Source organism: Hirundo rustica, chromosome 6, assembly GCF_015227805.2.
Source record: "Hirundo rustica isolate bHirRus1 chromosome 6, bHirRus1.pri.v3, whole genome shotgun sequence".
Taxonomy (NCBI): domain Eukaryota; kingdom Metazoa; phylum Chordata; class Aves; order Passeriformes; family Hirundinidae; genus Hirundo; species Hirundo rustica.
In genome coordinates this window covers 2,371,461-2,487,113 of record NC_053455.1, presented here as the reverse complement: position 1 = coordinate 2,487,113, position 115,653 = coordinate 2,371,461, and the positions used below count along the sequence as shown (strand labels likewise).

The window sequence follows — 115,653 nt, the reverse complement described above, 5'->3', positions numbered from 1 at the left end:
TCGTGCCCTGCGGAGTGATGAGGACGGGCAGCGCGCGTCTGCTGCGCTTTGTGCCGCGGGGACAAACACGAGGCTCCTTGGAAACCGCGGCGGGGCCGATTTTATCTCTGCTGGGAGCCCGCTCCTCCCTCCGGACCCGTGCTGCAGCACGAACCCAACCGGGCTGCTCTGCCTGCAGATGCGATGCCCTCCGCCAGGGAATTCGCTGGAGCCTGGACCAAATAAGGAACTCTTGGCTAATCTTGGGGAGCAGGAACCAGGCAGGGCTGGGAGCTCCCTGCAAGCTCCGAGCCGGGGGCTCGCGGGGCTCCTCGCGCTCATCCGGCAGCTGCTGGAGTCAAAACAGCTTTGCAGCAATATTTAGAGAGAGGAAGGAAGGAAGGAGAGCCCCAGAGATTTAAAAAAAAAAAAAAAAACAAAAAAACACCCAACTTTTCTTTACCTTCGTGTCTTAAAATACATCGTAAAACCTGGAGCGTTTCTCTGGGCTGGGGCTCAGATGTCTCAGGAAGTTTTTTTCCATGTGGGAGCGGAGTTTTCATCCTGCAAGTCCTCAGCTCCCTGGGGTGCTGGGAGATCCGGGCTCCACTTTCCAGCTGGGAGCAGCTTCATCCTGGAATCCCAGAATGGTTTGGGGTGGAAGGGACCTTAAATCTCACCCCATTCCAAGCCCCTGCCATGGGCCGGGACACTTTTCCCTAGATCAGATGGCTCCAAACCTCATCCAGCTTGGTTTTTTCCTCCTCTCCATGCACTGAAACATTTCCCCACATTTCTGCTCCAGCCAAGTCGCCCAGGGCCAAAACCCCCTCTTTTTATAAAAACCTTGTTATTCCAGGCACCCCACGGTGTTCTGGATCCCATAATTCCAACTCTCCACAAGGAAAACCTCTCTCCCACATCACCTGTGATGGCCTGAGCGGAAAGATCCGTGCTGGATCACAGCTGGAGGGTGGGAAATCACCTGCAGCAGGGCTGGCTGTCCTTGAGGATGCACCTCAGCCAGTCCTGGATCCATTGGGAAGTGGATCCACTGGGAAATAGATTCATCCTTGGATCCACTGGGAAGCAGATCCATCCCCGGATCCATCCCTGCATCCATTGGGAAGTGTGTCCATCCCTGGATCCATCCCTGCATCCATTGGGAATTGCGTCCATCCCTGGATCCATCCCCAGATCCATCCCTGCATCCATTGGGAAGTGTGTCCATCCCTGCATCCATCCCTGCATCCATTGGGAAGTGTGTCCATCCCTGCATCCATCCCTGCATCCATTGGGAAGTGGATCCATTGGGAATTGTGTCCATCCCTGCATCCATTGGGAAGTGGATCCATTGGGAATTGTGTCCATCCCTGGATCCATTGGGAAGGGTGTCTATCCCTCTATCCATCCCTGGATCCATCCCTGCATCCATTGGGAAGTGCGTCCATCCCTGCATCCATCCCTGCATCCATCCCTGCATCCATTGGGAAGAGTGTCCATCCCTGGATCCATCCCTGGATCCATTGGGAAGTGTGTCCATCCCTGCATCCATCCCTGGATCCCTGGGGAAGTGTGTCCATCCCTGGATCCATCCTTGGATCCATCCCTGCATCCATTGGGAAGTGTGTCCATCCCTGGATCCATCCCTGGATCCATCCTTGGATCCATTGGGAAGTGTGTCCATCCCTGGATCCATCCCTGGATCCATCCTTGGATCCGTTGGGAAGTGTGTCCATCCCTGGATCCATCCCTGGATCCATCCTTGGATCCGTTGGGAAGTGTGTCCATCCCTGGATCCATCCCTGGATCCGTTGGGAAGGGTGTCCATCCCTGGATCCATCCCTGGATCCATCCCTGGATCCATCCCTGGATCCACCCCTGGATCCACCCCTGGATCCGTTGGGAAGTGTGTCCATCCCTGCATCCATCCCTGGATCCCTGGGGAAGTGTGTCCATCCCTGGATCCATCCTTGGATCCATCCCTGCATCCATTGGGAAGTGTGTCCATCCCTGGATCCATCCCTGGATCCATCCTTGGATCCATTGGGAAGTGTGTCCATCCCTGGATCCATCCCTGGATCCATTGGGAAGTGTGTCCATCCCTGGATCCATCCCTGGATCCACCCCTGGATCCATCCCTGGATCCATCCCTGGATCCATCCCTGCATCCATTGGGAAGTGTGTCCATCCCTGCATCCATCCCTGGATCCCTGGGGAAGTGTGTCCATCCCTGGATCCCCCCCTGGATCCACCCCTGGATCCATCCCTGGATCCATTGGGAAGGGTGTCCATCCCTGGATCCGCCCCTGGATCTGTTGGGAAGGGTGTCCATCCCTGGATCCATTGGGAAGGGTGTCCATCCCTGGATCCATCCCTGGATCCACCCCTGGATCCATCCCTGGATCCGTTGGGAAGGGTGTCCATCCCTGCATCCATCCCTGGATCCATTGGGAAGTGTGTCCATCCCTGGATCCATCCTTGGATCCATCCCTGCATCCATTGGGAAGTGTGTCCATCCCTGGATCCATCCTTGGATCCATCCCTGCATCCATTGGGAAGTGTGTCCATCCCTGGATCCACCCCTGGATCCATCCTTGGATCCGTTGGGAAGGGTGTCCATCCCTGGATCCATCCCTGGATCCATTGGGAAGTGTGTCCATCCCTGGATCCATCCCTTTATCCATCCCTTTATCCATCCCTGGATCCGTTGGGAAGGGTGTTCATCCCTGGATCCATCCCTGGATCCATCCCTGGATCCGTTGGGAAGGGTGTTCATCCCTGGATCCATCCCTGGATCCATCCCTGGATCCATCCCTGGATCCGTTGGGAAGTGTGTCCATCCCTGGATCCATCCTTGGATCCGTTGGGAAGTGTGTCCATCCCTGGATCCATCCCTGGATCCGTTGGGAAGTGTGTCCATCCCTGGATCCATCCCTGGATCCGTTGGGAAGGGTGTCCATCCCTGGATCCATCCCTGGATCCGTTGGGAAGTGTGCCCCTGCAGCAGGCCAGGGCGAGGAGGTGCTGAGTCACACGACAAAGCTGAGTCAGGGAATTGAGAGCAGAAATTAATGAGGAGCGTTCCCAAAAATGGAGATGTGGCGAGCCGGGCGCCGGGGAAGGCAGGGAGATGGAGCCAGCAGGAGAAGGGATCCCTCAGGGTGTCCCGAAGGGATGCAGAGGCTCCCAGAGAGTCCCTCCCTGTCCTTGGCTCGGCTCAGGGTTTGCTCCTGCTGCTGGAAAGCCGGAACCACCGGGGGATCTCGGAGGGCTCAACCCCGGGGCTGTGCCCACCCCTGCGGGCAGATAACGGGATCCGGGTTTGTTCTCTCTGGTTTTACAGAGCCCCAGCGGCGCTGCTGTCACATTTGGCTGGATTATCCAGCAAATTGCAGTTTTTAAGGATGGAGGAGTTTTCTTTCTATCATTCCATGAAAGGAGGGGGCAGCCAAGTGAGGACTGGGCTCTGCTCCCAGGGAACAAGCGACAGGACAAGGGGAAACTGCTTGGAGTTGCTCCAGAAAAGGTTTAGATTGGATATTAGGAAAAAATTCTTCATGGAAAGGGTTGTCCAGCCCTGGCACAGGTGGTGGATTTGTCATCCTGGAGGGATTTTAAAGCCCTGTGGATGTGGCACTTGGGGACACGGGGCAGCGGTGGCCCCGGCAGTGCTGGGGAATGGTTGGACTCCATGATCTCGGAGGGCTCTTCCAACCTCAACAATTCCACGATTATCTGAGGGGGTTCCCCAGAGACGTCTCTTTTTCCTTAGGACATGAGGCCAAACCTCTTCTTGGTGCCCATCCAGGGCGCCCAGGGGTGCACAGCCCTGCCAGAGCCCGTTCCTGCAGGAACCACCGGGACATTCGAGGCACGGCTTTGTGCCCCTGCCTGCCAAGCCGCCCTGGAGCAGGACTGGTTTTCCATATCCAGAGGGCGAAACGGGCTTTATGACAGTGACCCACTAACCCAGCTGGCAGCGGGACTCTGAGCACCGCCCGAATCCCTGCTCTCACCCCAGCCCCTCTTCCCCCCGAATCCCTGCTCTCATCCCAGCCCCTCTTCCCCCCGAATCCCTGCTCTCACCCCAGCCCCTCTTCCCCCCGAATCCCTGCTCTCATCCCAGCCCCTCTTCCCTCCGAATCCCTGCTCTCATCCCAGCCCCGCTTCCCTCCGAATCCCTGCTTTCATCCCAGCCCCGCTTCCCTCCGAATCCCTGCTCTCATCCCAGCCCCTCTTCCCCCCGAATCCCTGCTCTCATCCCAGCCCCGCTTCCCCCCGAATCCCTGCTCTCATTCCAGCCCCGCTTCCCTCCGAGCATCCCAAAGCACCGAGCGGCCCCGGCGCATCCTGCGAGCCTTTGCCGTGCGCTGCAGCCCCCAACCCCGCTCCCAGCTTCGGGAATCACGCTTCCTTCCCCGCCTGCCCCAGGAGAGGTGAGCGTTTCCTGCTGCTCCCCTTATCTCTGCCGGCCGCAGGGGCTCGGCAATTCCAGCGCTGCCAGGCTTGGGGGAGAGGCTGCCGGGATTTCCTGCCTCAGCAGCCGGGGATTCCTCTGCTTTTCCTGCTGGGAGCCCGGGGGAAGGTGAGCCTCCAGCAGGACCGGGAGGTGCCGCTCCCCGCGGCAGCCACATCTGGCAGGAGCGTGGTCAGTCCTGGTTTTCCCAGTTTAGCGCAGGGAGTTGGGAGCGTCTGCTGGGTCGGGATGGATCCGTCCTCAGCCCCACGGCAGATCTTCGCCCGTTTCCATGATGCCAGCGCATCTGTTTCTGCCCAAAATGCCTCCCAGGAAATGGCTCTGGATTGTTTTTACGCCCGAGCTAAGAGCAGGGATGAACCCTGCGGCCAGAGGCTCTGCCGAGGCACATGGAAGCGATTACAGGGCTCAGTCCCTGCGCCACCTCCCTGCCCAGCACAGGCTGTGGGCGAGCACAGCCCGTCCTTGTCCTCGTCCCTGTCCCCATCCCAATCCCCAGTCCCCAATCCCATCTACATCCCCAGACCTATTCCCATGCCCATCCACCTCCCCATCCTTGCCCCTTTTCCTCACCTTCCTCTTCATTCTCTATTGCCCACCCTCACCCTTGTCCCATCCTCATCCATATCCCCACCCTTGTCTCCAACTTTAGCCCTGTTCCTGTCCCCATCCCTGTTCCTGTCCCCATCCCAAAGTCCATCCCCATCTCCCCATCCTCATCCCCGACCCCATCCCAGTGTCCATCCCTATCTCTGTCCCCATCCCCATCCCTGTCTTTACCATTCCCATCTCCCCATCCTCATCCCCGACCCCATCCCAGTGTCCATCCCTATCTCTGTCCCCATCCCCATCCCTGTCTTTACCATTCCCATCTCCCCATCCTCATCCCTGACCCCATCCACATCCCTGTCCCCATCCTTATCCTCCTTCCATTTCTTCCTCCATCCTCTTCCCCCTCCCTATCCCAATCCCTGTCCCCATCCCTCCTGAGGCTCCTGGCTCTCCCAAACCCTCAGGAATGCCCATGCCCAGCAGGACTCTGCTCCCAAGGCCAGGCCAGAACTCCAGCTCTTCCCAGCTCCCATTTTTTTTTTTTTTTAACTGGCTGGTGCCACTTTGGCTCGGGGAGCCGGGAAAATGCCGTTTTTAGCATCCCAAAGTCTGCAGGAAGCCTGGCAGCTCCCCCTTCCCATTCCAGAGGATTCTCAGGGCCCGTGGTTTGGATTTTCAACAGCCCCCAAAGGTCTCGTGGAGCAGCAAGGCTCTCCTCCTTTTCCCTCCCCCATTCCTGTCCCCTCTGCCCTTTGCCACCTCCGAGGTGCCACCAAATGCCGCCATTCCCCACGGGAGTGATATTCCAGCTGGGATCTCACCAGGCAGAGGGGCTGCTGGCCCCCTGCAGCTCCCAGTTTCCCTGGAGAGCCACGGAGGTGTTCGAGCTTCAAAGAAAAGCGGCATTTTGGCACGGGAAGCTCCTCAAATCGTGTCCAGCTGGCCTGGACCCCGCTCCAAGTCCTAATGGTTTTCCATGGCCAGGCAAACGACTCCTTGACTCCTTCCAGGGGCTGGAGCCAGGGTGCAGTGACTTCTCCAGATGTGGCCCCGGCAGTGACGCTCCCAGGAACATCTGGAATTCCAAACCAGCTCAATCCCAGCACCAGTGGGAACCGCTTTCCAGGGTGAGCAGGATATGCAGGGGATTGCACTAGGATGGAGGGGACGGGGGCCGCAGTGACAAATCCCTGTCACCGCCATAGACGGGGCTGAGGGTGTCCGGCTGCTTCCCGTGCGAGGATTCCCGTCGGGAATGCCACGAATGCGTCCCTGATTTATTTCTCTCGACAGCCGACGGGGTTTTGACACTTCCCTCCTCGTTATCTGGCATTCCTGGGGCGCGGCTCCGCCTCGGGACCGATCCAGGCCGGGCAAAGCGGGGAAGCTGGAGCGGAGCTTTTGGCCGCTCCCAGCCCGGATTTCCAGGAGCACTCAGGGAGCGCAGCTGTCGGGATTTGAGCTCTTCCTCCCCTCCGCCACCGCGGGCGCTCCCACCCCTTCCCCCGGACCCAAAGGCGAGCTCTCCTCGATCCATCGGCCGCCGCAGAGTTCTGCGGGCGGAGATGATGGATGAGGGGACAGGGGAAGGATAAACAGCGCTGACCCCGCGCCCGGCCCTGCGTGCCGCTGGCTGCCCGCCTGCCCCTCGGGCTGCGCGGCAGATTCCGGCCGGGGGCTGCCCCCGTCCTCCCCGCTGCGGGTGAGGAGTCACGTTTCTTCCCGGCTCCGAGGGAGCGAGCGGGGAGCGGCCAGAGCCTCCCGCCCACGCCGCGACCCCGGCCCCGACCCCGGCTGGACGCGGGCCCGGCCCCGGGGGCGATGCGGCGAGGCGGGGGGGATGCGAGGGGGGCTGCGGGGCACCAAGAGGGGATCCCACCCCTCTATCCCCTCGGGACACCGCCGCCGCGGTACCCCGCTCCCCTCGGGATGCCGCTACCGGCCCGGGGGGATGCGCGGGGATGCGGGGAGAGGGGAGGGCCTCAACTCCGGCCGGATTTTGGGTAAGACCCGATTGGCCCGGGGCGGGGACGGCCGCCGCTTGGCCACGCCCCTCGGGCTACGCCCCGTCCCGCCCCGCGGGGCCGGGGTCGCCCCGTCCGGTCCGTCGGGCTCCGCTCGCCTCCGCCGCTCCGCTCGGCTTCTCCCGCTCGGGCGCTGCCGTGGCCGCTGTCGGGATGCGGGCGGTGCTGGCGGCGCTGGCGGCGCTGCTGGCGGTGGGGACAGCCCTGCCCCGCCCGGGGCTGCTCCCGCACGGCCCGGCCCGCGGCGATGCCCGGCTGCGGCCCGGGGACGATGAGAGCTCTCCCGGGGTGCTGCTCCGCCGCGCCCTGCGCCTCTACGGCCGCTCCGCCCGCCGCCTCTACGTGAGTCCCGGCTGGTCCCGGCCCCGCTCCTCGCTCCCTCTGCTTCCCTGCTCTCCTTCCCGTACTCCCTTACCCCGCTTCCTCCTCTCCATCATCTCCTTCTGTCCCTCCGTCTTCGCTCCGTCCATCTCTCCACCCTCTGTCCCTCCCTCCTTCCAGCCCTGTCTCTCTCCGTCTTCCCCACTCCGCTCTTCCCTCCATCCCTCTGCCCCACCATCGCTCCTTCCTTCTGGCTTTCCACCCCTCCATCTTTCCATCCTTCCTCCCCGTGCCTTTACACCCCTTCCTCCTCCTCCTCCTCCTGGTCCTGCCCGGCCCTGCCCCTCCATGTGCACCTCGGCTGTGGCACCGCACGTGTTTTCCCATCCACCCGTCCGTCCATTTCCCCCTTTTCCTGCCCGCTGTCTCCGGCTGCGGAGGAACAAGAGGGCTTTCTCCTCCGCAGCTGTTCCCCCCGCCAGCAGCGGCTGCAGCTGGGACGGCCCCTGAGCTCGGCAGCTCCCTGGGGGCTGGAGAAGCCCGAGGTCTTTGTTTTCTGCCCGGCCGGATGGGGCCAGGCGGCCTCGGGGCTCAGAGCCCCGCGCCCCGCCGCAGCGAGGAGGGGCGGGACGGGGCAGCGGCGGCACCTCCGCAGCTCCTGAGCACGCCGCACCGCTCTCGCCGCAGGTGGGGACCAACGGGGTCATCTCCACCCAGGATTTCCCCAGGGAGACCCAGTACGTGGATGACGATTTCCCCACAGACTTCCCCGTCATCGCCCCCTTCCTGGCCGACCTCGACACCTCCGGGGACAGAGGGAACATCTACTACCGGCAGGACGGCTCCAGGGACGCGCTGGACCGGGCCGTGGGATACATCCGGGCCGGGTTTCCCCGCTCCGCCGGCGCCTTCGTGCCCACCGACGCCTTCGTCGCCACCTGGGAGGACGTGGGCGCCTACCAGGAGCTCTCCCAGGGTGCCGAGCCCTCCGCCAAGGTGAGGCCAAGGGCCCCGAGCTCGGGTGTCCGTCCTACGTGTCACGGGAGGATGTTTTTCCTCGTGCAGTGCCCGAAATGTTGATTCTTTTCTGCCTGAGCAGCTGGATGGTGGTGGCTCCGTCCGTCCATCCATCCTTGGGTGGGCGCCAGGGGGAACACGGAGCTTCCCCCCTCTTCCCAAGGCTGTGGCAGCGGTGGGGCTGTTGGCCAGAAGAGGTTTAGAGGTTGCCTTCATGGCTGGAGGTGCTTGAGCAAGGACACGGAATGACAGGACGAGGGAGAATGGCTTCACACTGCTTGGATCAGATGTTAGGAAGGAATTCCTGGCTGTGAGGCTGGGGTGGCTCTGGCACAGGGTGCCCAGAGAAGCTGTGGCTGCCCCTGGGATCCCTGGAGGTGTTTGGACAGGGCTTGGAGCACCCTGGGCTGGTGGACGATGTCCCTGCCCATGGCAGGGGTGGAGTGAGAGGGGATTTAAGATCCCCTCAACCCAAACCATTCCAGGATTCTGATTCTCCTCACACAAAGCTTTGCAGTGCTGGTAGCTCTGGCTGCTGGGGGCAGCTGGGGGAGGTCCCCGCTTTAAGGTCACCCCCTTGTGCTCCTGACCTTCACTGGTGGCTCGGGGCTGCTCCCTCCTTCTGCCGGTTGCGCTGCTGGCCAAGAACCGCCTTCGGAATTTCCACCGTGGGCCGATTTTGTGCCTGGAGAACGAGCTCATAGGTGGCCTGCCAGCTCAGGGGGGGGTGACCCATGCTCTCCACCCACGAGGTTGATCAGGCTCCCGCGTGGGTGGACCCCCGAAATCGCCGGGCCGTGAGCTGTCAGGTCAGGCCGATGACGCGCTGGGGAGGTGACAGCGACGCGCCGCCAGCTGAGCGGGATGAGCTGCACGAGGAAAAGCTCCGGTGGTGGATACCCAGAGCTGGGTGGCGGGTGATGGGCTGTCACCCAAAGCCCAGCAGCAGCCACCGTGTCCCCGGGGGTCCCCAGGAGCCACCCCCAGGCATCCCCCCGCTCCAGGGCCCTTGGGTAGCGGCTGGCCGAGAGGGAAGCCAAGCAAGGCAAGAAGCTGAGGTTTGGAAGGAGACGAGGCACATTTTTTTCCTCTCATTTAAAAGTTGGGAAAGCAGCTGAAGAGATGCCATCAGGGGCCTCGCAGCGACCTCGAGGCCGTCAAAAACGCAGCCTCCTCTTCTTCCCTCTTCCCCGTTGTGGGTTTTTTTCCCCCGCTCCGAGAAGTTTGGATCAGGCTTTAAAACGAAACCGGTCTTGTTTGGAAACGAGGAACTCCTGAGACACAGCTTGTGCCTGTGCTTTGCTGAGCTCCCCCTTGGCCAAAACTGCTAAAAACCTCCCCAAACACCTCTTCCTTTCGCTGGCCAAATGTGGAGTTTTTGGGAACGCTGCCCTCCTGCTGCTCAGAGCCACGACCGACTCCAAAGCCTTTGGAGAGTCACAGCTAATCCCTTTTGAGCCCCAGAAGTAGAAACCTGGGTTAAGAAGGGGAGCAGAGGATCCCCAGACCCCCTCTTTGGGGGTCCTGCCTGGGTGGGAGGTTTGGCAGTGCCACGTCCCCTCCAGCTCCTTGGGACACGCTCCTGGTCCCCGCAGTGACATTTTCCCCTCTGAGGAAGCCTGAGCCTGCTTCTGTAGGAGCAGAACTTGCCCTTTCGGGCTGGAATTTGCCCTTTGCAGCTCTTTGCCGGGGACTTCCCCCCCTGCTCCCTCCTTCCCTTCATCCCACCGTGCCAGCCCACGGATGTCACCCAGCGTGTCCCCCCTCGCCCCCCACCCCGAGGCACGACGAGTCCCGCAGCTGCTGCGTGGGGGAGGAATCCAGCCCCGGGGGGCAGGGCAGGGGGGGTTTATTCCACCACCCCCCCCCCCCTCCAGCTTTTTTGGCCGCCTTTTCGGGGTCTCTGAATGCCCGAGTGTGTGACGGGCACAACAAGGCTCTTTATATCCCGCGGGGCTGCCAGGAAATCCAGCGATGCTCCGGCGGGAGGGAGCCTGCACCCCAAAATCAGGGCTGGTGCTGTTGGGGGTGGAGTGGAGGGAGCCCCCCGGCCTCCCTCCCGCTGCTCTGGGGGTGAGACTGGGAGTTTAATCTCCTCTCCTGCTCTCGGGCGCCGTTCCCTGCGTGCTGCTCCCAGCAGCTCGGTGGGCAGGGCAGGGCAGGGCAGGGCAGGGCTGCTGCTCCCCGCTTGGAGCGGTTCACGGGGCAGCAGCAGCGGTGTGGGGCGGGTTTCCCGGCCTTTGGAGGGTGTGGGATGTCGGGGTGGCTGGGCAGGGCTGGCAGGGCAGGCGGCCAGCCCGCCTATAGCGGGATGTATGGGAAGCTGGGAGCGCTGGAATGTTTTTTCCGGAGGAAGCCGAGCTAAAATTGTTCTCAGGGACGAGCGGGGGGAGCGGGTTTTCGCTCCGGGATGGAGCAGGGGGGTGTCAGTGGGAGGACAGGAGCGAGGGGCTCCCAGTGCAGGGGTTTCCCATGGGCAGGGATGCTCCGAGGAGGATGCTGAGAGCCTTCCCAGGATGTGGCACTTGGGGTTTGGGCTGGGCATGAGCGGCCCCAGCTCCTGCTCTTCCCCTGGAGGTCTCTGCAGGCTGATCGTGGAATAGGTTGGGTTGGAAGGGAACATCCAGTTCCACCCCCTGCCACAGGCAGGGAGACCTTCCAGTGTCCCAGGCTGCTCCAAGCCCCAATGTCCAACCTGGCCTTGGACACTGCCAGGGATCCAGGGGCAGCCATGGTTTCTCTGAGAATTCCAGCCCAGCCCCTCCCCACCCTCCCAGCCAGGAATTCCCAGTTCCCAATCTCCCATCCATCCCCGCCCTCTGGCAGTGGAAGCCATTCCCTGTGTCCTGTCCCTCCCTCCCTTGTCCCCAGTCCCTCTCCAGCTCTCCTGGAGCCCCTTTAGGGACTCTGAGCTCTCCCTGGAGCCTTCTCCTCTCCAGGTGAACATTCCCAGCTCTCCCAGTCTCTCTCCACGGAGGTGCTCTCTGCTGGAGAGCCCTTTTGGGCTGTTTGCCTGCCCTGTGGTGTGCGTGGGGCTGCCTCTCACATCCCTGCCGCCCTTCCTTCACTCCCTTGCCGTGTTCCTGCCCCTCCCTGCCATCCATCCGTCTCCCGCTCTCCCTTTGGCAGCTCAACACCTTCCAGGCTGTCATAGCCTACAACGATGAGGACACCTACGCCATCTTCCTCTATCCCGACGGGGGCCTCCAGTTCCTGGGGACGCGGCCCAAGGAGTCCTACAACGTCCAGCTGGAGCTGCCGGCCAGGGTGGGCTTCAGCTGGGGGGACGGCGATGACCCGAAGAGGGACGGGCTCTTCCACAGCCTGGCCAGCAGCGAGCAGGCTCTGAGCAACCTGGAGAGGTGAGCGGAACCCGGTGGGGGCTGTGGCTGTGGGAGCAGGGTCGCCTTCTTCCCAGCCCCAGAGTGTTTTAAAGCCTGGAAAAATTGGGGCAGTGAGCTGGGGGGTGCTGTGCTGTGCCGGTGGCGGTGCCGCCTTCGGGGTGGCATTTCCAGCGCGGCTCTGACGATGTTCGCGTGCGCTGTGTCCACAGGGAGAGCAACACGGGAGTCCCGGGCGTGTGGGTTTTCCGCGTGGGCGGCGCGGAGCGCGTGGAGCCGGGGGGTGGCGAAGGAGCCGCTCCTGCTGTGCCCCAGAGCCTCCCCGGGCACCCCAAACCCGGCACCGCCGCCTACACCCGCCCGCTCTCCGGCCACACGGCCCAGCGCCCCGGCCACGGCGCCCCGGTGCTGCTGGGCTTTGTCCCCGGGAGCAGGGACGGGCAGGAGCAGAGCCGCTGGCCGCGGCCCGGAGGGGACGGTGGCGCCCGGCTGAGCCACTCCGCCAGCCCGTCCTCGTACAGCTCCGGCCACCACGGCGTCGGCGTGGAGGAGGACGTGCATTTCAACCCCGATGGTGAGCCCCTGGCCGTGGCACAGAGGGGACAGCGACCCAACGGTGGGGACGGTGACCGAGCGCGGGTGGCTCCCTAAAAACGGCCCCTGGCTGGAAGTTCAAGCGGCGGGCGCTGGAGGAGCCGCTCCTGCGAAGCTGCTGCCCTGGCAGCTCCTCCTCCCAGCCCAGTCCCGCTGCCAAGGGGATGCCGGAGCCGTCCAGCCCTGCCTGCTGGGCTTGCCACGGGAAAAGGAGGGAGGCTTGGAGTGCTCAGGGGGCAGGTCCCGGCGCGAGGGTGGGAATTGGCCCTGCCGCCCTCCCCGCCGCCGAGCCAGCTGTGGAGCCGCCGTGGCACGTGCCCGGGGGAGCAGAGCCCCGTCCCCAGCCGGCTGTCTCCCAAAAATACCCTCAGGAATTCGATCTCAGGCAACAGGTTCCAAACTCTCCACCACCCCTCTGCGTCCCGGGTGACTCTCCTGGGAACCGCCACTGCCTGCTGGCTCCTTTCCAGGCGGCGTTTTGTGGGGCCGGGCAGGCAAAGGCGCCCACCCGCTGTGCAGGGATGGCTTTGTCATCGTGTCCCCAACCCCTTCCCTTTGTCCCCAGTGTTCACCTACAGCGAGGCCGGCAAGGAGACGTGCGCCCAGCACCACGGGCGCTGCTCCCCTCACGCCTTCTGCACCGACTACGCCGCCGGCTTCTGCTGCCACTGCCGGGCCACCTTCTACGGGAACGGGCGGCAGTGCCTGCCCGAAGGTACGCGGGGCGGGCCGGGGGGACGGGCAGCCCGTGCCTGGGTGGCCGCTGCCAGGGGTGCCCGTCTCCCCGCCCAGGGGCCGTGCATCGCCTCAACGGGAAGGTGAGCGGGAGCCTGAGGGTGGGCCGGGCGCCCGTGCGCTTCCAGGACGTGGACCTGCACGCCTACATCGTGGGCAGCGATGGCAGAGCTTACACGGCCATCAGCGGGGTGCCCCAGCCCGCTGCCCGCGCCCTGCTGCCCCTGCTGCCCGTCGGGGGGCTCTTCGCGTGGCTCTTCGCCCTGGAGGAGCCCGGCTCCGAGAACGGCTTCAGCATCGCCGGTGAGCGGGGGTTTGGGATGTGACACCGCTCCCGGGGGTCGTGGCTCTCGGGGGTGGGTGGTGAGGGGTGAGGGGCGGCTCAGGGGTTTCTCCCATCCCTCTCTCAGCTGGCGCTCGCCTCCCGCTGTGACCCCCCACGGGCACGCAGCGAGGGACGCTTTGGGGGTGTCCCTACAAATGGCGCCCGTTCCCTTTTCCTGCCCAGGCGCTGAATTCACCCAGAGCCTGGAGGTGACGTTTTCCCCCGGTGGGGAGACGGTCCAGGTCACTCAGACAGCCGAGGGCCTGGGGCCGGACAATTATTTGAGCCTCAGGACACACATCCAGGGCGAGGTGCCGTTCCTGCTAGAGAACGTCACCGTCCACGTCACTCCCTACAAGGAACTCTACTCCTACTCCAGCTCAGGTAAGCCCTGTGCTCACCCGGCTTCAGTTCCCCACACACCTCCCCCGAACTCCCGGGAACACCCGAGTCACGTCGACGCTGACACCGTTTTCCCCACACCCCACGGGGCTCTCCGCGCCACCCGGCAGCCGTGACATCCTCAGGCCGGCGGGAATACGTGGTGGCCGCGGGCACCGCCAACCAGACCCTGTCCTACCGCCTGCGCCAGAACGTCACCTTCTCGGGCTGCCCGCACTCGCGGCTGCCGGCGCGGCAGCGGCTCTCGGTGGCGCGCGCCTTCGCCCTCTTCGACGGCCACGAGCACGTCCTGCGCTACGCCCTGGCCGCCCGCATCGGCCCGGCGCCAGGTGAGCGCCGGCACCCGCCGATCCGCGCGCCAGCCCGCACGATTCCCAGCGGGAATGCCGCCGTCCCTCTTTGCCCAAGGTCGGCCGAGGAGGAGGGGTTTTCCGAGCGGTTTGAGCTGCTGGCGTGGTGGGGGTGGCACGGCCGTGGGGACAACAAAGCTGCGGCGCAGTGGCGGCGCCTGCACCGGGTGTAAGCGGGGAGGGACGGTCGCTCCTCGTGTCTCCCAGATCTTTTATTCCCCCCCAACGCCCCTCTGTGCCCGCAGACGACGCCGAGAATCCCGGGGTGAGCCCGTGCCACGACGGCACCCACGCGTGCGAGGCCCCGGCGCGCTGCCGGCCCGGCGCGGGCGCAGAGTACACGTGCGAGTGCACGGCCGGGTACCGCGGAGATGGACGGGGCTGCCGAGGTCAGCGGGGCCGGGGGAGCGGGTGGATCTGTGCCCCGTCAGGGGGTCGCTGGTGTTTGGGGTGCTGGGATGTCGCAGCACCCACAGAGCTTCACCCACGCATCATGGGGGGAAACTGAGGCAGGGTGCTGGAGGCCCCCGGGGAAGCGCTCCAGGAGCAAGCAAAAAAGAGGAGGGGAAAAAATGAGAGACAGGGGGAAGAAGCAAAACCAGTGGGAAAAGAATCGCTGCGTTTCATAAATCCAGCCAGCTTCTTTGCTGCTTTCCCACCACACCAAACTTCACATGCAAATTTATCTTCCAAATTTGGAGTCCCTCTCCACAAGGAGCTGCCCAGTGCCAGTGAGTTGCGCTGCTGGCGAGGAATTCAAGCATCCTGCCTTTCAATGAGGAGCAGGTTTCCTTCTCCTAAAATCCCAGGTTAAGTGACCAATCTGCTCACTTAATTTCAGGAGGCTGAAACCAAGTTTTAAACCCCAAATAGTCGAGAGTATTGGTGTGCCTCGAACAAATGCTTCTTTATCAAATCAAAAGCCATCTCGTTCTTTTTTCCCTTCTATTTTGAGCCGATTAGAAAGTTAATTCTGTAGCCGATTAAGTTCAGTGACAGATGTGGGGTGGGCAGCGTGGGGCAGGACGTTCCCTGTCGGACCGCGAACACGCGGGGTGTCCCACCACCATCGGGGTGCCCGGTGTCTCCTCCTTTTCCCCCCAGATGTGGACGAGTGCTCCGAGGGCCTGAGCCAGTGCGGCCCCTTCTCCGTGTGCCTGAACGTGCCGGGCAGTTACCGCTGCGAGTGCCGCGCCGGGTACCGGCCGGCGGGGGACGGGCAGGCGTGCGTGCGTAAGTGCTGACCCCAGCCGGGGCGTCCCCGGCTCCCCGCGGACGTGCCCTGAGCACCCCTCCGCTGTCCCCGCAGCGCCGGCGCCGGCGAGCGACCCCTGCGAGGATGGGCGGCGCCCCTGCGCTCCGGGGGACCGGGCGCGGTGCGTGTCCCGCGGTGACGGCCGCGCCACCTGCGAGTGCCTCCCCGGCTACGCCGGCGACGGCATCCGCTGCTCCGGTAAGGTGGGCGCGGGAGGGACGCCGCACCGCAGCTGCCGGGGTGCCCCCGTGCCCGCTGATGCCGTCTTTCCTCCTGCACAGACGTGGACGAGTGTGCCCAAAGCCCGTGTCACCCGGCAGCCATCTGCTACAACACGCCGGGCTCCTTCTCCTGCCGCTGCCGGCCCGGCTACGCGGGCGACGGCTTCCAGTGCACGTACGGTGAGGCGCCCGCTCAGCCCCGTGCCCTCTCTGCCTGGCACGCCTTCCCCAGCCTCACGCTCCTCTTTTCCGCCTTTCCAGCGGCGGAAGGGAACCCGCAGCGCCTCACGCCCTGCCAGCACGAGCGGATGTACCCGCGGGAGGTGCCACCCCTGGGCGGCGGCCACGTGCCCCAGTGCGACGAGCAGGGCCGGTACCGGCCCCTGCAGTGCCACGGCAGCTCCGGGCACTGCTGGTGCGTGGACGCGGCCGGGCAGGAGATCGCCGGCACCCGGACGGCGCCGGGCACCACCCCGCCACGCTGCGGGAGCCCAGGTCAGTGACACCCTCCAAGGGGTGGGTTGAGTCCTTGGGCATCTGGTTGGCGTCCCAATGGATTTGGCCGGCGGCGTGGGGACAGCGGGGCCACAGCGAGTGGAAGGGAGCCATAAACCGAACAGCCGTCAATTAAAACTTGAGAAGTTTCGCCTCAGCATGAGGAAGAATTTCGTGATGCAGAGGGTGGCAGTGCCCTTGAAAAGCTGCCCAGGGAGGGTGTGGAGTCTCCCTCTCTGGAGATATTCCAAACCCACCTGGACACGTTCCAGGTGACCCTGCCTTGGCAGGGAGGTTGGACTGGAGGATCTCCAGAGGTCCCTTCCCACCGTAAGCATTCTGTGACTCTGTGGCCCTCTGCCCAACCACCCTTCTGGGGCTTCCCTGAGGGCAGGGTGCTGTCCAACGGGTGCACCAAGGGCCTCCTGGGTGTTTAGGGTGCCCTGGCCCATCGGGTTACAGTGGCGGTGGCCATTGGGCCGCCTCCTGTGCCAACTTGTGATGGAGGGAACAGCTGTGGGGTGTCGAGGGGGTTGGAGTGGGGCAGCCCTGACCAAAGAGTGCTGGAAGACAGGGGACAAGTGGTGTCACGGTGCCAAGTGGCTCTGGGGGGCTGCGTGGCACCCCCTGAGCCCGGGCTGGGGGCATTTACCGCCGGCAGAGTCCATCCAGCAGCTGACGCCCTGCGAGCACGCGCGGATGTACCCGCGGGAGGTGCCGCCGGGGCCGTCACCCGTGGGCGACGGCCACGTGCCCCAGTGCGACGAGCAGGGCCGGTACCGGCCCCTGCAGTGCCACGGCAGCTCCGGGCACTGCTGGTGCGTGGACGCAGCCGGGCAGGAGATCGCTGGCACCCGGACGGCGCCGGGCACCACCCCGCCACGCTGCGGGGGCGCAGGTCAGTGCCCCGGGGAGCATCCTCGGCGTGGGGGCACGGCCAGCGGGGAGAAGCGGGGGGGGACACAGGGCTCTGCAAAGCCCTGAGTCCCCCCCCCCGAACAGGCTGGTGACTGTCATCACCCTCCCGTGGCAGAGCCCACGGAGCGGCCCCCCAGCATGTGCGAGCGCTGGCGGCAGAGTTTGCTGGAGCACTACGGGGGCAGCCCCCGCGGCGACCAGTACGTGCCACAGTGCGAGCCCAGCGGCGACTTCACCCCGCTGCAGTGCCACGGCGACAGCGGCTACTGCTGGTGCGTGGAGCGGAGCGGCAGGGAGATCCCGGGGACGCGCTCCGAGCCCGGCACCGCCCCGCCCTGTAAGAGCCCGGCGCCCCAAAGTCACCCCGCCACGCGGAGCCTGGGGGACGGCGCCGCCTGAGCCGTCTGTGTCCCCTCCGACGTGCCAGGTCTGCCCAGCGTCGCCCCGCCCAGCGTGCGGCCCGAGCCCCGGCCCGACGTGTCCCCGCCGGCCGCGGGGACGTTCCTGCTCTACGCCCAGGGCCAGCAGATCGGGTACCTCCCGCTGAACGGCACCCGGCTGCAGAAGGAGGCGGCCAAGACCCTGCTCTCCCTGCATGTACGGTGCCCTCGGGATGGGGATGGGGTGTTTGGGACACTCGGTGTTGTCACCTCTCTCTGAGCCACTCGTCCGAGCTGTTTGAGGGGGTCACCTCTTGGGGGTTGGTGTTGGTATCTGGGGACGTTGGATGTCTTGGTGGCACTCGGGACAAGTGACAGGACAAGGGGGAATGGCTTCCCGATGACCAAGGGCAGGGTTAGATGGGATTTTGGGATGAAATTATTGATTGGGGGAGCGGTGAGGCCCTGGTGCAGGGTGCCCAGAGAAGCTGTGGCTGCCCCTGGATCCCTGAAAGTGTCCAAGACCTCGTTGGAACAACCTGGGACAGTGGAAGGTGTCCCTGCCCATGGAAGGGGTGGTACTGGATGATCTTTAAGGTCCCTTCCAACCCAAACCATTTTGGGATTCTGTGGATTCTATTTTCACCTCTCCCCAGCAGAGACAGGTCCCAGACCTGGGGCTGCTCACAAAGGGAAGGAGTTCAGGTGCTCCCAGAGCTCTCCAGGGTTGGTCACGGCCCAGACTTCCAGCTGCAGAGCTGGCCTTTTTTCCCTTCCTTGAACTCCCCTTGGAGCGTGGCCATGTGTCTCTGCAGCCCGCCCAGAGGAGCGCTGAAATCTGGGCCAGGACCCTTCCTGCACCCTGGGGAGTGAAGGACCTTGCCAAATATTCCCTCTCCCCGTCCTGAAGGTCATTCCCCGGGCTGCCTTCGCTCTTGGAGCGCTCTCTTCTTCAGGCAAAGGGTTCAGATCCATCTGGATGTGGCTGTGAGCCTGCACCAGCTGCCCTAAAATCCCCTGCTGTGGGATTCAGCCGGGAGGGTGCAGCGGGAACCCGTCGGAGCAGAGTTTTGCTGGGACAATGGGATCTGAGTGCCGTTCCCCACCTGCAGCGTGTCCCAGACGGCTCTCGGTGCCGGCTGGTGGGTTTGGGGCTGCTCCCTGAGCCTCCTGGCAGGATCTCACCCCGTGTCCCTGTGCCGACCCTGGCAGGGCTCCATCGTGGTGGGGATCGACTACGACTGCCGGGAGAAGATGATCTACTGGACTGACGTGGCCGGCCGGACCATCAGCCGGGCGGGCCTGGAGCCAGGCTCCGAGCCAGAGACCATCGTCAGCTCAGGTGTGCTCCCGTCCCCGTGTCACCTGCCCAGAGCCGCGTCTGCCGCTCCCATCGCAGCTCCGGGGTGCTGTGCTCCCGTTGACGCCTTTTGGGGCTGCCTAAGAACAGGCCAGACAGAATTAAGGGAATAAAAAGCAGTTCCATTCACTGAAGGGCCTTCAGGTGCGTTTCAGGCAGATGAATCCCCCCCAGGGGATACACCCAAAATGGGCCAAGGGTCACGGGTTTTCACACTTTTATAAGGTGTGTCCACTTGCACATTGGGGGTTAATCTTCCAATTGCAGCCTCAGGTGATGAAGTAATTTACCCCAAGTCTGCTCCCCACCCCTCAGCTCACTTCTGTTTCCATCGCTCAGGGCTTGAGGCAATGAGGTGTCCAGGCCTGGAGAGGAATTGTTTCATCTGACTTAAACAGCACAGAGCAGTAGCTAACGCTCGATACGGAGTCGAAACTCCATACACTGAAGGGATGCACTAGTTACACACTTATACTTGTTATACTCGTATGTATATAAACTAGTTTAACTAGTATAAGTGTAAAACTAGTGTGTCCTTTTAGTGTATATATACTAGTATATACTATATATAGTATACACTAGTTATACTGGTATATAAATACTGGTAGTATCTATATATTAGTGTATATATATGCTAGTATCTATATATTAGTGTATATATACTGTATATGTGTTAGTATATATTATGCTATATGTAGTGTATATGTGCTAGTCTATATTTATTAGTATATATAGTATATATGCTAATATATATATTGTACTGTATATAGTGTCTATATATGTGCTAGTATATATATTATGTTATATATTATATATGTGTGCTCATATCGTTGTGTTATGCCATATATACTATATATACTCGTGTATATATTATGCCGTATATATTGTATACATGTATATGTTGTGTGTATATATTAGTGTATATACTATATATGCAAATATATATTATGCTGTATATACACTATATATGTGCTAGTATATAATATTGTATATATTATATATATGAGCGGGTATGTCTATTATTCTATATATACTATATATGTGCACTAGTATATATTAGTGTATATGCTATATATGCTAGTATATATTAGTAGACGTACTATATATCTGCTAGTATATATATATAATGCTATATATACACCATATATGTGCTAGTATAAATTATTGTGTATATTATATATATGCGCTAGTATCTATATTATGCTATCTATACTATATATGTGCACTAGTATATATGTGTGTATACTACACATGCTAGTATATATTAGATACAATATATATCTGCTAGTATATATATATTATGCTATATATACTATATATGTATGCTAGTATAAGTATATTAGTGTATATATACTATATATACACACAGTATTTATAGTGTATATATACACACGATATATAGTGTGTATATATACAGCAGTGTATATATATACACACACTAGTATAACTTGTCTATACTATATATAGTATAGACTAGTATATATAGCACACACAAGTATACACCAAAGTGACACGCCAGTTTTACAGTTATACTCGTTAAACTGGTTATGCTAGTTATATATAATTTAGTTACACACCGAAGAATTGCAGCGTTACAAGCACACCGGAACCACAAAAAGTTAAAGCCTTAAGGCATCCCCACGCTCCGGGGACGCCCGCGGGATGCCGGAGCAGCATTTCCCTGAGCGTGGCCGTCCCCCGCGCAGGGCTCCTCAGCCCCGAGGGCCTGGCCGTGGATCACCTCCGCCGGGCCGTGTTTTGGACGGACAGCGGCCTGGACAGGATCGAGCGCGCCCGGCTGGACGGCTCCGAGCGCCGCGTGCTCTTCGACACCGACCTCGTCAACCCCCGCGCCATCGCCGTGGACCCTGTCCGAGGGTGAGCTGCAGCGGCGCGCTGTTTTCAGGCGGAGGAGCCGCCACCTGTATCCCGGTATAAGCGTTCTCCTGTGGAAAAGGCGCTTGGGGAGGATTGGGGCAAAGCAGCCGAGCTCGCGCGTCACGCGCGCCGCGGCTGGCTCAGCAAGGAGAGGCAAGAGGGGCCTTTGGGCGGTCAGATGGAAGAGGGTGTGGAGTTTCATCGGTAGATTTGCACAGGGAGCGTTTGTCGATCCGTTGGAAGGTAGGATGGCTCTGCAGAGAGACCTGGAGCGCTTGGATGGATGGGCAGAGTCTAACAAGGTGAAGTTTAGTAAGTCCAAGTGCCGAGTCCTGCGTTTTGGCCACAATAACCCCCTGCAGGGTTATAGGCTGGGGACAGTGCCCAGGCAGAAAGGGACCTGGGGGACTGGTGACAGCGGCTGGACACGAGCCAGGGTGTGCCCAGGTGGCCAAGAGGGCCAATGGCACCTGGCCTGGATCAGGAGTGGTGTGGCCAGCAGGAGCAGGGAGGTCATTCTGTCCCTGTGCTCAGCACTGGTGAGGGCACACCTGGAGTGCTGTGTCCAGTTCTGGGTCCCTCAGTTTAGGGTGGACATGGAGTGCTGTGTCCAGTTTAGGGTGGACATTGAGTGCTGTGTCCAGTTTAGGATGGACATTGAGTGCTGTGTCCAGCTCTGTCCCCTCAGTTTAGGATGGACACTGAGTGCTGTGTCCAGTTCTGGCCCCTCAGTTTAAGATGGACACTGAGTGCTGTGTCCAGTTTAGGATGGACACTGAGTGCTGTGTCCAGCTCTGTCCCCTCAGCTCAGGGTGGTCACTGAGACCCTTGAGCGTGTCCAGAGGAGGGAATGAGGCTGGTGAGGGGCTTGGAACACAAACCCTATGAGGAAGAGCTGAGGGAGCTGGGGGTGTTCAGCCTGGAGAAAAGGAGACTCAGAGGTGACCTTGTCACTCCCCACAGCTCCCTGGAGGGTGGCTGTGCTCAGCTGGGGTTTGTCTCTTTCTCCAGGCAGCAACTGTCAGAATGAGAGGACACAGCCTCAAGCTGCACCAAGGGAAATACAGACTGGATATTAGGAAAACGTTTTTCACAGAAAGGGTGATAAAAGTACTGGATTTGTCTGCCCGGGGAGGTGGTGGAGTCGCCATCCCTGGATGTGTTTAAAGCCTGGATGCGGCACTGGGTGCCACGGTTGAGTTGAGGCGTTAGGGCTGGGTTGGACTCGGTGATCCTGAAGGTCTCTTCCAGCCTGGTGATTCTGTGAATTCCGTGAGTTCCAGCGAGGTTTATTCCTACACACCGCAGGGAAATCAGGAGCAAAGACCTTGCACAGGCCTAAACAGGGGTCAGGAGGCAACGGTCTGAGGGCACGGGGGAGTACAAGGAGCAGGGCAAAGGTCAGTGATCTACAGGGGACACGGGGCCGGCCACCAGGGATACCACAGGGAAAGGAGAAAGCAGGAGAACCAGGGGCATGGGGAGAGAACGAGACTGGGCACAGCACACAGTGTTGCAAGGCACCGTGGAGGAGTTCCTTCTTTCCATCTAGATGGAAACTCCATGGCGTATCTTTCCTGGGAATTCCCCTGAGAGGATCCAGGGATTTCACAGTGAGCAGCAGAAATCCCAGAGGGATTTAGGATACAGAGCCCCGTGGCCAAGGCCCCGTCCTGACCCTGCACATCCTCGAGGAGGCTTTGGCTCTGCTCCCCAGCCTCTTTTTATTTAATAATTCAAGATCTGGCTAAAGCCGCTGTTTCAGTGTCAGGATGCAGCTAATTTGGAAAAGCTCTGGGAACGCAAGCTGTGCCTCCAGGGTGCCGCTGGAACACAAAATGTGCCGCTCCTCAGGCTCGCCCTCGTCCAGGAGCCGCGGTTCGGGTTGTAAACATGTCTGATATCGTTCTGCTTCTCTTGGAGAGGTTTCTTCCTAATCAAATAAAGATGGTTCAGGCACTGATAAGGGGAAAGCCAGGCCTCGCTCCTGGCAGGAACCAGAATAATCTCCCACCGCTCCTCACTGTTGCCTGCCCTGTTTTCGTGCGTTATTTCCCAAGCAACCTTTACTGGACGGACTGGAACCGTGAAGCTCCCAAAATCGAAACGTCCACCGTCAACGGAGCCGACAGGAGGGTTCTGGTGCACACAGACATTGGTTTGCCCAATGGCCTGACTTTTGACCCCTTCTCCAAGCTGCTGTGCTGGGTGGACGCAGGTAACGTCCCCAGGGATGGATCAGAGAATGTCACACTGAGCCTAGAGGGGAAATCCTGCATGTCTTCAGCCCAGTGCTGCCTGTGGGCTCCAGTGTTGTGCCAGCCGAGGTTTAGATTGGATTTGAGGAAGTATTTCTTCATGGAAAATGCTGTTGCTCAGGGCAGTGGTGGAGTCCTTGTCCCTGGAGGGATTTAAAAGCCGTGTGGATGTGGCACCTGGGGACATGGAGCGGTGGTGGCCTTGGCAGCGCCAGGAAATGGCTGGACTTGGTCTCAGGGAGTTTTTCCAACCCGATTTTTATGATTCTACATCTTTAGGCCGAAAAGCTGTTTCAAAATGTAATAAATCAGGGAAAGGTTCCTCTCTCAGAGGGTGCTGGCACTGCCCAGGCTCCCCAGGGAGTGGTGACATTCCCAGGGCTGCCAGAGCTCCAGGAGCGTTTGGACAGCGCTGCCAGGGGTGCCCAGGGTGGGATTGTTGGGGTGCCCAGGGTGGGATTGTTGGGGTGTCCTGTGATCCTTGTGAGTCTGTGAAACACGAACACCACATTTGCTGTGGCATTTTCGGTGGGATGGGGAATATTCTGTGTTTGACCAGGCACCAAGCACCTGGAATGCACATTCCCGGACGGCACCGGCCGCCGCGTCATCCAGAGCAACCTCAACTACCCCTTCAGCATCATCAGCTACGCCAACCACTTCTACCACACGGACTGGAGACGGTGAGCAGGAAAAATCCCAACCCCTGCACGCCTGGGAATGCTGAGCTCCCCTCCCCGAGAGGAATCCCAGCCCGCTCCCAAATCCTGGAGCAACCCCAGAGCTCTCCCGGGTCTCCGAGCGCGGCTTCAGCAGCACCTGCTCGTAAATCTCAGCACGGAGGAGTTGTTTAGACACGAGCTCAGCTCCCTGGGAGGGACAGAAACAGTGGTTTGGGTTTGTTTTGCTGGTTTTTTTTTAAACTCAAACTTGGCTCAGGTCTCTGGATCTAGATTAGGTCCAAGGAAAGATCCTGTCCTCAGCCGTTCCCTTTGCCTCGGCATCAGGAACTCGCCTCTCTTCCCACTCCAGCTGGAAGCTCTCACCACTCCCATCCAGTCTTAGATTACAGCACTTAAGAGCTTGCCACACTTGGAGGAGACTCTCAGGGAGATAATCTCTCCTTGGAAGGCTTTTTTTTTTTTTTTTTTTTTTTTCCCTGTGGCTGCATCACCGCAGAGAAATGCACTGAGTGAGCCTGGAGGAGGATTTTACTGGGCAAATTTCTTTCTTTCCACTTGTCCTGCAGGTGTCCAGACCAAGCCTGTTCTTAAATATACATAAAACAGGGGAAAAAAAAAATCTCCAAGTTTCCTAGGTGAATAAAACACTTCTTCCCCGTTTTTCTCCACCAGGGATGGGGTGATAGCTGTAAATAAAGAAACGGGCGCCTTCACTGATGAGTACCTTCCGGAGCAGCGATCCCACCTCTACGGAATCACGGCAGTTTATCCCTACTGCCCCGGAGGTAAAACCCTTGGGAATCCTGACGGCTGCCGGGTGCCTGGCAGCGCTCCAAAAATCACAAAATCCCCATTTCTCCCCACAGCCAGGAAATAGGAACTCCGTTTGCAAGGAAACAACGATCTTTGCACGCAGAGGAATCTCGGACCCAGAGAACTGTCGCTGCATACAAGGCGGGGGGAGAGAAGTCCCTCACCAATGAAGTGCCCTGCTTTCCTGCAAAAGATTTTCAAGTATTTTTTATAGCTATACCTCAAGACTTTACTACTGTATTTCGGGTTTGTTTTTTTTTTACCAAGTGGAAAACGTTGAGATATCACCAAAAAAAAAAAAAAAAAAAAAAAGGAAAAAAAAGAGGTCCTGGGAAGCTCAAGCCATGACTCGAACTCTTGCTCATGCAAGGAGATTGGAAATGTAGCTTTTTTTTCGTTTTATTGGAAGAAGAATGGATTCATTTTTCATAGTTTTGACAATCTGACCAAAAGGTCCTTTTATCCAAAAAAAAAAAAAAAAAAAAAAAAAAAAAAAAAAATTAAAAATAAAGTGCCTGTGGGAAGCTGTGGATGCAGTAAATTGCTGGGTCTAAATAAAAAAAAAACACCAAACAGCCCTGAAGACAGAGACTGTGTGTGCTCCAAAACCCTGCAGAAGAGGGATGGGATGTGGCAAAGGCAATGAAGATTGTCCCAGAGGATGATTCTGTGTTCTCACCACTGCCTCCATGCATGTCTTTTAGTATTTATATTAGAAGAATATGCTAGAATTGATCTGTTCATGCTTGTTGGGTCTTGCAAGTGCCTTCCTAGACCTGCCCAGTGCAGACCGATACATGTTCAGAAATACCAGTTACGTTGTAATGCTTCACTTTTTTCTAGGTTACTTCAATAATGGAATAAAGAAAGGTTGGTTGAAGTTTCCCTTCGGGTTCAGTTTTTCACTGTTTCGGTTGTAGGGGAGTATTTCAGCCTGGGGAAGCAGCAAGCAAGCTGCTCTTAGGGCAGGACCTCGGGAAAAGAAGTTTTTTTACGTAACGTTCCCTTCAACACAAAGCCAAACACAATGGGAAAAAAAGAGCCACCAAAAAAAAAAAAAAAAAAATAAAAAGGTCCCATTTGCCAACTCAGAGCTCACCAGAACAACTCGTCTGTTTCCCTCAATTTCATTTATTTAAAGAAAACAAAAACAACTGGTAATTCATCAGGAGGCAGAATTCAATTTCCCGTTTTCTTTCCAAAAACGGGCAAATCGATCCCGTCTGGAGGCGCGCGCCGGCGCGGGAGCCGCGCGTGGTTCCGAACCGCCCTGAGCACGCACGGGGCCGAAGGCGTTTGTCCCTTCATCTCCCCACTTTGCCCAGTCTGTGGTCAGTCTTGGGGTCAGCAATGATGGCCTGGACAGCCACGATGGCCTCGTTGATTTTGGTCTGCAGCTCCCGCAGCTCCTCGATGTGCAGCAGGCGGAGAATTTGGGCAGCTTCGTTGATAACGGCATCTGGAGAAGGGGGCACAGAGAGGGCTTTGAGTTACACCCATCATTTTCAGCTCACGGGAGGGGCGGTTGAGGAAGTTTTAATGTTGTTCCTGCTGGTGGTTTCCAGGCTGGAAAACGGAGAACAACTCTCCCTGCTGCTGGAGGGGGATAGGGTGATCTCCAAACCCTCCCCACCATCCAGGGAACGAGGGAATCACAGGCTGGCTTGGGCTGGAAGGACCCTAAGGATCATCTCATTCCAACCTCCCGCTCCAAGGCTGGTGAGAAACACCCCAAGCAGCGATTTGAGGGACGTGGAGCAGAAGCGGAGCCAGACCCGTGGAGCCCCAGGTCACCTGGCTGCTCCTTATCAATAATCCATCGGGTTTATCAATAACCCATCAGCTCACGCCAGCCTGAGCCGCCTCGATGGGATTTGAGGGGAAAAAAACAAACAACAAAAAAAGAGAGGCAGCTGAAATCCACGGAAGCGGCACAGCTGTCCTCTGCTGGTGGCAGCAGGATTTACAAACAGCGGGATGCATTCCTTGGGCTGCCGTTAAAAGCTGTTATTTAAACATTCCAAACGGCTTGGGTTTAGGCTTTGCTCTTCCAAACCCAAAACGCTCAGGAGTGCTCATAAATAACCAGCTGGGAGGGAGGAATTCTTTCCACTCCGGGTTTTTTTTACTGTCCACATCAGCCCTGGATTTGACAGTAATAACTCTGTCAAAGGCAAACATTCCCATTTAAAAGTCACATTAGGAGCAGTGCTCACCTCCCGTGTCAAATCCAAGAATGTGCTTTTCCAGAGCGACAGGCAGACCCTGGAAAAGGAACAAAAAAAACCCAACAAAACAAGGAAAAAAAAAAAAGTTTAAAATTTAATTTTAGGCGTTTGGTAAATAAAATCAAGTAGTACAGCAGGTAACTGGGGGAGAAAATACGGGGTTCTGCTTAGACAAAAACGTGTGGGGAGTTTGAAAAGTCACCGTGGTTGCCTAAAACAACTCCCTTTGTGCCCTGAAACACGGAGTGTTATTAAAGAAAAAAACCTTCCTGCTCAAGAATCCCTCATTGGATACACAGTGCCTGCATTCAGTCCTTAAAAGGCCAGGACTGGGAGCCATCCCCCAATCCAGCAGCTTCCCAGGAAAACAAAACTGGGCTTTCTCAGAAACTTCTGCCTTTCAACAGCTGCCAGCCTTGGAGCAGAGCAAAAGAGAGATTGCAAAGAGCTGCAGAAATCCGCTGTTAATCGAGTTCTGCTGAGCTCACAACGCGCCCAGGAGCATCTGCTCAAGCGCAAAGCTTCGGGGATAAAGCAAAATATTCCACTTTCTAAACGTTCTTCTCTGTTAAAAACGCTGCAAAGGCAAAATTTATTGGTGGTCATTTCTAAGCGTGGCTCTGTCCAGCTGCAGAGGAGTGGTCACACTAAATCATCACTCAGGGAGCTCCAGCATGCACTTCAAATCAGACTGAAAACATTCCCAAATCCCAGAATTTCCTTCTGCTGCCCTCGGTAAGTTTTCGCAACGTTTGCCAAAAAGCCTTGAGTTTTGCACGACAACAAGAAGAAAACATGGGAGTTCATTAATTTCTGCAGGGAACGGGGCTGTAAAGCTTTTTAGACAGTGAAAATTTCCTTTAAAGGCTTTTATGCACATGGGGAAAAAAAAAAAAAAAAGAAAATCTGAGTTGATCAACACAAACTGGAGGCTGCAACTCATTTTGCAAAAAGTGGGTTTTTTTTCCACAGCCTTTACAGTAAAAATCCACATTCAACTGCAATCTTAAAAATCCATCTCCACCGTTAAAGCTGGCAATAAAAATGCCACTGAAGCCACCTCAGAAAGATTCCAGGAATATCAGACTTCCTACATGGATTTTTTTTTGCTTTTTTTTAAAAGATCTGAAGGTTCCAAAGAGCTCCCTGCCAGCCTGGGGTGTTCTCGAGTCACACGAGAAGGAAAAATTGTGAATTTCTGGGGGGTTTTATCCCCTCGCATCCCTTTCTTTGTGTTTGAATTCCCCAAGGTTCCTCCAGTGTCACCTGGCAGCAGGAAATTCCTTACCCTCCCTGAGTTTGATCCTTTTTGGAAAGCTGCCTTTGGGAGTAAAACTAAAAAAAAAAAAAAAAAAAGAGCACCTTGACATCAGGAACTACACAGACAACTTCATTTCCAGCCTCATTCCCTGCCAATTTCTTTTATGAAAGCGGCACAAAAATTTGGCCATTTACAAATCACTCGAAACCTGAAGAATTAATCTAAATTTTCCTTTTTTGGGTTTTTTTTTTCCCCCCTGGCACATGAAGATGTTGACGATCCCTCCTGGCACGGATTTTCCTGCTTCTAACCACCCCCTTTCCCTGCACACCCCTTGGAATGCGGCATTCCTAAGGAAAACACACTCCCAGGTTAACTCACAGACAGAGACATCTCAGCCCCGCTGATGCTTTGAAAAATCTATCAGACAACCAACAATTCCCTGGCAGGAAAATAAAAATATACCCTGCTCCTCCAAGAAAAATCTCATTTTGTCCCCAGCTGTGCAGCTATGAAAACAACAGCTAAAAGCTGCTTTTTATTAACATTACAGAACCTAAAATGAAGACAACAGGCTCAGCTGCTTTCCTATTTCCCTGCTCTTTGAACGGTTTTATGGATTTGCGAGTCCAAAGCTTTTGATTTACCCTTCCAATGCTCCTGGCAACTGCAGCAGCTCGGAGCACCTGTGAGTCCCACTTGGAAAACATCAGCAGCAGGGGGATGATAACAGACAAACAAACAAACAATGTAATAACAACAAGCAAAAATAAATAAAGCATGGATCGTTGTGTGCAGCTGCCAAAAAAAAAAAAAATAAAAAAGAAGGAATTTGGGCTCTTTGAGCAGATCCAGCTCAAAGACAGGGACACTCATAGACCTGCAGGACAGGTGAGGCTGGCCTTTCCAACATTTTCCAACCTTTCCCAACCTTCTCCAGCTCTGCCAAATGCTGGAGAGATCTGGAACGAGGAGGAAATCACGAACTAAAAACCCACAGGAACATGTGAACACCTTCCCAACAGACAGCTGGTGGTTAGCAAAAGAATTCTGCCAAAATCTTGAGTTTCAGGGCAGAAATTTCCTTCAGAAGTTTTCTTCCTGGCTCCTTTTTTTTTTTTTTTTTTTTTTGGGAAGAGATGGATTTCCAACATCCCATTCCTTGAACACGTCTGAGGTGTCCATATGAAGCAAAACGCTCCACACAAGGAACATTTCCACCTCTTCACAGCTAATTCCGAGGAAAAGCCAGGCCGTGCATTTCTCCTCACACTCCAGGCCTGCTGCACTCAACAGCCAGGATAACCCTCTGGAAAATACCTCAGGGAAGAGCTGGTCCATGATTTCTCACTCAGAAATTCCTACTCAGATGGAACAAAGCCAGCTTTGTGTGCTGCCCTCCATAATCCCGCGGATCTGCTGGAATCGGGATGGTTGGGATAAAGGAAGCTTCCACCTCCCTTCTAAATGGAGTGTTGGCACAGAACTGGTTTTGACTGAGGGGGACAGAGCTTTATCTCCATTAATTAACACAGAATAATTAACCCTGGCCATGGGTACAAACCTCCTTGGACTGGCTGGCTTTGGCTATGGCATCCTGTGTCAGGCGCTCCTGAACCAGAATCCGAATTGCCTGGGAAAAACAGGGAAAGGGGACAGGAATTAATTCACGTCTTGAGGCATCTCTCAGTAGTTCCAAGGGGAAAAGAGCCAAAATTATAACCTCAAACCCAGCCTGGTGACAGTTGTTCGTTTTTTTTTTCTGGAAAACTCTCCCAGCTCTTAAATCTTTCCATTTAGGAATAATCTTGGCATGTGGGACCTCACCCAGGTGTGCAAGGCAGTTTAACCAGAAGTGACAAGGACACTGATTTCACACCGTTAATTCCTGCCACTCCTGGGACAGCAGCTGCAAAATGCAAGGAATAAGCCTGGAAAACTTGGGATTTTTAGCCTGGAGAAAAGGAGGATCAGGGAGAGGAGCCAGGGGAGGGTCAGGATCTCCTCACAAGAGACAGGACAAGAGGAAAAGGCCTCAAGCTGTGCCAGGGGAGGTTTAGGTTGGGTATCAGGGAAGATTTCCTCCTGGGAAGGGTGGACAGGCATTGGAAAAGGTTTCACAGCGGTGCTGTCCCCATCCCTGGAGGGATTTCCACCCTGTGTGGATGTGGCACTCGGGGACACGTGGCGGCGGCGGCCTGGGCAGCGCTGGGAATGGCTTAAAAGGCTGGAATGATTCAAAGGTCTTTTCCAACCTAAACAAATCCAAATGATTCCACAACGAGCTGATCACAACCCCAAAGCAGCGGCACCCTGAGTCCTCACACCTCTAATTCCGCAGCACAATGCAGAGTTTCCTTCCCTCTCCAGAAAGGAAACGCTGCCTTGGGAAGGAAATCCTGCCGCCAGCACCTTTTGGGAAGTGCTGAACCACCTCCCAAACGCAGAGAAACCCGGAGCAAAGCTTCCCAGGCAGGCTTGGAAAAGACTGAGAGCAGAAAAGAATTCGTCTGAGCCTTTGGGAACAGGAGCAGCCTTGACTTTGACAATCCTGGTGCTCATCTGTTTTCCCTGGCTCCGGCAGGGCGAAATCCTATCAGAGCTATCAGTTACTGCTACCTACAGCTCCAAATGCCTCCCAAAATAACTGCAGGAACACCATGCAGGCAGATCTCCAGAGCAGAGAAGAACTGGCTCTGTCAAGCACATTCCCCAGACTGTCCCTGACGAGCAGCCAGAAGTGACAGAGGCAGCTCCGTGTTTCTCCCCCAGGATTTCTCCCGGTTTTGGTCACGACTGAAGCTGAGCTGATACCAGAACGTTGTCACTGAAATATTTCTAGAAATCATTCCCTGAAGGAAGTGGCCTGGACAAAGGAATGATCTGATGGGGAGTTGAATTCCAGCAGTGAAACCAGACCTTGTGGAGGAGAATTCCAAGGGCCTCTGGCATTAGGAAATATCCAACTGTGTCCCACAGATGCTTTCTGAGCAACTTGCCAGGTTTCAGTGAAGAAAATGATGAAGAGAATGATCTAAACCTCTGCTCACCCTGGCCAGATGTCTGTGGTGTGCCTGCAACCCTTTTTGGCTCTCCCCCCAAAAAAATCCACTCCTGAGTGTCCAAGCCTGGACAGGGATCAGAAATTCCCTGCAAACCTGCTTGTTGTGGGGGAGAGTGAAAGAGCCTGACTGACACCTTCTAATTATCATCACCTCAACCCCAAAACCAGCCTCGCATCGTTCCTGGAATGTGGATTTTCACTGCAGGAATCCACGCTTAGTGGAATTAAAAGCAAGGAAATTCAGGCTGGATTTGCCCAAATCTGTCTTGGGAAAAAAAAAAAAAAAAAAAAAAAAAAATGAGAGAGCTGTGGAAATAGTGACAGAAACGTAAATAGATTTATGCAGAATTATACACCCAGTAAAGTTTGCCAGGCCTGGGAGAAGAGCTGAAGGAATTTTGATAAGAGCTGAGCTCATTCACGCTGCAAATCCTCAATATCACCACAGCCAGGGGCTCCTCTCCCTCCCTGATGCCCCTTTTCACTGATCTTTGTGGGGTTTTGAGTGGTTTTTGGAAGGGGGTTGATGTATGAGATCTCCACGCTCCTTCAAGATCAAAAAAGGACATTTTAGGAAGAGAAAGTAGGAAACCAGACTGGAGAGAAGGAGAAAAAAAATGGATGGAATAACTTTAGGCTGAGAATTCCTTAAGAAACCAAGTGACCAGAATACTCTTCCAAGAATTACAGATTTACACTAAATAAACTCCAATACCAACAGCTTTTGGTTCCTCCAAAATAAGTTTAACAAATGTCACAGCTATTGTCATGAGAAGAACTTTATGTTTGGGGTTTTTTTTTTCAGTGAAATGCTTTTATTTTAATGCCAAACAAAACCAAGTTTATTCCCATATTATGACATGATCAAGCAGGAACTTGGGATTTTACACTCTCTTCAATAATGTGGGGTTTTTTGTTTAAAAAAATACAGTTTGATCCCAAATCTACAGAGTTCCATCAGAAAGTCAGAAATTTTCTTAAAGGCATAAAAAAGATGGTTTAGAAAATTAATTTGCCTATTTAGTGCACTTAAAGCCCATAATTAGTTGCCAAAACCAAATGAAACTGATTCCAGTAATGACAAGGAGTAAACAGTTCACAGACCAAAAGAAAAAGGAAACTTTTGTTGTTTCAAAACATCCTTGGCATCTTTAACTTTTTGAATTTTCAAGTTCCTCTTCATTCCCAGCACTGGGACAGAACCTTCTCCTTTGAGGATGTTCCTTAAGGAACTCACCTAAAACTGTTCATCAGGATAATTCTCCCGGCATGAATTTCCAGGATTTCTCTTCTGTGTTCTTATCTGCTTGAAAAGACACTGAGATGGGGTTGGTTTTTTTCCCCCCCTCTTTGCCTAAAAATTCGTATTTATCAGTAACTGCACCTCAAGCTACGAACAGGCACCAGGAACTGGGGAAAAGGAGGAAAAAAAAAGGAGGTGGGAAAAGTGTGAAACTCACCTTGAGCATCACCAAGTAATCATCATGTCTCTGGATCTGGAGCAGATTAGCCAAAGCCATCACTCCAGCCTTGAAATCAGGATTATTCACTGTGGGGAAAAAAAGAAAAAAAAAAAAAAAAGGATTATCATTAAAAATAAATGGTAATTTGTTGTGGTTTGACTGATTCCAGCAGGCAGGATTGGCTCCCTGATTCCATGGTATTGCACTGCTTTCAAGGATGGACAAAGGCAATTCCTCACCATCCTTCGAGCGTCCAAAAACCAAGGATGTGGCACTTGGGGACATTATTTAGTGGTGAATGTGGCAGTGCTGGGTTAATTGTTTGGCTCAGGGATCTTAGAGGGCTTTTCCAATCTTCATTCCATGATTCCAAGGCCATGGATACACAGAAGTGAGGAAAACGATTTGGCTACAGAGCAATCAGCCCTGGGCTTTGCAAATAAAGCAGATTACAGGCAGATATTCTCTTCTGGACATTCTTTTTATTATTTTGGTTTTTTTTTTTTTTTTTAATCCCTGCAGAGCAGAACTGCTGCTGATGAGGGCAGGATTGATCCCTCCCCTCTTGGTGATGGAGGAATGGAAAAAAGATTTCGAAGATTTAAGGTTGATTTTAGCAGCTCTTCCCCACCACTTCCACTTATTGTGACTGTGCCTAGCAGGGGGAAAAAAAATTAATTAAAATTATTATGACAGAACAGCTGGGGAAGACTGAGCCAACATGAAAAATCCTGACAGCATGGAAGCAACCAGCCTTGGATAATTCTATTTTTGAAGGCATCTTGCTACTTCTCCCTCACCTGCAATAAATAATCACCATTCACAGAGCCAAGCTGCTCACGTAAATGCTCAGCTCTGCTTTCCTGAAGCTTTAAATGGGGCTTTAAAATCACGGGATTAACCAACAACGGGCCACGGAGCACGTTCCCATCCAGGAGCTTGTGGCACACTCACCATCCAGGTTAATCAGTGGCTCTGCGTTTTTGGCTGTGTTGTCGGCGTTTTTAGCACCATCAGGGGTGGAATCCTTGTACTTATCAGCTGCAAAAAAAAACCAGAGGAAGCAAAGACAAAAATCTTCAGGCAAAAAGAACTGACACGAAGTTTAGCAGGGAGCTGCGGTGTTACAGCTGGATTTTTGTGGGGTAAGAGCCTAGTGGCGTTATAAACGGAGATTTCTGGGGTTATAAACTGGGATTTTGGAGCTCCCCATTAATGGTACCAAAAGCTGCCACTCCAGAGGTTCCAGGAGCGGCCTCAGAGCCTGCTCCACACTTCCATACAGGGCAGGATGCTCTTCCTCACAGCCTCACCCCAGAAAGGCTGAACGAGGATCTCCCAGATCTGCCGCTTTTAAAATCCATCAGCTCCACTCCAGGGCCCTCTGCCTCAAGCAGGGATCAAGAATTAGGGGGCGACGAGCAAATAAAACATTTCCAGCTCAGGGTTTGCTTCACAGCCCACACAAGGCTTTTCCAAGCCTTTGGAGGATGGAACCTCCTGAACTCCTCCTTTTTCACACCATGCCAAGGAACAGGCGGCTCATTCTGCCCATCACGAGGGGCTGAGAGTCACATCACGGGTATTTATATCCCACCCCTGCTCTGGGCACAGCTCAGCCCTGCAGGAATTAAAGGTAAAGGAAAACCAGCACTCTGGCTGCTGTTATTTCGTAATTACATTTGTATTCCCACTCCCTCCACGAGGAGACGGAACTGGGGTGACTGGGGAGATTTAACTCCACTTTTCCAATAACCTTGTCCCAGTTCCCAAGGGTTCCACATCTACTCCTCGTTAAAAAAAAATAATAGTAATAAATAATAAAAAAAAAAGTCTAAGAATAACTCCTCTAGATAAATGCAGCACTAAATATAATTCATTTCATACGCTCCAGAGGAAGTTCTCATGAAGGCAATCCCCCCAGGGAGAAGGAGGATGAACATCTACAATGGGACTGGCTCCGTCCAGAAATCAAACAACGAACGCAATCACGCCGCTCCAGGCCGAAAAGCGGCGGCTCCCCCGCGCACGGGGCGCAAACAAGCACACCAAACCCGGGGTTTGCTTCTTCCGAAAGGAGCCAAACGCGCTTTTGGCGCCGCCCGACTTCGCTGAGAACTTCCCGAAGGGCGCGGAAGAACCTCCAGAACGGGCAAGGCGTCGCCGCCCGCCGCGCTGGCGGCTGTGACATCGCGGCGCGCTCGGCGCCAGGGCGCAGGTGACAACGCGCGTCCCCGCCCCGCGGAGCTCCAGGTGCCGCACGGGGACGGCCTGAGCGGGATCCCAGCGGGATGCCCAGCCTGGAGCAGCTCCTTCTGGTGGCCCTCGGGCTCAGCTGTTTCTACCCCGGCGGCAGCAGCCCCTCCTGCCCGCCCTCCTGGGCCACCCTGGTGTGGGATGTGCCTCCCCTGGAGCTGGAGGAGGGCAGCGCCCAGCAGGGCATCACGGTGCTGGAGGCGCTTTATTGGAGCACCTCAGCCCTGTGCCTGCTGCTCCTGGCGGTTTTCCTCGGCTGGAAAGCCAGGAACCGCTGGAGAAAGGTGGGAGACGGGGGGAAAGGGGCAGGAGGGTGGTGCCAGGAGCCCATGGGGACAAGGAAGGGCTTTCCCAGATTGTGTCCAGCCTCTGCAGGCAGAGGTGGGTGCTGGGCACCGTGGAGAAAACCAGGAGGGGCTTGGCATTCCTGGGGTTTGGAATGAGATGGGGTTTAAGGGAGTTCCCGAGCCAAACCATTCCGTGATTCCCACACAAGCTGCTCCCTGGGGCAGCCCAGCCAGGCCTGAGGTGCCCCTGTCCCTGTCACCACGCTGTCACCCCTTCCAGAGATCAGGAGAGAAGGATGGATGCTCCTGCAAGACCTCCAAGCTGGTCTCCCAGCTGAAGGAAAATCCCGACTTGCTGAAGATCTACCTGAGGCACCTGCAGAAGTGCAGGACATCCTGTGTGGAAGTGTTCCAGGTCAGGCTGGATGGGGCTGGGAGCGACCTGGCCTGGCTGGATACAGCCCTGCCCAGAGGGGTTTGGACTGGGAGGTCCTCACAGGTTCCTTTCAATCCCAATCTCTCTGCGATTCTCCAGAAAAAAGAGCGAGAAAATACGGGAATGCTTCAAGGAGGACACGACACGTTCTGCTCTTTGCCCACCAATTCCCAGCTGTAGCAAAGCTTCCCAAAGGAAGGCTGGGCAGTGGATGGAGCTGTCCCAACAAAGCTTCCCAAAGGAAGGCTGGGCAGTGGATGGAGCTGTCCCAAAGCACGGGGACAGCACAGCCTTGACAATAAAGGTTGGAGGTGAAATTGTCTCCAAGGTAAATAAACGGAACGTGGAACTGAGGGAGTGACCCCGCACTGGGAACGCTGCAAAGCCCCTCCAAACACAAGGGAAGGAATTCCTGGCTGGGAGGGTGGGGAGGCACTGGCACAGGGTGCCCAGAGAAGCTGTGGCTGTCCCTGGATCCCTGGAAATGCCCAAGGCCAGGCTGGACAGAGCTTGGAGCAGCGTGGGACAGTGGGAGGTGTCCCTGCCCGTGGATCTTTCAGGTCCCTTCTCTTCATGGTCCCTTCAAACCACGCTGGGATCCTGTGACACGAATCAGAACCCCCCCATTCCCCTCCCATTCTGAGACATCCACTGCATTCCCTCGTACCATTATCCCCATATTCCAGCCTCACAGCCAAGCCAAGAAGCCAATCCACCGTTTCTTGTCGTTCCTGTATTTTGAAGGGACAGTTCACGTCCTTCATGTACTGGGGAGCAAAAAGGAGAGAAAAACAAACGGATTTTAGTTGACCTGGATGAATCAGCTGGGAGCACAGAACCGTTGTGTGAGCAGTCGCTTTCCCACAGGCCTCACAGGAAACATTCATTAACAAGAGGAGCCACTGTGAAATTCCTGCTGTGGAGTGTCCCAACCCGCCTCTAGCTCAAGTCTGACACCTGGTTAATGGAATTTTCTATTTAATGAATGTTTTTTTAATCGCCAGACTGCACCCAGGGAAGCCAAAACGCCCTTGCTTTACTCTCTGCTCACGTCGCAGAGCAAAACGGAGCAAGGGAAGGAGGAACAAACTGGAACAAAGCCTTCCCACCTGGAATGAAGGCTTCCACAAGCCAGAGGATTCCCTGGAGCAGGAGAAGTAATTTTCCTTTTTTTAGGGATTGTGTTCAACAAGAGAGGACCAAACCAGGCTGAGGTTCTGTGTCAGCACACGAGATCCAGCCCTGGCTGCTGCCAAGGCTCCCAAAATCCAGGGCGTGGTGGCATTCTGTTGTGTCCCTTTGCTGCAGGGACAGAAGTGCCACACAGCTGGGCAAAGGATGCCAGGGGCTGGAGAGAGAGAATTCCTTGGAAATTCTGGAGAGGACACTCTCAGCAAGCCAGGAAAGGCACCACAACAGCTGCCAGGAATTCCAGATATTCCCATTTCTCTGGAATAATTCAGGTTCTTCCTGAGCACTGCGACTCCTGGGCAGTGAGCAAAGCAATTGTTTCCAGGAGGTGGGGGAAAAAAAAAAAAAAAATTGGGATGAATGGGCACTGGGAATTACAGAGCAGGGAAATGGGAGGCAAGAGGAAAAGCTCGAGAGCCTCGTGGTGGCTGCAAATGCTCAGGAGCACAGGGAACACCCAGGGATTCCGAAAATCCATCTGGAATGACAGGAGGTGCAGGGGTGAGCTTTCCCCCACATGCTGGCAAGGCCTGCAGGAGCCTCACCCGCCTCCTTTTGGTACAGGAGGAGCGTTAATGCAGAAAAAAAAAATGTTTATTTGCAGTCAGTCTCCCTTCTGCTTCAAGAGCTGAATCAAATCAGGCAAAAAAAAAAAAAAAAAACCAAAAAGAAAACCCACAAAAACCAGATTAGGATGGATACTCCACCTATTAAACAAACAAAGCTGAGGGAAAACTATGCACAAAATGCTCCCATTGTAATGAACTCCCCCAGTCTGGCTTCAACAAGACATTTAAATTCCTAGAACTCTTAACAGGACAAAGATCCAGAGTTATTTCCATTGCACAGCGACAGCAGCTGTGAAAGATCATTTACACCAACGCTTACACTCGTTTGGAGGGAGGAAAATACCTTCTCAAAGGATTTGGGCCACTCCTCACTGTGGATGTTCCTCAGATTGCCCCGGTCCTCGATCTTGTAGTGTCTGATTTTCTGGTCCTCGAGCCAGACAATGAAATTCCTGAACTCTGTTTCATCTGCGGGGAGGAGGAAACAAAGCAGGAAATCAAAAACATCATAAGTTTTGATCCGATTCATACAAATCTCGACGCCTCTGAGCAATTTTACCATTAAAACCTCATACTTATATATATATATATATATATATATACTAAAAAAAACCAACTAAAATTGTGCATTCCCTGACCAAAAATCAGCCCTGAGCGTTTTGCATTTTTCAAACTGGCTGTAACTGACTGACCTCATTAAAGGCATCAGCCAGCAGATTATTTTTAGTGGGAACATAATTATAACTTACAAAGGACAGAAAGAAGGGTGAAAAAAATGAAAATTTGAGTTTCTAGTTCTGTTTTTGGCAGAAACACAACACACGCAGCACCAACCCCCAATCCCTCTCAAAAAACACAGCATAAATATTGTGGCCGCACATTTTTTTTCCATTCACAGTCGATTCCTCTTGCTCGCTGACCCCAAACCCCGTTATTTATGGACTGGAATTCCACAATTTGGGAATTGTGGGGGCACACAGGAATACTCAAAATGGGTGACAGCAGGTGACAGCTCCGGGCTGTCACCGCTCCCTCAAAGCCCAGCTGGGGTATTTTGGCTCTGGAGGAGCTTTATTCATGGAATCTCGGGATGGTTTGGTAGGAAGGGACCTTAAAGCCCATCCCACCCCACAGCTCCCACTGCCCCAGGCTGCTCCAGCCTCCCCCGGCCGCCGCAGCCCCTCACCCCTGCAGTTGAAGCCGGCGGGGTTGTGGTAGTCGAGTGCCGAGAGCTTGCGGCGGAACATGATCCCGGTACCGGAGCCGGCCCCGATCCCGACCCGGATCCCGATCCCGATCCCTATCCCGATCCCGATCCCGATCCCGATCGCGATCCCGATCCCGATCCCGATCGCGGTGCCGGTGCCGGTGCCACCTCCCCCTCTCAGGCCGCGCCGACGGCGCCGCACGGACCGGAAGGACGGGAATGCCCGCCCCCTGCGCGGCGTTCTGCTCGCCCATTGGTCAGCGCGCTGAGAGGCGGCTGCCTGGACCAATCAGAGAGGGGAAAGGGCTGCCGGGAGGGGAAGTGACCACTATGCCTTGCGTATGGACGCGGCGGCAGAAGGGGAGGGGCCGGGAAGGGGGCGGAGCGGAACATGGGAGGGGTCGGTGTGAGGGGCGGGGTCGGTGTGGGGTGCGGGGTCGGTGTGAGGGGCGGGGTCGGTGTGAGGGGCGGGATCGGTGTGAGGGGCGGGGTCGGTGTGAGGGGCGGGGTCAGTGCGAGGGGCGGGGTCAGTGTGGGGGGCGGGGTCGGTGTGAGGGGCGGGGTCAGTGTGAGGGGAGGGGTAGGTGTGAGGGGCGGGGTCGGTGTGAGGGGCGGGGTCGGTGCGAGGGGAGGGGTCGGTGTGAGGGGCGGGGTCGGTGTGAGGGGCGGGGTCGGTGTGAGGGGCGGGGTCAATGTGAGGGGCGGGGTCGGTGTGAGGGGCGGGGCTTTGCAGAACTGGGGGCTGTGTTGCGCTGTACTGGGAGCTGTACTGGGGGGTACTGGGGGCACTGAGATGCCCTGGGAACGCTGGGAGCTATACTGGGGGGTACTGGAAGCTGTACTGGGTACTGGCCTGGGGTGTACCGCGAGCGCTGGGAGCTGTAGTGGGGAGTACTGGGAGCGCTGGGAGCTTTACTGGGACCTCTGGGAGTTGTACTGGCAGCACTGGAGTGCTGTGCTGGCAGAAGTGAGCTGTACTGGGGATCAGGGGTCTGTACTGGGCACCACTGGGGAGCAGGGATCTGTACTGGAGAGCACGGATCTGTACTGGAGAGCACGGATCTGTACAGGGCACCACTGGGGAGCAGGGATCTGTACTGGGGAGCGGGGATCTGTACTGGGTACCACTGGGGAGCAAGGATCTGTACTGGGGAGCAGGAATCTGTACAGGGCAGCACTGGGGAGCAGGAATCTGTACTGGGCAGTACTGGGGAGAAAGGATCTGTACTGGGGAGCAGGGATCTGTACAGGGCACCACTGGGGAGCAGAGATCTGTACTGGGCAGTACTGGGGAGAAAGGATCTGTACTGGGGAGCAGGGATCTGTACTGGGCACCACTGGGGAGCAGGGATCTGTACTGGGCAGTACTGGGGAGCAGGGATCTGTACTGGAGAGCACGGATCTGTACAGGGCACCACTGGGGAGCAGGGATCTGTACTGGGCAGTACTGGGGAGAAAGGATCTGTACTGGGGAGCAGGGATCTGTACTGGGCAGTACTGGGGAGCAGGGATCTGTACTGGAGAGCACGGATCTGTACAGGGCACCACTGGGGAGCAGGGATCTGTACTGGGCAGTACTGGGGAGAAAGGATCTGTACTGGGGAGCAGGGATCTGTACTGGAGAGCATGGACCTCTACTGGGGAGCAGAGATCGGTACTGGGGAGCACGGATCTGTACTGGGGAGCAGGAATCTGTACAGGGCAGCACTGGGGAGCAGAGATCTGTACTGGGGAGCAGGGATCTGTACTGGGCAGTACTGGGGAGAAAGGATCTGTACTGGGGAGCAGGGATCTGTACTGGGCAGTACTGGGGAGCAGAGATCTGTACTGGGGAGCACGGATCTGTACTGGGGAGCCGCCGGTTGAAGGCTCCAGCTGAAGGGGTTTTTTTCCCTGGAGAAGGCGATGAGCTCCAGCTGGGAGCGAAGCCGCCCCCGTCCCCCGCCCTGCTGGGGTGGCACTTTGCAGCCAGGCAGGCGGTGACAGCGTGACGAGCCGCTGCAATATCCATCCTGACATTTCCTCCGTGCCAGCCCTTCCCGGCGCTCCAGCTGGCACCGGCTGAGGGATGGCACTGCCATGAGCCAGCCCCCTCCGTGGCCTCAGGGGGGATCCAGGGGGGCTTCTGCCTCCCTTTCCCTTTAGGACCATTCCTCTCCCATCCTCTGGATCTCCTCCAGCTTCTTCCAGGAGCGGTGTCAGCAGGGCAGGGACTCCCTGTTGCCTCAGCCTCCTTTAGTTTTTCTGGAATTCCAGAATGGTTTGGGTTGGAAGAGACATCAAAACCCATCCAGTGCCACCCTCTTCCATGTCAGGGACACCTCACACTGTCCCGGTTGCTCCAAGCCCTGCCCAACCTGGCCTTGGACACTTCCAAGGATCCAGGGACAGCCACATCTCCTCTGGGCACCCTGTGCCACCACCTTCCCAGCCAAGAATTCCATTCATCCAACCTCAACTTCCTCTCTTTCGCTTTGAACCCGTTATCCCTTGTCCCATCCCTGCAGCTCCCGGGTCAGTGTCCCTCTCCCACCCCACAACAGCAGCGACCTTCGAGGTGAGCGGGACGGGCACAACAGCTCCAGCACGGAGAGCAGGCGCTTGGCACCGTCCCCAGGCTGCCCTCAGCCACACGAGCGTCACACGCCGTCCGTGCCGCCAAGAGCGACAAAGGACGGAGGCAGCGGCACCTCCGCTCTCCCTCAGAACGTCCCGTCCCAACCCATCCTTGGCCTTCACCCCGGATTTGAGAATCCCCCCGCTCCCTGGTGTGTCCAACCCCTCCTGCAGCGACACGCGGGACAAACCCATCGCCGTGGGGATGAGCTGCGCTCCTCCTCTGCCCGCTGCAGAGCGACGGGGCTTGCGGCTAATGAACGCAATTAGCGCCGGTGGGTTAATTCTCAATCAGGGAGCCGGGCAGCGCCGGGAGCAGCGTCTCGCCCACGCTCTCCGTGGAAGCTCCACACCTCCTCCCGCTCGGCAGATGCTGCCGCATCCGAGGCGCTGCCGCTCCCGAGCTGGAGCCTGGGGAGGTGAGGATGGAAGGGAGCAAGCGTTGGAGCTGGAGGGGAGCCAGGGAACGGCTGAGCTGCCTGGCAGGCGAGGAGAGGCTCGGCTCCTTCCTTCCCAGAGACACCATTTTGCTCCTGAGCTGCTCTGGTGGAAGCGGGAGAGGACGGGAGTCGGTCTCGGCGCTCGTCAAGACGATTGGAGAACTGGGACGTCAGCACAGGCCCGGGCTGGGGTCGGTGCTGGAGGTTTCACTCTGGAACCCACGGTGCCACCTCGTTCCCGAGCCCAGGAGTGAGCCGAGGCCAGGCAGCCTCGAAATGTGCCCAGCAACTTTGCTGGGAAAACGCTCAACCCCGAGGGCCCTGGGGAAAGCTGGAGGGAAAATTCAGGATGTGGGGAATTTGGTAGGAGCAGGGTGCGTTTGATTCTGTGATCAGGAAGTGGAATGAGTACAAATCATGGAATCAAGGATGTTTGAGTGGGGTTTTTTAAATTATTTTTGATGTTTTTTTTCTTGATTTGAAATCAAGAATCCTGGAATGTTTTGGGTTGGAAGGGACCTTAAAGCTCATCCAGTTTCACCCCCTGTCATGGGCAGGGACACCTTCCACTGTCCCAGGCTGCTCCAAACCCCATCCAGCCTGGCTTTGGACACTTCCAGGGATCCAGGGGCAGCCACAGCTTCTCTGGGCACCCTGTGCCAGGGCCTCAACACCCTCCCATTAAAACAATTATTCCTTATATCTGAGTCTGAACCAACCCTCTTTTAGATTAAAACCCTTTTTGCTGTCACTCCAGGCCATATAAAAATCTGTCCTTCTTTATGAGGTTCCTTCAGGCCCTGCCAGGGGCTCTGAGCTCTCCCTGGAGCCTTCTCCTCTCCAGGTGAACATTCCCAGCTCTCCAGAGCAGAGGGGCTCCAGCCCCTGGAGCAGCTCCACGGCCTCCTCTGGATTTGCTCCTGCGCTGAGTGCCAGGGCTGGGAGAAGACGGAAAGAGAGGGGAGAAGGGATGGGCGACGAAACCAGAAATTTTCGGTGTCTCTCAATTTCTGAGCAAGGAACCAGTTCTCCCCTGACCTGCCTCGTCCCGTGGGAACAAAAAGCTGCTGAAACCCCAGGAGTTTTCGCTTCCCTCCATAAGAGGCACCAGAACTCCTGCTAAACCCTCCCTGCCACGGGAGACCCCCCTCGGGAACAGCGTCCCACCGCAGCCAGGACGGGATCCCACCTCCCCGCAGGCACGGAGCAGCACCTCCAAAGGCTTGAAACAAATCCAAAAGTTTATTTCCAACGAGTACACAGACCACATGGGATGGGGATGCGCTACACCACGACCGGCTTTCGCCTACAACCGCCCCCTCCCCAAAATCCTGCTGCTGGCAGGGTGGCAGCCCGCGGGCAGGCTTGCCACCAGCAACGTTTGCAGACAATAAAAGTCTTATTTCCAGTACTCCAGATATTAATTTTTTTTTTCTCTATAAAAGCCTGGGGGTAGCAGAATGTCATTTGAGACTGGAAATCCAGCACGGGGATGGAGGGATGGGTGGGATTTTTTTTGGTTGTGAGGAAGGGAAACAACCTTGGCAGGCGATCTCTGCTTGGCTAACAAAGGCAGATCTGTGTAAATAGAAATACTGGGGTGAAAATACCTGGCAGCACACCAACGGGAACACCACGACCAGACGGAAAATCAAGCCCAGCGACGTAAAACACCTTCAATGAGTACTTTTGGGGTTAATTCAAAACCTCCCCCCGCCCCTCCCCGCTTCCCCCGCGTTCATGCAGGTTTATTTCGTCGTCTGAGTTATTAAGAATTCCAGTTGTAAAACAGGCAGGACGTTAGAAAAATTGTTACAAACCACTTTTGTGACAGCGTTTGAAGAAGGGGTGGGAGGGGGTGGGAGCCCCGGGTCAGGCCGGCTGCGCTTCACTCTCTGTGACAACAAACCAGATTAAAAAGAAAAGATAAAACTCGGGATGGGGTTTTTACATCTCTGCCTGGTAAAACCAAGAGTGAAACCAGCTGCAGAGCAAACCACTTCATCCGTCCTTCATCCTAAAACTACGGGAGCTGTTGTAAAAAAGATCAAAATTGGAGGAATTAGCCGGGGGGGGCTGGGACCATCTAGGCTACTCGTGGCTTATAAACACTCCCAGGTGCCAAAAGTTTGGAGTCCAGTGTGAGAAGAACTGGCCTTTTCTGTAGAAGAGCTAGAAAAAGAGTATGAAAAGGTAGAAAAACCAAAAAAGCACTTTTTTTTTTTTTTTTTTTTTTCATGGGCTAGAAAGAGTTACCAAAAAGTACCTAAAGACTTTTGCCCTCCCAGATCCACAGGGATTTTTTTTTTTTAAGCTCACACCTGATTCAGAACAGGTTCAGCGGGGTCACCGCAGACCCCCGAGCCCCTTTGTGACATTTTGTACGTAAATCCCCACGTTACGATTCCCAAGGTGACGATTCCCGAGGTTTCCCAGGAGGATGGACGAGCAGGGGGAAGCCAGGAGGTGTTTAGCAGCAGAAAGGAGAGACAAGCCACACCCACAGAAGGATGGACCCAAGGAGGAGCCCAAAACGGTGGCGTGCGTCCCCCAGGAGCTGGGAGCAGGTGAAGCAGACCTGGGGATAACTCCCCAGCCTGGAACAGAGCCCAGGCGGTGTGTAAACAGGGAATCGGGCACCTCCAGGAAGGGGCGGCCCCACGGCTCCCAGGGCTGCTGCCCCGGCCCTTCCCAACGGGGTGAGGGGGCAGCGGGAACGGGAGAGGAGGGGGCAGGAAGGGGCAGAAACATCCCAACGTGAGGCGGCATTCCATGGTGGGACAGCATCCCAGGGCGGGACAGCATCCCAGGGTGGGACTGCATCCCAGGGTGGGACTGCATTCCATGCTGGGACAGCATCCCATATTAGGACAGCATCCCAGCGTGGAACAGCATCCCATGGTGGGACTGCATCCCAGCGTGGAACAGCATCCCATGGTGGGACTGCATCCCAGCGTGGAACAGCATCCCAGCATGGAACAGCATCCCAGGGTGGGACTGCATCCCAGGGTGGGACTGCATCCCACGGTGGGACAGCATCCCATTTTGGAGTAGCATCCCACCATGGGGCTGCATTCCACCATGGAGCAGCATTCCATGGAGGAGCAGCATCCCAGGGTAGAGCAGCATCCCATTTTGGAGTAGCATCCAACCATGGAGCGGCATTCCATGGAGGAGCAGCGTTCCACGGAGGAGCAGCATCCCACCACGGGGCTGTATCCCGTCACGGAGCAGCATTCCACCATGGAGCCGCATTCCATGGAGGGGCAGCATCCCACCACGGGGCTGTATCCCGTCATGGAGCAGCATTCCACCATGGAGCAGCATTCCATGGAGGGGCAGCATCCCACCATGGGGCTGTATCCCGTCACGGAGCAGCATTCCACCATGGAGCAGCATTCCACCATGGAGCAGCATTCCATGGAGGGGCAGCATCCCACCACGGGGCTGTATCCCGTCATGGAGCAGCATTCCACCATGGAGCAGCATTCCACCATGGAGCAGCATTCCATGGAGGGGCAGCATCCCACCACAGGGCTGTATCCCACCACGGAGCAGCATCTTGTGGTGGAACAGCATTCCATGGAGCAGCATCCCACCATGGGACTGTATCCTCTCATGGAGGAGCAGCATTCCATGGAGGAGCAGCATTCCATGGAGGAGCAGCATCCCACCATGAGGCTATATCCTGTCATGGATCAGCATTCCATGGAGGAGCAGCATCCTGTGGTGGAACAGCATTCCATGGAGCAGCATCCCACCATGGGACTGTATCCTCTCATGGAGGAGCAGCATTCCATGGAGGAGCAGCATCCCACCACGGGGCTGTATCCCACCCTGGAGCAGCATCCCAGCACTGAACAACACCCCAGCAACATTCCAGACCAGCCCCAAGGGAAGGAAGAGCCACCAGGAACAGGGAAAAGCGCAGGACCAAGCGAGGAGGGCAGAGGCACAGAGGTGTCGGAGAAAGGAAAGACCCGGAAAGAAGCGGTCGGCTTTGATTTTCGGATTTTCTGGCTCGCCCTGCACCCTGCGGCAGGAGGCATTTCAGGCACGTCTAAGGCATCTCAGGAGCTCCCTTCATTCTCAGAATCACCTCTGCTTCCTCCCTACGGCTTCTTCCACCAGCACGTGGTGCCAAACGCTGGAAAAGAAAAGTCTGGAGCGGATGAACGGAATTGAAACTCTCATGCAACTACCACTGAATGCTCATCACGGGGCTGGGAAGCACCAAGCACGACACAGGAACCACTTCTACTCGCAGAACCAAAGCTAACCACCGAGAGAATGGTAAAAAAAAAAAACCAAAAAAACAAGGAAGCGGGGTTTTCTGGGGACACGGAGCTGCCGGTGTCCCCCCCCGGACCCACCCCCTGCTACACTACAGCCAGAAATGAAAAAGCACGAGACCAAACACCGAGTAACAGCACAGCCACCTAACCTGCCGCTATTGTTATCTGACAAATCAAAAGCGTCAGCTTGGAGAGAAACCAACAGCATCATTCCGAGAAGGTTATGCACATCCTCAGCAGCTGACTTTGCTCAGCACCGCCCTGGTGCTCTAAGTACGGAACAACCCAACAATTGCGTGAGCGGAAAAGTGACACGGATTTATCCTTTACATGGGTTTTGTTTGTTTGTTTGTTTGTTTGTTTGTTTGTTTGTTTGTTTCTCTTTCTAGGCAACTCTACAGACTTCAGATCTTTTGCCTCGCAATGCGGATCATCTGATTCCCCCAAGGGTGGCCGGGTTCTTTAAACATGCACATCTCTGTAGCTTCCAGGCCGTGGGTTTGTTTTGTTTTGCTTTTTTTTTCTAACTTATTTTTGTTTAAATTCTGCGGACCAGCAGGTCGTCCCCGTTCCTAAAAACTCTACACCAGTGTTCAGGGTGGCCTGAGTGCCCGTCAGGCTCCTCCAGGGTTTACAGGATCACGCAGAAGAACTTCTTCTCTCTAAAGGGGTTTTCTGAGGCCGGGACGGGGGTCAATAGCGGGTCCTCCTTGGCGTGGGCTTCGCAGTACGCCATCAGGTCTGCTGCTGCTTTGGACACCTGCAAAAGGAGGAGCCCTGTGTCAGGGACAGGCTGAGCTGGGCACATCCCTCCCACCTGGAGAGGTGCCAGCAGCAGGGAAGGGCCAGCAGCATCCCTGGGCAGGGAACAGCAGATCTGAGGGGAGAGCTCGCCCGCCGGCGCGGCAGCTCGTCCCTGCTGGGGCTGCTTCTGGGCTGCTTCTGGGCTGCTTCTTCACCTCCGGGCTCTGAGCTGCTCTGTTCAGCCTGTATTCCCATTCCCAGCCTTCCCAGCCTTCCCCCATCCCCATTCTTCACCTGACAAGGACTGGCTGGAGCATCCCTGCTGGCTCTCCCACACATCCCTTGGCAGGAGCATCCACAGCGGCATTTCCCACCCTCACCCACCAACCTGGCTCTTTATCCCAGCAGCTCCCAAGCCACCAGAGCTCATCCCAGCCCTGGAGCACTTCTCTCCTTGGATTTCAGCTCTTGGCAAGGAGCTGAGGTGCCTTGGGGGCTGTCACTCCTTCCCACCACCTCACAGGGTGATGCTTCCAGCTGCCTCTCACCCCTGGCAGTGTCCAAGGCCAGGCTGGATGGGGCTTGGAGCAGCCTGGGACAGTGGAAGGTGTCCCTGGCAGGAGGACGGAATGAGATGAGCTTTGAGGTCCCCCCCAACCCAAACCGCTCCCGGATTCTACGATCCCATCTCCCACTGCCTTCAGCCGCCAGCATCACTTAAAATAAGAGCATCCCCCCCCGGCCCCACATCCCAGCTCCCTCCACGAGCTCCGGGCAGCACCCCAGAGGCAGCTCCCGAGGATCCCCACCTTTATCCTGTCGATGTTGGCCTCCATCTTCAGCTGCTCCACCAGCTTGCGGGCTTGCGCTATGCTAGCAGTGTTGTTGCTAGCCATGGGCGGGCCAGGAGCGCTCCCGGGGACGGGCTGCGGGCGGGAACACACCGGGATCAGCTGCGGGGCTGCTCCCAGCCCTGCAAACCCCCAAAGGACGGGTTAGAGCCACCGGAATGAGGGGCTGAGGGTGGGAGAAGCCCACAGTGAAAAGTGCATGTTACACGGCTCTCCGCAAGGCATGTGCTGTATGTATTATGTTGTACTGATTAGTAATTAGTAAAATATCAATATTTTGATAGTATGGTAAATGTAGTTTTGCGGTTCAAATGTGGTTTTTATATAGACATGTAGTTTTTATATCCAGGAAAATGTAAATCTTTCAGAGAAAAAGAATTTACTACTTCCTCATCAGAAGAGACCAGCTTCTCCTGCCTCGCTCAGCCCTGAAGACGCCGCAGAGATTAAAGGAAAAAAAAGTGACACTGACCAGGGAAAATTCTTTCTTTGAATGGAATTTACGCATCATGTATGAAATTCATGAATATTCAACGGGCTATTGCTTTTAAGAGATAATCCTTTGTTAACGGGGGTCCTTCTTCAGAGCTTTTTGCTCGGGAAGGCACCCGGCCGTCTGTAACTTTGTTTTAATTGTCTCGTTTTGTCCTAACCCTAATTGTCCAATTTTTTATTACTCTAATTCCGTTTTTATAACCATTTTATTCACTACTAAGCTTTCAAAATGTTAAAACAAGAGATGGGCGTTTTTTCACGCCCACCACGGTGCCGGCGGCGTCCCCAGGGCGGGGACACCGCTTTGGTGACAGCAGCAGCGGGATCGCGGCTGAGCTGCGCTCTGGTGCTCGCTGCTCCATCAACAGCGACCCAAAAAAAAAAAAATAAAATAAAATAAAAAATCAGGATTTCTGCGCCAGACTCATTCCCTGCCCATCATCCAGCCCCAGCGTGTGTCCAGCGGCCCTTGGCCTCCCTGCCTTTGTCCCTGCTGCCAATTTGCACGTTGAGACGCTAAACAGGATGCTGGAGCTTCCTGCTTCTGGAGGTTTCTACCCCAGGCAGGCGGGGGATGCTCATTAAAGCCATGCCAGGCTGGATCCCGGATGTTTTTCCGGCACCTTCTACCAGCAGCGAGCTCTGGCAGAGGCAGCAGAATCCCGGCATCCAGCTCCTCCAGCAGCAAGCGTTCTCCAGCAGCTCTCCTGCCCGACAGCTCCAAAATGTGGGGATTTTTTTCAGGGTTTCCTGCAACAGCAGGGCGCAGCGAGACCCCTGGGCGATGGGGCAAGCCCAAAAATAAGGGAATTGCGGTGTTTTAAGGAAAAGGTGAGGGCACGCTCAAGCTCAAGCTCAAGCTCATCTTAGGGGGTTTAGAGTGTTTGGAGAGAGGGATTTCTAGAAGGCATCAATTGGAGGAGTCCTGCCAGGGCCAGCGGGGTTTGAGGATGAGGAGGGGAGCACAAGGACGGGCTGTTCTTTACCAGGAGCCGATCTCTCCGGTGATTTGCGCCTCTAAGGGAAGCTCCGCTCCTCTCGGCCCTTCACCGCCTTCAAACAAAGAGAACAGAAAACAAAACTCAGCCCCACGGGAACATCATTTCTGGCAGCAGGGACCCCAGAGGCCCCTCGCAAACACCGGGTGCCACATCGCCAGGTTCCTCCTGCGCCCAGCCCCCAGTGACTTTTTTTTTTTTTTTTTTTTTGTGGTTTGTTTGCATTCAGCGAGGTTTTCAGCACAGGAAGAGGTTTCAGGCAGCGGGCGAGTAGCCCAGGGCTGCTGGCAGGGCTGGAGGATGCAGGGGGACAGGGCACGGATTTAACTCTCTGCCGTGCTGGGGTGGAAGGAGCATCTCCTGGGGAATGCTGCCAAAATGCTCCAGCCCCGGCTCCTGGCTGGATCTGCTCCCCTCAGTGCTGTCGCTGCAGGTTCGGCTCAGCCCATCGATCATTTCACTGTGGGTTTATCTCCTCTCATCTCATCTCATCTCATCTCATCTCACTTCTCCCCACTTTTATTTTTCTTTTTGGTGGCTGTCGAAGGCTTGGAGCAGCAGAGCTCGTCTCCTCCTGCTTTTCTGTTACCCTGGTTTTTCTGAGATTTTTTAAGGCCTTTTTGAATTTCATAAATGGAGTCAGATCTTTTAGTTACTGTAGAATATTAGAGCAGTTTTCTACCTTTTCCCACAGATGTAGCATAAACAAATCCTTTGCTTTTCATTCTCTGCCCTTTGTTTGCATATTTCTAACCTGAAAACAATTGTAACTGACAATTGGTCTGGCCACTGAGGTTGAGGGGTGGAAACCCCAAAAAGCCAATCTTCTGCTGGACCCACAAATGTATAAAAAGTAAGAAATAAACAAAGGGGTCTCTTCTCTCCACTCTCTCAGCTGGGAGCTGGATCGGAAGGACCTCTGCCAAAATCCCTTGTCTGCGTGTGACTGCTCTGTGTGTCTCGGTGACACTTTTCCTCTCCCTGGAACGCGCCTGGTTGTGGCACGGCAGCCGGGAAAGCCGGTGCAGGTTCAGCCCAGCCGCCGCCGCTGCCTGACGTGGAGGTGCCAGAGACCTTTCCAAAGGCAGCAAACGACACCCCCGGGAACGTTCCAGAAGCGCGTGGGTGCGGCGCTCGGGGACGCGGGCCGCCGGTGGGATCGGCGGCGCTGAGGGCTCTTCCAACCCAAACAACTCCGCGTCGCGCCCTCCCGTGCGAAGGAGCTGCTCCAGTGGCGGGGAAGCACTTGAGGGACTTCAGCCACCCCGTGCTCAGGATCCGCGTGTCACCGAGACACACAGAGCAATCACACGCAGACAAGAGATTTTCGCAGAGGTTCTTCTGATCCAGCTCCCAGCTGAAAGAGCGGAGAGAAGAGAGCCCTTTGTTTATTCTTTTACTTTTATGCATTTTTGGGTCTAGCAGAAGATTGGCTTTTTGGGGTTTCCACCCCTCAGCCTCAGTGGCCAGACCAATTGTCAGTTACAGTTGTTTTCAGGTTAGAAATATGCAAACAAAGGACAGAGAATGAAAAACAAAGGATTTGTTTATATTACTTCTGTGGGGAAAGGTAGAAAAACTGCTCTAATATTCTACAGTAACTAAAAGATCTGACTCCATCTAGGAAAATCAAAAGGCTAATAAAGAAACTCAGAAAAACCAGGGTAACATCCGCGGGAGCAGGGAGCGCTGCTGGGAGCATCCCTGAGGCTCTCACAGCCCCGATCCTTCAAACAATTCCATTCCGCACGCCCCACCCCTGCTGCCACCCTCCTGCAGGGAAACCCCGCCTTGTCTTACTACAGCCAGCCCTAGGGAGGCCAAAATGGGGGAAACAGCCCCAAAAATGAGGTGAGGAAGGGTGGGACCCTGCTGGGAGGGGCCACCTGTGAGCACAGACCTGCTGGGACAGCGCTGGGGACTCTGGGGTAACTCAGGGGAGCCTCCCAGGAGCCACCACGCCCTCAGCCACTCTGAGGGTGCTTCGAGCAGAAACGAGAGCCAGTTTGGGGCCAGCCATGGGTTTAGAGCATTTCCACCCCTGGGGAAACTTGGGGCGTTTCCTGCGCCGCGAATAACAACAGCAAAAAGGCAGCAGGTGACACCTCAGAGTGAGCTGGGGAATGTCCCAGCCCGGCAAAACAGCTCCAGCAGGGCAGCCACAAAAGCAGCTTTTAAATCCCAGAGAGAGGAGAGCCCACCGTGCCCCCAGGGAGGTGTGGGAGCACCAGGAGCAACCCCAAAATTCCATGTTGGTTTTTTTTTTTGTTTGTTTGGATTGGATTGATCGCAGAGAGATGGATCCCTTATTCCAGACTGCTCCAAGCTCTGTCCAGCCTGGCCTTGGACACTGCCAGGGATCCAGGGGCAGCCGCAGCTGCTCTGGGCACCCTGTGCCAGGGCCTCCTGACCCTCATATTCCTTCCCAAAATCCCATCCATCCCTGCCCTCTGGCAGTGGAAGCCATTCCCCGTGTCCTGTCACTCCAGATCCTTTTCCAAAATCCCTCTGCAGCTCTCTGCATCCCTTTAAACAAATTCAACCCTTCCCACACACAGCGAACAACCCACAACAGGCAAATATCGAAACAACCCGGCAAGGCCCCGAGTTGTAATTACAGTGCAGAGCCCAAAAGAGACAATATCCATGTCCTGGCCGAGTTCAACATCATTAGCATGAAAATAATGAGGAAGGACTCATTAACCCGTGGGCTCCGAGGCAGGAATCCCATTATCCAGGCACACATTAAGTGAGGGAATTAAGGCACTGCCTGGATTCCCCTGGGAGCGCCATGAAACTCCTCTGGTTTCAAACAGGAAAGCGTGAGAGCAGCCCTGCGATAATGGGAAGAGCAGGAAATATCGGGCGGGTTTTTAGCTTCCACCACTCGGGATTTTGCTGCCCAAGGCCAGGAGCTGAGCTCTGCTGGAGGTTGATCGGGATAACGCTCCTCAGTGAGCCGTATCCATCACCCCACCGGCCTGGGAATGCTCAGATCCCCCAAACGGGGTCAGGCAGGTTCTCTGCATCCAGCACATCTCCGATCCTGGCTCTGGCAGGTCCCATCCCAGGGAGGGATGTCACTGCCGGGAAATAAAATGCCTGGAAAATGAAATTCCCTCTAAACGCCACGATCAAATATTTCTCTTGTCCTCCATCAGTGCCTGAGGGGAGCCCGGCCCAGAAATGCCTGATGGGCAAGGGGGAACCTGAGCATCACCTGCCAGAATCAGTGTTCCTGTGAAAAAATCTGGGATCGATTCCAGGGGAAAAAAAAAATCCCAGAAAAGGTCCGACGGAAAACGTCGAAGAAATGGCGAAAAAATGGCGGAAAATGGCAAAAAAAAGGGCAAAAAACCAGCAAAATTATGGCAAAATTGGGGGGGGGGAATGGGGAAAACTCAAGGGGGAAATGCGGGAAAAAATGGGGAAAATCTGGGATTAATTCTGGGGGGAAAATCCCAGAAAAAAATCCAATGGAAAATGGTGAAGAAATGATGAAAAAACAGTGGAAAATGGCAAAAAAAACCCCAGCAAAAAAACAGCAAAAAAAAGGGGAAAATAGGGAACACTCACGGGAAAAATGGGGAAAAAAAAGGGGAATATCTGGGATGAATTCCAGGGGGAAAGTCCCAGAAAAGATCCAATAGAAAACAGTGAAGAAAAGACGAAAAAATGGTGGGAAAAAAAATGGCAAAAATTGGGGGGGAAAAAAGGGGGGAAATGGGGGGAAAATGGGGAAAATCTGGGATCGATTTTGGGAGAAAAGTCCCAGAAAAGTTCGGATGGAAATCAGCAAAGAAATGGGGAAAAAACAGCAGAAAATGGCGGGGGGGGGAAAGGAAAAAGGAAAAAAAAAAAAAAAAAAAAAGAGTGAAAATCTGTGATGAATTCCAGAGGGAAAAAAAAAAATATACGAAAAGATCTGATGGGAAATGGTGAAGAAATGGTGAAAAAGCAGCAGAAAACAGTCAGAAAATGGGGGGAAAAAAGGCAAAAAAGTGTCATAAATTGGGGGGGAAATGGGGAAAAATTGAGGAAAAAAATGGAGAAAAACACAGGGAAAATCTGTGATGAATTCCGGGGGAAAAAAAAAAAAAAAAAAAACAATGGAAAATGGTGAAGAAACTGCAAAAACTGGGGGGAAAATGGGGGGGGAAATCCAGGAAAAAAAATGGGGAAAAAAATAAGGAAAAGCTGGGATGAATTCCAGAGAAAAAAAACCCGGATGCCTGTTTTGGCATTTTTCCTTGGATCTGAGGATATTTCCTGGGGTGTTGTTTGGTTGACTGCAATGAGTAAAGAGGAGCCGGGGGTTGGAGGAGATGAGGATGCTCCAGCAGCTTGGCTTGGCTTAAAACTCTTCCCTGTGAGCGTGGGGAGACCCTGGCACAGGTTTCCCACAAAAGTCTCCAAATCCAGGCTGGACAGGGCTTGGAGCAACCTGGGATGGTGGAAGGTGTCCCTACCATGGCAGGGGGTGGAGTGGGATGGGCTTTAAGATCCCTTCCAACCTCAAATTCCATGATAAAATGCCGGCAATAAACGTCTGGACAGGAAAATTTCGCTGATTTTTGCTAGTTTGGCCCTTAAGCTCCAAGAAACCACCTCCTTTGTCGCTGCCTGCTGAATGAAGAGCCTTTGATGGATTTGAATGGCTTTTTTTTTTCTTCCTGTCACCGGCAGCGCCCACCCGAAACAGGCGCCAAAAACTGGGATTTAGGCAGGGAGACGGCGAGGCCCGTCCCCGATCCCTGATGCAGCCGTGAGGGCGGCTCTGCTCATCCCAGCGTCCCCGAAATCCTCATCTTTTGTCCGTGATGCGGAGCAATGAATGTGAACCTTGACGGGATGAGACTGGGTGTCGGGGGCTTACCCCAACATTGAGGTGGTTTCAGGGTCTTTGCCCCCCTTCACAGCTCCGAGCCGAGCCGAAGAAAGAGACGGAGTTCTCAGGTTTAGATTTTTCAATGTTGCATATTTCGTTTATTGTTTCTTATCTTACAATTTTCTCGGAGTCCGACAAGATGTTCGCAGCTGCATGGATTCCTCCCATCTCCCCTTGAGCTGGGCTGTCTTTATCTTTTATACTAATTGCTACGTATTTCTTGTTTACTATTTCTCACCAATGTCTATCACTATTACTAAAAAGGTCATCTTTACTCTGACCCAATCCTCACTAACTACTTTGTGCCACGTCAATGCAGCAATGGAGTGAGGGAAGGAGAAGGAGAAGGAGAAGGAGACAACGCCCCAAATTCTCCATCTTGTCCCCATTCACTTCAATGCTAGAAACCTAAAACTATTATTTTCTCATTCTGTGATAAGCTAAACTACTATTTTTCACACTCCTGTGGCCTGTAAACCCTCTCTCAGTGTAGGAAGTTTTTCCCATGGACTGGGATCAAAGCCAGTGTCTCTCTGAGCTCTGGGCTCTGGGCTGGGGTCCCAGACCCCCCTGCCCAGGTCCCTGACCCTCCAGGGCAACCAAAGGAATGCCCTGGGCTCCAACAATTGGGGTTCAAAGCGCTCTCCCTGCCTCCTCCATCCCAGCCACATTCCTGGACGCGTTTCCAGCCCAAAAGGCGCATCCAGCCCGAAACCAGGCACGGCAAAAGGAGCATTTCTTGATGCTGAGCCCTCCTGCCAAGCTGCCATCCCGTTCCCCCCACCCCAGCTGGGCTCCTGTGGGGCTCTGGCACCCCAGAGCCGCCAGCTCTGCTCGCAGGAGTAATTAAGCTTCGTTTGGCAGCTCCTCGTCAGCACCAGCTGCTGCCTGCTCTGCGCAGAGCTGAGCTGAGAGGCCGTGGAGCGGAGAGGATCCTGGAATCCGTGCGCCTGGGGCTGGATCCGTCACCGGCTCCAGCTCCAAACCCATGGAATCGGAGCTCAGCCACCTCCAGGAGGTTTTTTTTGCTCTTTTAGCTGGGTTTTAGCTCGAGGTCGGCGTGGGCAGAGATTGGAATTTTCCTAAATGTTAAAAAAAATGGCATTTTCCCGTCCCTGGAAGTGTCCAAGGCCAGGTTGGATGGAGCTTGGAGCAACCTGGGATAGTGGAAGGTGTCGCTGCCCATGGCAGGGGTGGAATGAGACGAGCCCCAAGATCCCTTCCAACCCAAACCAATCCACAATTCTATGAGTTTTAAGGGTGATTAATTTAATTACACTAAATAGGCGCTGCCATTACACATTCTGCACTGGGCTGGGTCTGTCACTGTCCAAAGGCAGCACAAACCCCGGGAAACATCCCTGGAAAGGAATTCCTGACTTTCCTGGAGATGCCAACAGGCCCTGAGTGAAATTTCACGGCTTCCACGAGAAACCTCCTGCGTCTCCCGGGGTCTGAGGCCTTTGCCCATCCAACTGTGGTTTCAAACTTCCAGTTTTAGAGGGAACACATCCTCTCCTGCCAGCAGGAATTGGAATAGGCAGGAAGAGGCACTGGAATTGGCAGCCCAGCGACTGGAGGGATTTAAAATCCACGTGGATGTGGCACTCGGGGGCATGGCTCAGTGGGGGAACGACCTCAGAGGGCTTTTCTAACCTGAATGATCCCACCACTCAATTTTCCAGACTTTTTTTTTTTCACCTCCCTGCGAGGGTTTTTTTTTTCCCTCTGCGTCCCATAAAACCCATCCTTCCCCTCCGAACCAAAAGGAAAAGCAGGAGTGAAACAGAAAAGTGCTGACATTGGCCAGGCCGAAACCTCTCCGCTCCCTCGCCGCAAAAACCGAAAGCAGAATCGCCCACCCCGAAAAACAGCTCCTTTTTGGGATGAAAGCAGCAGCCTTACTTTAAAAAAAAAAAAAAAAAGTCATATTTTCCATCCCTGATGCAGCAGCATTTTCCACTCAGTTACGGCCAAGTGGGTGAACCCCGCTGGGACAGGCAGGATTTTGGGGACAGCAGGGATCAGGGTCGTTCCCACCAGGCAGGCATCACCCAGGGGGGGTTGGCTTCAGAAAAGAGAGCTTTTTTGGTCAGAAAAGGGTGGGTTTGGGTCAGAAAAGGGGTGGGTTTTTTTGGTCCAGAAAAGGTTCCACGCTGGGTATTACAATGGAGAAATTCGTCCCAAATCTCACGCACGCTGGGATTTCTCCTTGTCCCAGCGCTTTCCAAGAGCTGAGCCCAGCCCAGCTCGCTACATCCCCACTGAGACCAGCAGGTTCTCCCAAAAACTGCCTCTTCCTCCCCCAAACCAGCCAGGATGCAGCATCCAGGGGGGATAACTGGGAACACGGCCGGTGTTCCGGAATCCCTTGTGAGGGGCTGGATGCCTTTGCCAGGCATCTTGTGGCTTTTGCTAAAAGCCACGGCTAAAAATAGGTGGCTCAGCCGAAAAAAAAAAAAAAAAAAAAAAAAAGAAGAATTTGCTAAATATATCCAGAAAATTATAAAAATACAACGGGCAAACCAGAAAATAGCAGAGCCACGTTTTCCAGGGGCGGGTGGGAGATGGGACGGTCTCATCGATCCCAACAGGAGTTACAGACTTGGCTGGGAAAGGAGCCTTAATACACCCAAATTCCACAGGTTTCACTCTTTCCTTATGGAAACAACATGGTCTGAGCTCAATCTGTGCCTGTGAGCTTCCCTGGGGCAAAGAAAACCTTAATCCCGAGTGGTGGTTCCAGCCACAGCTCCCAGCCCCTCTCCACGGGGATTTTATTCCCTTTCCCAGCCATTTTTTTTATCCAGCGGTCCAAAAGGGCGTTTAAATGCCTGGCAAGCAGCTTGCAGGTCAGAGAAATAAATAAATAAACTGAAAGAAGACAGAGTGGGGGGAAAAAAAAAACCCAACCACGAGGCTGTTTCCATGGGAACAGCTTCGTTATCCCGGCAGCATCCCAGCCCTCCTGCCAAACGGGAGAGACGCGTCCCAGCCCCAGTTACTGATCCCAGGATTTGGAAGGGACCTCAAACCTCATCCAGTGCCACCCCCTGCCACGGGCAGGAACACCTTCCACCATCCCAGGCTGCTCCAAGCCCCGTCCAACCCGGCCTAGGGCATTCCCGAGGATGGGAATTACCGAGGCGAGGCGAAGCGTATTTATCTCTTCCCCGAATTTTGTTTTCAAGGAAGAGCTCAGCGCTGGGATCGGCCCTGTCAGAGGTGGGATGTGCCCTTCACCCACCTTGTGTGCCAGAGCTGACCACGACTGGAGCCCAGATGGAGTCAGGAGGCTCAGGCCTCGCGTTCCTGCTGTGTTCCTTTTCCCTGGAGCGGTCCCTGCCCCGTGGGCATCCCGTGCCGTGGGAACCTCAGCTGTTGTTTTGTCTTCTCTCAGGCCCCTAACGGCTCAAACAGGAACCAAACTCCACTTCCTTGTTTTGTTTTTTAGGGTTTTTGTGGTTTATTTTTTAAAAAAATGATTGTTCAGGTGAAGGACCGGCAGCCTGGGACATCTGCTCTGGTCCCTCCTGCCGCCATTCCTACAGGATTTCGGCTCTCTCCATCCCAGTGCCACTGGGAGGGAGCACAGACCTGCTCCAGGGTTGGAAAAAGGGTCCAGAACCATGGGAATGCCACCAGGGAATGCACCGGTAGTTGAGCAAACCCCCAGCCTGCTCTAGGGTTGGTTTTTGGGGGAAAAGCGTTGGTGCACACAAGGGATAATCCCAGGGGTGGGAGCAGATCCGGCTCTGGGTGTTCCCTCGCCTTGGCCGAGCACTGGGGAATGAGGATGCCCAAATACCAGGGAAGAAGGATGCCCAAATATTGAGGAATGCCCAGCTGCTGGGTAATTCAAAGACGCCCAAATATCGAGGAACACAAATGCCCACATGAAGGGCAAATAAGGAATTTCCAGATGCCTGGGGAATAACGATGCCCAAGGAGTGAGGAATAAGGATGCCTGTAAAGAGGGAAAAAAAGAATTCCCACATTCTTGGGGGACAAGAATGCCCAGATATTGAGGAATAAGGATGGCCAAACACTGGGGAATTCAGGGATACCCAAACACAGAGGAACAAGGATGCCCACAAAGAGGGAAATAAGGATTCCAAGATAATTGGGGAATGAGAAAGCCCAAATTCTGAGGGACAAGGATGTCTGAATACTGGGAAATAAAAATGCCCAAATACTGGAGAATTCAGGGCTGCTCAAATACCAGGGAACAAGGATGCCCAGATCCTGAGGGATGAGAAAGCCCATACAGAGGGAAATACAGATTCCCAGATATGGGAAATGAGGATGCCCAAATACTTGGGAACAAGGATGTCCAAAATCTGAGGAATAAGAATGTCCAAGTACTGAAGGATAAGGTTACTCAAATCCTGAGGAATAAGGATGCCCAAATCCTGAGGAATAAGGATGCCCAAATCCTGAGGAATAAGGATGCCCAAATATCAGGGAATAAGGATGCTCAAATACCAGGGAATAAGGATGCTCAAATACCAGGGAATAAGGATGCCCAAATACCAGGGAATAAGGATGCCCAAATACCAGGGAATAAGGATGCTCAAATACCAGGGAATAAGGATGCCCGAATACCAGGGAATAAGGATGCCCAGATATCAGGGATTAAGGATGCTCAAATACTGGAAAATAAAGATGCCCAAATCCTGAGGAATAAGTATATCCAAATCTGGGGGAATAAACATGCCCAAATATCAGGGCATAAGGATTCCCAGATCCTGGGGAGCGCGGTTGGCATCTCCTCCCGCTGTGGCACAGAAGGGAAGGGGCCTGTCACACGCTGTGACACGCCAGCAGGACGGATAAGGGCACACACACATCCTGTCACCCCAGCTCCAGCCCCCTGCTCTCCACCAGGGCTCAGCCCTGCCACGCTGCGCTTCACCGAAAATGAACACGCCTTCATGTTTAATGGGGTTTTCTGGGGGGTTTTTAAGGTTTAATAAAATGTTAAACAGCAGCCGGAGGTCGCTGGGAGGCTGGGGGCTGCTGCAGCACAGGGGCGGAGGAGAGGAGAACACACAGCTTCAGAAATTCCCCACAACCACATGGGTCAGAGTATCTGCAGCACGCAGATCACAGAACTCCAGACTGGTCTGGCTTGGAAAAAACCCTAAAGCTCAGCCCATTCCAGCCCCTGCCATGGGCAGGGACACCTTCCTCTATCCCAGCCTGGCACTGAACTTTTCCAGGGATTGGGCATCCACAGCTCCTCTGGGCACCCTGTGCCAAGGCCTCACCGCCCTCCCAGTCAGGAATTCCTTCCTTATCTGCTCATCCAGCTCTGAACTCCTGACCTTTAATTAAAGGAAGCAGCCAAGTGCTATTATTTCACATTAATTAGCATATCCAGTCCTGGGTTTCAGTTTTTAACATCCTGCTCTTAAGTACTGGCCAGGGTCAAGGTAAAGATCTCGATGGGAAGATGGGAAACGAGGATTTGAAAGGGAAGGGAAGATGAAGGGAGAGCTGCAAATGGAGTTGTTTCTCCCAGCATCGCATTTCCAGGAGGATTTGGGTATTTGGCTGTGCCAACACCACATTTTCAAGAGGATTTGGAAAGGGACAAACCCACCCCGAGCCTCACACAAATCACCCCAAATCCAAGGCTGGGGAATGGTTCAACTCCACAACCTCAGGGATCTTCTCCAACCTAAGTGATTCCATGATTTACCAAGCCCTGCTCACTGGGGCTGTGGGGACACAGCCACCCCGGAAGAATTGGGACAAGACATTGCCTTGATTTGGTTAAAAGGTTTTGTTTTAGGGGCACCCTCCCTGTGACCACAGGAATTGGGAAGGAGAATGCTGATTTTGCCACGGTTGCTGGGCCCACTCCTCTGCAAATCACTTTTCAGCTCAAATAAACCCCAAATCCCTCCTTTTTTTGTTGTTGTTTGTTTGTTTGTTTGTTTGTTTGTTTGGCTAGAGCCTCACCTTTTTTTTCCCCCAAAAAAACCCCACTTCCTGCATCAGGCAAAGCCTTGGGCTGCAGAAATCCTCGTGATGAGAAATCATCCTCCGATGATTTCACCCTGATCAAACCTTCATTAGAATTTTATTTTAAGTACCACACACAGGGAGCCCAATGACCCTTCCCAGCCTCTGGGAATCACCCAACAAGTCACATCAGCAGAGAAACAACCCCATTAAGCAGCCCCATTAATTTGACCCCCCCCCCACAGGAGTTACCTGAGACTGCTTTAATTAGGTATCCACCGTGCAAAAGAATTAATTAATTGGTGATAAGCACCTGAACCACATTACTCATAAGGCTCTATTTCAAGCTTCAAATACAGCAAACAGGTCAAAGCCTAGCTGAGAGTGCAGACAGAATTCCCAGGGCTGCTGCCTGGTATTTCTCTTGCCATGGAAGGAACAAAGCTTGGAATTTTTTTTTTTACCTTTTTTATTTTTTGGTATTAATTTTCTTTCCATCCTTGGAAGTGTTCAAGGCCAGGCTGGACAGGGTTTGGAGCTAGGAACTGTCCATGGCAGGGGGTGGGACTGGATGATTTCCAGGTCTCCTCCAACCCAAACCATTCAGGGATTCTTTTCCAGGTTTTTCACAGCACCCAGAGCTGGTGCCTTCAGAGCTACTACTCCAATAGTAGATGGCAGTTCTGTGACAATTTTGGGGGGGATTTGGTGTGTTTTAGGCGTGGGTTGTGGGGTAAAGCCCCGTTATCTTTGGGGCTGCGAGGGTTTCACATCCCTGAGGCAGCCGTGAAGTGAGTAAAGCATCTGCTGAGGGCCACATGGCATGGGGGAGGGTTTAGCAGGTTTCTGAGGGGGGAAAAAAAGAGGAAAAGGAGAGGGGGAAAAGGGTTTAAATGGAGAGGGAGGAAAAGAGAAATAAAGACGGGGGGGGTGGGAAAAAAGCAAAAAAAAGGAGGGGGGCACAAACTGAAAAAAAAAATAAAAAATCCCTGTGCATTCTGTATTTCCACAATTGATAACTTTTGAAAAGGAATTTCCTGTAGCTTGTGCCGGCTCTGACATTTCCCAGCCCGGCAAAGCTGAGGCTGTGTGAGAGGAGGGGGGCTCTCCAAGCCCACGGCGATAAGGGCAGGGATGGAGGCAGGGCAGGAGCCCTGGCAGAGCTCAAACTGGGTTATTTGGGCGCACCGGCAGAAGTAGGTTGTTGGCGCTGCCGCTCCCCGCTCGGTCGCCGAGCTGACCCAATATTATCCCGATTAAATTTAACTCCGTGCCCCGCTGCTGCCTGTGTGTCTCCCCTGTGCCCTGCTGCATTCCAGGCTAAAGTAGGCCCTGCTCCATGGAGGCCCCCAGGACGCCTGGGCCCTTCCCCGGGAAGGAGGAGAGGAGGGCACGGCCAGCCCGGCAGAACTGGGCCAGGTGCGCTCAGCAGCTTCTCTTTGCTCCAGGTACGACCCACCTACGTTTATTTTTTCTTTCCCCTGACCACGCTGCTCCTGTAGAACAGCAAAATTGGCCTTTCGCTCCCTCAGAGGGAAGCTGCCCCGCTCAGAGCCGCTGCCTGGCCTGTCTGCCCCGCTCAGAGCCGCTCCCCGGCCTGTCTGCCCCGCTCAGAGCCGCTCCCCGGCCTGTCTGCCCCGCTCAGAGCCGCTCCCCGGCCTGTGTGCCCCACTCAGAGCCGCTCCCCGGCCTGTCTGCCCCGCTCAGAGCCGCTCCCCGGCCTGTCTGCCCCGCTCAGAGCCGCTCCCCGGCCTGTCTGCCCCGCTCAGAGCCGCTCCCCGGCCTGTCTGCCCCGCTCAGAGCCGCTCCCCGGCCTGTCTGCCCCGCTCAGAGCCGCTCCCCGGCCTGTCTGCCCCGCTCAGAGCCGCTCCCCGGCCTGTCTGCCCCGCTCAGAGCCGCTCCCCCGGCCTGTCTGCCCCGCTCAGAGCCGCTCCCCGGCCTGTCTGCCCCGCTCAGAGCCGCTCCCCCGGCCTGTCTGCCCCGCTCAGAGCCGCTCCCCCGGCCTGTCTGCCCCGCTCAGAGCCGCTCCCCGGCCTGTCTGCCCCGCTCAGAGCCGCTCCCCGGCCTGTCTGCCCCGCTCAGAGCCGCTCCCCGGCCTGTCTGCTCCCCTCAGAGCCGCTCCCCGGCCTGTCTGCCCCGCTCAGAGCCGCTCCCCGGCCTGTCTGCCCCGCTCAGAGCCGCTCCCCGGCCTGTCTGCCCCGCTCAGAGCCGCTCCCCGGCCTGTCTGCCCGCTCAGAGCCGCTCCCCGGCCTGTCTGCCCCGCTCAGAGCCGCTCCCCGGCCTGTCTGCCCCGCTCAGAGCCGCTCCCCGGCCTGTCTGCCCCGCTCAGAGCCGCTCCCCGGCCTGTCTGCCCCCCCTCAGAGCCGCTCCCCGGCCTGTCTGCCCCGCTCAGAGCCGCTCCCCCGGCCTGTCTGGCCCCGCTCAGAGCCGCTCCCCGGCCTGTCTGCCCCGCTCAGAGCCACTCCCCGGCCTGTCTGCCCCCGCTCAGAGCCGCTCCCGGCCTGTCTGCCCCGCTCAGAGCCGCTCCCCGGCCTGTCTGCCCCGCTCAGAGCCGCTCCCCGGCCTGTCTGCCCCGCTCAGAGCCGCTCCCCGGCCTGTCTGCCCCGCTCAGAGCCGCTCCCCGGCCTGTCTGCCCCCATCAGAGCCGCTCCCCGGCCTGTCTGCCCCCATCAGAGCCGCCTCCCCCCCGGCCTGTCTGCTCCCCTCAGAGCCGCTCCCCCGGCCTGTCTGCCCCGCTCAGAGCCGCTCCCCCGGCCTGTCTGCCTCCCCTCAGAGCCGCTCCCCGGCCTGTCTGCCCCGCTCAGAGCCGCTCCCCGGCCTGTCTGCCCCGCTCAGAGCCGCTCCCCGGCCTGTCTGCCCCGCTCCAGAGCCACTCCCCGGCTGTCTGCCCCGCTCAGAGCCGCTCCCCCGGCCTGTCTGCCCCACTCAGAGCCGCTCCCCGGCCTGTCTGCTGCCCGCTCAGAGTCGCTCCCCGGCCTGTCTGCCCCCGCTCAGAGCCGCTCCCCCCGGCCTGTCTGCCCCGCTCAGAGCCGCTCCCCGGCCTGTCTGCCCCGCTCAGAGCCGCTCCCCCGGCCTGTCTGCCCCGCTCAGAGCCGCTCCCCGGCCTGTGTGCTCCCCTCAGAGCCGCTCCCCGGCCTGTCTGCCCCGCTCAGAGCCGCTCCCTGGCCTGTCTGCTCCCCTCAGAGCCGCTCCCCGGCCTGTCTGCTCCCCTCAGAGCCGCTCCCCGGCCTGTCTGCTCCCCTCAGAGCCGCTCCCTGGCCTGTCTGCTCCCCTCAGAGCCGCTCCCTGGCCTGTCTGCCCCGCTCAGAGCCGCTCCCTGGCCTGTCTCCGTCCTCACCGCTTACTGACCTCCACGTACTCCGCCTCACCTTCCCTACAGAGCCCCAAAATCCCTGAAACCAGCCCGTTTTCCCCCCAGGACCCCTGGCAGAGCATCCCTGCCACGCTTCCTGCCCAGCTTTCCCCCTCCATCCCGGCTGTGGGGTGACGCGCGCTCAGCGCACGCCGGGGTTACGCGGGCGACGGGAGAAGCCGGGCGGTGTCCAAACTGACATGGAAAAACAAAACAAAACAAGAAAAGAATAAAAGGGTGAGAAACTGTAAAGCCTGCAAGGCTGCAATGCCTGGATCAGGCAGCACGAGACGGCTGGGTTCCCTCCCTGCCCGTGCACGGATCCCTCACGTGCTCCATTTATCCCCCTCCGTGTCCATTCACAGAGTTTTAATCCTTCTGGAAACGCTCCACGAGCTGCCTTCCCCAGGGTTAAATGCCTTTTCCTGCCTACCTGCTACTGGGGAACTATATTTTCTATATATTTTTCTATATATTTTTTCTAATTTTTTCTATTTTTTCTAATTTTTTCTAATTTTTTCTATTTTTTCTAATTTTTTCTAATTTTTTCTATTTTTTCTAATTTTTTCTATATATTTCTATTTTTTCTATATATTTCTATATTTTTCTATACTTTCCTATATTTTAATATATTTCTATATTCTATATTTCCTATATTCTTCCTGAGCTGTAAAGTCACACTGGAAGCAGCCGTTCTTTGGGGGCTCTCCGGTCCAGGCAGGATGTAGGTTCCAAACCAGCCTAACTTTCACATCATTTCACAGAAACGCTTCCACAGGGCTTAGATTTTCAGCTTAAAAAACCAATAATCAGCACCTCCCTTGTTTGCTGCTTACACCTCTCCTTGAGCCTGGCTCGCTGCGTTAAAATAATCTTTTTATTCCCTTTATTCCCTGTTTTTATTCACCGTGTGGAGGGAGGAAGGAGGAGGGAGAATTCTCCCCCCCTCCGCCTCTGGCATTAAGTGGGAGAGAGGGAAGCACCAGGGGCGGATACAAATCCCTGAGCAAGGATGTGAGGCCGAGCAATTCTATTAAATCAGCTGATAAATAATGCAAGGGATTTTGATGGGGCCGGCCCTGCCAAGCACCACCACGTCTCCAGGAGATTAAAAATCCCAGGGATGCAGCGCAGGCAGATTTCAAGAGTTGAACCCAAAGCCTTTCCCAACACCTAAAGCTGTCCCCAGGGTCACACTGGGGGCTCTGTCCCCACCATGTCCTTGCCCCCTTGCCAAAGTTCTACACAAAGCTGTGGAATCCACCAGCCCCCGTCAATGTTCCCAAGGTGGGAAACCTCCGCTTGGGCGTTTTCCGGCTGGATCAGAGCTGCTCTGGAAGCCTGGAGGTGAATTAGAAGAGGTTCCGGTGGGTTGTGATGGCTGGTGCACAACTACAAACCCCAAACTGCTGCAGAGCCAGCAAAGGAAGTGCCTGAGAAGGAACGTGGAGAAGGCCTGGAGCATGGAGAAGACCTGGCCATGTTCCTGTAGGACACCCTGGGGACAGCTGGACCCTCATGGCGTCGTACCACAGCCACGGGGACAGCTCTGATGTGCCCTGAGTGATGGGTGAGAGCAGAGATTCCTCCCCAGTCTCCCATCCATCCCTGCCCTCTGGCACTGGAAGCCATTCCCTGTGTCCTGTCCCTCCATCCCTTGTCCCCAGTCCCTCTGCAGCTCTCCTGGAGCCTCTTCAGGCCCTGCCAGGAGCTCTGAGCTCTCCCTGGATTCTTCTCCTCTCCAGGTGAACATTCCCAGCTCTCCCAGCCTGGCTCCAGAGCAGAGGGGCTCCAGCCCTTGGAGCAGCTCCATGGTCTCCTCTGGACTCACTCTGGGCACTGAGAACTTTTCCCATCCTCAGGAGGCTCAGACCAAGCCCTGCCTGTTTCTCCCAAGGTTTATGTGCAGAGGAGCTTTGGCTACAAAGCCCAAACGATGACAAACATCACATGCTGGCACTGTCCTGGTGTCCCCTGGTGACAGTGGGATCGTGAAGACATTTTCCTGCCACTCCTGACTCCCAACACCTTCCTCATCCTCCCTCCCTGCCTTCCCTGCACCTGCTCCACAGCAGAACCAAAGAGGAGTCAAATCCACGCCGAGCATCTCACATCAGCCGACAGCCGCTGCTTCCTTACCCAAAACGACCCCAAAACACAGCTCCCCCCCAAACCCACAGTTCCTGCACAGGAATTCACAGCTTCGGGGAGGATTTTGAGACGACTGAAGCCCGAAGAACCCTTCCAGCATCCCTTCAGCATTCCCCTGAAGGGAACTGTGATTGTTGGACGCCCGGCGGTGCTCCCTGAGCCATTCCCAGGGGGATGCTGCAACAGGTTAAATATTCCTGAACTTCACCCAGGCCCTGCTCTCTCCTCTGGGACACAGCTCAGGTGAGAACAGGAGAGAAAACACGGCTGCTCCTCATCCCCACAGGCCCTGCACAGGGACACTCTGCCTGTCCCCAGGGATGGTGGCTTTTCCCTGGCTGCAGGGGCTCAGCACCGCGTCTGTTCATCGGGAAAACAAACGATTGAAAGGGGAATTGGCCAAAATTGCACAGGGATTTCAGGCACCGGCACACTCCGCCCAGGGTGGAGTCCCCACCCTTGGGGGGGTTTAAAAGCCCTGTGGATGTGGCGCTTGGGGACACGGGTGGGAATGGCTGGACTCGAAGATTTCAGAGGGCTTTTCCAACCTAAACACTTCCACGATTTAAAGCCTGAAGTTTCCTGGCACAGCAGCACAGAGACAGCACCAAACGATCCCACCATAACGACCGTAATTAGCGCATGGACCCACCCCGGCAGTGTCATCCTTCTCCTGGAGGTGCCAGCCTTGGGGACACCGGGGCTCCAGCTCTCCCAGCTCTCAGGCAGGTGCAGGAGGAGAGGGAGGAGCGGGATCCTCAGCACGGATTTACCCGGAGAATGTGCCAGAATGAGGATTGTGCCTCTGCACAGAGGCGCTGGTGGCAGCACAGGGCACCGATGTCCCCACGGCAGCGATGTCCCCGCTGCAGGGATGGGCACAGGCAGCTCGAGGCTTCAGGAAGCAGCCAGGCTTTGGGGCCGGGATCTCTCCCCCTGCGCAGAGGATGCAGCAGGAGGAAGGATGCTGAAACCGGGAACACCCGGGAGTTCCAATATCCCGTGCTCTGCCAAGGTTTTTTCCCCTTTGGAGGGATCTCAGGAAGGAGCACGGATCCCTGAAGAGCTCCAAGGCTTGGGCATGGTGGCCCCTTCCTGCACAGACCCCTCGTGCAGCTGCTCATCCAGGACTTTTCCAGGCAGGAAAGCTGTTCCTGGGGAGCGCCACGGGATGGACAGAGCCGACTTTCCTTCCCTCGGGAGAGCGAGAGAGGGCAGGAAGATAAACCTGTTAAACTGAGAGCCCAGCTCAGCTGAAGGAGCTTATCCAGCTCCGGGGAGCAGCGCTTGGGGAAGCACAGCAGCACCCCTGGAATAACCAACCTGCAGCTCAGCTCAGGGCCTGAGAATCTGGAATCTGCCTGAGAGCATCACCCACAGCAGAGAATTCCAACCAGGATCCAGCCACTCCGGAGCTTCCCTTGGATAAACTAATTAACCCGCGTTCTAACGAGGATGATGATGGCAGACAACAGGGGGAGGAAACTCCTGACGAGCGAACTCCTTTTCCCGAGCGAAATGCCAGGGAAGGACGAGATAAGGTGAAAACTGATTGTGTTTGGGAGGATGAGGAGGTCCTGGTGCAGCTGCTTCCCAGGAATTATCCAGGGTGCCTCAGCTGCAAGGTGCTGATTTTTCAAGGCTTGGTCTAGTGTCATTTCAGAAGGGATTTTAATTCCCGCTGATCCCGATGCTTGGAGTCCGTAATTCCCGATTTTAGACTCCAGCCTCAGCACAGCTTTGTCTTTTCCCATCCCAGATGTTCTCTTAGATCCCTTCCAAGCCAAGGCACACTGTGATTCCGTGATCCCCTGACCCTGCCTCCAGCTGCCTCCCCGCCCGCCAAGCGCCACGATTCCCCGGCGCATCTCTAATCAACGGCATCATTAATTAATCAATCAATCACTGCCCTGATCCGGCATCCACACCCCACCAACACCATCCCAGCCGCTCTGGATGGGGTTTGGAGCAAGCCTGGCTTCTCCACGGAGCCAAATCCACGTTCTCCTGGCAGCTGGATCCCGTCCTCAGCTCAGACCTGCCTCTGCACGGAGCTCGTGCGGAGAGCCAGGAGCCACAGGCGCTGTCCCTGCAGCCATCCCGAGCTTCCCCACGACCACCAGGGCCAGGAGACCCCCTGGATATTCCCTCCAGGATTTTGGGTGGACAAGGCCACTCCTGTGCTCCAAAGGGAGTGGGTTTGGGGGGTTTGCACCAGGAATGTGGGGCCTGGAAAGAAAAATGAACATGGAAAGCTGGGCTGGAAGTGAGCGGGGAATAAAACTGTGCAAAAAATTCCCTGGCCAGTGGATCAGGATGCACCTACGTCCTTTTCCATGGAATGGGCCCCCATCTCCTGCTGCCTTTGCCCTCATCCCTCCTCCCCACAAAGAGCTCAGAGAGGGAGAACAGCGAGAAAAGAGCCTGAAAAGCGAGAAAAACTGAAAATCCAACCTAATATCTCAGCTCGTTCCTCCTGCTTCCCTGCTGGCTGTGAACACGCATGGACACATCCCGCTTTCCCATCCAGCTTTCCCATCCCGCTCCGGGCACAGGAGTGAGACCTTTGGAGAGGCCACGCTGAGAATTGATGCCACTCGTGCCCAAAACCGGTGTTTTCCCTAAATCCCAGCCCAAAACGGGACAATCCAGCGGGAGGGAGCAGCCCCGCGGTCCCGGCTGGCACCGCCCCTGTCCCGCCTGGAGCATCCCGGCTGGGATGTGCGGGATGGAGCGGGACAGCCGCCCCCGGGCAGCGCTTTTTGGGGACACGGGGGGTCCGTGGGGCTCCAGCTCCGTCTCTCCAGCCCTAATCACTATGGAAACAGCCAGCGCCGGCGCCTGCCCGTCCTCCTTCCGTGACTCACCGGGATTCAGGAGCCCCTGGAATTCCAGCGGCTGCCGGGTGGGATGGCACTGCGCACCCCGGGAAAATTGCCTTTTTATTGCGTTCGCCACTCGGCGTGGGGTGGTAACGCAGCAGGGGGGCTTGGGGATTGATAACAGGATTAATATCAATAATAATAATAACAGTTATAGAGCTTCTTCACCGGCTCGCAGCCATCAATCCATGAAAATCCCTCTAGGGTCTTGAGAGCCCCCACGCCACGAAGCAGCCTCAGTTATCGTCTCCCCCAGATCCAAAATGTGCCCCACGGAGCCGCCACCTCACGGCTGCGAGGAGAGAAACCCCATGAGATCCTTCGTGCTGGTGCGTTATCCACGGGGAGCGAAGCTGGGAATCTGGGAGAGGGGACGGGCACGTGCAGGCACCGTGTGAGCACCACGGGCCCTCCCGAGCTGGGAATATCCCAATTCTGGGGGGCGAGGCTGCCTCCGGTCGCTCTCCAGGTGATGCCGAGGCTGCCAGGCGAGCAGCCCGTTGCATCAAGCAGCGTCCCTGCCTCCTCCTTCGAGGCTGGAAAGGCCTGAAAAAGCCCCAAAAGTGGTGCCAAGGAGCAGCTGGGGCGCTGCCCGGCCTTGTAGGGCCAGGATAGAAGCTGGGGCAGGATGGGGCTGAGCCACACCCCTGAATCCCACAGCGAAGTGTGAGGAAAACCCTTATGAGAACCCCGGGAGCACCTCCAACCCTCCTCCCGGAGAAAGGCTTGGCCCCAGGGCTTTCCTGGCAATAATTAATTGAGTCATATTTCAACCCAGCCAGCGGCCATATGGTAGGGAAGGGGATTAAAATCGCACGCTCCAGTTGCATCCAGGGAAATCCAGTTAGAAGGAAAAAAATCCTCGGTGCCCGGCCGCAGCCTGCAGCCAGGGGATGGATTGAGCTGCTGCCGCCCATCCACACGGCCCCAGCCCCTTTTCCAGGAGCGAGGAGCACGGGATCGCCGGGGAGGAGATGGATCGAGAGCAATTCGGGAGGGCAGGGGGAAACTGGGAAAGAAAGAACCCGGAGCCAGCAGCAGGAACAGGCAGATCAGATCACTGCTGCTCCCAGCCACTGCCCTCCGCCTGCCGCGCTCTAAGTTCATTAGCAGCTCATCAGTGATTGATTAATGAGGGGGCATCGCTGCGCGTCGGGATTCTCCTTAAATATAAATCATTTTCCACCGAGGAGGCGAGGATGGTGGAATCACTGACATGGGTTGGAAGGGTCCTTACAGCCCTTCCCGTTCCACTCCCTGCCATCCACACCTTCCACTATCCCGGGCTGCTCCAAGCCCTGTCCAACCTGGCCTGGAACAATTCCAGGGATTTGGGGCAGCTTCTTTGGGAAACCTGTGCCAGGGCCTCGCCACCCTCAGAGCCAGGAATTTCCTCCTAATATCTATTCCAAATCTTCCATCTGTCAGGTTTTTGGTTTTTTTTTTTTTTTGCTGGATTCCTCCCTCCCACCGGGGCCAGCGAGCCCTGGACCAGTTATCCTTGAGCTCATCTTCCTGGAGATTTTTCCCGGGAATCCAAAGCACTGCTGGAGAAAATAGGGATTTTGGATAGAAAAATGTCGGAGGAGGGGCAGTGCTGTAGGGACGGCAGGATGGACCTGCACGGACATCACCCCCAAATCCTTCCAAGCCAGGCTGGGGTTGATCTCAAGCCGAGGCTGCTGCAGGGATTTTGGGGTTGGGAAAGTCTCCCCGTTCCTTCCTTCCCGTGATTTAAAACAAAACCAGGGCGAAAAAAAAAAAAAAATCGGGAAAGAAAGAACACTACGTCTCATTCATCCGCGGCGAAAGCCTCGCCTGCGATGGCAAATCAGCTGATTAAGGAGGATCAAACCCTCTAAATCCAACCTTTGTTGCGAGACTGAGCTCCCCGTACGAGGCACCTTCCCGGCGGGGCGGGACCCCCATCGCCCCCCGAGCCCCTGGGATGCGGGCACTGCGGGATTCGGGAGGATTCGGGGGGATTTGGGGGGGATTCGCTGCCGATTTGGGAGCGGCTCGGTCCCCACGGGGGTCGGTGACAGCGGCGGTGGGGACCGCCCCGCCCAGCCCCACCTGCGCCAGCGATCCCAGTGCTCCCAGTGCTCCCAGTGCTCCCAGTGCTCCCAGTGCTCCCAGTGCCAGCCTTCCCAGTGCCCCCAGTGCCCCCAGCCCCGCTCCCCACCCCGTGCCCGGTACCTGGAAGCGGGCGGCGGTGCCCCGGTCCCCGCGGGGCAGGCGGGCGGTGGGACGGACAGGCGGACGGAGGGATGGATGGATGGATGGACGGACGGACGGACGGACGCTGGGATGGATGGATGGAGGGATGGATGGATGGTGGAAGAGGGAGGGCCGGAGGGATGCGGCCGCAGGAGGAGGAGGAGGAGGAGGAGGGTGGTCAGCAGCAGCCCCGAGCGGCGAGTCCCCACCCAGCTTTGTCTGCGCTCATCCCGCTGCCTACAGGAAGCGGCTCAGCCCCGACTTCCTCCTCCTCCTCCTCTCCTCCTCCTCCTCCTCCTCTCCTCCTCCCGCTCTCCTCTCCCCTACGATTCCCCGGCTTTTGCCCAGAGCCCGCTGCCTCCTGCCCTGCCCCGCTCCCTGTCCCTGCCCATCTCCTGTCCCCGTCCCTGCCGCGGTCCCTTGTAGGACCCCTTGTCCCTCGTCCGCCCCATTGTCGCCCCGGCTCTGCGCCCCACACACGCTCCGTGCCGACCCCACGGCCCTCACAGCCTCCCCCTCGCACCCCAAATCCCCCCCCGAACCCCTCCTGAACCCCCATCACACCCCTACACCACCCCTGAACCCCGGACACACCCATCCCTGCACCCAGAGCCCCCCTAAACCCAGCCCTGCCCTCTCCCACCCTCCAAGCGCCCCATGCCTGGTTCCTTCCATGGCTCCCCCCGCAAAAAAATAAAAAACAAACAAACAAACAAACAAACAAACAACAAAAAAACCAAAACAAACACCCCCCCAAAAAAACAAACAAAAAAACCCCAAAAAAACCAACAAAAACCCCAAAAACCTGGATCCCTCCCAACCCTTCCCTCACCAACAGCTCCCATCCCCCTGACCCAAACCCCTCCCTGTCCCTCAAACCCTGCCCAACTCCCAAAAATTCCCATTTAGCGCACAGCTCGGGGGGGATCACCCAGTATTTTATATTTTCTTTTCAGTCAGTATGAGCCCGCATGCCCGATTTGGGGGATTTCAGGTGGAAGATTTGGGAGGCCTGGAGGGAGCTGATGGGGTTTTTGTAAGGCGCGTGCCCGGAGAAGCTGTGGCTGCCCCAAATCCCTGGAATTCTTCCAGGCCAGCTTGGACGGGGCCTGGAGCAGCCCGGGATAGTGGGAGGTGGCCCTGCCCACGGCAGGGGGTGGAATGGGATGGGATTTAAGGTCCCTTCCGACCCAAACCATCCTGGAATCCCATGATTTTACGAAAGGAATTTCCTCTATCCCCCAGGCAGGGCTGGGGCAGGGGGCACAGCAGAGCTGGGGAGGGGCACAACCCCCAAAACAAACAGCCCCAAAACAGCCCAAAACAGCCCCAAACAGCCCAAACCAGCCGTGCCAGCGCCCACAGCAGCAGGGCGGGACGCAGCTCCCTTTGGGAGCAATCCCAAAAGGGTGACAGCGGGGGCCCCGCAGAGCAGCCGGCAGCCGCGGTCCGGCTTTCCCCTCCCGTTTCCACAGCAACCCCCGCTGACAGATTTCCTTCGATGACTTGATTTCCTCCGCTGCCCTGCCCGTCACCCCGGCCATCCCAAAAAACCGCACCCAGAGGTGTCCCTGGCACCCACCTGGAACATCCCCGGCACCCAGCACGGAGCTGGCAGAATCTCCACCGTGACCCCCGGCAGGACCCGCGTGGGTCATAAAAAGCCTCCGGTGGTCATTTCAGGGGGCCATAAATTCCCTAAAAAGCCGCCAGCACGCGGGGTTTTTGGGGTTTTTTTGTGGGGTTTTTTTTGGTCATTATCAGCAGTTAGTCTCTGGTGCCTCGCTGGTGGTGCCGATGGGCACATCCAGCCCTGCTTGTTTTGGGATAAAAGGAGGATGCAGCGCCCACTCCAGCGCAGCCATCCCTGCTCAACAGCCAGGAGAAAGCCGGGGAGAGGGAAATTAATTAGCAAATTAAGGCTAGCACTGCGACATTTCCCTTTTTTTTTTTTTCCCATGGATTTCGCAGCTGGCTCCATAAAACTGGCGCGTGCCCCACAAATCCCAGATCTCCCATTTCTCCGGAATATGGTGATGGGAGCTGCAAAATTTGGAAGTGGAGAAGAGGAGACGGCCCCAGGGCAGGTTTGGTTGGGGGTTTTTTTGTTTTTTGGGTTTGGTTTTTTTTTTTTTTTTTTTTTGGTGTTTAAATCCATGGAATGGCGAGGCAGAGCAGCAGGGAGCATCCCGGGGAAAAGGCCAGCGTGGGTGCCTGGGGACACGCCAGGATGGGAACTCGAGGACCTTTCCCTCCCCTGGAGACCTCCCCCGTGCTGAGATGAAGCAGGAATGGAGGTCCGGTCATCAAAGGGAGGAGGATTCATTAAATCCACCCCCGTTTAGCCTTTTCCAAGCACGGCCCAGGGCGAGGGGAGAGCTCCCTCCCCCTCCTCACCGCCCCGACAAACCCTTCCCCAGCTGGTTTTGGGAAAATTCCGGGGTTTTTCAGGGCAGGGGATGGATTCTGGAGGCTATACTTAGCGGCAGACAATGCAGGCCCCCTCCCAGAAGCCGCTTGTTCCCCTCGTGCTCCTCCCCGCTGCCCCGAAAATGTCGGATTTCAGCAGAAAATCAGCAATTAAAAGGCTCCGGACCTGCGGATGGTCAGCACCCACCTCGCCGGGGATATTTTTAGAGGACAAAGGGAGTTTGTTGGGAACATAACAATTATTTCTGGATGCTCCTGGTGCCGCGGGTGCTGAAGGTGCCAGGGGAGGGGGACAGTGGCACTTCAGAGGGACACAGCTCCACACCTCCATCCCTGTGGCTCTCCCAGGGTTTGGAGAAGGGATGGACGGCAAAGGCGGGCAGGATCCGGAGCCTCAGCCGTAAAATGGGAGACGGCTGCACGCAGGGCCACAGGGCAGCGCTGTGTGCTGGGAGAAACCACTCTGGAGGCTCTACTGATGCTGCTTCCCCATGGGAAACAGGCTCCTCATCACCACCATCATCATCCTCATGGAATCCCAGAGGAGCTTTGGGTCGGAAGGGACCTTAAAGCTGATCCCATTCCACTCCCTGCCATGCCAGAGATGCCTTCCACCAGCCCAGGATGCTCCAACCTGGCCTTGGACACTTCCAGGGATCCGGGGGCAGCCACAGCTTCTCTGGGCACCCTGTGCCAGGGCCTCCCCACCCTCCCAGCCAGGAATTCCCAATTCCCAATCTCCCACCCATCCCTGCCCTCTGGCAGTGGGAAGCCATTCCCTGTGTCCCGGCACTCCTCACCCTCTCCCTGTGAGAGGATGAATCCACTGAGGATCAAGAGATGCTGCAGAAACTGGAAATGGGGATAGGGAAAGGTTGTGGGTGTTGGTGCCTTCCACAGTTTTCCTTGGCTGGAGGAAGGAGGTGCCAGGCTCAGCAAACCCGGCACGGAAATCACATGGAAAAGAACCGGCCAATTATGTTCTGAGTTTAATTAGCACCAGTGGGAGACGGGAGGGTGGTCCTGGGGAAAGGCAGCACAAACCTTCCATCAGGCACTGGAGAACCCACCCAGAAACATCAACTCAGGATGGATCCCGCTCGGAATCGCATCCCGAACCAACCCTGTGGAGCTTCCTCCCTCGGGGAAAACTCACCCGGGCGCAGCTCCCAAATCCCATCCCACCATCCCTAGGAGGAGGAAGAGGGATGGGAGGGAACACGCACAGAGTGCTGCCTGGCCCCTGCCCCATGTGGGGAGCAGGATCGGGGTTCTGGGGGGCTGGGACGGGCTCTGCCCCCTGTCCTAGGGTAACTTTATGATGCCTGTATCCCCAATCCTCTGTTCTGTTTGTGCTGTTTATTGAGTTCTGTGCCTTTAGGACTGGTTCTAAGAGCAAGGAGAAGTGCAGAGTTTGTTTTGAGAAAACTGCCTGACTCCGAAATATTCCTCTCTGGACGGGGTGTTCGGCGGAGGCTTGGGGAGACTGCAGGGCAGAGATTTTTTTCCTTTGCTTTTAGTTAGTTTCAGCTAGATAGGGCAGAGAATTTCCCTGGACTGTTTTTTTTTCCTTTTTCTTGGAACTGTTTAAACCTGCTCTGGACTGAAAACCCAGGGGAGCACTGGGGGCTGCACCTGCGGCCCACCGGGGCCTGGACCTCGGCATTTTCCAGCAGCGCCGGAGGGACTGGGACTGAGGAGAGACTGAGAGAGAGAGCCGAGCTACACCCACGGCAAGGACTTTCTCAATTTGCCATCTCACTTCAGAAGGAGAGGTTTTATTGTTTCATACTATTCATTCTTTCTACTTGTATGCACTTCATTTGTTTAGTAAAATAGTTTTTTCCACTTTTCTCCAAAGAGGGTTTTGGTTTTTTTTTTTCCCGGACCGGTTGGAGGGAGGGGCCACGTGGGTTTGCTTCCTTAGAGGGATCCTATACAGGGGTTTTCTCCCAAATTTGTCCCAAACCAGGACACCCCCCCAGATCCACAATGAGGGGTTCACCCCTTCACCCCCACAGCTTCTGAAGGCTGGGGACCCCCTGAGCGTCCCACCAGGATCCTTACTACGGACGCTCCCTACTCCCACTTATTTCAGGAGCTCCCCTGCGCCTCTCCCCAGCTCCAGAGCGTTGGAACTGGCCGGCACTTCCACAAAACCCACCAAAACCCAGGAGTGAGAGGCTCAGCCCATCCACTGCCCCGCCTGAGGCAGGATTGGCCTAAACCTGCCCTCCGGAGCAGAGAAGGCAATAAATGCACCATCGTCCTCCAATTCCAACTCTCCCTTAAAGCCTTGGGAGCGTTTTAGACCTCCGAGAGCCGAAGTGATGCAAACAACTGTCACTTTATTGTCACGTCCAGCCGTACTGCAAAAGGCACACAACAAACTTCACTGGTACAAAAGAATTTCGCTCCGGGGATTTTTTTTTTTTTCACGTGATTTTCCTTGAGCTTTCTTGATTTTTTTTCTTTTTTTTTTTTTTTTTTCCCCCTCGCTCCTTTTGCAACGCAGTCACTGGGCTCTCCCATCGCCCTGACGGGAAGATCCTTTCACAGAAAGGATTATTTTTGTGCAGACAAGACAGCTCCTTATTTATTGCAGGGGGAATGGGCCCCCCCAAGGGGGAAAAAAACGGGAATAAATGGCACCTCTGTGTCCTCCACTGCTGCTCCATCACAGCCCTCCACATCAGCCCAACCCCGACCCCCACCGCTCCAACTCCAGCTTTGGAGGCAGGATAAAACGGGATGGGGCTGCCCCTTCCCCATTTCTGAGCAACGCGGAGCGTTCCCTCACACAATTTGTCCCTTTTTTTCCCCCTCCAGCTCCGTGTTTCCGCAGCGTGGGGGTCCCATTTGGAGCACCCAGAGGCGGGGAAGGAGAGGCTGGGGATGAATTTGGGGGATTTTCCTGCCTGAAACTCACGCTGCTGGTGCACACGCTGCAAACCCAGCCGTGGATGGGGGCTGGAGTCACAGACGTTATCCCAGCACCCGAAGAGAGAGTTTTTGGGGGGTATTTGGTGGGGTCTCCCCCAAACCGGAGTGGGGCACACAGCCCTGAGCCCCAGCAGCATCCTTCCAGCTGCCCTGTGTGGATTTGGGGAGATAAGGAACCTTTAGGGACCACCATCCTGCCCTGCCAGCGTTGGATATCGGCATTGTTTTCCCATAAAACTCCTCAGGCAGGGCCAGATCAAGCTCTGGGGTGGGGACACGGCGGCAGTGCCAGGTCCCACAGCAGCTCTCCCACATCCCAACATCCCAAGAGATTTTAAATTTTTTTTTGCACTGTGCCTGTAGCTACGCTCCCTTTCTTTTGGTACCAGCTCCCCTTTCTCAGCTCCCTCCCCCAGCATTTCTTATAAAAATAAGATAGTGCTTATTTATAAAATAATTATAATTTTTTCTATTTTTTTTTGGTTCGTTATTTTTAAGAAAAGCTTCCAGTTAAAAAAAAAAAAAAAAACCAAAAAACAAACAAAACAAAACAAACAAAAAAACACCCCCCCCCCCCGGTGTTATATCAAAATATGGCAAACCTTTGGCTGTCAATGGCTAAACTCTAATTAAAAAATATCCACTACAAAGGCATTGTGCTGTGATAATTAACTCCGCAACGCTTCACCCTCCGGTACCGACGGGCAACATTCCACCTGGGCTGTCTCTGCCTTCCCTGGGACACGCTCAGAAACCGCCCTCAGATTTTCCTAGCGTGTCACCAGCATCCTCTGGCGGGATTATTCCAGCTGTAAGACACCTAAAGAGGCGTGAAGAGCCTCGGGAAGAAGAGGAGGGAGATGCAGCGGGAAGAGCCACGCGGACAAGGCAAGTTGGATGCACGTTCTCCTCGAGAGGAAAGTCTCTTTTCTTTCTCACCTCAGCGCTTAGGGGGAAAAAAAACGGGATTGTTGACAGAGTTCGTGAAAGAGGAGAGGCGGATCCTTTGCAGAGAAGGTGTTTCAGAGCAGGAGTAAAACGCAAATGGGTCTGTAAGATCCAGACATATATAAACATACATACCTCGATATATTTATATATGTGTTCTCTAGATGTTCAATGTTTGGGATGCATTATTGCATTATCCTTAGAGGGCACTGATTTTCTTCCATCCTCCTTTGCTTTCTTTTATTTTTTTTGGAGGGGGTTGGGGGTTTCGTGGCTTTTTTTTCTTTTTGGTTTTGTGGTTTTGTGCTCAAAAAAAACCAAAAAAACAACAACAAAAAAAATAACCCAAAAAAGAAAAAGATAAAAAACAAATTGCAAATGGCTCTAAGAACTTCCAGCCATCATCCACCTGGCTGGGACCGCTGTGGCCTGACCTCCAGCACGTGTTTTTTGGAAAAACTGGGCTCATGCTCTGCCCCAGGAGCTGCTGGCCATGCCTTCCTCCATGGAACATCACCGTGCCCCGGAGATCCCTGGCTGGTTATTGCTTAATTCTCCCGTCCCATACTGGCCTTTAGGGTTATTTACATTTCTTTGGCTTGGCTTGAACACGACAGTCCGGCACTTTCCAGCCACCCCAGCGTCACCTGGGGGCAAGGAGGGGGAGAGGCCGCAAGAAAACGCGGGTGGGGTCCCGCCAGAGGCTCCAGCTGAACCACGCTCCTCCCTCCTCAGTCGCAGTAAGACAACTCGTGTTTGGCACAAACTCCTCCGGAATCCACCCCGTGCCCGGGGATCCCCGTCCCGCCCCTCATCCCGACAACCCTCCAGCACCACGCTTCCCACGGTTTGCAGGGAGAGCGGGCGCGGGGCTGGGGGGAAAGGCGGCGTCGGAGCCTCCCCGCGCTCAGACCACGAACTCGGGCACCTCGTCGTGGGTGAGATCCAAGGAGAAATATTTGCTGGTTCTTTTCACCGGGAAGGCGTCCTGGATGTTGATGCACTGCTGGGCCAGGCAGCCGTTGCAGTAGAGCCCGTCCTCGTCCAGGCCGTGGGCGCAGCCGAAGGTGAAGCTCTGCGCCGTGTCCTGGCACAGGTTGGCCAACTGCAAGAAGTCCTTCTGGTAGAGCCGGATGTCATCCAGGCTCAGGCTGTGCCGGTCCGTCGACGTCTTGGGTTTCCTGCACGTGGTCTGGGGGAAAGCCAAGAGGAGGCTCAGGATGTGCCCGGGGAGCCCCCGGGGGCTGGGGAATCCCGAAGCCCCCAATCCCACCCCGTACCTGGGGTAAGGAGTCGGTGCTCTGCCCCCGCAGCTTCACCACCGTCTCCGAGGAGCTGGAGGTGGAGGAGCTGATCTCCTTCACGATGAGCCCTGCGCAAAGGAGGGTGATAAGGTCATTCTGGGGTGGCTCAGCTCTCTTGGGATCCGCTCCTGCCGGCCATGGGGACCAAGGATTCCTCGGCGCAGTGCGGTGCCTGCAGCCCGACAGCTCCGCTTGCAAACAGCGTTACCTACCAAGCATCCCAGATTTGCCCCAAAATGGCATCCGAGCTGTCCCCAGGGAGCCTGGCATCCCCAGAGACCTCCCAGTAGCTCCCAGCACAGAGCCGGAAATGCAGGTGACTTTCTGGGTGCAGGCACTGCTCGAGAGATCATGGAGTCCAACCATGCCCCAGCACTGCCCCGTGTCCCCACGTGCCACATCCACACAGCTTTTAAACCCCTCCAGGAATGGGGACTCCAGCACTGCCCTGGGCAGCTGTGCCAGGGCTGGACAACCCTTTCCAGGAAGAAATTTTCCCTGATGTCCAATCCAAACCTGCCCTGGCACAACTCGACAGAGTTTCCTCTTTTCTTCACCCCATCTCTCCTTCAACCCCTTGGGGGAACAGTTTTTCCCAGCATCCCGAACGGACACCTCGGGCTAACTCTGCTGTGCCAAACACCAAAGAACCACAGAACGACCAGACTTGGAAGGGACCTGAAAGATCATCTCCCAGAGGCGTGACCTGCACAGGGGGACGGGGAAGAGAAGCGGCCACCACCTTACCCGAGTGCCCGTTGAACTTGCGGGACAGCAGCATGTCCTCGGTGATGTAGACGCACATGTCGGGGCTCACCTCCATCTCCCCAGCCTGCTCCAGCTCCCGGGGGTCATCCACCAGCATCTCGATTTCTGCCAACACCAGCAGACAGCACGAGTCAGCTGCGCGCCTTCAGAGCAACTCACAGAATCACAGAACCGCAGAATCGCAGAACCACAGAACCACAGAATCACAGAACCACAGAACCACAGAATCGCAGAATCGCAGAATCACAGAATCACAGAATCGCAGAATCGCAGAATCACAGAACCACAGAATCACAGAATCACAGAATCGCAGAATCACAGAATCGCAGAATCACTGAACCACAGAATCACAGAATCACAGAATCACAGAATCACAGAATCACAGAATCGCAGAATCGCAGAATCGCAGAATCACAGAACCACAGAATCACAGAACCACAGAATCACAGAACCACAGAATCACAGAATCGCAGAATCGCAGAACCGCAGAATCGCAGAATCACGGAATCACAGAACCACAGAATCGCAGAATCACAGAACCGCAGAATCGCAGAATCACAAAAACACAGAATCACAGAATCACGGACTCACAGAACTGCAGAATCACAGAATGTCTGGGTTGGAAGAGACCTTCAAGATCATCAAGTCCAACCCAGCCCTGACACCTCAACTCAACCATGGCACCCAGTGCCACATCCAATCTTTTGTTAAACACATCCAGGAATGGTGACTCCACCACCTCCCTGGGCAGACAAATCCAGTACTTTATCACCCTTTCTGTGAAAAACTTTTTCATAATATCCAACCTATGTTTCCTTTGATGCAGCTTGAGACTGTGTCCTCTCCAGTTGCTGCCTGGAGAAAGAGACCAATCCCAGCTGAGCACAGCCACATTTCAGGGAGCTTTAGAGAGTGATGAGGTCACCTCTGAGTCTCCTTTTCTCCAGGCTGAGCAACCGCAGCTCCTTCAGGGTTTGTGTTCCCAGCCCCTCACCAGCCTCATTCCCTCCTCTGGACACGCTCAAGCGTCTCAATGTCCATCCTAAACTGAGGGGACAGAGCTGGACACAGCACTCAATGTCCATCCTGAACTGAGGGGACAGAGCTGGACACAGCACTCAATGTCCATCCTAAACTGAGGGGACAGAGCTGGACACAGCACTCAATGTCCATCCTGAACTGAGGGGACAGAGCTGGACACAGCACTCAAATGTCCATCCTAAACTGGACACAGCACTCAGTGTCCATCCTGAACTGAGGGGACAGAGCTGGACACAGCACTCAGTGTCCATCCTAAACTGAGGGGACAGAGCTGGACACAGCACTCAATGTCCATCCTAAACTGGACACAGCACTCAGTGTCCATCCTGAACTGAGGGGACAGAGCTGGACACAGCACTCAGTGTCCATCCTAAACTGAGGGGACAGAGCTGGACACAGCACTCAATGTCCATCCTAAACTGGACACAGCACTCAGTGTCCATCCTAAACTGGACACAGCACTCAGTGTCCATCCTAAACTGGACACAGCACTCAATGTCCATCCTAAACTGGACACAGCACTCAATGTCCATCCTGAACTGAGGGGACAGAGCTGGACACAGCACTCAGTGTCCATCCTAAACTGGACACAGCACTCAAGGTCCATCCTAAACTGAGGGGACACAGCTGGACACAGCACTCAAGGCATGGCTCCTCCAACCCCAGCGACCGGAAAACCCCTCCTCACCGTCATCCTGGGAATCCTCCTCCAGCCGGTCCTTCCCGCCGCTCTCCACGCCGGAGGTGTGGGAGCTGCCGTGGCTGGTCATGGAGCTGCAGGTCTTCAGCTTGCGGTGGGCGCCGGCGCCGGAGAATCCGTCCTCGGGGCACATCTCCCGGGGTTTGGGGTCGGCCTCGATGCCGGAGGTGTGGGAGCTGCTGTGGGAGGCGGTGGAGTGCCGGGACAGCCGCTTGTGCCGGATGCTGCCGGCGCTGCTGCCGCTGGCGCGCGAGCGCTTCTCCAGCTGCTCCATGTCCAGGTCCAGGGTGTCGCTGATGTAGGATTCCCGGTACTGCTTCTTCTCTGCAGGGGAGGGGCACGGGATGGGCGTGATTCCCACGACCCTCGGGGCAAGCTGGAGCCCCTGGAAGGGCACGGATCCCCCGGGCACACAGAGGAATTGTCACCCGAGCACAGCGTGGTGGCACAGCTGGAGGTGGGGCAGGAGCTCCAAAGCTCCTGTGGCTGGGCTGTTCCTCCAGCAGAGGAGGAGGAGGAGGGAGAAGAGGAGGAGATGTCGAGGAAGAAGAGAAAGAAGACAGAAAATAAAGAGGAGCAGGAAAAGAAGAAAATAAATGAGGAGGAGGAAGATGAGGATGAGAAGGAAGATGATGAAACAAGGAGGAAGATGAGGAGGAGGAGGAAGAAGATGAAGTAAGTAAGAAAAAGATGAGGATGAAAATGAAGAAGGTGAAACAAGCAGGAAGAAGATGAGGAGGAGGAAGCAGAGGAGAGGAAAGAGAAGAATAAGGAAGAGAAAGGAAGATGAGAAGGGGAAAGACGAGAAAGGAGCAAGAAAAGGAGGAGGGAGAGGAAGAGAAAGAAGAGGAAGAGCAGGAGAAACAGGAAGAGAAGGAAGAGGAGGAAGAAAATGAGAGAAAAGTAGGATGAAGACGAGGAGGAAGAAGACGAGGAGGACATGGAAGAAAAAGATGGGGAAGATGGTGAGGAGGAGGAAAACGAAAGAAGAGGAGGATGAAGATGAGAACAAGGAAGAAGACGAAGAGGACAAGGAGGAAAAAGATGAAAAGGATGAGAAAGAGGAAGAAGTTGAGGAGGATGAAGAAGAGTAGGACAAGAAGAACAAATAAGGAAAGGAGGAAGAGGAGAGAGAGGAAGATGCGGAAGAGAAAAAGATGAGGAGAGGAAAGCAGAGGAAGAAGTCCTCGCGCTTTCACAAGGATGAGGGACACTGGGAAAGCTGTGCTGGCTGTGCAGGGGCCGCGGGCACGGGGCCGGCACGAGAACCAGGCGCTCTTTGGGGTGTAAACAGCACGAGGGAGCCCATCCAGGCGGGACTGGGGCCTGGAGCACCTACCCTCGTTCTCCTCCAGCCTGCGGACCTGGCGCAGCACGGGCTGCAGGTTCATGTAGAGCCGGTGGCTGCTGCTCAGCAGCTGCAGGAGGTGGCGCGAGCGCAGCGGGCAGCCCGTGTAGTAGATGAGCTTCCGGGCCGAGGGCAGCCCGTCCGGGAGGATCTCGAACTTCTTGCCCTGCGTGGGACAAGGGAGGGATCAGCCCCGAGGAGGAGAGCGCCCCGGTTCTCACCCGGCCCTGCTGCAGCCCCTCGTTAACCCCACGGGTCGTCATCGCCCGCTGGGGGTCGGTGAAGCAGCATCCCAGGCACACATCCAAGCACAGGAGATGCCCAGGAATCAGGGAGTGGTGTGGGGTGGGAAGGGCATTAAAGAGCACCTGGTCCAACCCCCTCCACCTCCCACCATCCCAGGGTGCTCCAAGCCCTGTCCAGCCTGGCCTTGGACACTTCCAGAGATCCAGGGACAGCCACAGCAAATCTGGGCACCCTGTGCCAGGGGCTCACCAACCTCACAGGGAACAATTCCCAGTTCCCAATCTCCCACCCATCCCTGCCCTCTGGCAGTGGAAGTCATTCCCTGTGTCCTGTCCCTCCATCCCTTGTCCCCAGTCCCTCTCCAGCTCTCCTGGAGCCCCTTCAGGGACTCTCAGCTCTCCTTGGACCCTTCTCCTCTCCAGGTAAACATTCCCAACTCTCCCAGCTTGGCTCCATAGGAAATGGTGCTCCAGCCCTTGGAGCAGCTCCGTGGCCTTCTGTGGACCTGCTCCAACAATTCCCTGTCCTTCCTGTGCTGAGGAGCTGGAAGCAATGCTCCAGGTGGTGATGGTGGCACTCACCACAAAAACCAGTTTCCCCACGTTTGTCCACGGGAAGTCGTAGAGCAGCTGCTTTTCCTCATCCAGGTTCTGCAAAAAGAGGAGAGGGAGCCACAGCTGAGGATGCTGGTAGGGGCAAGGAGCTGAGCTGAGCTGAGCTGAGCCATCACCTCCATTCAATCTCCTACCTGGAAAATCTGGATGCCCCGTGTTGTCAGCCCCAGAGTCAGGGAGGCCTCCACTTCCCTTTTGTCCTAAGCAGGGGAAAATGGTTTTAAATACACAACTTGCAGCATGAATCGGATAAATCCACCCCACCTCAGCCCAGGGATCCTCCCACAACCACCCCAGTCACCGTTCTATGATTAATCTGCCAAATTAAAAATGGACAGCGACTTTGGACACAGGCAGAGTGCAGCAGGATAAGGGGGAATGCTTTTAAACTAAAAAAGAGATTTAAATTAGATGTGAGGAAGAAATTATCCCTGTGAGGGTGGGGAGGCCCTGGCACAGGGTGCCCAGAGAAGCTGTGGCTGCCCCTGTGTCACCGAGACACACAAAGCAGTCACAAACAGACAAGAGATTTTCGCAGAGGTCCTTCCGATTCCAGCTCACAGCTGAGAGAGCTGAGAGAAGAAGAGAAGCCCCTTTGTTTATGTTTACTTTTTATACATTTGTGGGTCTAGCAGAAGATTGGCTTTTTGGAGTTTCCACCCCTCAGCCTCAGTGGCCAGACCAATTGTCAGTTACCATTGTTTTCAGGTTAGAAACATGCAAACAAAGGACAGAGAATGAAAAGCAAAGGATTTGTTTATATTACATCTGTGGGAAAGGTAGAAAACTGCTCTTAATATTGTACAATAACTAAAAGATCGGACTCCATTTATGAAAATCAAAAGGCTAATAAAGAAACTCAGAAAAACCAGGGTAACACCCCTGGATCCCTGGAAGTGTCCAAGGCTGAGCTGGAGCAGCCTGGGGTAGTGGAAGTTGTCCTTGCCCATGGCACGGGGCGAAATGGATGAGCTTTAAGGTCCCTTCCAACCCAAACCATCCTGAGATTCCATTAAAACTCCTCCTGCTCTCCCAGCAAACTTTCTTCCCAGGAGAAAAATCCAGCGTGTTATTTCTCAGGGGGGGCACCTCCCCAAAATCAAGACCCCAACGGGGCCAGGGCTCACCTTGTACAACCTGTAGTAGTGCACGGCCACGTCATCCAGCCTGACAGCCTCCTTGATGTACTTGAGATGGGCTTCCGAGGCCGTCAGGGCAAACTGGTCCTTGTGCATGTTGGGCACGTGCTTCAGGATGTAATCCTTGCCCCTCTTGGCCACCACCTGTTTGGGGGAGGAGAGAAGCTTGGCCGTGCTCGCTCAGGGCTGGGTGGTTTCAAGGGGAAGAAGGCAAATTGGAGCTTCGTTCCGGAGACCTCCAAGCGGAATTGAAATGGTTACGGCGGGCAGCGGCTCCTCGCCAGCGGGATTTCCTGCTGTGCGCCCGTCCTGCGGTGACGCCTGTGCTGGGGCAGGGAGAGTCACACGGGGACACCCTGCGTGGCTGGGGACACGGGGTCACACAGGGCCACCACTGCTCACGACGTGCGGGGAAAAAAAGGAGCAGCGGGCAGATTTTGGGACAAAACCCAGGAAGAGGTTGGGAAGGAGAAGACAAGGCACCAGGGAGAGCTTTGAGCACCTGAAGGGGCTCCAGGAGAGCTGGAGAGGGACTGGGGACAAGGGATGGAGGGACAACACACAGGGAATGGCTTCCAGTGCCAGAGGGCAGCAATGGGTGGGAGATTGGGAATTCCTGGCTGGGAGGGTGGTGAGGCCCTGGCACAGGTGCCCAGCGAAGCTGTGGCTGTCCCTGGATCCCTGAATGTGTCCAAGGCCAGGCTGGACAGGGCTTGGAGCATCCTGGGATAGTGGAAGGTGTCCCTGGATGACCTTTAAAGATCCTTCCAACCCCAACCATTCTGGGATTCTGTGCCAGCAGTTCCCAAAGGGCTGCACCTGATGTGTTGGGGGCAACGCCCGCAGAGAATCCCCCAGGAGCAGCTCACAGGGAATTCCCCACCAGCCCCACACCGACCCCAACCCGCGGCTATTTCCATCCCCACAGCTGCCCCAGCTTATTTTACCACCAGGATTAACCGGGATGCAGCCGGCACCAAGCCCAGGGCAGCGACCACACCGGGACATCTTACCCAGGCAGGGAAATAAGCCTCGGGCTCGAAGTATTTCCCGTAGTGCTTGTTCCTCTTGAAGTCTCCCAGGTCGGCTTGGAGGGCGAAGGCAGTGAGCAGGAAATAAGCCTCTTCCCGCAGCACACACTGCGAGTGCAGCACCTGCTTCCTCAGGTGCCAGTAGTAGTAGTACCGAGCCGTCCTGTCGCTGAGGGAGGGACAGGGGACACGGGCAGGAGTCAGCAGCCAGGGGACACCCGCTGGGATCCCTCGGGGAGGGGTCTCCGAAGGGTTTTGTTCCCTCTTTCCCCACGCCGTGCGTTAAAAATCCCGCTTGGCAGCACCAACTTCACCGGCCAGGTGGGAGCGATCCCTCAAAAACTCTGTGCAGGTGTCAGTGCGTCCCCAAACCCTTGGAAACCATTTTATCCCCAAAGCAGGAGCTGCAGCTCCCACCCAGCCGTAGCTAAGTTCAAACCAGGCCGTGCTGAACCCCATCGTCCCCATCCCTGTCAAGGGTGTCCTAGGGTGTTTGTATCCCCAATCCTCTGTTCTGTTTGTGCTGTTTGTTGAGTTCTGTGCCTTGAGGACTGGTTCTAAGAGCAAGGAGAAGTGCAGAGTTTGTTTTGAGAAAACTGCCTGACTCCAAAATATTCCTCTCTGGACGGGGTGTTCGGCTGAGGCTTGGAGAGACTGCAGGACAGAGATCTTTTTGCTTTTAGTTAGTTTCAGCTAGCTAGGGCAGAGAAGTTCCCTGGACTGTTTTTTTTTCCTTTTTCTTGGAAATGTTTAAACCTGCTCTGGACTGAAAACCCAGGGGAGCACTGGGGGCTGCACCTGCGGCCCACCGGGGCTGGACCTCGGCATTTTCCAGCAGCGCCGGAGAGACTGGGACTGAGGAGAGACTGAGAGAGAAAGAGCCGAGCTACACCCACGGCAAGGACTTTCTCAATTTGCCATCTCACCCCAGAACGAGAGGTTTTATTGTTTCATATCATTCATTCTTTACACTTGTATGCACTTCATCTGTTTAGTAAAATAGTTTTTTCCACTTTTCTCCAAAGAAGTTTTTTACCGGACCGGTTGGAGGGAGGGGCCACTTGAGTTTGCTTCCCAGAGGGATCCCATTCAGGGTTTTTTTTCCCAAATTTGTCCCTAAACCAGGACAAGGGCTCTGCCATCGCTGGCCGTCCCCACCCGCCCCTGTGAGGAACCCTCAGCACCCACTGAGGAGCAGCCCCAGCTTTTGGGACGCGCTCAGCGCCCCGGAGCAGCCCGAGGGCGCAGCCCCAGCCCCACCTGATGAGCCGCCCGTTCTCCACGTAGTACTGCACTCGGAAGTGGATGATCATCGGGGGCCCGAACTGGTCGATCCCCTGGAAGGGAGGAGGTTTTCAGGAATTCCGCGGGGATCCCAGCATCACAGCCCGGCCCCTCACCTCGGCTCTCCGGGGTCACGTCCGTCACAGCCACCAGGGCACCGACGAGGATTTTTGTTCCTTGCTTTAAGAGCCCGGCGCCCGTTTTTTCCACGCAAAAGGCCAGAAACGAAGGGGATTTGGGTTTAAAAAAAGCAGGTGGCTGGGTGTGACAGGCCCAGGAGCTCTGCAGCACCTCACTGCTGCTCTGCCTCTCCCACAGCATCACCCACCCGAGCCTGGACACCGCCCCCTCAGCACTGAAAGAATGGAAAAGTGCTCTGGGGAGGAAAAAAAAAACCAAATTGATTTTAGAATTTGGAAAAAGGGACCTCAAAAATCCTGCTGAAGGACAAGGCGGGGTAAAGAAAAATGAGAGGGAAAAAAACCCCAACCCCAGAGCTCCAGGGGTGGAGCGTGAAGGATGCACACACGGTGGCACTGAAGAGTGACAACCCCAGGGATGATTTTGGGTGGTTTTTTTTGCACACCCACCCCGCCCCCAGCCCCACGCTGACTAAATCCCAACCCCCCCCACCCCTTGGCAGCATTCCCGGGTCCTGGAAGTGACCTGCGACGGGGACAGAGGTGGCCTTACTGCCGTCAGCTCTCCATGCAAGACCTCACCGCTGACCTTGCTGGCCTCCTTCTTCCACTCCTTGGGGCAGTACTTGTAGAGTTTCTGGGCCAGGTCCATGTACACGTGCTCATTGTCTGGGAGGGACAGAGGTGGCATCAGCATCCCCACGCGTCCCCTGCCTCCCGCCAGGACCCACCAGCGGGAGCTGTGACCTCCTCGTGGCCAGAAGCGGTGATTTTCGCCCTCACGCCCCTGTGACTCACTCTGGATGACGCTGAGCCCGAAGAGGTGGCAATCCTTCAGCCTCAGGAGGTCACACACCTGCACCAGTAACTCTTGGCACAAAATCTTCACCTGCAATAAAAATAAAAAACAAAACACCTTAAATGAGTCCTGGATGCAGCTGTGCCCACCTGAGCCGGGCAGGGAGCACCAAACCCCTCAGCAGGACCCCGAGCAGGATGGGGGTGACAGGGTGGGCTGTGGGGCTCAGCTTCCCATGGGGAGTCCCCAAAAGCCTGGAATGCAGAATCAGAGCTCTGCCAGGGCTGGGATGCTCAGAGGACCGCAGGGCAGCAGGTGGTGGAGGAACTCAGCACTGGGGAGATGTTTTGGGGACAGAAATCAGAACATCCACAGTCTCATTCCACCTCCTGGATGCCTTCCAGCATCCCAGGCGGCTCCAAGCCCTGTTCAACCTGGCTTTGGACACTTCCAAGGGGGATCCAGGGGCAGCCACAGCTTCTCTGGCAGTTCCATACCAGGGCCTCCCCACCGTCCCAGGCAAGGCTTTATTCCTGTTATCTAATCTAAATCTTTCCTCTTCAAGTTCAAAACCATTCCCCTTATCCTATCATTATCCGCCTCTTCCCGAACCTCTCTCCATCCTTTTTGTAAGCTCCCTGCAAGTTCTGAAAGGAATTTCAACATTTTCCTGACTCAAAAGCAGCATTGGGAGGGGGAAAACTTAAAAAAAAAAAAAAACCAAAACAATAAAAAGTGTGGGAATTTCACATTCAGCGCCCCACCCCAACCAGAGCCAAGGGGCTCCTCCCGTTTATTCCCTGGGCTAGAGGAGGCTGAAGCGCCATCCAGAAGGGATTGGAGGGGTGAGGGCTGCAGGATGGATGCCAAGCAGCAGGTCACCCTCCCCAAACCCCGCTGCCGCCAGCGCCACGTCGACCACGGAGGCGCGGGAGGGCGTAGAACACCTCCACGACCTCGGTGGGGAATAACCCATGTGCATCTCCCCGGCAGGGCGAGGCCAGGCAGGCTCCAAAGGAAACCCGGGAGCGATCCCGGGGCGCGCAGACACAGCCCCGGGGAGGCGATGGGAACGCCAGGGCAAGGGCCGGGCTCCTCACGTTGATGATGATGTTGAGGGAGTCGTCGTTGGGGAGGAAGATGCACACGCTGCGCCGGTCCTGCATGACTCTGTTGTTGTGGAAAGGCAGCTTGTTCATGGTGCTCCGGGCGGGGGGCTCGGGCTGGGTGCTGGGGGGCACCTCACCGGCGGGCCGGGGCGGCCTCGGGCTCCGCGGGTGCCATCCCTGCAGGGAAAAAAAAAAAACAGGGGATGAGCCCCGCGCTCAGCTCCTCACCTGCATCCCCCATCCTTCCCATCACGGTCGGGGTGCCCCCCAAAACCCCTGAGCACACCCACCCCCATGCCGACCCCGTGGTTTGCGGCCCTGCCCCAAAAAAGCTTGAGCCAGAGGTTTGATTCTCCCGGCTCGGGTTCAGAAAAAGCTCAGGAAAGGCTTTTAATTAAAATAAATAGAAGTTTGTCCGCTGGGAATAACTAGGCTGGGCAGCAAGGAGAGGTGCTGGAAGCGGGAGGTTCCCCTGCCAGCCGTGGAAATGCTGTGGGGTCCCAGAAGAGGTTCCCCACATCCCTTCCAACATCCATCCCCCCAGTTCTGACTCTTTACTGGGGTGAAATAAAACGATCCAAGCACGAACAGGGATTTGCAGGTTGGAATTGCCGTTCAAAGAGCCCAAAATCCCCAAATCAACCCCCACATTTACCCTACGCCACGGAATAGAGGGATTATTCCCCGTTATCTCTTTGGCATTGAGGTGTAACCACAAAATCCCTGTTTTGAAGCTGGACCCAAAGATCTTGGAGGTCTTGGATGATTCTGTGATTTCCTATCACCTGTGGGAGATAGATCCCTGCTGCTTTCCCTGAGCAGTTCCTGGAAGAAATGACCAGCAGTTCCCGGAGGGAATGACGAGCCAAAAAATCCATCCTATCCCTGACCCCAGGAAACTCTCATTTCCGAGGGGTGGATATTCCCAAAGCACTTTTTTACCCCACCGTCCACAAGGACACCAATTCCCACGTGACACCAACGAGGACGGACTTTAAACTCTGACCTGGTTCTGCCTTTTCCTACCCCAGATTTACCCTGGCACAGCAGAGCGTCTCCCTCGTCACCAAATATTTGCTCCGGTCTAAGTGGAAGCGCCTTTGGCTTCCGAAAGTCTGGAATTCGTGCATTTGTGCGGCAGCACGGGGTGGGGTTGGGGGGAAAGTGCCCCGAGGTGACTTTTTGTTGGTGGATCCTGGGGTTTTGCAGAAGTTGGGAAATCCCGAGGCGATGCTTTCCCGTGGCCAGGGCGCTCTGGGACTGCGGCGCAGAGGTCGTGTCGGTGCGTGGCGGATCCTGCGCGTGGCATCCATGGATCTCAAACGTGCGCCGCCTCCATGGGTTGCGTTCATGCCTTGGGATGGTGCATTGCGGCCACGCAGTGCATCCGTGCATTGCGTCCCCGCGTACTGCCCGTGCATTGCACCTACACGTTGCATCCATGCGTCGCGGTGGCGCATCGTGGATCCTCTGCGTTGCATCTGCGTGCATCATGGCCCTCCACTGCATCCATGCATTTGTGGCATCCATGCGTCGAGCTGGAACATCACGGCACCGATGCATTGCACCCGTGCAGCAAAGACATGCATCCTGGCCACGTACTGCGCCTACGCATTGCATCCATGCATTGTGGCATGCATGCCACAATGAGCTGGAACCTCCCGGCATCCATGCAGTGCATCCGTGCGTTGCAGCAGTGCATCATGGCATCTGTGCATTGCAGCACTGCATTGTGGTATCCATGAACTGGGTCAGGAGGTCATGGCACCCATGATTGCACAACTGCATTGTGGCATCCATAAATTGTGTTGGAACATCGTGGCATCCATGCATCGCATCCGCGCAGCACAGATGTGCATCCTGGCCATGCACTGCACCTCTGCATTGCACCCATGCATTGTGGCACCCATGCCACAACGAGCTGGAACCTCCCGGCATCCATGCAGTGCATCTGTGCGTTGCAGCAGTGCATCATGGCATCTGTGCATTGCAGCACTGCATTGTGGCATCCATGAATTGGGTCAGGAGGTCATGGCACACATGCAGTGCATCTGTGCATTGCAGCACTGCATTGTGGTATCCATGAATTGGGTCGGAACCTCGTGGTATCCATGCACCGCATCCTCACAGCACAGGTGCGCATCCTGGCCATGCACTGCACCTCTGCATTGCACCTATGCATTCTGGCATCCATGCCACAATGAGCTGGAACCTCCCAGCATCCATGCAGTGCACCTGTGCATTGCAGCAGTGCATTGTGATGTCCATAAATTGTATCGGAACCTCGTGGCATCCATGCATCGCATCCTCACAGCACAGATGTGCATCCTGGCCATGTACTACACCTCTGCATGGCACCCATGCATTGTGGCATCCATGCCACAGTGAGTTGGAACCTCCTGGCATCCATGCAGTGCACCTGTGCATTGCAGCAGTGCATTGTGGTGTCCATAAATTGTGTCGGAACCTCGTGGCATCCATGCATCGCATCCTCACAGCACAGACGTGCATCCTGGCCACGCACTGCACCTCTGCATGGCACCCATGCATTGTGGCACCCATGCATTGAGTCGGAGCACATCCATGCAGTGCCTGCAGCACAGCTCTGCACCGTGGCCGTGCCTGGCTCCTCTCCTCGGTATCCATGCTCTGAGGCCGTGCCCAGCACCGTGGCCGATCCCGATGGGAGCCGGCAGCGCCGCAGCCGCGTTGGTTCCAGGGCTCATCCAAGATCCCAGCGCGCGCAGAACAGGGCTGAAGGAATTTGGCACGTCCTGGCCCAGCCGGGCGCCGGCAGCTCCCGGGCACCGGCGTGATGTGACTTGCTCGGGCTGGGCTGGGGCCGCGTTCCCGGCAGAGCAGCCGTGTCCTGGGGCTCCTCCGGCGCCCTCCGTGTCCTGCTCCCACCCAGAGGGCTCCTCAAGTCCCAGGGGTGCACTAGAGCTTCTTCCTGCGGCAGCTCCCTGCGCTGCAGCCGGCTCGAAATTCCAGGCACGGGCAGCACCCGCTGCTAAGCTACTGGAGAACCCATCAGCACATGGGCAGGAATGCCTTCCACTATCCCAGACCGCTCCAAACCCTGTCCAGCGTGGAAAACCTTCAAGGATGGGGCAGCCACAGCTTCTCTGGGCAGCCTGTGCCGGGGCCTCCCCTCCCTCATAGCCAAGAATTCCTTCCCAATATCCCATCCAACCTTGCTCTCTGCCAGTTTAAATCCATCCCCTCTTGTCCCATCGCTCTCTGGCGTTCTGGGGCTGCTCATTCCCACAGCATTTCCTCCTCCTCCTGCAGCCTGGATTGGTCCCAGAGCACCGGGGACTAAACCACACGAGCTGGCGTCAGCAGAGCACGGACATCGGAGGGAAAAAAAAAAAAAAAAAACAAAACCCAACCCCAAACCGTACATTTTGGTATTTGTATAGAAAACATCCCGGTTCCCGCTGCTGAACGGGAACGTTCCACCAGCCCGCCACACCGGGACGGCCCCCACGGAGATTCCCTCAGCTCCAGGTGCTTCCCGGGGGCTCTGCCAGCCCCGGGAGCTGCAGGGATTCAGCGAGGGGACACACAAAGCCCATTCCAGGGTGCTGCGCCTGCAGCAGCCCCGGCCAGGCGCCGGCGAATTCTTTCCGAGCATCTGCTGCTCATTCCGACAATGTCGGCTTTGATTCCCCGGGAGCCCGCGCCGCTGCCCTCGCCGAGTCCCTGCTGCTCCGGGGGAAGTGTTGATAGGAGGCACAAACGTGGAAGCGTGGAATGGTTTGGGTTGGAAAGGAACTTTAAAGATCTAGCCAAACCTTCCCGGCTCCATCCTGGATTGGAGGGAGAGCCCCCCTGGATTGCCCCACAGCAGAGGGGGTGACACAGATCACCCCACACTCCAAGCAGGAACCTCCACCTTGGGCAGTCCTCCAAAGGGTTTTCCATCCAAAGTCAGCTGGAAAAAACACTGGGAATGAGGGCTCGGGCATGGATCAGCAGAGTGAGGAGATCCAGGTCTTCCAGCCATGTTTTCCCCAGGAAATGAGCATTAAAACTCCACGGGAAGGCACTGCTCGTGACTCCAGAGCTGAAAAAATTCCTGGATCCACCGTGTTTTCCAGGCCCAGGCTGCTGGAATATTGTCTCCCTCCCTGGCGCTGATGCCACGGGATAAATCCCGTCGCAAAGCTCCGCTGCAAAGAAAACATCCCGCAAAAAAACCTGGGGAGAGCCGCCGGGGCTGGCGCTGCTGACTCGGCGAGGGATTTGTTCACCCCGGGGTCCTGCAAACACATCCAAGGGCAGGCAGAGCCTGGGATTGGTTCAGATGGAGGTGCCGGGGCAGGCTCTCGTCCGAGACAGAAATTTGGATGTAATTCCAGGGTGGGGATTGAACGTCGCTTGAACTTGCTGGCTGAGGTGGGGTTTGCTCCCAGATCCCGTGCGTGTGAAGCCAGGCTGGGTGGATGCGCAGCGTTTTGCCCGCTCCGTGGATTTAAACGGATTTAACAGAAGCGGCTCAGTCTCCATCCTCGGTGGGTTTGGGTCCGGTTTGTCCCTCTGTGGCACCCACCAGACATCCCAGTGCCCCCCGTTCAGCCCAGGCACGATCCAGGGCCTCCAGGCAGATCCCGTCCATCTCCCCATCAACCAAATCCATCCCTCCTTGCCCAAAACACCCGCTTTTCAAAAAAACCCGGCCCTATCAGACATCTCCATCCCTGGAGGGATTTAACAGCCGTGTGCCTGTGGGACCTGGGGACACGAGTTAGTGGTGGTGGGGGAAGGGTTGATCACAACCCTAGAGGTTCTTTCCCAACCTAAATAACTCCACGATCCCCCGGTTCCAGGCTTTTGTTCCAGCCCTCCCGAAGCACCCCAGGGGCGAGGGAAGGGATCCAGCCCAGGACCCACACGTAGGCAGGGGCCATTCCCGCAGCCAGAGGCTGCCCAGATGAATTCATGGGGCAGGAATTTCTTGTTTGGAAGAGTCTGGAGTGGGTCTCACCCCACATCACAGGCGCAGGTATGCACAGAGCTGTTATTACAAGTTTTAGGGCCGTCCCTCAACGCGGCTTCTCCGAACCCCAGAGCCAGATTAATTCCTGCTTGCGGTTGCCCCGTAATTAAAATCGTCTCCAATTCTTCATGAACTCAACAGTTTCCTCCTAATGAAGAGAGGCAGATGAAAGAGACCTTCACTGGGAAAAAGGACTCGGTTATAAATATTCCATTACTTCATCCGCCACAAAAGCTATTTGGATGCTGGAAACTCAGCCTGGGCAGCCGGGGGCCAGCCCCCACCAGCCCCAGCAGATGCCCCCGAGTGCTGGGGGTATCCAAAAAGCCTCTCCGAGGAAAAGTCCTCCAGGAGCTCGCCTGCCTCCACCTCTTCAACATTCCTCCTCTTCCTCACCCTCCTCCCCCTTGGCTCATGCAGTGGGACAACAGCGCTGGGCGGGGACGGCTGAGCCATGTGGATCATCCTAAAAATGGGACGATGTCCCCTCCTGCCAGGGGAGAGCCCCACGGGACATCACATTCCATGGGGAAACCCAGGCCGGGCCACGGCAGCTCAGGAAACTGCTCCCCTGCCTGTCTTGTCATGCACGGAGCAGAATCCGGCCTGGAAGCGCTGATTTTCCGTCCAACCCACAGCAGAGCCACCCCAGGCCTCCTCATTCCCTGACTTCGGAGCACGAAAATGTAAATAAAGCGTCCCTGCCTCCGCCAGGGAGGGATACAGAGATGGATTTCTCCTGGAAAGGGCTCCAGGGAGGGGAGGGACGATGCCTGCTCTTCCTCTTCCCTCCTCTGCTCCAGAACCAGCCCCTTCCATCAGATTTCCTTCCGGGAAACTTTGCCTGAGCCTTTGGGATTAGAACAATATCAAGACTGGGTTGGAGAGGGTTGTGCTCAGGGCACAGCCCAGCTCTCCCATCCAGCTCCAGCGCCTGTCCCACGGCATTCCCAGGCATTTCAGGAACCGTCCCCCCAGCTCCAGCAAGCCCAAACCTCCCAGAGCTGTGATCCCACTGCCAGGATGACAGGCATCGCTCCCAAGGCTGCACATGGATGAGGAGCTTTGCCTTTGCTCCCCTCTCCGTGGGCAGGCTGCAGCCCACACCAGCAGCAGCTGCCACAAATCCCTCGGGATTTGGCCGCAGGATCCCTGGACCACGAAGCAGCCCCAAGGGCCAGAGCCACCGTCCCCAGTCCCTGCGCCACACCAAGCACAGCCCCGAGTCTCCAAACCACGGAGCTCCCCAGTTAGACATGAAAGACGTACTTTAAATTGAATTAACAAGGTAATATTATACCATTAATAATGTCCCGTAAATGCTAACATTAATAATAACGCCGTGATGAATATTTAGGTTATTTTCCACAACAACACGCCCCCAAGACGCTCTGACCCCGGGCAAAGCCTTCCTTCCCAGCAGGAGGCATTTTTGGGGAGCCCCATTCCCAACATCCCGCTCACAGGCATGGCATTGGTGCCCAAACCCATTCCCACTCTGGGGAATGTGCAGCGGAGGGGAAAAAAAAAAACAGGAGGGGAAAAAAAACCAGGATGCAAAGCGCTCTGCAGACACACAAGAACCCAAAAACCAGCTCCATTTTATGCCAAAATATTCAAATCCACGCCTGGACTATCCGGAGCTCCTGCTGCCCTCTGCGGCGTCCCGGCCTCCAGCTCCAAATCCAGCAAAACAAAGCCAAACCAAGTTCCTGATTGTTTTAATCCCGGGGCGAGCAGAGAGAGATTTGTCTTCCCTCAGCAGCGCCGCTCTCCAGTTTTCCAGCTGGGAAAGCTCCTCAGCCACGCCACAGCCTCCATCAACTTCCCCGCCCCGGCCGCAATCGGGGAAAGATTTTTTTGGGAAAAATATCCTAAGCCCACTTTTCAGTCGAGGCGGGGGGGAAAAAAAAATAGCAGCATAAAACTCAATTAAGGAGCAGGCAGATATTTTAACCAGCGCCATGGTTTGTATACTCCATCTGGAGTCCAAAGGCTGCCGGGTGTTTTTTTTTTTTTTTTTTAGCAGGAGGGAACTGACATCATCTTAATTTCAAATTCCCATTTATTTTTACATCTGGTCTGAATTAATCTTTCTCAGCGTCCTGACTTTCATGTAATGGAATAATTGCTTACAGGCTCGGGGTTTAAAGAGCCTGAGTAAACCCAGCTTAAAAAAAAGAACACCCTTTAAGAACCGATAGTAAAAAATCCAGTACCTAGAACCAAACTCCAATATGCCTTCGGGGTTGGGAATTTTAAACGGAACATCTCTTTCAGGCAAGAGGGCTCGAATTAATCCCAGCTCTATCCAAGATTCGGAGAGGGAGAGCGAGCCCTGTGGAAAAACACCAACACAAACCAGCCCAGAATTAGGCAGAGCGGCAAAGCTCCGTCAGCGCCACGCGGAAAGCACCTCTGGAAAAGCTGAGCTTGGCTTAGAGGGAAAAACATCCTGAAAGGCGCTGGCCACGAGCAGGAATGGGAGATGGCAGCGAAGGTGGCAGGGGGCCAGGGGCACGGCAGGGTCGGGATGTGCCTCACTCCCACGGGAGAGCCAAAGGACACAGGAACACCAAGGATGGTCCTGGGAAAGCTCAGCCCCAATTTCGCCGCCGCTGCGAGGGCACCGGCTCGGATAAAGCCCGGCTTAGGAGCTGCATGGATTTATCCTGGCCGCTTCCAGAGCGTGGCAGGGGTGCACATTCCTGGTGGGAAACACGGAGAGGGGCATCAGTGCCACCACCAGGGACCAGGGGCATCCTGAGCACCTCCACGGGGTGGGGGGCACTCCTGGGACAACGGGGTCCCACAGGTGGCTGTGAGCCAGGAACAGGAGGATCCATGGATGAGGGGACCACAGGAACAAAGAGATGATGGGAACCTCGGCTGAGGTGAGCTCTGGGTCACCAGGACCCACGGATAAGGCACAGAGGAGCCAGGGTGAGGGACACACTGGAGATGTGTGACCCAGGGTGAGGGACACACTGGAGATGTGTGACCCAGGGGTGAGGGACACACTGGAGATGTGTGACCCAGGGGTGAGGGGACACACTGGAGATGTGTGACCCAGGGATGAGGGGACACACTGGAGATGTGTGACCCAGGGTGAGGGACACACTGGAGATGTGTGACCCAGGGGTGAGGGACACACTGGAGATGTGTGACCCAGGGGTGAGGGACACACTGGAGATGTGTGACCCAGGGGTGAGGGGACACACTGGAGATGTGTCACCCAGCCATGAAGGGACACACTGGAGATGGGTGACCCAGAGTGAGGGGACACACTGGAGATGTGTGACCCAGAGTGAGGGGACACACTGGAGATGTGTCACCCAGGGGTGAGGGGACACACTGGAGATGTGTGACCAAGGGTGAGGGACACACTGGAGATGTGTGACCCAGGGTGAGGGACACACTGGAGATGTGTGACCCAGGGGTGAGGGACACACTGGAGATGTGTGACCAAGGGTGAGGGGACACACTGGAGATGTGTGACCCAGGCATGAAGGGACACACTGGAGATGTGTGACCCAGAGTGAGGGACACACTGGAGATGTGTGACCCAGAATGAGGGGACACACTGGAGATGTGTGACCCAGGGGTGAGGGGACACACTGGGGATGTGTGACCCAGGGATGAGGGGACACACTGGAGATGTGTGACCCAGGCATGAAGGGACACACTGGAGATGTGTGACCCAGAGTGAGGGACACACTGGAGATGTGTGACCCAGAATGAGGGGACACACTGGAGATGTGTGACCCAGGGGTGAGGGGACACACTGGAGATGTGTGACCCAGGGGTGAGGGGACACACTGGGGATGTGTGACCCAGAATGAGGGGACACACTGGAGATGTGTGACCCAGGGTGAGGGGACACACTGGAGATGTGTGACACAGAGTGAGGGACACACTGGAGATGTGTGACCCAGGGGTGAGGGACACACTGGAGATGTGTGACCCAGAGTGAGGGGACACACTGGAGATGTGTGACCCAGGGATGAGGGGACACACTGGAGATGTGTGACCCAGGGATGAGGAGACACACTGGAGATGTGTGACCCAGGGGTGAGGGACACACTGGAGATGTGTGACCAAGGGTGAGGGACACACTGGAGATGTGTGACCCAGGGGTGAGGGACACACTGGAGATGTGTGACCCAGAGTGAGGGGACACACTGGAGATGTGTGACCCAGAATGAGGGGACACACTGGAGATGTGTGACCCAGGGGTGAGGGGACACACTGGAGATGTGTGACCCAGGGGTGAGGGACACACTGGAGATGTGTGACCCAGGGTGAGGGACACACTGGGGATGTGTGACTCAGGCAAGAAGGGACACACTGGAGATGGGTGACCCAGAGTGAGGGGACACACTGGAGATGTGTGACCCAGGCATGAAGGGACACACTGGAGATGTGTGACCCAGGGGTGAGGGACACACTGGAGTTGTGTGACCCAGGCAAGAAGGGACACACTGGAGATGTGTGACCCAGGGGTGAGGGGACACACTGGAGATGTGTGACCCAGGGTGAGGGACACACTGGAGATGTGTGACCCAGGGTGAGGGACACACTGGAGATGTGTGACCCAGAGTGAGGGGACACACTGGAGATGTGTGACCCAGGGGTGAGGGGACACACTGGAGATGTGTGACCCAGGGGTGAGGGACACACTGGAGATGTGTGACCCAGGGGTGAGGGACACACTGGAGATGTGTGACCCAGAGTGAGGGGACACACTGGAGATGTGTGACCCAGGGGTGAGGGGACACACTGGAGATGTGTGACCCAGGGTGAGGGACACACTGGAGATGTGTGACCCAGGGTGAGGGACACACTGGGGATGTGTGACCCAGGCAAGAAGGGACACACTGGAGATGTGTGACCCGGAGTGAGGGACACACTGGAGATGTGTGACCCAGGGGTGAGGGGACACACTGGGGAAGAGCACAGCTGGGTGACAAAGGGGCTGCTGGGTGAGACCCAGGGGTGAGAGGGGACCCACAGGTGAGTGTGACCCAGGGACAAAGGGACCCATGGGCCCCTGTGAATCAGGAATGAGGGGACCTCTGGGCAAGGGGACCTGTGGGTGAGTGTCACCCATGAGCGAGGAGTGTCACGGGTGACTGCAAAACAGGAACGAGGGGACCCACAGGTGAGAGGACCTGTGAGTGAGAATGACCTGAAAGCAAGGGGTCCCATGGGCGAGGGCTCCTGTGGGTGAGCGTCACCCAGGGAAAAGGTCCCGAGGGTGACCGAGACCTGTGGGAGAGGGGACAAGGTGGTCCACGGGTGAGCGAGCCCCGTGGGCGAGCGTGACCCAGGGGCGAGGAGATCTGGGGGTGAGGAGATCTGGGGGCGAGCGTGACCCAGGGGCGAGGGGTCCTGTGGGCGAGCGCCTCCCTGGAGCGCTCCCTGCGCCGGAGCGGGTCCGGGGTGGCCGTGGCCGTGTCGCGGCCGTGTCGCGGCCGTGTCGCGGCCGTGTCGCGGCCGTCGGGGGGCCGTGGGGGGGTTCCGGCGGAGCCGCAGCTCCCGCGGGCGGGCGGAGGAAATGACTCGCATTCCTGCAGCCGGGGCCGCTCGCACCGCTCCGGCTCCAAGTCGCCCCCGAGCGCAACAAGCGGCCGCGCCGGGCCCACCCGCGGCACGGCCCCGCCGGGGAGAGCCGAGCCGAGTCGAGCCGAGCCGGACCGGGCTGAGCCCGAGCCGGCCGAAGCGAGCGGAACCGAACCGGGCTGAGGCGAGCGGGAGCGCGGCGCGGGGCGCCGGGCACGCACCTACCTGCGGCTGCGGGAGCGCGCTGCCTGCCAGCCGTGCCGAGCCGAGCCGCGCCGCGCCGAACCCCGCCGTGCCGAGCCGAACCGTGCCGAACCCCGCCGTGCCGAGCCGTGCCCAACCCAGCCCAGCCCATCCCGCCGCCCCCGCCCCTTCCCGGGCCGCCCCGCACCGCCCCGAGCGGCACCGGCACCGCCTCCAGCCCCGGCGCCGTGCCCGGGACAGCGGGGAAAGGGTCGGGAACGGGGTGGGCCCGGGCGGGAGAGCCGAGTGTCGGCACCGGAGGAGGCGTGGGGAGCCCGGCAGCCGCCGCCACGGTGCTCAGAAAGGCTCTGGAGAGAGCCCGAGCATCCCCCGGGAAGGGAACACGAGCACCGTCCCTGCGGGAACGGAGCCGGCCAGGAGCGGAGCGGAGCTGAGCATCCTCCGGCGGGGACCACGGGGAGCGGGGCCGGGGCAGGCTCCGAGGGCTGCGGAACTTCTGCTCTGGAGGGCTGGGAGAGCTGGGGGTGTTCGGCTTGGAGCCTCTTCTAGTGGGGCTCCAAGAGAGCTGGAGAGGGAGTTTGGGTAAGGGGGAATGGCTTCCCACTGCCAGAGGAAAGGGTTTGGTTGGATATGAGGGAGAAATTCTTCCCTGGGAGGGTGGGCAGGCCCTGGCACAGGTTGCCCAGAGAAGCTGTGGCTGTCCCTGGATCCCTGGAAGTGTCCAAGGTCAGGCTGGACAGGGCTTGGAGCAGCCTGGGACAGAGGAAGGTGTCCCTGCGAGATGTTTTTTAAGGTCTCCTCTAATCCAAGCCAGCCTGGGATTCTGTGATCTCCCAGGGAAAGGACTCACATGTCCTCTGGGGGTGTCCAAACACCCCTGAACTGGGGACACCCCCCTCACCCATCCCACTACCCCCAGCCCTGGCTGTGCTGCCGGCACGTTAAACCAGCTCTTAGGGTTCAGGCTGAGGCAGGAGCAGAATCAAACCCCATTCCCATGAGATCCCCCCCCGACACCCGGCAGCTGGATGAAGGCCGGCGGGGCTCACTCGTGTGAGGCCCGGCCACCCTTTGGAGCTGCTGCACGCACACGGATCCCTCTCCATAGGTGACCCAGGCCCGGAATAGCAACAGCAGCAGCACCATAAATTAGCAGCAAAGCATCTTCCGAGCCGCTCCTCCTGCACCAGTGCCATCTGGCGAGATTGTTTTTGGAGTAGTTATTTATTCCTCACTTTTAACCGTCTAAAGGCGTTTCTCTGGGCCGACCTGCGAGGCCGCCTCAGCCCCCACAGTCTCTACGAGGCTCTGGGAGAGAGGAGCCGCTTGTTCCCAGCCCTAAATAAAGAGCAGCTCTGCTGAGAACGCCCCGAAGCTCCTTGCTGAAATCTGTTTGCAGCTCAACAGATCGTGCTGGGTAATTACATGACGGTACCGGCGCTGGGAATCCAACGCGCCGCTCTCCTCGTGGAAAAAAACCAACCCGGCTTTCTGCAGAGATGGGAATCCCTTGGGCTTGGGGCTCACTCCCGTGCTCCTGTCCACGCCAGGTGGAGTTGGGAGAGGGTTTCTGCCCCACACCTCCTGCTCGAGTCCTTATGAGGCCACCAGTGCTGCTGCTGAGGGCACGGGGATCATCCTGTCCAAGCAGGGCCTTGGCATTCCAGCCAGAAATGTCTTTTTTTTTCCCCCAAAAAAACTCCCTCTGGAAACACCCGTCCTGCAGTTAACCCAGAGGGGTAGCCAAGCCAAGCCGCCCTTTGGCTCGTTTATCCCAGCCCACGAAACATTCCGGGGCTGCGGGGAGGCACGAGCGGGGAGGCACGAGCTGAGGAGGACGAGCAGGGCCGGCTGAGCACATCCCAGCCCCGTTCCCAGCCCCGTGGAATCCAGGGATGCAGGAACCCAGTGCCTGCCTTGCCGCAGAGGCTAAATAAAGCAGCAGGAAGAGCTCTCGGATGCCAGCGAGGCGATGGATAAACACCGACGTGGACGGCGCGGCTGCGACGCTCTTCCAGAGCCGGGAGAAATATCTCGGCTCGTTCCAACGGGAGATGCTCCCGAGGCCAGAGGAGACGCTCTGGGAAAAGCCATCCCAGGCTGCAACGTGGGGAGAGCTCGGAAAGATGGACCCCAGCCAGCGAGAGCTCTGCCTCTCCTCTCTGCGAGAGGAAAAACCCAAAGACTCCGGTGACATTTCTGGAATAAATCTCCCTCAAAGTCCCAAGGAGCGGAAACACAGATGGAAAAAACATGGAATTCTTTCGGGGTTGAGGGGGGTTTTTTGGTTGTTTTTTTGGGTTTTTTTTGTTTTTTTGTTTTGTTTTTGTTTTTGTTTTGTTTTTATTTTCTTTTTGCCTAGCTGATGGCATCACTGGGCCCATCTCAAGACAATAATAATAATAAAAAAAGCCCCGAACAATAAGTCGGCGTGGTTATGACTGAAAATACCATTCCCACAAAATACAGGGATTTTTTTTTCTCGCACTGGATGTATTTAAATGGAAAGGACAGGAAATAGCAGGGGCTCGCTGTGATCCTGCGTTATCACCAGCCGAGTGTCTCCCATCCCAGGATTTCAGCCTCCCATCCCAGGATTTCAATGCCGGCATTGTCACTGGCAGGGGTGGCCACGGAGACGTGGGAGCTCTCTTATCTCACAGTTCCCCTCGGATTTTTGTTAATGGCATAAAAATTATCCAAAAAGCAACAAAGTAACAGCAAAACACATCCCTCTCTGCATCCCATTCCCTTCCCAAGGGCTGATGGAGCAGTTGTGCCAACCCAGGCTTGCTGCTGTCGGTGCCCAGCATCCGTTTCTAGGGATTTTCGGGATGTTCTGATAGGAAAGTTTACCCTGGAGCGGCAGCACTGGCCACAAGCGTTGTGGGGTGCATTTGGGGACAGGGGCGTCACCGCCGCTCGGTGGCACCTGGCACAGCATCAGGCTCGATGATCCCGATGGGCCCCTTCCAGCTCAGCATATTCCAGAGATTCCTCCCTGGACAAGAGAGGAAAACAAACCCCGGCTACCGTGAGCGGGCCGTGCTGGGGCTGGGAAGGTTTCTCAGCCCATAAGGGGAAGAAATTAAATAAAGAAACCCCGGCGCGGAGCCACAACAGCCGGAGCGTTGCTATAAACTCCGGAGAGGAGCTGGACCTCGCTCCCCTTCCTGCATTTCACGGGGATTTCCAAGGAAGCTTTTCCTCCCTCGCTATCCAGGCTGGGCTGGGCCAGTCCCTGTCCCCCCCAGCACAGAAGCACCCAGGGTGGAGGGATCCTCTCCAGCGTTCCCTGGGCTGTTTAGGAGAATTCCATCCGAATTTTGGCCATGAATACCCGATTCTCAGAGATCTAATCTGGGCTCTGCTTCGGCTGGGTTTATAGTGAAAAGCCTGAGCACACACTGGGAGCCCTCCTCAGGGGTTTTGCCCCAGTGCTGGTCCCACTCGGGGACAGCTCCGACTCCATCCTGAATTTTGGGAAAGAGCTTTGGACGGTGCTGGGAATCTCTGGGAGTGGCCTGGGGACACCCCAGCTCCGGAGCCTGGTGGAGAGCGGGGTGGCTCCTTGGGCATTCTGGAATTTCGGCGATGCCAAAGCACCCCTGGCCCCACGGGAATTCAGGGGATGCTCCCAGAGAGGTTGATTCCATCGGATTTTAGCCAGGGAAGGATATTACTACATTTAACTGCCCCCCTCAAATCTCCCTCTGTATTTACCGTACCCAGCCTGGGCCCGAGAAGTCGGCAAAGACAAAAATAAAAAGGAGTTGCGTGAGATTTAAACCCAACAAGGTCGGAAAACAAGAAAATCCAGCCTGAACCCCCGAGTGCTGGAACCATCAAGAAAATCCAGGCGTGCATCCGGCAGGGAAGCATCCCCCCCGGCCCGGCAGTGCCGTTCTGCTGATTTACCCCACGGTATTTACAGCTCCTCCAGCCCAGCAGCCTCTCCAGCAGCGGCAAGGATGCGACTGGAGCCCCGGAGATTCCTCGGGATGGCGGGAGGGAAAGGCGGGATCGTCCTCCCCACTCCCAAACCGAGCCACCAAAGTGGGGTTTGTCACCAAATTATTGATAAATTCGGGGTGAGCAGGGATTTTCTATGGAGTGAGTCTGGTTTTCCGACAGCTCACCCACGGCCCATTCCCAAATCCACTCGGCATTTCCCTCTTTAAAAAGCCCGTGTTCCCCCCTCCCACCGCAGCTCCCCCATCCTTTCTGTTTCGTGGGACCCCAAAAGGCTTATTCCTGGCTCTGGGCCTGGGGGTTATTCCCAGAGTTTTCTCCCAGCCTGCCAGAGCCGCCGAAACCCCGTGGAATTGCGGTGGAAAGCAGGAAAGGGCGGCGGGGAGGGGCGGACGGGGAGGAAAGATCACAGCAGCGAGCGGGGGAATATTTTTAGCTTCGACACCACTCCATGATCCCGATCCCATCTGACAGAGGGGCAGATGCCTCGGGGCTGCCGAAACGGGAGAGAGACCCCAGCCAGGGCCCCCTCGAGGTGGGGGGTCACCAACAGCCCCGACGCTACAAAACATCGGAGAGTTCCCCCTCAGTGCGGTGGGGCGGGAGGAAAACTGGGGAGTGCTCCGTTGTAAATGAAAATAAATAAAAAATAAAGGAATTTGGGTGGCGAAAGAGTGCCAAGAGCCAGGGCATCCATCAGGGACCAGGGCGCTCCGAAGGTGTGGGGGGCACATTTTCCCCCCTGGCATCCTGATGATCCAGCTCCTTGCTCGCCTGTGCCCGTGTATTCTCCGTGGCAGCAGGGTTTGGTCAGGAGTTTGCAGGAGCCATGGTGAAATTTTGGAGTGGGGTGGTGGAGCCGAAGGTTTTGCTCCAAACCTGACCCAGGGGAGCGTCTCCAAACCCGATCCAGGGAAGCAGGGCAGCGGAGCAGGACTGGGTGTGCTCCGTGCCCGTGCAAAGGGCAGCCACCTCAGGAATGAACGGAGCACGAGGGGTCATGGACCAGCAGCACGTTCACACCGGGAGAGCTGGAGATCCTCAGGTGCCCTTCCCGAAGGGAACCCGGTGGAACCCTCGCACCCTGAGCCAGTTAAATTGGGATATTCCCGAAATTCAAACCCCAGCTCCATCACAGGAGGACACAAAGGCGCCCATCCCATCCCATCCCATCCCATCCCATCCCATCCCATCCCATCCCATCCCAACCCATCCCATCCCATCCCATCCCATCCCATCCCATCCCATCCCATCCCATCCCATCCCATCCCATCCCACCGGGGTGTGCCTGCCCTGCCGGGATGTTCCTCCCTTGCCGTGGTTTATAACAATCCCGGCGCCAGCGCGACTTTCTGGGGTGCTTTGGGACGTGCCTGGGGCTCTTCCCATCTCCAGGGAAAACGGGACACGGGCCTGGAGCTTTGTAAACAGGACGGCAGCAGGGAAAAGCCAGCCAGGGCCGCCCGTCCCCTCCTCCATCCCCGGGGACAAAGCATCCCGGGGAGCTTGGCCGTGGCCCCGTGTGTCCATCAGGCATCTGTCAATGATTTACTGCCGCTGTGAAGAGCTGTTTGTGCTCCGGGGCATTCCCGGCGGCCCCGGCCAAGGTCAGCGCTCCGTTTAGCAGGGGAAGGGATGGATGGAGAAGGGGAGAGGGGTTTGGGGGTCCCAGGCAGGGAAAAGCAGAGCCCCCTTGGATCCCAGGAGCAGCGTGGGCTCAGCCTGAGCGCCCCTGCTGCCACCAGGCTCCAGGAGCAGCTGAGGACAAATGGTGGGAATATGGAAAAATCTGGGTGGGACCTCAGAGCCCATCTCATTCCGTTAATCACTTCCACGTCCACCTGGCAGCCCAGGGGTGACAGGGTTGGTGCCAGCAGCCCCTGTTGGGGTTTGAGCCACGGCAGGGCTGAGAAGCCCCTTTGGACACAGCGGGAATCGCTTCCCGCCGGGGTCACCGACACGGCGAGCACAGCCTAAAGCCAGTCCCGGCAGCGCCGAGAGCGGGATGCTGGGGTCGGATCAAAACAGGCACCTCACACGAGGGGTTCCAAAGGTGCTGCCGGGCAGGATTTGTGCAATTCCTCTGCTTTTTGAAGCCGCCGCCGCTGCTCCCCCGGATTGCCCGCCCGAAAGCCAATTGATTTTTGTGAAATGGAGCGAGGCGGCCTCCAGGAGGATCCATAGCCGGGCTAATATTTGTCTAATGGGCTCCCACAAATAGCTCGTTAATCCCTTTGTGTTTATTAATGGCACACAGGAGCCTGACAGCTGCAGCCGAGCTCCATGTGTCCCTGAGCTCCCAGGGACCCCCAAATTCCTGGGGTCTCCAAGCTCCCTGTGTCCCAAAAAGCCTTGACACCCCACATGGATGGGGAATAACTCCCTGTTGGTGCAGCAAACACTTTATTTATGTGTTTACCTGCTTATTTCGCGGTGAATTAATATCGGGGATGTTCTCCTAAACCTGTAGGTGAGCAAAGGCATTTGAGGGGGTGCAAAACCACGTTTGTTTTTTTTTTTCCAGGCAGGATTTTGGGGTGCTCCTTTGGCAGGAAGAGCCTGTGGATGTGTGGATATGCATTTTTGTATATGTCTAGATAGCACTTGGTTATTTATATATAAAACCTGAGCCACCTGGGCTAGTGGAAAATCTCCCTGCCCGTGGCAGGGGTTTGGAATGAGATGGCCTTTCAGGTGCCTTCCAATCCAAGCCACTCTGGAATTCCATGATTCCCGCTGCCCTCCATCCCTCCCTTCCCTGCAGCAGGAAAAGGCACGGTTTTGTTTTGGTTTGGAGGGCAACTTTCGGTGGAAACCTTTCCCAGACACGCCGCTTCCCCGGGAAGCAGCAGCTGTGGCGTCTCCGGCGCTTCCCCCCGCCAGCTGCACACGCACAGCACAGAGGGAAGGAGGGGTTTGAAGGGGGAAAACATCACCCCCAGCTTTCACCCAGCAGGGTCATCCTGCTCCAAAAGTATCTATCCCTCGGGAAGCCAGTAAAGCCCCTCCTGGAAGGAGGATGTCGCCCCAGACCGTCACCAAATTGAATTCCGGGAAAACGTGGCCCTGAAACGACATCATCCCCTCGTGTCTGGGATGTGCAGGAAACCTGAACGGGCTGAGGGGACACCAGGGCCAGGTCAGGCTCGGGGATGTGCCCCAGACCAGCCTGCCCAGGGCGGAGGGGATGATTTCCATCCCGGAGGATGGGAGCTGCCATGGGTGGTGTGGCATCCTGTGGATGGGGGAGCTGACACGGTGCTGACTCCAGCCTGGAGTCCTGCACTTCCAGGAGGGAATTTGCTCCATATTTAAACCCCTCCCTCCCTTCCCAGGCTCAGCAGGAGCCCAGGCACTGTTGCATGAAAGCGAACTGGGAGGGAAAGAGCAGGCTCGCCCTTCCCCAGGGAGTTTGAGAGTCTGTTACCTTGGTTTTTCTGAGTTTTTTTAAAACCTTTTGATTTTCATAAAAATGGAGTCAGACCTTTTAGTTACTGTACAATATTAGGAGCAGTTTCTACCTCTTTCCCACAGATGTAACATAAACAAATCCTCTGTTTTTCATTCTCTGTCCTTTGTTTGCATATTTCTAACCTAAAAACAATTGTAACTGACAATTGGTTTAGCCACTTGGCTGAAGGGTGAAAAACCCCAGAAGCCAATCTTCAGCCAGACCCACAAATGTATAAAAAGTAAGAAATAAACAAAGAAGCTCTCTCTCCACCCTAACTCAGCTTGAGCTGGATCGGAGAGGTCTCTGTCCTGCGAAAAATCTCTCATCTTGTGTGATTGCTTTGCATGTCACGATCACAAGAGTCGTGCAAGGCAGGAGGGAGGCAAATCACGGCTTTGGGGACGGAGCTGGGCCACCCCAAAAACGTCCCTTGCTGCCCTGGAAGCTCACGAACCTCTGCACCATCCCTGGAAGTGTCCAAGACCTGGTTGGATGGGGTTTGGAGCAGCCTGGGACAATGGAATGTCCCAGGAATGTCCCAGTGGAATGTCCCCTGCCCGTGGCAGGGGGGGTTGGAACTGGATGGTCTTGAAGGTCCCTTCCAACCCAAATAATTCTGAGATTTTAGGATTCTACCCCATTTTGGGGTCCCACCCCACCAGTGGGTGCAGCAGCCCTCGCCTCCATCCCTGGCAGGACCTTTGTCCATGGGCAGGGCATTGTCAAGGCAAGCCCAGATCTCCAGAACCTCATTCCACTCTCCCATGAGCTCACGTTTCCATGGCACCCTCGAAATCCCCGGGTTCCCACCCCAAACATCCCACAGCAGCTGGACCTGACCCTCTCCACTTCCAAACCCAAGCTGTTTATGAGCTCTGTGAGCACAATAAACCAAACGCAGCTGTGGCTACGACCTCCTTTTATGTGATTCCTTTTTTTTCCTTCCTCCCTCCCCTGAATTTTTATGATCCAGATATAAAGCCCTGGGAAACAAAGGTTTAAAGGAGAACCTTGACACCCTTTACTGCGGGGGCACAAAATGCAGAGCCCTGACTCTCCTCCATCTCAGGAGATTATTTCTAATGATTTTATTATTACTATTATTATTTTTAAAGAAAATACTAAAAATGGAGTGCCTGGAAGCCAGTGATGGGCAGCAAGGGAGAAACGCCAGGTGTTCCTTGTTCAGCCTCGTATTTGCACAACTCTGCCCTGTGCCAACATTTCTTTGTCCAAGGCCTTCCCTGAGCAAAGGGAAGGGGTGAGGGATGCCGTGGGCATCCCAGGAAAACTCTGGGAAGCCGTCACTCCGCTGACACCCTGCTTGGAGCAGCATTCCCCATCGCTCCAGCAGTGTTTCAAATTCATGTATTATTTCTGCAGAGGGACCGGGGTCCTGCTGTGTTATCCCACCCAACAAACCCAATCCTGGCTCACTGCAGATCCCATCCTGCTCCAGAGCAGCATCCAGGGACGGATGCCTCCATCTCCAGCTGTGATTTTCTGCAGCATGGGGCACCCCCTGTGCACCTTTCCTAGTGCAAACTCAGCCCTCAGAGCCCTTGGTCTCACGGGATTCCCTAATTTCGGTGCTTTGCAGAGGAGAATCCCCAAACTCAGCCATCCCAGCTAATCAAGGTCCCCCAGCCAGCTCCCCTGATTTATGGAATCCCAGAATGGTTTGGGTTGGAAGAGACTTTAAAGCTCATCAGTTCCACCCCCTGCCATGGGCAGGGAAAACTTCCACTGTCCCAGGCTGCTCCAAGCTCTGTCCAACCTGGCCTGGGACACTTCCAGGGATCCAGGGGCAGCCACAGCCTCTCTGGGCACCCTGTGCCAGGGCCTCATCACCCTCCCAGCAGGAATTCCTTCCCAATATCCCATTTAACCCTGTCCTCTGGCAGTTTGACTCCATTTACACACTAAAATCCTCCCATTTACATCCCAAATCTTCCCACTGGATGTGGCAGCACATCCCAGACCCCTGATTCCCACAAACCCTCAGCACACACTTTGAGCAACTTTGTTTTGTTTTTTTTTTTTTAATGCCACAGGTGATTAGAAAGATGCTGCCTTGAAGAAAAGAAGGATTTGGACTGTCAGAGCAGGAATTCTGTCCAGCCCTGTGGTGATCTGAAGAGCCTGGAGGTCCCCAGGGCTACCTCGAGCCCAACTGCTTGGCTCATCACCCCCAAACCAAAATCCTCCCACAAATAAAACTAAAAAAAAATCACAAAGTCCACAATTTTGTGCTCTGTATGTGAGGAAAGAGCTGCAGCATCACTCCCAGGACTCCTGTGCCTGGCACAGGCTCTGCCAGAGCAGCTGCCCCTGGATGAAGGCTGGTGCCGCCTCCTCAGCCACCCTCACCCACAGTGGGGATTTTCCCTCTCCTTACAGCAGTGTTCCCTGAGCCTGAGGCTTTCCCAGTTTCTCAGGAACACGGAATGCTGCTGCAGCCGGTGCTCCTAGGAGGCCATCAGCTGAACAAAGTAGAGAAAACAACGCTCACCTTTCCTTTTCCCGAGTATAAATCCCCGTTTTCCAGGTATAGTCAGGCCAGTTTCCAAGCACAAAAAGCCTTTCCCATCCCTCCATCTCCGAGCTCAGCAAACAGCCCTACCTGGGGAGCCAGCTTGGATTTATCATTCCCGTGGCTGTGTTTATGACAGGGCTGGATCTCAAGCTGTCTCATGAAGAACACCAGGCCTGCCCTCCCTTGAGCTAGGCTTCACAGCCAGCCTAAACCCAAGCCCAAGCCACATCTCACCCCTCAGACACCCCAATTACCCCACGCAGGGATCGCTCCTGCCAGCTCCTGGGGTGGTGCAGCTCCTTCCGCACGCCATGGAGAGATCATTTCCTCCCCAGCCATCCCAGGAGGGGACAACTCATCTGTGGGGCAGCAGGATCCCATCCTAGAGCTGCCCCATCTTGGAGCTGCCCCATCCTGGAGCTGCCCCATCCCATCTCTGCTCCATCCTGGTGCTGCCCCATCCCATCTCTGCCGCATCCCAGCTCTGCTCCATCCCACCACTGCCCCATCCTGGAGCTGCCCCATCCCAGCTCTGCCCCATCTCAACGCTGCTCCATCCCAGCACTGCCACATCCCAGCACTGCCACATCCCAGCACTGCCTCATCCCAGCTCTGCCGCATCCCAGCTCTGCCCCATCCTGGAGCTGCCCCATCCCAGCACTGCCCCATCCCAGCACTGCCCCATCCCAGCTCTGCCCCATCCTGGAGCTGCCCCATCCCAGCACTGCCCCATCCCAGCTCTGCCCCATCCCAGCTCTGCCCCATCCCAGCACTGCCCCATCCCAGCACTGCCCCATCCCATCTCTGCCCCATCCCAGCTCTGCTCCATCCCAGCACTGCCCCATCCCAGCACTGCCCCATCCCAGCACTGCTCCATCCCAGCTCTGCCCCATCCCAGCTCTGCCCCGTCCCAGCTCTGCCCCATCCCAGCAGCGTGGGAAGCTTCCCGCACGAGTGTCCACAAGGCCAGCCGGGTGGGGTGAGCCTGGAGAAGACATTTAATTACACAGGGCCGGGCGTTTTTCCAGTTGCAGAGGCCCAGCCACGCATTCCCTCCCTGCTCCAGGTGCCATTAGCGCTGTTTGACTGCTAATTGGCAATTAATAATATCTTTGCCTTACGAAAAGGGGCTCTAAACACCCGAGGACCAATTCTTTTGCCACCTCGGCGTTTGCACAGTGCAGCAGTGTCTGGGCGTTTGGATGGCGTGGTTTGTGGGGGTTTTTTTTTTGCTGTGAGCTGGGAAAGTGGGATCGAGGATCGTTCCCACGGCGCCCAGCACGAGTGGGCAGCCCAGGGAATGGCTGGCTGGGGAATTCCCCTGGCTGACCCACGGGATGGGCGCGACGGCTGCGGGGCAGGGCTGGGGCCGTTGGTGCCCAGTTGATGAAAGGCCGCTGGGATGTGTCTGTCTGTCCAGGGCCAGGATGTGCCAGGCTGGTGCTGCTGCAGGTGCCAAGGGCGAGCAGGGAACGGCGTCAAAAACAGCCTCAAAGCCCGACAGGAGCAGCAGCCGAGCGGGATCGAAGGCAGCATCGCATGGAGGCAGCTTTGCTCATGCTAATGGGGGAGAAGGCTCTGCAAACAGCTCCAGGTGAGAGGATTGGGCTGGGATTTTCCACGGGCAGCCAGCCAGCTCCAATCCCTTTTATCTGCTCTTGGATGTCTGATTCCTTGGGGGGGGTGGCTGCGTGGCTGCCCCCTCACCCTGAGGCTCTCCAGCATCCATGGGCCCCATTCCCCAGGCTGGGGGTTTTGGGGGGAATTTGGCTGCCCCTGAACACCTCATTGCTGCAAAGGTCTGCAGGAGACTGGGGAGAAGCTGGATAAGCAGCACAGGGTCCACCCACGGTGTGCCAGAGGATTTGGGGTTATTTTTGGGAAGGGCAAGAAGCACAGCATTGTTTTGTTTTCTATTTCCAGGGGTTTTCACGGTGAGGGGTGGGGGAAATGTGCAGACAGGTCCTTTCCCCTCCACAGCCCCATCCCAGCAGGATCAGCTCCCTTGGGATTGTAAATATAAGCCACGGTGGTGGCAACCCCTCCTCAGCCATTTACCTGCTTTAAATCCATCAGGATACAAGGGTGATTTTTCATAGCACAAGCTACTTCCACCCCAAGCTGTGTTCCCACACTGTCGTTCCCTTTAATTTTGGGGGGATCAGACAGCTCCTGTCAGCCCTGCTAACTCTGCTGGCTGCCCAGCAAGCTTTGCTCTGGGCTCACAGAGGCATCTCTAGGAAAGATAAGCGAGATAAAAGAATTACACAGCCCCAAAAGAAAAGAAGAAGCTCCTCAAGTGCAGTGGGAACACCTGCCTGGAATTCTGTCTCCCTGACTCCGGGACTGGTTTTGCAATCAGATCTCCCAAAGTATGAACTCGCACAAAGAACATGGAAAATCAGCGAAGACCCCATTTTCCCCTGGTCTGGGCAATTCCCAGAGATAGGTTTGCAGACCTAAAGAGCAGGAAAATATAAGTCACTTGTGCAATGGGCTGTGTGATGCTGTCAAGTGCTCAGGGAGATCTTTCAGGGAAGGGAAAGAGAGTTGGGAACAGAACAAAAGTAATTTTTTCCCTGTTCCTGCCCAAAAGCTTTGCCTGACACTGAGCAGATCTTGCTCCGAGAACACCTCAGTAAACACTTTCCTTCCCAGGCTACACATGAACTTCTCACAAAAAAAGAAAAAAAAATCTGTGTTCCTTTGATGAATCATTTGCATTCAAGGTAATTAAACTTTAATCAGCAAAGCCAAAGAAAATGAGAATTTTTTTTTCTCCAACAGAGACGAGATAGAGCTGGACCTGATTCCTATCAGATCCAACATGCCCCATTAGCAGTGCCCAGCTCCTCCAGGTCTCCCCATCTCTCTTGTGGGAAACAGGATGAGGAAGAACAAAGGAAACTGCAGGATTATCCGTGGGTTTTCCAAGTGAACCGGCAGTGCTGAGTTCATGGGGATAAAAATTACCTGCTCTTCCCCGTCTGCTTTCTGGTGCCCCAGTGCTGGAAAAACCCTCCCCACCCAGGCGGAGCAGCCGAGGGCAGGGGAGCTGCTCATTACCTGAGCTGGCTGAGCCAGCAGCCGGCGGGAATGAGCTGCTCCCTTTCCCTTTCTGCCCCTTCCCTCTCTCCATCCCCATCCTTGTCCCCGTTCCCATCAGATTCCCATCCCTACGGGTGTTCCTGTCCCCATTCCTGTCCCCATCTTTGTGCCCATCCCTATCCCTGTTCCTTGTATCCCACCCTTGTCACCATTTTCATCCCCATTTCTGTCACCATTCCCATCCCCATCTCCGTGCTCATCCTCGTCCTTGTGTTTGTCCCTATCCCAAATCCCTATTCCTTTACCCATGCCTATCCCGATCCCTACACCTGTTCCTATCCCCAATCCCTGTTCCTTTTCCCATCTCCCTTTCCACCTTCATTCCTCTGTCCATTCCCATCCCTTTCCCAGCTGGGGACAGACCCTCTCCTCCAGCAGCCAGAGAGGTTGTAGGTTTTTTATCCAGCCCTGGTTTTTATCAGGATTTCTGTTAAATCCCAGGTTTCCAGCTAAATTCCAGGTTTTCTTGGTGAGGACAAAGCTGGGCTGGCAGCCAGGTTGTGGGACCCAGCTCAGCCACTTCCCTGAGGGGTGAAACTCTGGGAAGCAGAGGTGGATGATCCTGCTCTGGTGGGTGACATTCCTGCCCATGGCCGGGGTTGGAACGGGATCCCTTCCCACCCAAACCAACCTGGGATTCCATGAGGCTGTGAAGAGCATGGATGTGGAGCAAAACCAGCCCCCGGGGACAGTTTGCAAACCACCGAGAATTCCTCCTGTTCCCTGCAATCCTCAGCTCACTTCCCCCTCTGCTAATAACTCATTGGGATGTCACAATCACCGCCTGCACCCTTCCTGTGTCACGGGGCACGCCGGCTCCTCCGCCAGGAAAAGTGGCCAGGAAAATAACTTCAATCCTCACGTTTTGGGGCTAAAATTGGGGTTTTAGTAGGGAAAAGGTTGGGATGGACCCTGGATCTTCTGCTGGGAGCAGAGTGTGTCCCCCGTGCCACCCACTGCATGGACAGGGGACCAAGAGCTGGTGTCTCTGCAGGAAGGGTGACGTTTTTGGGAGTGGGTGATGGGGATATTTATGGGATGGAGGCGCCCGGAGTTTGCTTTGCAGGAGAGGGCTTGCTGTGAAGGGAAGGGAAGAGAGGAGGAGGAAATGCAAACTAATTAACTAATAAATATGCTGCGCTGGCTCGGGGCAGCAGGAGAGCAATCCAGAGGGCTGACTCACTCTGACTCAGGCGGAGAGGAGTGGGATGGAATCTGGCTCAGGAACATCTCCTGCCTCAGCCACGCTGCCAGGACACAGGGGCTGATCCCAAACCTGCCAGGGCCGAGCGTCCCGTGGGGACCTCGGGGATCTTCTTCACGTGGGCTTTGCTTTCTTTGGAGAAATCATTCTCTAGGGGGGGAAAAAGCTAAGTTTGCCGGCTATGGCAAGCAGCTGAAATGGAGTCAGGCTTTTAGGATGCAATTCCCTGTCTCTCCATTTCCACGTTAAAACAGGCCAATGCAGGGCAGGTGGGAAATCCCCCTCCACACAGCCAAAGCAACCGTGGCTGTGGGAGGAGGTGATGTTGTCACCAGTGTCGGGATCCCAAACATGAATCCCAAAGCCATCAAAAATGTCCAGAGCCAGCAGGATGACCAAAGGGATCATGGAGTCATAGAATCCCAGAGTGGTTTGGGTGGGAAGGGACTTTTAAAATCATCTAATTCCTACACTGCCATGGGCAGGGGCACTTTCCACTGTCCCAGGCTGCTCCAAGCCCTGTCCAGCCTGGCCTTGGGCACTTCCAGGGATCCAGGGGCAGCCACAGCTGCTCTGGGCACCCTGTACCAGGGTCTGCCCACCCTCACAGCCAGGAATTCCTTCCACGTATCCCATCTAAACCTGATCTGAGTGAAGTCATTCCCCATTGTCCTGTCTCTCCATCTCTTGTCCCCAGTCCCTCTCCAGCTCTCCTGGAGCCCCTTCAGGCCCTGCCAGGGGCTCTGAGCTCTCCCTGGAGCCTTCTCCTCTCCAGGTGAACATTCCCAGCTCTCCCAGCCTGGCTCCAGAGCAGAGGGGCTCCAGCCCTCGGAACAACCCCATGAGTTTTTCTGGACTTCCCCCAGCAGTTCCACACCTCTGCTCTGCAGGTGGGATCTCACCCGAGTGGATCAGAGGAGGAGAATTCCCCCCTTTCCCTGCTGCCCAAGCTGTGGGATCAGCCCAGCGCCCAGTCGGGTTTTGGGCCTCACATTGACCTTCTCCCCCACCGACATGCCCGAATCCTTCCCCTCAGCATTTCCCTCGCTCCATCCTCCGGCCAGCCCATGCTGGGGAGGCTTTGAAGGGATGGAAGGAAGGAGCAGCCCGTGCTGGGGAGGCTTTGAAGGGATGGAAGGAAGGAGCAGCCCGTGCTGGGGAGGTTTTGAAGGGATGGAGGGAAGGAGCAGCCCGTGCTGGGGAGGCTTTGAAGGGATGGAAGGAAGGAGCAGCCCGTGCTGGGGAGGCTTTGAAGGGATGGAAGGAAGGAGCAGCCCGTGCTGGGGAGGCTTTGAAGGGATGGAAGGAAGGAGCAGCCCGTGCTGGAGAGGCTTTGAAGGGATGGAGGGAAGGAGCAGCCCGTGCTGGGGAGGCTTTGAAGGGATGGAGGGAAGGAGCAGCCCGTGCTGGAGAGGCTTTGAAGGGATGGAAGGAAGGAGCAAGGCCCCGTGGGGAGGCCGTGCTGTGCCGGAGCCGCGGGCCCGGCGTGTCGGCGCAGGCCGCCGGGGAGGTGCTGCCTTCCCCGGGCTCCTGCTCGCCCTGGATTCGCCCCGTTCCTGCCCGATGACGGAGCAGGGTGCGATTGCTTCACCCCACATGCTCCAGCCCTGGGGAGAAAGTCTCCCTTGGCAGCCAGGCCCTGCTCCCTGCGGTGCCATCCCGGGGACGGGCCCTGCCATGGATGGAGGGATGGGGGATTTGGGTGAGCGACCCAAGATTTGGGCAAGGCCATCACATCTCTGCAGCCCCACTTCCAAGAGGCTGTACCAAAGTTTTTGGAGGAGATGAGGCTCCTCCAGAGGGGACACGGCCCTGATATTCGCCTTCCACCCCACAGAAGCGATGGTGTGCTCTTGGAGAGACATGAGGTTCAGTGAGACAAGTCCCACCCTCAGCACAGGCATTAAGGAGAAGGCAGAATATAAAAGTTCTGCAGTCAGCTTGTGGGGTTTTTTTTTCCCCACCCCCGGAGGCTTTTGCATAGACTGACTTTCTTTTTTTTTTTTTTTTTTTAAATTTTATTTGTTCTCGCTCCTTTTTTTTCTTTTTCAAAATATTTTCAACCGACGCTTTACTGAAGTCGTTTGCCTCCTGACAAAACCTGGGCTGCCTGCCAGCGCATATTTCTGATAATTCATCCATTATTAAATGGAATCAAAGATAGGAGTTTAAAAAAAAAAAAAAAAAAAAAAAAAAGAAGCCATGGGAGTGTTCGCATCCGAGGGAAAAGCTGTTTACAGCTGGGCTGGGAGTTTCTTCCACGGCAAAAATATCTCCCCAGGGAAAACCCACCCAAAATGCCTGCCCTGCTCCTCACACTGAAAACATCTCTGTGTGGCCGTGCTAAAACCCAGGGATTCTACCAAGATTTTCTGCCCAGATAAAGGCAATTCCATCCTGACTTGGGTGGGTGCTGCTGGATGTTCCCCTTCCTCAGGGAGAGCCTGCAACCCGTGGCCAGACACAGCCTGACTGGATCAGCCGGTCCTCTCCAAACCGGAGCCAGAGGAAAATCTGATGGA

At 56.1% G+C, this 115,653-nt stretch overlaps 4 protein-coding genes across 7 annotated transcripts; 1 reads left to right on the top strand and 3 right to left on the bottom strand.

Moving 5' to 3' along the window:
- Window positions 1–7,188: 7,188 nt before the first annotated feature.
- On the top strand, window positions 7,189–24,861 carry NID2 (nidogen 2). Of its 2 annotated transcripts, XM_040068638.2 has the most exons (22): window positions 7,189–7,377; window positions 8,044–8,352; window positions 11,503–11,735; window positions 11,927–12,288; window positions 12,874–13,023; window positions 13,101–13,346; window positions 13,552–13,752; window positions 13,881–14,099; window positions 14,366–14,509; window positions 15,225–15,353; window positions 15,430–15,573; window positions 15,657–15,776; window positions 15,858–16,091; window positions 16,753–16,989; window positions 17,125–17,346; window positions 17,437–17,606; window positions 18,602–18,731; window positions 20,456–20,627; window positions 22,688–22,845; window positions 23,445–23,568; window positions 24,241–24,353; window positions 24,435–24,861. In XM_040068638.2, the coding sequence occupies exons 1-22, from the start codon at window positions 7,189–7,191 to the stop codon at window positions 24,443–24,445; spliced, it is 4,017 nt and encodes a 1,338-aa protein (XP_039924572.1). In that variant the 3' UTR covers window positions 24,446–24,861. The 2 variants fall into 2 exon arrangements, with proteins under 2 accessions (XP_039924572.1, XP_039924573.1); XM_040068639.2 differs by lacking the exon at window positions 16,753–16,989.
- A 598-nt stretch (window positions 24,862–25,459) lies between these two features.
- On the bottom strand, window positions 25,460–38,555 carry RTRAF (RNA transcription, translation and transport factor). The gene is made up of 8 exons (XM_040068299.2): window positions 38,323–38,555; window positions 37,480–37,604; window positions 36,044–36,143; window positions 33,352–33,438; window positions 32,395–32,483; window positions 29,435–29,503; window positions 26,598–26,646; window positions 25,460–25,840 (listed from the first exon to the last, which is right to left on the bottom strand). Exons 1-8 carry the CDS (start codon window positions 38,381–38,383, stop codon window positions 25,686–25,688), a joined length of 735 nt encoding a protein of 244 aa, XP_039924233.1. The 5' UTR covers window positions 38,384–38,555; the 3' UTR covers window positions 25,460–25,685.
- Window positions 38,556–42,622: 4,067 nt separating this feature from the next.
- On the bottom strand, window positions 42,623–70,501 carry GNG2 (G protein subunit gamma 2). 2 transcript variants are annotated; one of them, XM_040068381.2, is made up of 4 exons: window positions 70,225–70,501; window positions 48,771–48,837; window positions 47,248–47,411; window positions 42,623–46,454 (listed from the first exon to the last, which is right to left on the bottom strand). In XM_040068381.2, exons 3-4 carry the CDS (start codon window positions 47,332–47,334, stop codon window positions 46,326–46,328), a joined length of 216 nt encoding a protein of 71 aa, XP_039924315.1. In that variant the 5' UTR covers window positions 47,335–47,411; window positions 48,771–48,837; window positions 70,225–70,501; the 3' UTR covers window positions 42,623–46,325. The 2 variants fall into 2 exon arrangements, with proteins under 2 accessions (XP_039924315.1, XP_039924314.1); XM_040068380.2 differs by having other exon boundaries at window positions 47,248–47,364; window positions 70,225–70,500.
- A 5,693-nt stretch (window positions 70,502–76,194) lies between these two features.
- Window positions 76,195–88,254, bottom strand: FRMD6 (FERM domain containing 6). 2 transcript variants are annotated; one of them, XM_040068656.2, is made up of 13 exons: window positions 88,081–88,254; window positions 86,980–87,070; window positions 86,708–86,850; window positions 86,018–86,094; window positions 84,740–84,926; window positions 83,715–83,870; window positions 82,722–82,787; window positions 82,555–82,623; window positions 81,719–81,893; window positions 80,368–80,703; window positions 78,618–78,743; window positions 77,847–77,938; window positions 76,195–77,758 (listed from the first exon to the last, which is right to left on the bottom strand). In XM_040068656.2, exons 1-13 carry the CDS (start codon window positions 88,177–88,179, stop codon window positions 77,474–77,476), a joined length of 1,902 nt encoding a protein of 633 aa, XP_039924590.1. In that variant the 5' UTR covers window positions 88,180–88,254; the 3' UTR covers window positions 76,195–77,473. The 2 variants fall into 2 exon arrangements, with proteins under 2 accessions (XP_039924590.1, XP_039924591.1); XM_040068657.2 differs by having other exon boundaries at window positions 86,771–86,850.
- Between the last annotated feature and the right edge of the window lie 27,399 nt (window positions 88,255–115,653).

Excerpts from the sequence above, each read along its gene's own strand:
- GNG2 (XM_040068381.2), bottom strand. The coding sequence starts at position 47,334 with ATGGCTAGCAACAACACTGCTAGCATAGCGCAAGCCCGCAAGCTGGTG. Across the intron at positions 46,455-47,247 it reads CCAACATCGACAGGATAAAG|GTGTCCAAAGCAGCAGCAGA; the intron begins GTGGGGATCCTC and ends CTCCTTTTGCAG.
- FRMD6 (XM_040068656.2), bottom strand. The coding sequence starts at position 88,179 with ATGAACAAGCTGCCTTTCCACAACAACAGAGTCATGCAGGACCGGCGC. Across the intron at positions 86,851-86,979 it reads CGGGCTCAGCGTCATCCAGA|ACAATGAGCACGTGTACATG; the intron begins GTGAGTCACAGG and ends TGTCCCTCCCAG. Across the intron at positions 86,095-86,707 it reads CACCTCTGTCCCCGTCGCAG|GGGATCGACCAGTTCGGGCC; the intron begins GTCACTTCCAGG and ends CCTCCCTTCCAG.
- RTRAF (XM_040068299.2), bottom strand. The coding sequence starts at position 38,383 with ATGTTCCGCCGCAAGCTCTCGGCACTCGACTACCACAACCCCGCCGGC. Across the intron at positions 33,439-36,043 it reads GCTGGAATATGGGGATAATG|CTGATAAGTACAAGGATTCC; the intron begins GTACGAGGGAAT and ends TTTTTTTTGCAG. Across the intron at positions 26,647-29,434 it reads AAGCCAGCCAGTCCAAGGAG|GGTCTGCCTGTCGCTCTGGA; the intron begins GTTTGTACCCAT and ends TTCCTTTTCCAG.
- NID2 (XM_040068638.2), top strand. The coding sequence starts at position 7,189 with ATGCGGGCGGTGCTGGCGGCGCTGGCGGCGCTGCTGGCGGTGGGGACA. Across the intron at positions 18,732-20,455 it reads AGAGACCATCGTCAGCTCAG|GGCTCCTCAGCCCCGAGGGC; the intron begins GTGTGCTCCCGT and ends TCCCCCGCGCAG. Across the intron at positions 23,569-24,240 it reads TACCACACGGACTGGAGACG|GGATGGGGTGATAGCTGTAA; the intron begins GTGAGCAGGAAA and ends TTTCTCCACCAG.